The 140223-nt window shown below is 51.3% G+C and overlaps 5 protein-coding genes and 1 long non-coding RNA gene across 35 annotated transcripts in view; 5 read left to right on the top strand and 1 right to left on the bottom strand.

Annotated features, from left to right (window-relative positions):
* Positions 1-1809: 1809 nt before the first annotated feature.
* Positions 1810-3873, top strand: LOC138846665 (uncharacterized). Of its 2 annotated transcripts, none has more exons than XR_011384201.2 (3): positions 1810-1950; positions 2089-2273; positions 2591-3873. It is a non-coding gene; the product is annotated as an uncharacterized LOC138846665 (long non-coding RNA). The 2 variants fall into 2 exon arrangements; XR_011384200.2 differs by having other exon boundaries at positions 1818-1979.
* A 39853-nt stretch (positions 3874-43726) lies between these two features.
* On the top strand, positions 43727-49005 carry PDCD5 (programmed cell death 5). The gene is made up of 6 exons (XM_002721138.6): positions 43727-43889; positions 44686-44723; positions 46897-46958; positions 47721-47812; positions 48479-48550; positions 48849-49005. The coding sequence occupies exons 1-6, from the start codon at positions 43824-43826 to the stop codon at positions 48894-48896; spliced, it is 378 nt and encodes a 125-aa protein (XP_002721184.1). The 5' UTR covers positions 43727-43823; the 3' UTR covers positions 48897-49005.
* Positions 49006-50498: 1493 nt separating this feature from the next.
* On the bottom strand, positions 50499-105749 carry ANKRD27 (ankyrin repeat domain 27). Of its 28 annotated transcripts, none has more exons than XM_089318716.1 (30): positions 103353-103477; positions 96178-96250; positions 90796-90927; positions 84522-84632; positions 82837-82993; positions 81716-81870; positions 81226-81285; positions 81084-81137; positions 80926-80991; positions 80759-80835; positions 80070-80191; positions 79100-79178; positions 78506-78638; positions 75130-75222; positions 72582-72709; positions 72387-72469; positions 71097-71212; positions 70319-70411; positions 67762-67959; positions 66002-66061; positions 65787-65906; positions 64824-64868; positions 63078-63200; positions 59865-60062; positions 59068-59187; positions 57282-57443; positions 55416-55527; positions 53075-53144; positions 52836-52908; positions 50499-51906 (listed from the first exon to the last, which is right to left on the bottom strand). In XM_089318716.1, the coding sequence occupies exons 2-30, from the start codon at positions 96184-96186 to the stop codon at positions 51898-51900; spliced, it is 2958 nt and encodes a 985-aa protein (XP_089174842.1). In that variant the 5' UTR covers positions 96187-96250; positions 103353-103477; the 3' UTR covers positions 50499-51897. The 28 variants fall into 28 exon arrangements, 26 of the variants coding, with proteins under 26 accessions (XP_089174842.1, XP_069919655.2, XP_089174841.1 ...); XM_070063554.2 differs by having other exon boundaries at positions 50499-51739; XR_016224485.1 differs by lacking the exons at positions 96178-96250; positions 103353-103477 and adding an exon at positions 102944-103122 and having other exon boundaries at positions 50499-51739; positions 55266-55527.
* Positions 104070-107436, top strand: RGS9BP (regulator of G protein signaling 9 binding protein). The gene has a single exon (XM_017350636.4). It carries the CDS (start codon positions 104443-104445, stop codon positions 105154-105156), a length of 714 nt encoding a protein of 237 aa, XP_017206125.1. The 5' UTR covers positions 104070-104442; the 3' UTR covers positions 105157-107436.
* Positions 107437-122662: 15226 nt separating this feature from the next.
* Positions 122663-135859, top strand: NUDT19 (nudix hydrolase 19). 2 transcript variants are annotated; one of them, XM_008274598.5, is made up of 3 exons: positions 122663-123781; positions 132880-133087; positions 134879-135859. In XM_008274598.5, exons 1-3 carry the CDS (start codon positions 122840-122842, stop codon positions 135082-135084), a joined length of 1356 nt encoding a protein of 451 aa, XP_008272820.5. In that variant the 5' UTR covers positions 122663-122839; the 3' UTR covers positions 135085-135859. The 2 variants fall into 2 exon arrangements, with proteins under 2 accessions (XP_008272820.5, XP_089174850.1); XM_089318724.1 differs by lacking the exons at positions 132880-133087; positions 134879-135859 and adding an exon at positions 127295-127536 and having other exon boundaries at positions 122689-123781.
* A 1689-nt stretch (positions 135860-137548) lies between these two features.
* The window catches only part of LOC100350046 (tubulin alpha-3 chain), an 8988-nt gene continuing 6313 nt past the window's right edge, over positions 137549-140223 (top strand). Inside the window, 1 exon segment of the mRNA XM_008274599.5 lies at positions 137549-137663. The gene's annotated coding sequence lies outside the window, so the exon portion shown is untranslated.

Below are 140223 nucleotides of genomic sequence, written 5' to 3'. Positions count from 1 at the left end.
TGAATTTTAAAAAATTCCTATACACATTCTGTAATTAACACTTTGCTACATATCAAAAATATATTTTTTCTTTTTCAATATTTATTTATTTATTTGAAAGGCAGAGTTACAGAAAGAGAGGAAGAGACAGAGATCACGCATCCACTGGTTTATGCCCCAAGTGGCAACACCAGCTAGGTGAAAGTCAGAAGCCAGCAGCTTCATCCATGAATCCTACATGGGTGGCAGGGGCCCAAGGACTTGGGCCACGTTCCACTGCTTTCCCAGGCACATTAGCAGGGAGCTGAATTGGGAGTGGAGCAACTAGGGGGCCAGCATCCCATATGGGTGCTAGTTCAAGACCTGGCTGTTCCTCTTCTGATCCAGCTCTCTGCTGTGGCCTGGGAAAGTAGTGGAAGATGCCCCAAGTTCTTGGGCTCCTGACACCCATGCGGGAGACCCGGAAGAAGCGCCTGGCTCCAGATTGGCCCAGCTCCGGCCACTGCAGCCATTTGGCATGTGAACCAGTGGATGGAAGACCTCTCTCTGTCCTTCCCTCTCTCTCTGTAATTCGACCTCTCAAATAAGTAAATAAATCTGGAAAGGAAAGAAGGAAAGGGGAGCAGCTGGGACTTGAACCTGTGCCCCTGTGGTTTACTGGCACTGCAGGTGGCGACTTAACCCAGCGCACCACAGTGCCTGCCCCCAAAAATATATTGTCAATGTTGTTATTGTTTAACTTTATTGATGGAATAATACATATACATATTATATATATATTAAAATTGGAGGCCAGTGTTGTGGCACAGTAAGCTAAACCACTACCTTCACCACTAGCATCCCACACAGGGGCCGATTCTAGTCCTGACTGCTCCACTTCTGATCCAGCACCCTGCTACTGTACCTGGGAAAGCAGCAGCAGATGGCCCAAGTGCACCCACCACATGGGAGACCTAAATGGAGTTCCATGCTCCTGGCTTTGATCTACCCCAGCCCTGGCCATTGAGGCCATTTGAGGGAGAGAACCAGCAGATGGAAGATCTCCATGTCTCCCTTTGCCCGTCAAATATGTAAATCTTTTCTACAAAATTTCTTTAAAATTTGGGGTCCCCTCAATTTTTCTTCTATTGCTTCCAGATTTCTATCACGCAGATTACAAACTCCAGCTCCCACATTCCCCTCCTATAACTGGAACAGTGCTTTGACTTTTGGACTTGTAATCCACCCAGACTTCTATGAGTGACATGAAGGCAGAGAAGTAAATTCTCTGCCAGTGGATGGTCAGTTGCCCCAGCAACAAGCCTTGGCTCATTACTGAGTCAGTCCCCCCAAAGCACAGCACTGCTACCACAGAAGGAGGGATTCCGGGCAGAGGGAGAAACAAGTGTCTAGCCCGGGGCATGGAGGTCTCTATCCTATGGTGTCCTGGGTCCCCCTTCTGAGTGGAAAGAGCCGTTGTGGGGTCGGGAACCACCTGCAGCCTGCAGAGTGCTTCAGTTATGCAAGGAAGACAAACCTTGTTTCACAGAGGAGACCAGACTCCTGGTCCCAGTCCAAGAAGGTGGACCCCCCTGTTGCGAGCAGACCCCCGGGGTCTCAGAGAAAAGCACCCCGTGCTAAGTGGTGAGGAGAACACTTCCATGGTGACCACTGCCCCACAAAGCCAAGTCCTCCGTTTTGACACAACTCAGCAGGAGGAGAGGGGTTGCCATGGTAACTCCAAGGCAGCTTCTCAGCCACAGACCGGTTGTTTAAACTCCAGAGGACAATCTTTTCCTCCATGGTGACAATTAGGACCCAACAGAGATGCGGAAGCTGGCAGCACCAGGACCAACCACAGGGCGGCCGTCCCCTGGCTTTCAAAACACTTCAAAAATGGTCTAAGAGGGACTCGGAGATCTGCGACTCGCTTTGCAGAAGCCGAGTCAGTTGTGGCTTCACTCGGTTGTTTTACTACATGGGTATGAAGTGGTAAGAGATAAAAAGACAAAATGAATGCGGTAATGATTATAGTATTATTACCACAAATTTGCTTTTTTAAAATATGGGGATAGTCAATATTAAATTAAAATATCCAACCAGGAGCTTTTTCTCTCTTATCACCTGCAGCTTCCAAGTGATTGTCTTCTTCTGTCTCCAACCTCCGTCCGGACAGCGGGCACTGGAGAACCTGACGGAACTGGGTAGAATCTGAGCCCCTGTACCTGCCAGACATGTTGCTACAGGAGGTACCATCCCTGCTGGAAGTACAACAGGTTTAAGGGAAAGCAGCTCCGAGAAGAGACTTCTCAGAGGTGTGCGCTGGGGTGTGGGAACCAACCCGGGGACAGCGACATTGTCAAGTTGCTCTCCCTCTGAGCCCGAAGGGGCAGGGCAGGGAGCCATCTGGCCTCCACCAGCACTGGGGTTGTGGGAAAGGATACATGCAACTGGCGCTGAGGCCTCGGGCTGAGGAGGGCAGTCAGGTGCGGAACGCGGGCTCTGAAGCTTAAATCCTGGGGTGTGGGGGGGGGACTAGGCTTCGTGCTGCCATGGATTAAGCCACTGCACGGCACTCCTGCAGCCCATATCCAAGTGCCTGAGACCCAACCCCACCCTGCTTCCCATGTAGCTTCCTGCTGATGCACACCCCAGGAGGCAGAAGATGGCTCAAGTGCTTGGGTGCCTGCACTCACGTGGGAGAGCCAGGTGGAGTTCCAGGTTCCTGGTTTCCGTCTGCCCAGCCCTGATTAAGTGAACCAACAGATAGAAGATATACACACCCACTCTCCCTATCTCTCCCTCTCCGTGTCTCTGTGTATCACTCTGCTTTTCAAGTAAATAAAGCTTTTTATTTTATTTTTCAAGTAAATAAACATTTTTCAATAAAGGGATGATGAGGTGATGCAGCGGGGATGCATCCCATACGAGAGCGCCAGTTCCAGTCCCAGCTCCTCCACTTTCGATCCAGCTTCCCGCTAATGCGCCTGGGAAAGCGGTGGAAGTGACTCAGGTGACTGAGCCCCTGCCACTCACATGGCAGACCTGGATGCAGTTCCAGGTTCCGGGCTTGAGCCAGCCCCAGGCCCAGTTGTTACAGATATTTGGTGAGCTAGTAGATGGAAGATGACTCTCTTTGTCACTCTTTCAAATAAAAATAAATGAATTATTAAACAATAAACCCTGCCTGGTGGAGGAAGGGGCATTTGGCCTTGTGATTAGGACGCCTACATCCCATAGGGAGTACTTGGCTCAGTACCCAGATCTGGCTCCCGACTCCAGCTTCCTGCCAATGCACACCCTGGAAGGCAGCAGAATGGCCCATGTACTTGGGTCCCTGCCACCCACTAGGGAGCTGGACTGAGTTCCCAGCTCCTGGCTTCAGCACCCCTGCCCTGACTCTGGTTATTGCGGGCATTTGGTGAGTGAATCTGTGTGATGAAAACGCTTTCTTTCTCCATGTCTATCTCTTTGTATGTCTGTCTCTCTGCCTCTCAAATAACATTTTTTTAGTTTATGGAAAATGGAATTAAAACATAAGTCTATTTTGATGTGAAAAAAAATTTAAATCTATGTAGATGAATGAGTTCTTCGGAAGGATCATGGAAAATGCATGCTATGAAGAAATTATGTAGGGGCTGGCGCTGTGGCATCATAAACTAAGCCTCTGCCTGCAGTGCTGGCATCCCATATGCATGCAGGTTCATGTCCCAGCTGCTCCTCTTCCAATCCAGTTCTCTGCTTATGGCCTGGGAAAGCAGCAGAAGGTAGCCCAAGTGCTTGGGACCCTGTACCCATGTTAGAGACCCAGAAGAAGCTCCTGGCTCCTAACTTCAGATCGGCACAGCTCTGGCCATTTGGAGAGTGAACCAGAGGATGAAAGACCTTTCTCTCTGTCTCTCCCTCCCTCTGTAACTCTACTTCTCAAATAAAATTTAAAGAATCTTAAAAAAAATTTATGTGTGCAAGTACCCTCATACATACCAACGATAAAGTTTAATTTACAAGATCGGCGCAGGAAGAGAGTAACGGTGATATCAAACAGAATAATTACAAGAATGCCCTGTAATAAAGGCTATTTAAACCTCGTGAGCTGTAGGTTTCTGGAAATTTCCATGGAACATCTGTCAATCTGCGGTTGCCCTCGGATGACTGAAAACACAGAAGTGAGATTCAGCCAAAGGGAGGCTCCCGCACTCCCACAAACCCTTGGAAGGCTGCTGCTCACACACCAGCACCCAGCGAGAGGGGAAGGAAATGAGCCTTGCTAATGGCTCGTGCATGAACTTCTAACCCAGGCCACCAGTGCTTCAGGTGTTGCCAAACGCGTAACAAATTCACCACCGATGACTCATTCTGGGAGGAGTGGCACGTGGGTTCACTCAGTCAATCACCAGGGACTCTGGTGAAAAGTATTCACATGATCGCAAACTTGCTTTTCTATAGATAGCACACAGTGCTGCCATGGGGTCTGCTTTGTGGATTAGCTTCCATGCAGATCAGGAAAGACACACACAGTTACCAGGGGGAAATGCGAATGTTTTCTCCTTGAACATAGTAATGGGTGGGAGGCACGTGTGAAAGAAGTGGGGAGATGTCGGCAGAGGGGGCGGAGGGGAGGCAAGTCAGAGAGGGTCAGTACCTTCGCTCTGCATGGTGCCAGGCTTAGAAACATTCCTGAAAAGTGGGGGCCGGTGATGCGGTGTAGCCAGTAAAGCTGCTGGCAGCAACACTAACATCCCATATGGGAGCTGGTTTGTGTCCTGGCTGCTCCTTTTCCAACCCAGTGCCCTGCTAATGATCTTGGAAAAGCAGAAGATGGCTCAAGTGTTTGGGCCCCTGCCACCCACCTGGGGGACACAGATGAAGCTTCTGGCTTCAGCCTGGCCCAGCCCTGACTGTTGCGGCCATCTCTCTCTGTAATTTTTTCAAATAAATAAGTAAATCTTAAAATACATATATTACTGAAGATCCCAGAAACAAGAGGCAGATGCCTCTGTCAGCTATTTAATGCTGCAAAGGTAACCATTACCACTACAGCCGACGTAAACAGGATGGGGGGGGGGGCGTGAGGCGGGATCCCCTCAATCTCCCTTCACATGGGGGCATCAGCTGTGATGTCAAAGGACTGCAGATATAGGCATGTTAATTACTCTGAAGATCATCTCACAGGATCTAAATGCGTCCTTGATCACTTTCAACAGGTGGTGCCACCGCACGGGAGCCCCAAGTCCAGGCACCCGACAGTGCAGCTGGGAGAGACATTTACACACACCAGGGACCACCAGCGGCTGGGGTTAACCAGCACAGCCGGGATTGTGATCTGAACAGCCGGGCAGGCAAGTCTCGGTGATCTGCGAGCCACAGCTGTGTCAGGCTCCCACCTGCTCCCCACCGGACTCCACTGAAGTTGTTTACCCTGGGAGCAGGGAGGGAAGGCCCGCCTGGCCCGCAGGCCAGCCCCAGGGTGTGGAATGCTCCTGTTCTTGGGACAAGGCCAGCCTCAGGACCTCTCTCCATGGACCCTCTGAAGGGAGACTTGATCAGCACCCGGAAAAGGGGTGGACGTACAGCTTGAACAACATCGTGGGACCTCGTTGAGTTACAGCACGCGGGCTTTTATCTGGGAGTGACAGCAGCACTTGAAAAATAAGTAACTGAAATGGCACTTGCTGATGAGATAATTAAGGAATTTCAGGGAGAAAAGGACGGATACGATCATGCTCTATGGCTTTCTTTAATTAGTCCTTATTTTTTTAGAAACCTTGTATTCATCAGCTTTTTATTGCTAGAACAAAACACCTGATGCACCCTTATGAAGAAAAAGGGGTTTGTCTAGCTTGCAGTTTTGCAGGTTCAAGGGCGTGCTGCTGGCATTGGCTGCGCTCTGGGTAAGTGTCCTCTTGGCTAGGTCACATCAGGGTGGATGGCAATGGTGGAAGACCCTGTAAGCGCCAGTGCCTGAGGATCCATCCAGGAAGCCGAGGAGAAGCAATCCTGGCCCCCAGTGACCTACTAGCTCCCACTAGGCACCACCTCTTAAAGGCTCCATAGCACCTCCCAGCACCACCACCGCAGGAACCAGGCTACCAACACAGAGACCCTAGGGGGCCCACCACAGCCCAGTGATTACAGATACACAGAAATATTACAGACGAGTAGATAAGGTATCTGGGAGTGCTTCCAAATCACCCAATAATAAGAATGGGTTGGGGGCAGTGTTGTGGTACTGGGTAAACCCACCACCAGAGATGCCGGCATCCCATATGGGTGCCAGTTCGTGATCCAGCTGCTCTGCTTCTGATCCAGCTCCCTGCAAATGGCTTGGGAAAGGAATGGACGATGGCCCAAGTGCTTGGGCCCCTGCCACTCACATGACAGACCTGAAAGAAACTCCTGGCTCCTGGCTTTGGCCTGGCCTAGCCATGGCTATTGCAGCCATCTGTGGTAAACCAGCAGGTAGAAGATCTCTCTCTTTTTCTCTGTAACTCTTTCAAATAGAGTATAAATCTTTAAAAAAAAAAAGTGTGGATGAAACCAACTAGCTTGAGGCTCATATTTTAAAGATTTATTTATTTATTTATTTGAGAGGCAGAGTTACAGAGAGAGAGAGAGACCTTCCATCCACTGGTTCACTACCCAAATTGCCACAACGGCTAGAGCTGGGCCAATCCAAAGCCAGGAGCCAGGAAGTTCCTCTGGGTTTCCCACATGGGTGCAGGGGCCCAAGCACTTAGGTCATCTTCTACTGCTTTCCCAGGCCACAGCAGAGAGAGCTGGGTCAGAAGTGGAGCAGCTGGGACTCGAACTGGTACCCATTTGGGATGTTGGCACTGCAGGTGGCCGCTTTACCCACTACCCCACAGCACCGGCCCTGAGGCTGATAATTCTTAAAGTGTGGGCTCCACCATACTATTTTCTCAGCCTGTGTATACGCGTGTACTGTCCTGTATTGAGGAAGATGAATAGAGATGTACAGTCTAAGTGATGAGAGCACACATTTTGACGTCTCTTTAAATTAAATATAAGGAGTTCAGTTTTAAAATAGAGCTCTCATTTGGGCAGACTGTCCCTTGCTAAGGGCTTTTTTTTTTTTTTTTTTTTTTTTGACAGGCAGAGTGGACAGTGAGAGAGAGAGACAGAGAGAAAGGTCTTCCTTTGCCGTTGGTTCACCTTCCAATGGCCGCCGCGGCCAGCACGCTGCGGCCGGCGCACCGCGCTGATCCGATGGCAGGAGCCAGGTGCTTCTCCTGGTCTCCCATGGGGTGCAGGGCCCAAGCACCTGGGCCATCCTCCACTGCACTCCCTGGCCACAGCAGAGAGCTGGCCTGGAAGAGGGGCAACCGGGACAGAATCCGGCACCCCGACCGGGACTAGAACCCGGTGTGCCAGCGCCGCTAGGTGAAGGATTAGCCTATTGAGCCACGGCGCCGGCCGCTAAGGGCTTTTAAATAGGTTTCTGGAGCGAACGTTTGCACTGCAGTCAGAACTCTGGCTCCCGAATGCCACGGAACAGAGAGCCGGCGATGCACAAGAGGGGAGCAACGCATTGACTCCCACAAGGACCTCCTGAGATGGACCTGAGCCCCTCTTGCCCCAGTGTGGCACCCCAGTTCCCGCGTCTGGCTGCTTTGCAGTGCCAGGCCAACTTGCCACTTTGGGGGAGGGGGAGGAGACTCAAACAAGAGTGGGGGCGGGGAGGATATGGGCCAAGATTTGGAACCCAGAACCAGACTGTGAGCTGGAATGATGCATACAGCAGGCACTTAATAAACGTTTACCCGGATGGATGGGAACCAAAGGGTAGGCACTGAAGAAACATTTGTCCAGGAGAGACAGAACAGCCCTGATGAGAGAGCCATAGTAAGAAAGCACATAATTGTGCTGTGATCCGAACGTCCGTGTTCCCTCCAGTTTAGACATTGAAACCCCAACTCCCACAGCGATGGTGCTGGGAGGTGGGGCCCTGGGGTGATGAGATCGGGAGGGCGGAATGAACCTGCAGGATTGGGATTAGCACCCTTATGAAGGGGGCGGCAGATGCAGCTCCACAGGCAGGACAGCAAGGTGCTGTGCAGGAGGAGTGGACTCTCACGGGCACTGGGTCAGCCTGCACCTCCACCTGGGAGCTCCCAGTCCCCAGAACCGAAGGAAACAAACCTATGTTGTTAGGGCAGCCAGCTTGTGGTATTCTGTTACAGTAGCCAAGGGTTTTCTAGCAGGAATGCCTTAGCCAACCTTCCACACATGCTAGTGTTTCCTCTGAAAGAGCCCAAGAAGTTTCTCTAGTTCTTAACTCTTTGTTGACCTTGCAGCTTTCCCTGCTATTTTTCTTTTTTTTTTTTTTTAAGATGTATTTATTTATTTGAAAGGCAGAGTTACAGAGAGGCAGAGAGAGAGAGAGAGAGAGAGAGAGAGAGAGAGAGAGAGAGAGAGGTCTTCCATCTGCAGGTTCACTCATCAAATAGCCGCAGGAGCCAGAGCTGTGTCGATCCAAAGCCAGGAGCCAGGAGCTTCTTCTGGGTCTCCCACATGGGTACAGAGGCCCAATGACTCGGGGCATCTTCTACTGCTTTCCCAGGCCATAGCAGAGAGCTGGATTGGAAGTGGGACTTGAACCAGTGTCCATATGGGATGCCGGCACTGCAGGCAGCAGGCCTTACCTATGCCACAGTGCCGGCCCCTCCCTGTTATTTTTCTACTGTTTGTTGATTGGGATAGTGCAGCCCCAGCAACCTACCCAGTACCATAAATGTGCAAAAGAAAGCCAAGAATCTTAAAGAAATTTAAGATACACAACACTTTCCCAAAATAGGAGTTAGGAAAGGCTGTGCGGGCCTGGCAAGAGTCCACATAAACTGCTCCAGCTGAATCTAAACACTCAATTAGGCACTTAATTATCCTGAAGCCCTATTGATCCCCTATTAGAAGTGACCCCACCCCCTTAGAAGCAGGTTCGCTTCCCGGAGGAGCCCAGGGCACGGGGGACGTGGCAAGGGGGCGGGGACAGATCAATCAGCAGCTCCCAGCCTCCTCCCTCTGCGTTCTGCCAGCCACGCCACTCACCCACTCACGGCACAAGCCCGTCTCCCCGAATCTGAGCTCTGAGTGCGGGGTTGGTTCCAGGCACTCGCTCTGCGTGGCTCTCTTCTAAGGACGTCAGCCTTCTGCGGCACCCGACCCCTGCTGGACCTTCGCGGGGTTGCTCATCAGAGAGGCTCCCGTAAGCGGCGCAGAGCCAGGCTCTGACGGATGGGGTCAGTTCATGGTCCACGGCCCTCCCTCATTAATAATCCACCTCCACAGGCAGCCGGCTGCAGGTCCCTGCCCCTGGCATCACATCATAGGATAATTATACTCAGATGCATTTTTTCATACCCTTTGGACAGAGGCATGCTCATTTCGATCCTGAGACATCCAAGCCTTGTGAAGTTCTCTAGTGATTTTCGGTCCAGTTTCTTAATTTGAGTGCCCTGTTTGGAGAGAAAAGGCATGGCCATCAGCTTCCTCCGAGAACTGAGTCCTTGGGAGACAGGAAGTGACTTCAATCAGAAGCTCCCCAGCGGGCTTACACTGGATTCCGTACCCGATTTCTTTCTTTCTTTAAAAATGTTTGTTTTTCGTCTACTTGAAAGGCAGAGTGACACAGACACAAAGAAATCTCTTCCATCCGCTGGTTCACCCCCAAATGCCTGCAAGAGCCAAGACTGCGCCAGGCCAAAACCAGGAGCCCAGAACTCCATCCGGGTCTCTCACGGGGTGGCAGGGTCCCAGGTGTTTGCACCATCACCTGCTGCCTTCCAGGATGAATTCACAGAAGCTGGATCAGAAGTGGAGTAGCCGAGACTCGAACTGGGCACTCTGGTGTGGGATGGGGGCATTCTCATGTGCTGGCTTAATGCACTGCACCACAACACCCACTTCTCAGCACCTGATTTAGACATCCCTCAGGAAAAGGCATATACGATTATCCCCACCCCCACCCCAATCGTGGGGCACTCGGCCCAAGACCCCCAGTGGATGCTTGAAACTGGGTCACTGCTGACCCCTGTGCACAAGCTCTTTGATCTGAAAACGCCCAGGGTCCCCAAGTGACCGCCAGGCACGGCACTGCCGGATCTCACACACATGAAGGCATGATCACAGCGTGGTCCCATCCTATGTGAAGTCCAAACAAGCGGGACTCACAGAAAGAGCGGTCTCCAGGAGTTGGGGGGGGGCGGCGGAAATGGGGAGACATGGGTCAAAGGGCACACGCTTAGTATGGACGTGCCAGAAGGTCCGTCGTGCAAGCTGGCGACAATGGTTAGGAGTGAAGTATCGCATACTTGGAATCTGCTAAAAGGGTAGACCTGAAATGTTTTCACTGCTGCCCACCTGCAGTGATAACGAGGTAAGGTGACAGGTGGACTAACTTGACTGAGGTAATCGTGTGTAGACAATCCATATGCATCAAATCATCGCCCTGTACTCTGAACTTTGCACAGTTTCATATGTCGACAATGCCTCTGTAAACCTGGGGGAAAGAGTGCCTGTAACCCACGTACTGGCCACCTCGCCCCTGCTCAACAGCAACCACCTTCCAGATCTCCGAGGCTCACAACACAGACAGCGCTGGGAACGGGGAACCCGACGGCCGCCTGCGCTACTTGCTTGTTCGTTCCCTCTTGGTCCTCAGAAGCGGGACAGGACTCCCTCCTCTAGGTGGGACAGGTCAGTCACAGCGCGGGCTCAGGGGCTGCGATTCAGCTCCTCGCCGATTTTGCAAGTAGTGGCTTAACCCGCTCACTACAACGCTGGCCCCAGTCAATGTTCTTTCAAGCTAGAATTGTGCACCTGGCTTGTGACAGACCCGATCAATGATATTTTCCTTTAAATTCATAAAGTTCTACAAAGTACCAGTGTGAAGGTTAAGGAAGCCTGGTATTCTAATTTTCTATGTCCAGAACAGACGGCTAGGAAGGACACAGTATTCTTTTTTCTCAAGATTGTCCTACCAGCAAAACTGCATTCTTACAGAAGAGTCTTATAACACAAGAGAGAGAGAGAGAGAGATTTTCCATCTGCTGATTCACTCTTTGAATGGCCACAACAGCCAGGTCTGGGCCAGGCCAAAGCCGGGAGCCCAGAACCCCACCCATGTCTCTCACGTGGGTGGCAGGGCCCCAAGTCCTTGGGCCATGTTCTGCTGCCTTCCCAGGCACATTAGCCAGAAGCTATGTTGGAAGCAGAGCAGCAGGGACTGGAGCCAGCGCTGCAGTAGGGGATGCTAGCATGGCAAGTGGCAGCTTGACCCGCTGCACACGGTGCTGGCCCCTTGTATACAAAATAGGTTTTTCAAAAATCCTCTAGGAAAGCAAGGGGGAGAGAAATAGAACTCTCTTGAAATAAGTGCCATTCTGGAATTTTGAAACTGATTTAGAAGAGAGCCAAAAGTAAAGGAGTTGATACTCAGAAATGGTGAATGTGGGGGCGCAGGGGGCAAGGCAGGCAGGAAGTAAGAAGGCTGGGGAGGCTGTCAGGTGAGTCCCCGGACTGCGCAGAGCTGGGAAGGAGCTGATTCGAGATGGCAGAATCTTCAGGACTCAGATTAACCAGGAGGGGAGATGGAATCTCCAATGTGTCTTCTGTTGTGTTTGCTGGGGATGGAGGAAAAGCTGCCTTTGGGACCTGATGAATTGCAGGCACCTGCAGAAGGCTCCTAAAGAGAGGTCGAAAGACAAATGGATCGGCCGGCGCCGCAGCTCAATAGGCTAATCCTCCGTGCTGGCACACCGGGTTCTAGTCCCGGTTGGGGCGCTGGATTCTGTCCCGGTTGCCCCTCTTCCAGGCCAGCTCTCTGCTGTGGCCCGGGAGTGCAGTGGAGGATGGCCCAAGTGCTTGGGCCCTGCACCCCATGGGAGACCAGGAGAAGCACCTGGCTCCTGGCTTCGGATCAGTGTGGTGCGCCAGCCGCAGCGGCCATTAGAGGGTGAACCAACAGAAAAGGAAGACCTTTCTCTCTGTCTCTCTCTCACTGTCCACTCTGCCTGTCAAAGAAATAGAAGGCACAAAAAAAAAAAAAACACCCTAAAAATAAATAAATAACGAAAAACACCACAATCCAGTTCTGGGATGACCTCTGATCCTGAAGGGTCTGGGTCACTTCCCAAGGCCAGAAGCTGAAGGCAAAGGGAGTGGTAGTGGGACAGGTCACATAAAGACCACATGATGTGGGGGCAAACTGTGGAAGTCTTTACTTAGTATAGAGTGGGTCTGCTGGATATAAAGTCAATGAAGAATGGGATGGGAGAGGGAGCAGGAGGTGGGACGGGAGTGGGGGTGAGAGGGCAGGTATGGGGGGAAGAACTGCTATATTCCTAAAGCTGTACCTATGAAATCTGTATTCATTGTATAAGAGCTTTCCTTTTTTTAAAAAAAAAAATTTCATTTATTTATTTGAAAGTCAGAGCTACACAGAAAGTGAGAGAGAGAGAGAGAGAGAGAGAGAGAGAGAGGTCTTCCATCTGATGGTTCACTCCCCAGTTGGCCGCAATGGCCAGAGCTATGCCAAGAGCCAGGAGCGTCTTCAGGGTCTCCCACATGGGTGCAGGGGCCCAAGGACTTGGGCCATCTTCTGCTTTCCCAGGCCATAGCAGAGAGCTGGATTGGAAGAGGAGCAGCCGGGTCCCAAACTGGCTCCCATATGGGATTCCGGCGTTTCAGGCCAGGGTGTTAACCCGCTGCACCACAGCACCAGCCCCTATAAAAGCTTTCTTTGAAAAAAAAAAAAAAAAGACCATGTGACTAGTGGTAAGAAGAGATTTTTACGGGCAGTAGGCGGTGGAGTATGTTTTCCTTGCTTTGAAATGAACGCATCCATGTGCAGTACATACAGTATTTTCCTTGTCCCATGCCCCTCTAAGCTAACATACAGCGTGCTGACGTGACAGGGCTTCGTGCATGTCCCAGTGTGTAAGCCACAGGGCGTCTTCGGTAGTTTGTCCCCCAGTGGGTCCACGTGCTGGGAGCTTGGCCCCAGTGTGGCGGTGTTGGGAGGCGGTGGAACCTTTAAGAGGACTCACCTATTCACCTATGGAAGGTGATTAGGTCGTTAGTGGCACAGCCATCAGAAAGACTAATGCAGTTCTCATGGAACCTGAAGTAGTTCCTGCCAAGAGTGAGCCGGGGGCTTGGATCTCTCTGGCATCCTGTCTCACCACGTGATTTCTCATGATGTCTGCCACGTTGTGACAGAACCAGAAGGTTCTCACCAGAGACCAGCACATGCTAGGACCATGCTCTTGACTCTCCAGAGCCGTGAGTTCAACAGACCTGTTCCCTTGGTGAAGTACCCAGCCCTCAGCAGCAGCAGACAGACTGAGACAGCAGCAAGGGCGGACTGCGGCTCAGCTGGAGGACGCACATCGCCTGAAGCCGGCACAGCCTGACCCTGCTGCTGTCTTTCTGTAGAACTTACACGTGGGTGAAGGAGCAGCGGATGCATGCCAGTGACAAAGGGGCGGGTCTCTTGGATTGCAACTCGTCAGCCCCGCCCCTGGGAAACCCGCTTCCTGCTTGGTCCTGGCTTGGAGTTGGCCGAAAGAAGACTTGTGTGATTCAGAAAGGGTGGAAATGAAGCAGAAATCATTTCTCTTGGAAGGTCTCCTTGGGGATTCACTGCCTAATTCAGGTTCCTCCAACCAACAGCTGAGCCCAGGACAAGGGTGCGGGACAAGACACAGCTGACCACACAACTCCCACCCACACACCCTGCTTCCTGGGTTTTCCCCCAGTTCAGCCCTGCTGGTTATACCTGTGAGAGACTTCGGACAGAACTTTGATCCCACACATTGGTGCCAACTCTGCTTCCCTAGTGAAACCCCCTGTTTCTGTAAAATACAGTCAAATCAGAGAGGGACAAAAGGTGGGAACAAGCAGTTCACTAAAAAGGAACCACAAATTGTTCTTAAACACATGGAAAGATGCACAACTTCAGTCATTCCAGCAAAGCTGATTAAAATTGTGCAAGATAACATATTCCTCCAATCGGCAAACCTACAGGTTTGTTGACAGGGCTGTGGGAAAGCACTTTTCTCCACTGCAAGTGGAAATAACACACGAAGGAGGCCCAGTGAGCGTCAGCCGTCAGAATGACAAAGATGGGTCTTGGCAACTCGTCACTGCTTGCTTCTGCAGATAGTCACACCACACTCCCAGGTGAAAAGGTGTTCAAGGGTGTTCGCTCTAGTGCCGTTTGCAACAGCAAAACAGAGTAAACAATCTTAAATGTGTCAGGAGTTAAGTAAATGATGGTGTTTTCACACAGCGGAATGTTCTGCGACTATAGTAAAGCCTAAAAACAAGAAAGCTCTTTGTGTATTGGTATGGAAAGATTTTTAAGACATTGTTAAGCCGGCGCAGCTCAATAGGCTAATCCTCCGCCTTGCGGCGCCAGCACACTGGGTTCTAGTCCCGGTCGGGGCGCCGGATTCTGTCCCGGTTGCCCCTCTTCCAGGCCAGCTCTCTGCTGTGGCCCGGGAGTGCAGTGGAGGATGGCCCAAGTGCTCGGGCCCTGCACCCCATGGGAGACCAGGATAAGCGCCTGGCTCCTGCCTTCGGATCAGCGCGGTGCCGCAGTGGCCATTGGAGGGTGAACCAACGGCAAAGGAAGACCTTTCTCTCTGTCTCTCTCTCTCACTGTCCACTCTGCCTGTCAAAAAAAAAAAAAAACATTGTTAAGTGAAAAAGGCAAGAGGGAGAGAGAGTGTACTATCGTGTGCAGCAAAGCAAGAAAAATAAAATATATTTTGTATTTGTTTTTGCATATGTAAACGATATCTAGAGGAGAGCACAAGAAACCAATGTCAGAGCATGAAATGGGTGAGAAGCAGAGCAGGCAGATGGGCACAGGGTGGAATGATATTTCGTTGTAAACCTTTTTTCCAATGATATGAACATATTTCTGTTCAAAAGTCAAATGTGCCCCCAAGTTAACTGATTTAATAAAAACAAGTCTTGTATATTTTAAAGACTTACTTATTTGTTTGAAAGGCAGAGCTACAAAGAGAGAGGGAAAGACAGAGAGAGGTGAGAGAGAGAGAGAGAAAGATTCTCCATCTGCCAGTTCACTCCCCAAATGGCTGCAACAGTCAAGGTTGGGCCAGGCTGAAGCCAGGAGCCTGGTCTCCCATATGGGTGGCAGGAGTCTAAGCACTTGGTCCATCCTCTGCTGCTTTCCCAGGCACATCTGCAGGGAGCTGGATTAGAAGTGGAGCAGCTGGAACAAGAACCTGTGCCCATATAGGATGCTTGCACCACAGGCTCCCAAAAGCAAGTCCTATTACAGTCGTACACACATTCCTTTAAAAATTCATTTGCACATAACATAATTATTTTTACTTAAAACATATCTAATACATTTATATGGAGAAATAGTAACAATGATTTGTTTCCCTCTGGCCCCTTAATTTTAATTATTATTAAACCTTCAGAAAAGTTGAAATCATCATATGATGAATAGCCCTACATCTTCTCCTAGCTTCACCACTTGCCAGTGTATCTGCACGGTTCCACACTTGTATGCATAAGCATCTTCACTCTTCCCTGAGCTAACTGACCTGAGCATTAGTTGCAGGCATCTTGACAATAGGCCCTAAATACTTCCACAGGTCGCTCTGGATAACAAAGACACAGCCCCTACACAACACACACTATTGCAACAAGAATGTTTAAGTTTATCAACTAACTCATAAACAGCCCGTGTTTAAACTTTCCCAGTGATGCCCTTTATACTCATTTTTTTTGTGAGCCAAAATCTAGTCAATGAGTCCATATTTGTGTCTAGCTGTTATCTCTTTCTCTCTTTTTCTCTAGGTTTATTTTATTTATTCGATAGGCAGAGAAACACACAGAGGGATGGTGGGGGGAGACAGAGACATTTCACCTGCTGGCTCACTCCCCAAATTGCCACAATGGCCAGGACTGGGCCAGCTGGAAGCCAGGATCCAGAAACTCCATCCGGGTCTCCCACATTGGTGGTAGGGGCCCAAGCACTTGGGCCAACTTCCACTGTTTTTCCAGGAGCCTTAGCAGGGAGCTGGATTGTTTGCCAGCATTGTAAGCTGAGACTTAACCTGCTGCACAACAATGCCAGCCCCAAGTTATGTCTCTTTGACACTAACCCTCCCTTGGTCTTTGTTGGCATTGATGTCTTTGTGACTCCAGAGCTACAGCTTTGAGAATATCCTTAAATATAAGTGTTCCAGTTGACTGCTGGAAAATTTTCCAGTTGACTGCTACGTGTATTTAGCAATAGTACTAGCAAGTGCTGCTGTGCCCTGCATCAGCAGGTGCATGGTGTCGGTTGGTCCCCCTTATTGGTAATGAAGTTTGATCAGTTGGTTAAGGTGATGTCTGCCTTGTCTCCATCGTAAAGATCCTCTTTTCTCTTATTATGGGTAAGATTTACAAGGTGATGCTCTGAAACTTTGTGAACATCCTGTTCCAATGACACATCACTTGGTGGTTTAGCATCTATGATGATATTTATCCATGGGTCGACTTTCGTGGTGTGGTGCACTAAACTGTCCATATTGACGTGCTGGTTGGAGTCCCGGTTGCTCTGCTTCCAATCCAGCTCCTTGCTAACATGCTTGGGAAGATAGAAGAAGAGAGATCAAGTACTTGTACCGCTGCCGCCCATGTAGGAGACCAGTTGGATCTCCAGGCTTCTGGCTTCAGCTAGGACCAGCCCCAATCACTGCAACTATTTGGGAAGTGAGGCAGTGTGTGGAAGATTTCTCTCTCTCCCTCATCACTCTGCCTTTCAAACCAATAAATCTTTTTAAAAATTTGCATGAAAGCAATTATAAAAGAAGTTCTTGCAAAAGGTGATTTTCTAGTTGTATCAATTCTACATTTACCTATTGATTGTCATTCCTTTGTATGTGTGTGGGGGGGGACGAGTGGTGAGGTGCACTATTGCTATGACTCAAAGTATTTTTTCAATGCATTATAATCTATCACCGCCACAATTCTTTTTGCTCAAATTGCTATGCCCACTGAGAATGCCTTCTATCCTAGATCCGGTATCTCTTTGACATGTTCCCGCCAACCTTGCAGCAGGTCTTGGCATTAGGGAACAAGATGCTCCAGCCTCTGTTTATACATTTCTTGGATCAGACACGAAATCCACCATTTTTCAAGAAACCTTGGTTTCTTTCAGTAGAGAATGGTATTTAGAGACCACAATCTGCGTGCTTGGGGATTTTGTTGCTCCAGGGTCCCTTATACTCAGTCTGGTTAAAACCAAACCCAAACAAAATTTAAAAACTGGTCTTTGCTCTTTAGCTGCCTCCCAACTACTCTCTCTCTCCCATTTGCTTTCTGCCCTTCTTTGGGATGTCCTTGGGAAAACTTTGGAAGCACTGAAACCTTGAAATCTAAATGGTACAACACCTAAAGGGAGACAACCTCCCTTCTCAGCCCAAGCTGAAATGGGTTCGACCTGAGCCACTTGCAGGAGGCCTTGTAGAGAAAGGGGCTGGAGGCTCTGTTTCCCATCCAGTTGTCTTCCCTGGGGTGGGGTGTTGGGGGGTGGGGGTGGGGAGAAAGGAGAGTTCATCTAATACAAGTATCATTTGAATTTTAAAAGTCTATGTCTAATTGCTACTTATGACTACAGCAAAAATTGATTTTATACACTGTAATTGTATAGTTCGAATATGTAATCAGAAATGCAAAGCTTGACGCCGTTGATTTTAATTTCCATAACTAATGCCCCTCAGTTCACACATTTCAGTCGTTTCCGGGCTGAAACATCTTTTTCTAATTAGTGATCAAGATGCACACAGCAGTTCAAGACCTTCTCCTCGTGGCGCGGGCTGCCCTGAACTGCACATTTGAATCCCCCTCACGATAATGCTTGGCCATTTGTTGAACCAGCCATTACCTTGGCCATCGAGAAATATCCCACAGGGACTCAGTTCTTAAATTCTGAAGTGGTCTGATATTTGCATCCTTGTGCAAGAAAAAGTGCCAGATTTGCCTGTGAATTATCAAACATTTTCAAAAGGCACAAAGCTGGTGACAGTTTGCAACATCTGAGGCTGTACTCCAGCGTTTCAGTAAAAAGTTCTTGGTTTGGGAACAGTCTCAGGACACCCCGGAAGTCAGCACCTGACTCTGTAAGACAGACAACAAGCCAGGGGGTGTTTGTCCTGTGAAAATGAAACTCTGGCCACCCCCAGCACTCTTCTATTCGAGATCAGCCTTCGTGGTACTACATGTCAAAGTTCCCAAGCTGCATCGGCAGCCACCAGAAACTCTACAAGCAAAATGCCTCAACCAAAAAGGAGTCAGCTTTCCTGGGAATACTCATTTTCCTATGTACACCGCTTTTATGTGGTGTTAAAAATGACAGCGATGATGATGATAACAACTGTAAGTTCTAAAAATAATGTATGGATTCAGTTGCACAGAGCCTGTGTGGTTAAATAACATTCAATACACCTATGTGAATGAGTAGCCTTTCTTTAATAATCTTTTTTTTAAAGATTTTATTTGAAAGGCAGAGTTACAGAGAGGCAGAGCCAGAGCAAGAATGAGAGAGAGAGAGAGAGAGAAAGTCTTCCATCTACTGGTTCACTCCTCAAGTGGCCGCAATGGCTGGAGCTGCACTCATCTGAAGCCAGGAGCCAGGAGCTTCCTTTGTGTCTCCCATGTGGATGCAGGGGCCCAAGGACTTGGGCCATCTTCTACAGCTTTCCGAGGCCATAGCAGAGAGCTGTATTGGAAGAGGAGCAGCCGGGACTCGAACTGGGGCCCATATGGGATGCCAACACTGTAGGTAGCGGCCTCATCCACTATACCACAGCACCAGCCCCTCTTTAATAATCTTTGATAGTACCAGGACCACAAGAAGGGGTTGTTAAGCCAAAACTCTTGGGACCAAGGGATCTCTGAAATAAAGGATTTACTGAGCTGTTACAAATGCTAGCCCAGATCCTTCATGGGAAGCAGGATACACAGCAGACTCATAGAATGGCAAAATCCCTAAACAGCACTCTGGCCTCAGAATCAGTCTTTAAGGCATTAGGATCTGGCTAAAAAGCCCATGAGAGTTTGCAGGCATGGAAAGCCAAGACATTGTGGAAAAAAAAAAAAAACCCTAAATGAAAGATCTGTGAGTGAGATCCCAGTGGAAAGAACAGGCCATCAAAGAAGGAGGTACCTTTCTCTGAAGGGAGGAGAGAACCTCCACTTTGACTAAGGCCTTGTCTAAATAAGATGGGAGTTGGTGAACTCAAGAGGCTTCCATAGCTTGGCAGCTCGTGACAAGAGCCTCAGGTGATTACTGATGTCATAAATAAGAGTGTCAATTGTTAAATCAACAACGGGAGTCACTGTGCACCTGCTCCCCATGTAGGACTTCTGCCCTTAATGTGTTGTACTATGAGAATTAATGGTAAAACTACTACTCAAACAATACTCTATACTTTGTGTGTCTTTGTGGGTGCAGTCTGTTGAAATCTTTACTTAGTATATACTAAGTTGATCTTCTGTATACAAAGATAATTGAAAGTGAATCATGATGAAGAATGGGATGGGATGGGAGAGGGAGTGGGAAATGGGATGGTTGCGGGTGGGAGGGAGGTTATGGGGGTAAGAGCTGCTATAATTCAAAGGTTGTACTTTGGAAATTTATATTTATTAAATAAAAGTTGAAAAGAAAAAAAATGCTAGCCCAAAAAAGAAGAAAGGGGCCAGCATTGCAGTGCATTGGGTCAAGCCATCACCTGTGATTGCCATTTCAAGTTCTGGCTGTTCTAATTGCAATCCAGCTCCTGCCTAATAAATCTGGGAAAGCAGCAGAAGGCGGCCCACATGCTTGGGTCCCTGCCACTGATGTGGGATAGCCAGATGGCGTTCCAGACTCCTGGCTTCAAAGGCCATTTGGGGAGCGAACCAGCAAATGGAAAATATCTCTGTCTCTCTGTCTCTCTCTCTCTCCCCTTTCAAATAAAATGAATCAAGATTTATTTTATTTATTTGAAAGGCACAGTAACAGAGAGAGGAAGGGATATCTTTCATCCTCTGGTCGCTCCCCAGGCGCCCCTACTGAAGCCAGGAGCCTGGAATTCCATCCCGATCTCCCACGTGGGTGGCAGAGACCCAAGCACTTGGACCTGTTACTTTCGTTTCCTTAACTCGAATAGGAAAGTCCAACCACCAACAAAGAAATGCATCATGCTGTCTTCCCTGTTCCTAAGGAGTTCTTTGAACTCGAACACTGTTGCTTCCGTTAGGATCATTCTGAAGGGTATAGGACCCAGAAGGTTTGTGTTTTTCGTGCACTTTTCTTTCATTCCAGAGTTATTTTTCTGATTTTTATGAAAATCATCATTTCTAGATGTATTTCAGCTCCCCCTCCCCCACCCAACACAATGACTCTTAATTCTAAGTGCTACAAAGACCCCGCAGGAAAGCACTGTCAACTAGGGTGGGCAGCTCTCAGTCCAAAGTTTGAAAATGCTCCAAACCCCAAAAGTCTTTAAGTGCAGACATGATGCCACAGTGGGCAATTCCAACCTGACCTCATGTGACAGTCAAAACACAGCTGCAGGGCCGGCGCCATGGCTCACTTGGTTAATCCTCCGCCTGCAGTGCCGGTATCCCATATGGGCACCGGGTTCTAGTCCCAGTTGCTCCTCTTCCACACCAGCTTTCTTCTGTGGCCCAGGAAGGCAGTTGAGGATGGCCCAAGTGCTTGGGCCCCTGCACCTGCATGGGAGACCAGGAAGAGGCACCTGGCTCCTGGCTTCGTAGTGGTGCAGCACCGGCCATAGTGGCCATTTGGGGGAGTGAACCAACGGAAGAAAGACCTTTCTCTCTGTCTCTCTCTCACTGTCTAACTCTGTCAAATAAATTTTAAAAAATGGCTCTTTATAAAAAAATACAGTCGCACTAAAAATATATAAATTGCCTTTGGGATACACTTGCAAAGTTCACACAAAACCAACAAATTTTGCATTAAGACTCGGGCCCCCTCCTCAAGATATCTCATTATGTACATGCAAATATTCCAAAACACAAAAAACTCCCCAATTCAAAACACTTCCGCTCCCAAGCAGTTTGGTTAAGGGCCAGTCTAAACCTGTACACAGCACAAGTAGAGAAAGCAAACACAGAACATCTGAGTAACATAAACGGATACATTTACCAATGTCTGTACCTTTCAGCAGGAAAAAACTCCCATCTTGTCAAATACCCATGACATATGTAAGGCACTCCTGCACTAAGCTACAGAGAACGTAATTTCCAAAATAACCACCACGCAACAAAAGAGTAAAGTGATCAGTTACACAAGCTAAAATAACCTGTAAACTAAAATCACTCTTTTGGCCAGTTTGGAAATGAACAAAAGTCAACAGCTATACATCGGTGGCAGTAAGAGCAAGGCACATGGCGACCTGTCAGTTGGAACCGTAGCTGAACTCTGAAAAAAACTGCTGTTTAGACTGACCATCAAAGCCACAACACTTTACTAAAAGGTAAAGTGTTTACTAGGTCCTGAACTTGGGCTACCCTCTGGCTTGCTTTGGTAGACTGAAGGTGCAGGAGTGACACTGTACAAGCTCCTGAATCTAACGGTTCCAGCTTTGCTCTCTTGCAACATCAGCCCAACACTACCTCTTAGGGGGCCGGCTCAGTGCCTGCAGTGCTGGTATCCCAAATGGGCACCGGTTCAAGTCCCGGCTGCTCCACTTCTGATCCAGCTCTCAGCTTATGGCCTGGGAAAGCAGAATGGCCCACGTGTTTGGGCCCCTGCCACCCTTGGGGAGACCCAGAAGAAGCTCCTGGTTTTATATGGGCCCAGCTCTGGCTGTTGTGGCCATTTGGGGAGTGAACCAGGGGATGGAAGCTCTCTCTCCCTCTCTCTGTAATTGTCTTTTAAATAAACAAATAAATCTTTAAGAAAATAAAAGAGAGCCAGTGTAGCCCACTGAGGAAGAGATCAAGTGGGGCACCAAGGAACCAGACTGACCACCTGACCCACAAGTGAGGCCATCTTGAAATTCCCAGGCCCCTTGATCCACCAACTGAATACAGCGCATTAGTGACACCACATGGGAGAGGCCTAGAACCACTCAGCCACTGAAAAACTGTAAGACAGAAACTGTTGACGAAGTCGTTAAGTTTTAGGACAGCTGCTTATGCAAGAGTTAACAAACAGTAATTTTATTTATTATTAATCATGGAATTTTGAACTAAGCATAAACACATGAAGCGACTGTAGTGGGGAATCTGCTGTGTTGGCAGGAGACCCCAGTTCCCCCTCCTCTTCTCCTGGAGCTCTGTGGGCCTCCAGGAGTTGAGAGACTCAAATCTAAGTGAACCTCTGTGGTTCCACCCCTCTGGTGTGTGATTGGTTCACACGTGCGCCAGCTTCCCAAGGCGGCCCATTCAGTGAATCCTAGCACTTTGTCGCCTAGGTGCTGCCTGTGAACATTAAGGCTGCTGTGGTCCGGCCCTTGCAGGTTCAGCCAGAACCAGCCTCTCCTCCTGGGCTCAGCTGGGTCCCTGAAGCCAGGGTATTAGAGACTTGCCGGCTCGATCAGCCCTGGGCCCTTGTGTGCCCCCCTGGGAGCTGGGAGTTGAGTTCTTAGCCCTTGAGAATGTGTTCAGTATCACATTATCCATGTTGTTCTTAGCTCCTGAAGAACTAAGAACGGCTGATCTTCCAGGTAAGGAAGAGGCACTCATCAAGTTATTCCAAACTTCCTTCTCCGAGCAGACGCTGAGGGCTGGGACACAGGACTTCACGATGCCCCAAGAGGTGAAATGTGGTCACTCCGTTCCAGACAAGTACCTGCTACCTCTAAAACATGTGCGGGGGGTGGGGGGGAGGAGAGGGATAATTTTTTTCTTCTTTTTCCTTCTGAAAAGTATGTTCATGTGGTTATCAACAAACCAAATCAGAGCTGGGTGTTTGCCTGTAGGTTAAGATGTCCCAAGTCACCAGATCCTGACCGGCTTCCGGGAGGCAGCAAAGGACAGCTCTTTAGTACCTGGGGCCCGGCCACCCGCGTGGGAGACCTGGGTTGAGCCCCTCCCTGGCTCCCGCCCCCGCTTCGGCCCAGCCCAGCATCTGGGGAGTGAAGCAGCAGATGGGAGATACTTCTCTGTCCGTCTCTGCCTCTCACATAAAGGAGGGGAAAAGTAGTACCAACAGCAACTACATCCCACCACTCCTCCAAACCAGGGTCTCCTTATGGACGAGCCTGCGCCCCCCAATAGCTGGAGGCCCCTTGAGCGCTCGGCGGCTTCTGGAGCTGGAAGACCCCAGACCCTCCGACCCGGCAGGGGCTCTACTCTCCCGCCCATCCTCTCCCTGGGGAGCGCAGGGAGAGCCCGGGGGAAGGGACAGGAAGTTTAGAGGAGGCCGAGGGGCCCAGGGCCCAGGGCAACGTGAGCACGAGGGTTTCGTGGGACAAAAGTAAACCCCGATGCCAAAGGGGAAGTCCTCGCCGTTCCTGCGCGCGCGGGTCCCGGGACCGCCTCCCCAGGACGCCAGCGGGGTGGCGCGCTCCCGGCGGGCTCCCGAGCTGGGTGCGCAGGCGGCTCCCACCGCAGTGAGCGGGCCTTCCCTGAGCTGGCCTCCCTGCCCGGCCCTCGCAGGCGGCGGATCGCGGAAAGCACGCCCACGCGCAGCGCGCACGGGTCCGAGCGGGGCGCGGCAGCGGCTTGGGGCGCGGGCTGGGGGCTCCGGCCGGGGCTGCGGGTGGGAGGGAACGGAAGTGCCGCGCAAGCCCTCCGCGGTTTCCGCGCCTCGAGCGTCTCCGTGGCCAGGTGAATCGCAGCTGTGGGCGGGCGCGGGTGGCGCCTGGCGCCAGCAGCTGCAGTCACGACGCAGCCCTAGGCGCTCACTCGCTCCCTTCCCAGCGCCACAGCCGCGCCCTCAGGGAACCACCAGGACCCCGCGTCTGCTGCTGGGCTGGCCAGGGTCCTGGGACATAGCAAGGGGGCAGGTCCATCCTGGACCTTCTCCTAGGGTAAGGGTGTGGGCTGTGAAGTTTCCTGCCAGGTCTTACCAGATAATATGTTCATTTTTTAAAAAGATATTTATTTGAAAGAGTTACACAGAGGAGAGGCAGAGAGAGAGAGAGAGAGAGAGAGAGAGAGAGAGATCTTCCATCCGCTGGTTCACTCCTCAGTTGGCTGCAATGGCCGGAGCTTTGCTGATCGGAAGCCAGGAGCCAGGAACAACTTCCCGGTCTTCCACGTGGGTGCAGGAGCCCAAGGACTGGGGCCATCTTCTACTGCTTTCCCAGGCCACAGCAGAGAGCTGGTTCAGAGGTGGAGCAGCCGGGTCTCGAACCGTCGTCCATATAGGATGCCCACGCTTCAGACCAGGGCGTTAACCTGCTGCACCACAGCGTCGACCCCAGATAATGTGTTCATATAGGGCAACATCAGACAAGCTCAGGCACGGGCAGAGAAGACCGCCTGAGAGCTGGCTGTCCTGCCAGGCTGAGTTTCTGGAATAAGACTCTGAACCTGTCAGAAAAGTCTGTACATATTCCTTGTACCCTGGTCCATCGAAGAATATTCTGTTTTGTTTTGTTTTTAATTAAAATGCTTCGTTTACATGCACTTTGCTCAGAAATAAAGGGAGAAACAAATTGGATTTTCTTCAGGAAATAAGGCCATGAAAACAGAGAAGACTCCCTTTGCTAGAAAATCAACTCTTCATCACAAGTCTTACAAATAAATACCTGTGTTGTTTTAAAATGTCTATTTATTTTATTTGAAAGGGAGGGAGGAAGGGAAAGAAGAGAGAGAAAAAGAGAGAGAGAGAAAGATCCCATCCACTGGTTAACTCTCCAAATGTCCAGAACAGCTGGAACCAGGTCGAGCAAAACCAAAACCAGGAGTCAGGAATTCCATCTAGGTCTCCCACCCATCACCTGCTACCCACCGTGGTGTGCATAGGCAGGAAGCTGGAATTGGAAGTGGTGCCAGGACCCAAACTCAGGCACTCTGACATGGGATGTGGGCAGCCTAAGTGGTGTCTTAGCCACTGAACCAAACGTGTGCTCCCAAATAACAATTCTTGAATTCAAGGAATTTGTCTTACACATGCACACACACAAAATTTAACACAATGCTTTACGAACTTCGCTACAAACTAGATGTTGTGCCTAGTGAAACACACACAAAGGTGAAGATTACTGTTTTCTTACCGAAGTCAATGTCTTGTTTTAGAACCAAGATGATTCCAATATGGCGGAATAGGAAGAGAGCTTACTGATCTAGTCTAGGGGAAGAGAGTTTTTTAAAAAAGTGGAGAGAACGCAACTCAGGGAATCGTTACAGAGAAAACTACAAAGGAAACACCACCCAAATTAGAGGGACACTGGGGATCTGTGGCAGAGGCCTTAGTCTTTTACTTAAACTTGTTTCTAACTGACACCATTGAAGTTGTGCTAGAGGCTTTCCCAAGGTCGAAAGAAGAAAGAGAAATCTGTCCTGGGAATGAAATGTGGCTGTCATCTGCTTACCTATGAATGCTTCAACTGTAATCCCTATTTGCTTCTATGCAACCATTACAGGTTCTGCAATGATGTTAACCCTTGCCAGACAGCAAATGGCTCAGTACGTGTGTTAAAAAAGACATCTTGGGGTTGGCACTGTGGCACAGTAGGTTCATCCTCTACCTGCGGTGCCAGCATCCCATACGGGCACCAGTTCTAGTCCTGGCTGCTCCTCTTCCAATCCAACTTTCTGCTATGACTTGGGAAAGCAGTAGAAGATGGCCCAAATCCTTGGGCCCCTGCACCTGCATGGGAGACCTGAAAGAAGCTCCTGGCTCCTGACTTCGGATTGGTGCAGCTCCAGCCATTGTGGCCATTTGGGGAGTGAACCAGCAGATGGAAGACACCTCTCTCTTTCCCTTCCCCTCTCCCTATCTGTAACTCTATCTCTCAAATAAATAAATAAAATCTTTTTAAAAAGATCTCTATAATGAAAATTACAAAACATCAAAGAAAGAAATAGAAGATGACACAAAAATATGGAAAAATCTTCCATGTTCATGAATTGGAAGAATCAATATCATCAAAATGTCCACACTACCGAAAGCAATTTACAGATTCAATGCAATACCAATCAAAAAACCAAGGACATTCTTCTCAAATATAGAAAAAATGATAATGAAATTCATATGGAAACACAGGAGACCCCAAATAGCTAAAGCAATCTTATACAACAAAAACACAGCCAGAGGCATCATAATACCAGATTTCAAGACATACTACATGCAGCTCAATTCACGATAGCTAAGATATGGAATCAATACAAATGTCCATCAGCTGAAGACTGGATAAAGAAATTATGGGATATGTACACTATGGAATACTACCCAGCGGTTAAAAAAAGTGAAATCCTGTCGTTCACAACAAAATGGATAAAACTGGAAAATATCATACTTAGTGAAATACGCCACTCCCAAAACGACAAATACCGTATGTCCTCCCTGATCTGTGATAACCAATGGAGTATCTAAAAGGTAATCTATAGAGGTGAAATTGACACTTCGAGATGCAATGACTTTGAACAGCCCTTGTCTCAACTGTAGAGGAACAGTTTCTTTTTTCATACTATTTGTTGAACTCTTTACTTAACATAGAGCTAGTCATATGTGCATAAAGCTAATTAAAAATAGATCTTAGTGAAAAATCAGAATGGGAAAAGGAGAGAGAGAAGGAAGAGGGATGGGAGTGTGGGAGGGAGGGTGGTTACAGTGGGAAGAATCACTAAGTTCCTAAATTTGTATTTATGAAATGCATGAAGTTTGTATACCTTTAAAGAAAAGGTTTCTGGGTAAGAAAAAAATTAGCAACAAATAATTGGAAACAAATTATTAAGATAGCATTTTAAATATCATCAAGGATAATTTGTACTGACATAAATCAGACCAAAAAGTATGAAACACTTAGGAATAGATTTAATTAATATATGCCAGACAGCTAAGACCACAAAAACTGAGAGAAACTAAAGAAGATCCAAATCAGAGGTGAGGAACCCTTCTTCCGCAAGGGCCATTTGGATATCTAGAACACCATTTACAGGCCACACAAAATTATTAGCTGAAAAATTAGCCTGCTACAGATTTATTTGTTATTATTGTTTATTGTTTATTTATTGTTATTGTTTATTTGCTAAAGATTTATTTGTTTATTTGAAAGTCAGAGTTACACAGAGAAAGAAGAGGCAGAGAGAGAGAGAGAGAGAGAGAGAGGTCTTCCATCTGTTGGTTCACTCCCTAATTGGCCTCTACGGCCAGAGCTGTGCCAATCTGAAGCCAGGAGCCAGGCCAGGGGCTTCTTCCGGGTCTCCCATCTGGATGCAGGGGCCCAAGGACTTGGGCCATCTTCTACTGCTTTCCCAGGCCATAGCAGAGAGCTGGATCGGAAGTAGAGCAGCCGGGTCTCAAACCAGCACCCATATGGGATGTCAGTGCTTCAGGCCAGGGCATTAACCCGCTGTGCCACAGCACCGGCCCCAGCCTGCTACAGATTTATTGAATATAGAATCCTGCAAGGCTATACCAAATGATTTCATGGACTGGGCGTTCTCCATCCCTGAATAAATGGAGATATACACCACTTCAATGGACGGGAAGACTCACAGATTCAGAGTCACGGCCTTCTGAACCACCAGTAGGCATTATGTAGAAATTGATTCTAACACGTATTTGGAAATTCAAAGGATCTAGAATGACCACAGTGGTTCTGAAAAAAAGAACAAAGACGGAGGACTGATTCAAGACAAGATTCACCGTAAGCGGCAGTCTTGGCAGCAAGATCAATATAGAGATAAATAGAACAAAACAGGGGTCCACAAGCTGACCCACACATATATGGTTAAGTGATGCCTGACAAAGGCACCAACAGATTTGAAAGGAGGAAGGGACAGTCTTTTCAACAAATGATGTTGGTACAACTTGGTATCCATATGCACAAAAATGTACCTTGATCCTAACCTCACAGTGCACAGAAACATTAGCTTGAAATGCATCAGAGACCTAAATGCAAAAGCAGAAACTGTGAAATTCCTAGAAGAAACATAGGAAGAGTCTTTGTGGCCTTGGGAAGCTACAGAGGATTTTTTTTAATTTCATTTGTTTATTTGAAAGACTGAGCTTCAGAGAGAGAAGGAGAGAGAGTGCGAGAGGGATCGTCCATCCACTAGTTTACTTTTCAAATGGCTGCAAAGGCCTGGTCCAACCAGGCTGAAGCCGGTTCTCCTACCAGGATGGCAGGGGCCAACCCCTCTGGCCATCTTCCGCTGCCTTCCTAGGCACATTAGCAGAGAGCTGGATCAGAAGTAGGGCAGGGGCCGTCCCTGTGGTTAAAGCCCTGGTCTGCAGTGCCAGCATCCCATATGGGCACTGGTTCAAGTCCCGGCTGTGCCTGAAAAAGCAGCAGAGGATGGCTCAAGTCCTTGGACACCTGCACCCATGTGGAAGACCCAGAAGAAGCTCCTGGCTCCTGGCTTTGCATTGACATGGCTCCAGCCATTGCAGCTGTTTCAGGAGTGACCCAGCAGATGGAAGACCTTTCTCTCTGTCTGTCTTTACCTCTCTCTGTAACTCTTTTAAATAAATAAAAAATTAAAAAAAAAAAGAAGTAGGGAAGCTGGGAAACATATCAGCACCCATACAGGATGCCATGGCATCACAGGTCATGACTTCGCCCACGTACATCACATGGCTGGCCCTTAGAGGAGTTCTCAAACATACAAAGCACTAAAGCCATGGGCCTTTAGCATAGTGGTTGAGACACTGCTTAGAACACCCACATACTAGAGCTTGGGCTCGAGTCTTGGCTCCACTCCTCATCCCAGGTTCCTGCTGGTGGGCACCCTGGGAGCAGATGATGGCTCACCCCGCTGAGTTCTCGTCACCCATGTGGGAGGCCTTGATTGAGTTCCAAGCTCCTAGCTTTGGCCCCACCCAGTCCTAGATGTTGCAGACATTTGGAGGGTGAACCAGCAGATGGGAGACATCTCTTTCTGTCTTACTCTCTGTATTTCCATCTTCATCTCCATCTTTCTATAAAACAAAATAAATAAATTTTAAAACATTAAATTTTTTAAAAATTGATAAATTTGACTCTATCAAAACGAAAAAGTTCTGCTTTTCAAAAATTACTGAAATTACTTTTATCTGGAATACATAAAAAACTTCTACAAATCAATAAGAAGATGATAAACAACTCACATACTCACATATTTAACAGATTTACTGAGATCTAATTCATGTGCTAACCAGTCCACCCACTGAAAATGTACAATTCAATGGCTTTTAGCATATTCACAAAGTTGTACATCCATCACCATGATAAATTCTGGAACATTTTCATTACCCCCAAAAGAAAACCTATTTCTTTAGCCATTACCCTCAACCTGCTCCAATTCTCCAAGCCCTAGGCAACCACTAATTTATTTTCTGCCTCTATATATTTGCCTATTCTGGACATTTCATATAAATGCAATCATACAATACATGGCCTTCTGTGTCTGGCTCCTCTCAGCAAAATGCTTTCAAGCTGCCCCCATGCTATCCATGCTGTAGGACTCCATTTCTCTAGTCACCAGATACTATTCCTGGAAACGGGCAGATATGGCACCCTTTATGTATGTGTTCATCAGATGATAGACATTTGGGTTGTTTCCACAACTCAGTTTTCAAAAGTGCAGAAAAGACTTAGACACTTCACAACAGAAATATTCACATGGTCTGTAAGAACATGGAAAGGCACTCAACGTGATTGGTCATCAGGGAAATGCAACCTGGAGGCACGGTGAGTCACCTACGCAGGTGGTTTAACATCTTACGAGGTGTTTGTGAAGACAAACCAACTGGAGCTCCCAAACTACGTAGGCATACAGAATGGTACAACCACTTTGGAAGACAATTTTGCAACTTCTTATAAAGTTAAAAATACATTTATAAAATGACCTCGCAATTTCATTCCTGGGTGTTGCCCCAAGAGAAATGAAAACACATCCAACACAGGGACTTGTTGCAAATGTACATCATACCTTTACCTGTAACAGACCACAGTCGTAAACAACCCAAATGCCCATCGATAGGTGAATGCATCAATACCACTGGTGCATTTGCTCAATGGGATTCTCAGTAGTGAAAAGAACAGCTATGAAATCACACAACATCATGAAAACATTATGCCAAGCAAAATATGTCCATGACACAGGGACTCATCCTACTACCCTGATTGGGAGATTACACCATGTATTGCAAACATCACACGGTACCCCTTAAACATGTACTGTTTTCATGTATCAGTTAAATTTCAAATTAAAAATAAGAATGTATACTGTATGCGTCTATTTCCGTCAGATTCAAGAACTCGCAATATAGTGCACAGTGATAGACTCAGGTCAGCGGCTGCCCGACGCTGGGACAGACCGGGCAGGTGCTTAAGTACTGGTGCCCTGGAGCCAGCTCCTACTGGCTCATGAGAACCAACTGCTAAATCCCAGGAATTTGGTGAGCTGGCTGTTGAATATATCCACAATTAAAAAGTAAACTAAATAAGTTATATTAAATAAGTTATATTAAAATAAAGGCAACAAATACCCCAATCTTTACATCCTGGTGAATTTATAATATTTTACGAGTATCCGTGCTTGTGAGGCTATTTATAGCTATTGCATCAGTATGGCAGAAAGGCTATCTAATGGCCCACATCTCTTCCCAGCTCCACATTGGGTGACATCACGTTGCAGCTTGAAATTGGCCACAGTGGATGTATTGGAAATTGGTACTCATAACAAATCAGGCCTTTATGTATTTATTTATTTACTTATTTTTGTCCACATCTAAGAAAGTGGTGGGGAAAAAATGGTGGTAAGTCAATTAAGCTCAAAAGGGAATAGTGTTTATAGCTGTGAGTAGCACAAAAACTGAATCTTTTGCTGTTTAAAAGCTATTGTTGGGCTGGCGCTGCGGCTCACTAGGCTAATCCTCCGCCTGCGGCGCCAGCATCCTGGGTTCTAGTCCCGGTCGGGGCGCCGGTTCTGTCCCGGTTGCTCCTCTTCCAGTTCAGCTCTCTGCTGTGGCCCGGGAGTGCAGTGGAGGATGGCCCAAGTGCCTGGGCCCTGCACCCACATGGGAGACCAGGAGAAGCACCTGGCTCCTGGCTTTGGATCAGTGTGGTGCGCCGCACCGCAGCGCGCCGGCTGCAGCAGCCATTGAGGGGTGAACTAACGGCAAAGGAAGACCTTTCTCTCTGTCTCTCTCTCTCACTGTCCACTCTGCCTGTCAAAAAAAAAAAAAAAAAAAGCTATTGTCTGCAGGTGGGTGTTGTACAGTGGGTTAAACCATTGCTTGGGATATCCACATCCCATATCAGCGTGCCTGGGTTACAGACCCACCTCTGCTTCTGATTCTGCTAATACTGCTTCCTGCTAATGCACACCCTGGGAGGCAGCGATGATGATTTCTCAAATGCTTGGGTCTCTGCCATCCATGTAGGAGACCAAGATTGAGTTCTTGGCTCCTGCCTTCAGCCTGGCCCAGCCTCAGTTGCTGAAGGCATCTGGGGAGTGAAACAGTGAATGGAAGATCTCCTACTCTCTCTATCAATCTCTTCATTGCTCTGCCTTGCAAATAAATAAAAATAAATTTAAAAATTTTAAATAATCAACTATTATCTGATTCAGCAAAGTTGTTGCTTGTGCCACTGACAAACAAGTGATATTCTAAAATATGTCTTTGTTTCACTTTTAACTCTAAGTAAATGAAAACAGCAATCACAATGCCAGCCAGAACTGCACTAATTAATTGCATCATTGGAATTGATTGGTCATAGATACAACACTAGCAAAAATCAATGAAAACAACTTGTGATGGGGCTGACACTGTGGCATAGTGGGTAAAGGTGCTACCAGCAGTGTCAGCATCCCATATAGGTGCCGGTTCAAGTCCCGGCCGCTCCACTTCCAATCCAGCTCTCTGCTATGGCCTGGGAAAGCAGTAGAAGATAGCCCAAGTCCTTGGGTCCCTGCACCTGCGTGGGAGACCCAGAAGAAGCTCCTGGCTCCTGGCTTCAGATAGGTGCAGCTCTAGCCGTTGCAGCCAATTGGGGAGTGAGCCAGCGGATGGAAGACCTCTCTCTCTCTGCCTCTCCTTCTCTCTGTGTGTGTTAACTCTGACTTTCAAATAAATAAATAAATCTTAAAACAAAAACTTGTGACAACCAATTGGCTATATGGAATTTAGAATCAAGAATATCATACAATTTTTTTTTGACAGGCAGAGTGGACAGTGAGAGAGAGAGACAGAGAGAAAGGTCTTTTCCGTTGGTTCACCCCCCAATGGCCGCTGGGGCCGGCGCACAGCGCTGATCCAAAGCCAGGAGCCAGGTGCTTCTCCTGGTCTCCCATGCGGGTGCAGGGCCCAAGCACTTGGGCCACAGCAGAGAGCTGGACTGGAAGAGGAGCAGCCGGGACAGAATCCGGTGCCCCGACCGGGACTAGAATCCGGTGTGCCGGCGCCGCAGGCAGAGAATTAGCCTATTGAGCCGCCGTGCCGGCCAGAATATCATACATTTTATAAAGTACATAACACACATCCTTTTTTATCAATAAAATTTACAATATTTTTAAATGTCGAATTATTAATACATTAATTAAATGAATGTTAAATATCTAGCATTTTTTCCAAAGAGCCTGCTGATAAATGTGCACCAGCAAACTACTAGGGCAAGGGAATATTTGGGGTGACAGAATTGATCTGTACTTTGGGGCCGGCACTGCGGCACAGTGGTTTAAGCTGCTGCTTGCAATGGCAGCATACTGTATCAGAGTGCTGACTCGAGACCTGGATGCTGTACTTCTGAGCCTGCTCTCTGCTAATGCACCTGGGAAAGCAGCAGATGATGGCCCAAGTGCATGGGCCCCTGCCATACACATGGGAGATCCAAACGGAGTTTCCAGCTCCTGGCTTTGGTCTGGCCCAGTGCCAGCCATTGAAGCCATTTAGGGAGTGAACCAGCAGATAGATCTCTATCTCTATCTCTATCTCTATCTCTATCTCTATCTCTATCTCTATCTCTATCTCTATCTCTCCCTCCCTCTCCCTGTCTCCCTGCCTTTCAAATAAATAAGCCTTCTAAAAAAAGAAAAGAAATTATGTGTATTTTGATTGCAGTGATGGTTTCATCAACATTTGTTAAAACTCATCAAACTACATATTAAAGTGTGAGAATTTGATTGTGTATAAATTATACCTCAATAAAGTTGATCTTAAAAAATGTAAAATGGAGGACAATCCACTGACACATGGATGAAGACCACAGTGAATTCCAATTGTTGAGAAAATGCCCTGGGAACCACAGAACAGTGAGTTTACTGTGAACGTCTCTTGAGTCCAGAGAAGGAAGTCACAAAAGCCCCCTAAGCACCAGCCCGTGCCACGGTTGACACACGGCTGCAACTCCAGGTCCCTGGTCCTGGAGCAAGTGCACCTTTGTCTCTCACCCCTTGAAGACAACCCAAGGATCACTTGTCTGCTAAAACCATAATCCGTGATCACAGCCTTTGCAGTAATCAGCTGGAGTAAAACAAGGGTGTGATTTGCACTAAAACACCCTCTTTTATCTGACTCTTAGACAAATTACCCAAGAGAAGCACCTCAGCTCCCAGCCCTTGTGCCCTATGGGGGCATAGCGTGGCCACACACCAGCAAGCAAATCCAAGTCTGAAAGCCAAAGTCAGCCGGGTAAGGGGACAGTCACGAATCTACGTGCTCCATCCGAACGGAGATGAGCGTTCAGAGGGCTTGGAAATAGCCAGCTGCCCCCAGAGGCATTCATTTTCCCTCCAGACTGTTCACAGTCTGCTGGGCCTGTATTTATGTACATGCAGGATATACTCATCTGTATCACGTACACAAGCCAAGCACTCGGGCCATCCACTGCTGCTTTCCCAGGCGCTTTAGCAGGAAGCTGGATTAGAAGCAGAGCAGCCAGGACTTGAACCAGCATTCTGATACGGGATGCCAGTGACAGAGTCCAACCTTGCAACAAATATTTCTGATGTGCAGTTGGCTGTGTCTGGAGCTGCAGAACCCGCCGATACAGAACACGGGCCGGTCAGTACCCAAGCCCTTTGCTGTCATTTATTGTGCACTTGTACATTATATTTGATGTGGGATGGGATGCATTCTGTATGACATTTTAAGTAGCAGGAGCTCCAAAAATAAAGGAGGTTGGGAGATCACGGGAATGTCCTGCCCTGTTAACTTTCTAGTTTACCAGAGGGAAGTCCTGACAGGTAATTCAGCTCTGCTCTTGCCCTCTGGCATGGAGATGTCACAGTGAGAAGGAAGCTGTCACCCCAGCTGGTGGCCATGAGATCTTGAGCTGAGCTGCTTCCAAGGGGAAGGATTCTGTAACTGGTTTTCGACAAGAAACTCTTTTCTAGGTGTTTTTTGTTGGACCCCTTTCCCGCAGGGCAGAGATGATGGCTGGTCTGGAGGTCAAGAAAATGGAGCTGAGGTTTTCCCACCTGAGGATTTGGGAAGGAAAAGTAGGGGTGCTCTGGGGGAAAGGCCGATGTTTTTCTCTTCCCCCAGAAGGAGCATTGTGAGGAACAATCGCGGCGTGTCTTAGTGACAAGACTAATCCGGGGCCTGCGATCCTGACATCATACCTCGCTTTAGCAGTGAACGGACTCTGAAAAATAGCCACTCTGCATACTGCATGCAACTGCATATGAAATCCGGTTGCTCTGAGCAAAGCAGCATCAATATCTATTACTTGGAAACAGACAAGAGGCAAGTCGGCACCTGCTCGACAGACAATCCCACCCCACTCTCTTCTGTGCCTCCAGGTGTTCTTAACCATCCAAACCCTCCTTCTGCCTCTTGGGTCACGTAACAGCTGAATTCAGCAGCAGCACATTTTTGCAACACAACAATTGATTGGCTGCAGTATCATGCCCAATACACAGATACAAGAAAGCTTATTAAGCCACAAGCTTTAAGTGTATGAGATCACAATATGCAATTCAGCGTGTGTACAAACAGCTCCGAAGCCCAGGCTCAGGGCCATGATCACTGTGGCGTTCTCCAAGTGAATCCAGGCATATGGCGTCATAATGGACCGTGAATTGACAGCAGCGGAGATGCACGGGGGAGATTAAAGCCTCATCTGTAAGGACATTCTGTGTGGCATAGGACAACAATTACGGTATTTTTCTGCTTTGTATTCTAATGAGCAACGCGATGCCTTTTGGTAGAGTGTGGGCTCCCTCTGCTGCTGGCAGGAGACACCAGGACTCCAGGCACTTGGGGCTCCCTGGACACCTGGGCGGAGAAGGTGGCCTGCCCTGGGAAGAGAAAGTCGGGGCTGAACACGGCAGAAAACCCACCTTTGTTCTGCCGGCGCTGCCCTGTGGGGTTCAGGCACCATCTGTGCTGCTACAAGCATCAAAAAGTGGAAGTGACAGAAAACACAGAGGAACGGTCGTTGTGAACCGCTTTGTGGCTTGTCCCCCAAGGGCTCGTGTGTTTGAAGCCTGGTCCTCAGTGTCAGGGGATGATGGGGCTTTGAAGAGGTGAGATGATCAGAGTTCTCAGGGGACCCCAGGGAGTTCCAGCAAGAAGGCGTCTCAGCAAGACCAGCCCCTCCTGGCTGTCGGGACTCCTGCCTCACTGTGTGATCACTCTCACATCTGTTCCTGCCCTGTTGCAATCTGCCTCACATGAGGCTGAGCTGATGGGGCCACCCAGCTTCCAAAACTCTGAGCTAAATAAACATCTTCTCTCGACAGATGACCCAGCCTCAGGCGTGTTGTTTTAGCAAAGGAAAATGGACGGACACAGAGGCTTCTGTCCGCATCTCCTGTGTTCAGACTAAATACATGGCAGCAGAGAGGCCAAGTGGCACCTCCACGGCCCCTTCTCTTCCTCCCTCTCTCCTTCCCTCCCTCTCCCCTCCTTCTCTTTCATGAGGGCTGAATTTCAGAACTCTGTGGAGCATTTTTGCCAGTTTTTTGGGATCTGTTTGCCTTGTCATGGACTCCCAGCATCTGACATGTGGGGCACCAGAGAGACTGCACCCCAAGAAGGTCTCTCACTTCCCCACATCCGCAGGCAATGCTTCCCAAACCTGGCCACGACCCGCTCCACCTCCCACCACCAGCTCCACCTGGACGACAGCTTTGGTTCAGCAATGGACATGTTAAGGTAGCCCAGCTGAGAGCAGAAACATTGCAATGCCACAACTCTGAGGCGTCCCTTTGGGCCAAACCAAAAAATAATGCCTTCAACTCCGGCCCATGCTAGAGGTGAGAGGTCATAGACTCCAACCCCAGGAGATGGCCTGGTGTTTGGGGAGTGCAAAGGCTCAGGGGTGCAGGGCAGTCACCATGATCTTTGAAACTAGAGCTGCGGCCAGCACTGTGCTACAGCAGGTTAAGTTGCAGTCTGCAACACCGGCATCCCATAAGGGTCCCTGTCTGAGTCCCGGCTGCTCCGCTGCCAATCCAGCTCCCTGCTGCTGTGCCTGGGAAAGCAACAGAAGATGGCCAAAGTACCTGGGCCCTTACCACCCATATGGAAGACCTAGATGGAGTTCCAGGTTCCTGACTTCAATCTGGCCCACCCCCCAGGCATTGGGCCATTTGGGGAGTGAACCAGCAGATGGAAGATCTCAATCTCTCTGTCTCTGTCTCTCTCTGTGTGTATGCATGTGTGTGTGTGTGTCTGTGTCTGTGTCTCTCCCTCTCTCTCTGCAACTCTTTAAAATAAATAAATATTAAAAAGGAAAGAAGGAAGGAAGGAAGGAAGGAAGGAAGGAAGGCCACCCTTGCACCGCTCCACCATCCACCATCCTAAGTGAAACATTCCCTGGCAATCTTGTTCTTGGCATGATCAGTCTCTGGTTTCTCTCAAAGTTCTAATGGCCACACTTTCAATTAGGCAGAGACACCATGTGTGCATGTGCACGTGTGTGTGTGTGTGTGTGCCTCCTGGTGATGCTTTACTGGGTAGAAATTAGATACTGAGAGACAGAGGAGCAGCGACACTTATGTGGTCACTTATTCTCACCTGCAGCCTGCATGGGAAAAAGTTCAACGACATTTCCGTAGTGTGCTTGGTAAAACACACTTAGACTGAAATCATTCATTTCTTCAACACTCATAGCGTATACTCACTTGCTCACTCAGCTAGGAAAGCACCCGTCATCGAGATGAGAGAAGAAAATGGCTTGGCCAAGGCTATGTGGAAGAAAAGGCAGCGAGGGGTCGGATCCTGGAGGTATTTTGAAAAGAAAGACAACAGGATATTCAGGTGAGTTGGATGTGGAGTGGAGAGGCGTCAAGGTGTATGGTTATGAGGGTGCATTTATTTATTTATACTTGAGAGGCAGACAGACAGAAATACCCCTACTTCCCAAATGCCCATACCACCTAGGATTGAGCCAAGCTGGTCAGGAGCCTGGAACTCCAGCCAGGTCTGTCATGTGGGTGGCAGGGACCCAAGTACTTGAGCCATCACAGGCGGCCTCCCAGGGTGTGTGACAGAAGCAGAGCTGGAACCTGCATGCAGGCACTCCAACACGGGATACAGGCATCCTAAGCAGCGTCTTAAATTCTGCACCAAAGCCCAAATCAATTCTTTTTTTTTTTTATCTTTACCTTTTAACTCCATTCCCACAAACTTTTTGAAGTCTCCTGATGTAAGCCGACCGTTGCTGACTGAGACCTCACAATGCAGTGTGAGTGCACTCTGGTGTAGCAGAACGAGCAGCCCCAGCTGGGGCCTCACACAACAGGACTGAGGCTGGACATCCAAGAGCAAGTTGGCTGGTTTTGCTTCTTCTGCAGCTTCTAGTCTCCGCTTGCAGATGGCCACACCCCCTCTGAGTTACCTTGGGGCCTTTTCTCTGTGTGCATGTGTCCCTGGGGTCTCTTCCCCTTCTTTTAAGCACATGGGTCACATGGGATTAGGGCCACACTTTTCTGACTCCATTTAGCCATCTCTTTAAGGGCTCCATCTCTACATATGGTTGCATTGAAAGCTGAACTCATGACATGAAGTGACACCATACAGGGGACTCACACAATACTCATCTGTTTCTGATTGGTTTGTTTCACAAGAATACATGGATGCTGCTCTCTTTTTAAGATCTTTTATTTGAAAGGCAGAGTTACAGAGAGACAGAAAGAGAGAGATCTTCCATCCATTGGTTCACTCCCCAAATGGCTCCAACATCCAGGCATAAGCCAGGCCAAAGCAAGAAGGCAGGAACTCCATCCGGGTCTCCCATGTGGGTGTCAGGGACCCAAGCACTTGGGCCGTCATCTGCTGCTTTCCCAGGCACATCAGCAGGGAGATGGATCAGAAGTGGAGCAGCTGGGACTCAAACTGGTGCTCCAATATAAGATGTCTGTTTGCAAGCTGTAGCTTGGCTTACTGTGCCACTGTGCTGGGAGTGAGGTGGTATCTCACTATAGTTTTCATTTGCATTTCCCCAGTGATTAGTGATGTTGAGCACCTTTTGACATGCTTGTTGGCCATTTTTATATCTTTAGAGAAATGTTTACTCAAGGCCTGGGTCCATTTTCTTTCTTTTTTCTTTTTTTCTTTCTTTTTTTTTTTTTTTTTTTTTTTTTTTTTTTTTTTTTGACAGGCAGAGTGGACAGTGAGAGAGAGACAGAGAGAAAGGTCTTCCTTTTTGCCGCTGGTGTACCCTCCAATGGCCGCTGCGGCTGGCGCGCTACGGCCGGCACATCGTGCTGATCCGAAGGCAGGAGCCAGGTGCTTCTCCCGGTCTCCCATGCGGGTGCAGGGCCCAAGCACTTGGGCCATCCTCCACTGCACTCCCTGGCCATAGCAGAGAGCTGGCCTGGAAGAGGGGCAACCGGGACAGAATCCAGCACCCCGACCGGGACTAGAACCCGGTGTGCCGGCGCCGCAAGGCGGAGGATTAGCCTAGTGAGCCGCGGCACTGGCCAGGTCCATTTTCAAATTAGGTTGTTTTCTTTCCCCTCCCCAGCTTGAGTGCAAATGTATTACATGTCCTCGACAATGCATGTTTTCTTTTCAGTGTCTCGTTCTGCAGCTTCCTTGGCCCTTTTTGCCAGAATGCCAAACAGCTGAGCACTGGCACAGGCCATGCAAAGACAAACACCTTGCAGCTCTACTCCTCGGTGATGACTCTGGCTTTCTCCTTCTTGCAGACATTCCAGGCGGGCATCCCTGGTCCTGTTGGCTGGGGGGCCGATCTGAGTTCTTCATCAGTGCTGTTCCCCTTCCTGGGGGCCCAGGATGAATGTGAGCTGTACTCCTTCAGCCGCTGCACAAGGGGCCTGCAGAGACTCTGTGGCTGTCTGCCTCCTCAGATCCACGGAGTATCCAAAGATCCAGGCCACCGTTCCATGGATCTTTCCGTGGATACCCACCATGGTCGGTCCACACCTTGGTGTGGAACTTCACAGTGGGGCACCACTCCATGGGCCTGATGGGTCACTGATGCACAATGTGGGGTGATACAGCGGGATGGGATTCGCCAAGTCTTGTGTCTATAAATCTGTGCACCTGCTGCTTGAACCATGTGGCCACACGCCACGGCCAGTCCCTGTTCAAGTGGGCCTTTGGGGTTGTGCCCATCCGGCTGGGCACTGTGGCTGCCTACTCCACTGGAAAACAGACAAACGGGGAAGAAAGCTTTTTTGTGGTTGAGTCATATATGATTTATTTATGTACTCAAGCTATCAATCTCTTCTCAGATGACTTGCAGATATGTTCTCCCACTCCAGAGGCTGCCCTTTCATTCTGTTGTATGTTTTGATGCAATTTTTAATTTTTTTTAGGTTTTAATTTTGAAGAAGTTCAATCTGTTTTTGATGACTGTGCTTTTGGTGTCATAATTAGGAAGTCACTACCAAATGCAGTTGTCATGAAGCTTTTCCTCGACATCTTCTTCTAAAAGCTAACTTTCACATATGGTATAAGGTTAGGTTGGGTTTTTCCTGTTGTTTTTGAAGAAGGAAGATATGGGGTGGGCCTTGTGGCACAGCAAGTTCAGCCACCACTTGGTATGCCCACCTCCCGGCTGATCCACTTCCGTTTCAGCTCCCTGCTAATGTGTCTGGGAAGCAGTCCCTGCTGCCCAAGCAGGAGATCCAGATGGAGGTCCAGTCTCCTGGCTTCAGCCATTGTGGCCATTTGGGTAGTAAACCAGTGGATGGAAGATCTCTCCCTGCCTCCCCTACCTCTGTAACTCTGCCTTTCAAATAAACAAAAGAAATCTTTAAGAAAAAATAAGCAAGATATTATGGAGTATCTCTGGGCTGACGGCAGTGACCCAGTAGAGACAGAAACACTGACATGCAGATGAAAGAGAGATAACTGCAGAAGCAAAGTCCGTGAGAAAGTGAGAGAGCTGGGATGCAGGGACTCTCTCCTGTTGTGTCATCGCCTTACCCTTGGCATCGATCATCCTTGGTATCTGATCAAGTTTGTCATCCACGGTTGCTAATGTCTAAGCCCTCAGCCTGAAATCCTCCTACCCTTGATGTCTCCTTGGCTATACATCCCCACTTGTACTCACATTCGGAATAGAGCCTGAATTGGCAATAGTGTAAAGTCTTCCTTACCATGGTAACAAGTGTCAGAACAATTTTGCTTTAACTTGTTCAAATGGGGTATTATACAAGAAGTATAAATAGCAGCCATTTGTGGAGTGCACCATTGGATGGGAGATCTCTTTCACTCTTTGTCTCTTTCTCTGTGTCGCTCTACCTTTCAAATAAATAAGTAACTCTTTTAAAAGTAAAGTGTGTATCCACTATGAACTGTTACATGGCAAACAAGAGCACAAAACCATAATAAAGACAAGAAGAAATCTATAGAAGCACAACACTGCAGTAAAAATCTTTTGAATGCTTCTTTAGTGTTTGATAGAATAGTACATTTTACAAATTAAAAAGCATTCAGAAGATAAAAATAGCATCCTTTTGGGGCCAGTACTGTGGTGCAGCAGATTAAGCAGTCACTTGAAATGCCAGAATATCACGTCAGAGAGCCAGTTCTTCCAGTCCAGGCCAGCGCCTCGGCTCACTAGGCTAATCTTCTGCCTGCGGCGCCAGCACACCGGGTTCTAGTCCTGGTCAGGGCGCCAGATTCTGTCTCAGTTGCCCCTCTTCCAGGCCAGCTCTCTGCTGTGGCCCGGGAGTGCGGTGGAGGATGGCCCAAGTGCTTGGGCCCTGCACCCCATGGGAGACCAGGAGAAGCACCTGGCTCCTGCCTTCGGATCAGCGCGGTGCGCCAGCCGCAGTGCGCCACCCGTGGGGGCCATTGGAGGGTGAACCAACGGCAAAGGAAGACCTTTCTCTCTGTCTCTCTCTCACTGTCCACTCTGCCTGTCAAAAAAAAAAAAAAAAGGATAAAATACTTAGTAATTAACCAAGGAGGTGAAAGATGTAAATAACAAAAATACAAAACATTATTGCAAGAATTATTTTAGACATAAATAAATGGGAAGACATTGTGTGTTGTATTTTTAGAAAATTTTGTGTATTTAGAAAATTCAATATCACCCCCCCGCCTCTGCCTCTCTGTAACTCTGCCTTTCAAATAAATCAATCTTTTTTTTTTTTTTTTAAAAAAAGATTTATTCTATTTATTTTAAAGACAGAGTTACAGAGAGAGGTAGAGACACAGAGAGAGAGGTCTTCCATCCACTGGTTCACTCCCCAGATGGTCACAACGCCGATCCGAAGCCAGGAGCCAGGATCCTCCTCCAGGTCTCCCATGGGGGTTCAGGGGTCCAAGGACTTGGGCCATCTTCTACTGCTTTCCCAGGCAACAGCAGAGAGCTGGATCAGAAGAGGAGCAGCCAGGACTCAAACCAGTGCCCATTTGGGATGCCGACGCTTCAGGCCAGGGTGTTAACCCGCTGTGCCACAGCGCTGGCCCCAATGAATCTTTTTTTTTTTTTTTTAAGAGCACTCAATGGGAAATGTACAATCTTATCAATATACATGCTGCTAGAAAACTGGATATCAAGAAAAAAAAGAAGCTGTACCCTTACCAAACATCAAATACAAAAACTCAGAACAGACCAAAGACCTGGGCACAACAGCTAAAACTGCAGAACTTCTAGAAGACCTATGAGAAAAGCTTCATGACACTGCATTATTTCTTGGCCATGACACCCAAATCACAGGCAACAAAAGAAAAAAATAGACGAATTTCATAAAAATGAAACTTCTGTGCATCAAAAAACACAATAACAGGTCAATCCATGGGAGAAAATTTTTCAAAATCATTTATCCGATAAGGAATTGGTGTTTATTATATAATGAATTCCTACAACTCTAGGAGGAAAAAAAAGCCAATTTAAAAACGGGCCAAGCACTAAAGTATACCTGCTAAAGAAGATACCCACGTGGCCAACAAGCACATGAAAAGATGCTCAACATTACTATTAGGGAAATGCAAATCAGATGCACAAATCATGTTACCCACGAGGCCAGCTGCTATAAAAAAGTATGCCTGTGCCCCATACTGTGGTACTTGGGCTTGGTCCTGGCTGCACTCCCTAGCCCAGCCTCCTGGGAGCTGGCAGGTGATAGGCAGCCGGAGTCATCCAGTCTCTGCCACCCACTCAGGAGACCCGTGCTCACCGGCACTGTGGTGGACACGGGGAGGGAACCAGCAGCTGTTGGTCTGTGTCCCTCCAACAAATAAATAAGTAACAGAAAATGACAACAGCTGGTGAGAATCTCCGAGAATGTAAAACAGTGCAGCCACAGTGGAAGATGGCACGGCCATGGCTCAGCTCCGAAGCCCTGAATGACTGGACTGTCCAGAAGTTCCTCCCCAAGGCGCGCGACCGAGAGGTGCAGGCAGGACCCTGAGCGGGCGAGCCCGCCGAGTGCCCGCTGGCAGGACGGGCGGATAAACCCAGCGTGGTGGCCTGTGGGGTTCTGGAAGGTTCTGCCGCGTGCTGCCCCGTGCATGACAGGTGAAGGCATTACACCCGGGAAAAGAGGCCAGCCCAAGAGAGTAAGCTCTGTGTGGGTTCACGGACTCAGGGTACCCGCAAGCGGCACCCCCAGAGCGGGAACGCGCCATGGCGGCAGTCAGGGGCACAGATGGTGACCAACTTCGCGTTGGTGTACTTAACGCCACTAACCAATGGAGAATTGGCCGCAATTTTTAAAAAAGCGAGGCGAGGCCCCCCACCCACCTTGGAAGTGGCGGGGCGCGGGGGCGAGGCTCACGCCCGCAGCCCCGCTCCCACTTCCGGGGTGGGCGAGCGCCGGGCTTCGACCTCCCCGCGCTCCCGCTTCCCCGTAGGCCACGTGGTTCCGCGTTACGTCGGTGCCGGGTAACCATGGCTACAGCCCAGCGTCAGGACACTGCCATCACCCCGCGGGGCCCCTCAGAGCGCCTTGGTGCCGCCTCTGTAACCTGCGACAATGGACGGCTGGCCCATTACAGGCCAACTAAGTGTACCTGTCACTGTTATCCTAGTGGACGCCTTAGTGTTCATTTCACTTTCTCCCCCAAGGCGAAGTCTCCGCCCCAAGCTTCTGCCCGCGGCCCCGCCCCCAGCCTCCATCCGCGCCAAGAATCGATCAGGCCTCTCCCTGGCGCCCTAGCGGCGTCTGGGAGGGACTGTGAGTGTCTGACTCCGGGCTGGATTGGTGATGCCTAGGGCGCTGCGTGCGCTTGCGCAGTGCTGAAGGCCGCGCTCGCGCTGACGGGCTGCCGGAGCTCCTTCAGAGTGAGCGGGAGACTAGTCGAGGCTTCTCGTGTCTCATACGGACACAGCATGGCGGACGAGGAGCTGGAGGCGCTGAGGAAGCAGAGGCTGGCGGAGCTGCAGGCGAAGCACGGGGTGAGCGCGCCCGCCCTCGCCCAGCCCGGCCCCTGCGGGGCGCCGCCCTCGCCCGGAGTGGAGGGCGCGGCCTCAGGCGGAGGCTCCCGGCGCCGCGGCCGGGTTGTGCCCCGCGGTCCGGGGCCCCGGCTGCTGCCCCCCGGCTGCCTCGTGGAAGGAGGGCTCCGTCGCCCGCCTCAGTCCCTGTCCGCGTCGCGTGGTGGGCTGGCGGCGGCGACCGCCTGCGGGCCTGCCTGGGTCTGGGGTCCCGGCCGGCCGGGCGTTAGTCCGCAGGTGCCCTCAGCGGTGCTGGCCGAGCAGGAATCCGCTCTTAGAGAACCCAGCAGGCCTGAGCCTTGGAGAGGGTCCGCCCGGAGGGAGGCGGGGGCCACCGGACCTTGGACGCGAAGCCCCCTGACCCGGACTCCGGGCGGAGGGGAGAGGGGCGCCGTGGCTGGCCGGGGTGGTCGGGAAGCCCTTCGTGGCGCGGGGGGGGTGGGGGGGGTGGGGTCCTCGGCGTCCTGACCCCGGGGCGCAGGTGTTCCCCAGAGTGACGCGGAAAGGTACGGTTCGGGGGTACAGGAAGCCCCTTCCCCAGCGTGGTTTGGATTCTCAAACATTCCATTGGATTATGATTTTCGAAGCCCGAAACACGAGGGGGAACTCGTTCTGCGAAGCCCCGTGTAGAATTATTTGGTGAACCGTCGCCAGCACTGCACGGGGCGGAAACACTAGGTCGTTCCTAGTTTTGGTGTTTTTTTTTTTTTTTCCCCTTTCTGTGCAGTTAGTCAATTGAAAGGTGAAATTATTTTTTCAGGATCCCGGCGATGCAGCGCAACAGGAAGCAAAGCACAGGTATGAACTGGCACTCTGCACTGTTGGGAGCGTGGTTCTGCCACGTGTGTGTGTGTGTGCACGCGGTATTTAACAGGTGTGTGCAGCTTCCTGGGATAGTGCTTTTCCCATAAATGACCACCAGGGTAGCTTCATTAGTAACTGGTTAATGAAATAAACATGTATGGAGCCCCCCTTAAAAACTTGGATTGCAGTCAGTGGTTTTTGTTGTTTTATGCCTAACCGGGATCATCTGAAAACGAGTAAAATAGTGGGAGCGCTCCGGGAGTGGAGCGCAGCGGGGTCCAAGTGCTCCCCCGCTGGTGGTCCGGCAGTGAATACCACCATTACAGGCGTCTCGCTGCTGTTTCACCCCAGCCAGGAGCACGCACTTCACACAGGTGCGGGTCCATGACTAAATATCTAAAGACCCCAGCTTGTGACCTGTTTAGAAATTGTGGTAAAAAACAAGTAACATAAAATGTATCATTTCTGCCATTTCTGAGTGTGCTGTTGAGTGGCCCTCCCTGTCCTGTGCAACAGCTCCCTAGAATGTCTTCATCTTGGAAAACAAACTCTGTGGTCGGCTCCCCCTCTCCCCCTCCTCCTGTCCCGCCACCTCCTGGTGCCTTCACTCATTCAGCAGACCCTTGCTGAGCACTGGGTTTGTGTCAGGCTCAGGGCTCTGTAGAAACTGACAAGGCAGAGGGAAGCAGTCAGGAGAAGCCCTGTAGTGAGCGGGGCAGTACAGAGAAACCAAAACGACGTGGCTTTCATCCCTTCTAAGGTGTACTTTTTGTCTTTGTTTTCTTACAAGTTAGCATCTGAATATGGGGTGCATTTTATAATCAGTTAATTTTGTCCTGGATTTCCCCAGAGAGGATTTACTTTTGCGACTGCCATCGCTGGGGCACATTTCGGAGACTTCTTAAATCCAAACTACCAACCTGGGGGTGCGGTTCAAACAACAGTTCTGCAAGAGCAGAGCTTGGAGTTGAGATTCTCAGAGGCCCTTTTTCCCTGCCTCCCCTCGGGCCAGATGATACAAGCTTCCTTGTTGTCCTTTTCCGCATGATTGGGTTATTTCTTGTTTACCTTGTACTGAGGATGTTGCTACTTGATTCCCCAGGTGTCTGTCTTAACAACTGCTGGTGCCTTCCCTTCGGTGAGGTCCAGTACTAGTAGTTAGTGGCAGGGCTCAAGCACACAGGAGCTCTAAACCATGCTTCATGAATGAAGGGCCCCAGCCCTCCCTCTGATTCAGCCAGAGCATCTCTGTTCTGTGTATTAAGTTCCTGGAAGGGCTTTATTGGGGGGGGGGGGGGCGTGGGCAGTCTGGTACTTGGGTAGTGGGAAGAAGCAAGGACAGTGCAGAGTAACCATTTTACTCCCCCTCCTCATCTAAGAAACAAGCTAGAGTCCTGAAGTACAGGATGGGGTCTGGATGGCCAGTTGCCTGTGCCTGCTTCACATAGCCTCCCTGGCATCAGCATCCTTCCAAATGCCGGCATCCTTTCCATAGTGTCTTTTTAAAATTTTTTTAATTTATTTTTGGAAGTCAGAGAGAGAGGGAGAGAGCTTCCATCCACTGGTGCATTTCCCAAGTTTTGGCCACAACGACCAGGGCTGGGCTAGGCTGAAACCAGAAGCCAGGAGCTTCATCTGTGACTGCCAGCTGAGTGCAGGAGCCCAGGGACGTGGGCCGTCTCCGCTGCCTGTCCAGGTGCATTAGCAGGGAGCTGCTGGATCAGAAGTGGAGCAGCTGGAACTTGAATTGGTACCCAGGTGGGAAGCTGGTGTCACAGGCGGTGGCTTAATCCATTAACTCCATAACACCAGCCCTCCCTCTTGTTTAAATATTTATTTTTGGAAGCCAGCATTGTAGGCCAGGGGTGTGGGGGACCACCACACGTTTCTAGCATCTGTCACACGCTGTGCACTTCAAAAATCACTGGTAATGGTGGTTGAACTGAAGCTCCATCCTGAGTTAGGAAAATGTAGCACTTACCTTGCAGCCTGGTCGGCGTGCACCCGTATGTCGTAAGGTTGGTTGAGGGCAGAGCACGCACCGTAGCAGTCCGTGTATACCGTAGATGTCTGCTTGGGAAACACTGCATGAGTTACTGTTCTGTCTGTTCAGCAGAAATGCTGAGAGCTTAGTTCTAATTTTGTTTGACCTATGTTTTTGTTGTAGGGAAGCAGAGATGAGAAACAGTATCTTAGCCCAAGTTCTGGATCAGTCAGCCCGGGCCAGGTGTAAGCATCTTCAGCTTCCTGTTTCCATAACGTTGGCTTGTCAGTTTAATTGGGAGATGCGCATGCAGTTACTGCCGTATCTAGATTAAGTACGCGTTTAACCTAAAAAACATGCAATAGATTTTTGTAAAAAGTGTAAAATCTGTAAACCTATAGAAATGTATTTAACTGTTCAAATTACCTGCTCAGTTCTCTTAACCAAGGAAATATCCTCCAAGTGCATGTTAGGTAAAATTTATAGGAAACACTTCTTAAAGAGTAGCAATCAGAAAGTTGCTCCTATTGACGGGGTGTTGGAACCTAGAGGTGCATTATATTCTCAATTACAGTCTGTGTTTGGGGTGTTCTTAATAAAAACCAGAAAGAATAAAATGAGCCATTCAGACTAAGCTGGTTCTCATCTTGCACCTTGAAGTCCAGTTTGAGTTTTGAAGAGACAGCTGTAGGTGTATCGTCATCACTACTACACACTGATAGACAAGTTGCCTCTCAGAGGGCAGACTTACACTTCTGGAGGCTGAGAACTTAGTTTACCAGGTTTAACTGCAGGCCCACCGCTATCTCCATGTGACTTTGCGATTGACAGGCCTGACCTTCAGTTCTCTCAGGTTCTGAGAGGGGTCACAACACTGTCAGCTTCACTGGTTGAGACACACTCAGGGGCTTGTGCAGTGCTCTGGAAATGTCAGCACATAGTTTAAAGGTACAATATAAGTGCATTTAATTTTGACACCTTTTGCATATGTATTTTTTTTTTTTCAGTAAGTAACTTAGCACTTGTAAAGCCTGAAAAAACTAAAGCAGTAGAAAATTACCTTATACAGATGGCAAGATATGGACAACTGAGTGGGAAGGTATGTTATCCTGTTTTATCAAAACATGGCTTCAAAAGGTCAATTTCATATTCATCAGATGATAGAATTCTTGCTGAGTCATTCCATAAAGAAATTTTTAAAGGAGAGAATCATCATACCCACCGTAAATCCTAAATAATTGCCTTTCCTAAAATCCTTAGCTTCTCTTCATCCCTGACACTGCTGTGGAACCTTGGTGTCGGTACTAGGTTAAACCGTTGCTCCTGCACTGGAACCAGGTTTATCAGTAATGCTGGCGAACATTTGCCAGTGTGGGGAAAGTCAGGCTTGTTCGGCAGAACCCCTCAGTCACTCTATGTGTCGCTATAACGCCGTGCACGCTGCATGTATTCTGTGAAGCCCTCCTGCACTCCCAAACCCTCTGCTGCCCTCAGCCTAGCAGGATCAGCCCTTTCCCCTGAGCCCCTCACACCAAGAGCCACACGTGTGGGAGACGGTGGGTGGATTTTGAGATTATTCCTTCAAGATGGCATCTAAGCTTCTCAGGGCAGAGGTGGTCTGTTTGTACCCCAGACAACACAGCAGTGTAGTGAACATGATTGGTACTTCTGTTGATGATGATGAAGATGTTCTTCATATTTTTTTACTTTGAAATGGTAAATTCTTTGTTTAAAGAAGTCCTGTTTTTCCTTCTGGTTATCCTAGGTATCAGAACAAGGTTTAATAGAAATCCTTGAAAAAGTAAGCCAACAAACAGAAAAGAAAACAACAGTTAAAGTAAGTTTCCCAAATGCACGTGGCAAAAGAAATGTTAGTGTTGGATGCACATCCGCCCTATCAGAATCTCTCAGCCCGTAGACACTTTCGTCTTGTAACACTGGGAAGTTTTGGAAAAAAGGCGGAATATATTGAAGGGGGTGGAAGGCTTTTGTCTCCCAGCCGCACCCTTGTAGGTCACTGAGTGGTTTTAAGGCACACAGAAGTGTCTTGCTAAAGAAAGTGGATGTTTTTCTTCTCAGGAATCTGAGCTATGATTTATTAGACATGTTATGACACTCATTTCATCTTCCCCCAGTTCAACAGAAGAAAAGTAATGGACTCTGATGAAGATGACGATTATTAACTAAAAAACTGTTCAGAAACTGGAACTTAATGCAACAGATCTGATAACATGTTTACCTTGTTTATTGTCTATATGCCTTTTAAAAAATAAACTTGTTATGCAAAATAAAGCCATTCAGGCAAGTTGTTTTAGTACCATAGCCAAGGGACCAGGAGATCTGCACTTTGACTCTTCCCCCTACACCATCAAAAGCTTTCAATGTGTAGCAGCATGGATTTATCCTTCAGAGTTGTGACTAAGGATTAGGTAGGGAAATGTCCTTAGCAGACAGAAGCTGCTCCAGCACTCTTCAGCGAGAAGAAAATAGCAGTGACCTGTTACATGGCGGAATTAAGACCCACGGATGGAACTGAATCAGCTTTAACATCTGACCACAGCTAGTATTTCCAAGACTAGGTTCTGAAAGCAAGCAAGTCATTTCTCTTCCTGCAGTACTTACATTTGATGTGAGGAAACTCCTGGTTTTAATCCTTCATAACCTGCTTTTTGAGGCATTGAGATTAAATTGTCTAACAAGTATCATTTCCATCCAACACAACTAAATAATAGTTCCACTAATAAAAATAATCAAATTCAGTAGGACATAACTGGTAGTACTTAACAATAAGAAACACGTTTGTAAGAGAAATGACTTTTAAAATTCAGTTGAGACAGTTCAACAGTTAAAATGTTTTGGTAGAAGTGTTCTGAGTTCTTAACTGATAAGGTTGCGGAAGGCTTCACATATATGTTACTGCTTATTTTGTGTTTCCACTTACTCATAAATTTAACTTGTAAAGGATCAACTAAACTGTTCAGTGCAATCTTTTGGACATCTTCATCTTGTGAGACAACCCACGAATATGTTCATAACGTGAGTAAGATGGATGGGATTAGTATCAGAACTGTGATGGGAAATGTGGTTCATAGTCCTCATCTCTGATTTAGCCAGCAGAGCTGTATTTGAGATTTACTGTATTGAATTTGTAACTACAGTTGAAGAAAGTCAGTGCTGGAACAAGTGCAACCATTCCTCAATAAACCAATGAGTAGAACCATCAAGAACGTTTTTTAAAGGAACACAGGATTATCAGAGTCAAAATTTGGAAGGAGGGGTGCAGGAAGAGGGGCACACATACTTGGCACAGCAGTTAAGAGGTGGCTATTAGAGTGCCTGGGTCTGTGTCCTGGCTCTGCTCCCAGTTCTAGACGCATGCTAATGCATACTCTGAGACACGGTAGAAGTACTTGGGTCCTTGATATCCACATGGGAGATGGATGGAGTTCTAGGCTCCTGGCTTTGGATTGGCCCAGCTCTGGCTGTTGTGGGCATTTGGGGAGCAAACCAGCAGATGAGAGATTTCTAAGTGTGGGTATCTCTGCCTTTCAAATAAATTCTAAAAAATTTTTAAAATTTGGTCAGGAGTTTTAAAAATTCCAATTACAGGCTGATTTTGCTTTAGGTCTCATGTAAAAATGCTGGGGGGACATTAGATGATTTTTAGCAACTTTGTTATAAGCTGCTTGCAGCTACTGACAGCAATGGGTTTTTAAATGGTTAAATCTTTGAAAGGCACTTACGAACAGTTCTACAGCGCATTAGAAAAGTATACCATGACACACTCAGAATCATAAAGTTTACTATTTCTTTTCCATCATTTGGCACATTTCCAAGGCACATTAGAAAATTAGAAATCATAAATTACTTTGTAGAAAAATAATCACCGCTCCTTTCTATACATACACAAGTATTTCCAAGAACATGCACAAAACCGTTTCCTTATTACAAAGTTATCTGAGGAGGTACTCAGGACAAACCCATGTTTGCAGCTCTAGACCAGTAACATAAAAAAATAACAGTGTAATCTATAGAAATTTATAAAAAGGAATAAGTGGCCATAAATTCTAACCTAAAGTAACTTTGACCTGGTTTGTGCTGTTTGGATTTGAATCAGAAGACTAAGAAAAGATGTGCCAAATCGACTCTAGTAACCATCTGTCGGGTGTGACATTTAAGGGAGGTTCTCAAAAGAAAGACATTCCTGGAAACACTTCTGCGAGTACGCGTGTGCAGTGCTGCGGGAAGAAAATTATACCCAGCTTCTTCCATATTCATGGTGTAGGCTGGTTGTAAGATGTCGCTACAATGAACATCACAATGGCATTTAGGCATCTTTGGGTTCAAGTCTTGCTTTTACAAAGGAACGTTTTCCAGGCCCTGTTTGTGCATTCAGATGTGACATTTCTGCCTGGCCCCCATGGTACCATGAAACCTAAACTGCTTCTCTTCAGCTCACCCCAAGTCGGGGAATTGTCTTAGCTTGCGGTTTGCTGGTTCATACTGGTTCATACACATCCCAGAGGCGTAGCCCCTGACAGCAGGAGGTGGTCCTGCTCAGGCACTGAGACCCACACCCGGACTTGAGGATCTGGCCATGAACACTGGAATTTCTGTCCATTCTTGATCACATGCGGTCATTAGCCTTGAAGAGGGCAGTTGAAGGGTCTTGTCTCCTTTCCTTCGCCCCAGAAAATCCTCTCTTCAAGCCAGTTATTTGAGGGTGCTAGCGTTAGCACCAGGCTGAGCTCGTGCCCAGCACCTGGTATACTCACTTGGCCACAGATTTAACAACCCCTGATTACTGCTGGGACTGGGAATTACTGGCCTCTTGGGGCGTGGCAGGGTGGCCAGCGGTGTCAGGGCCCTCGACTGTGTGTCTGCGCTGCAGCCGCCTGCTGCCTGCCTTTGCCGGAGCAGTCTGTCTGAGCCCAGGCGGCTCGCTGCTTCCCCCGTCCGCGGTCTGAGGCCGGCTCGGCTCCGGCAGGATGTTACTCTGTCTCAGGGTGTCTCCTTGCCTCTCTGGCTAAAGAAAAGGTACAAGTCAACCGATGTCTGCACCGTCCTTTCGTCAGCACCGCTGTGCGCTCACTGTGGCAGGGTGCTCCGTCCTGGGTGGGATCATCCCAGTTCTGACATCCCCGTGCTGACAGACGCTGGGCCTCCCACCAATCTGCAGGCCTGTCAGCTAAGCTGTGGGACATTAAATATGAGATCAAAATTCGCCATGTTGAGAAGAACCACTGATTTCTCTGAAACAAGTTTGAATTTTTTATGTGTTTGTCCCAACAAGCATCTGCCACAGCTGTAAATTCTATGTCTCACCAGCAAGGAGGGAAACTTTTTGCTGGCAAGTCACCTCACTGGCCCCTGGACTGTGTACCAGCCTTCCATCTACAACATGATGCGACAGAAAGATGGCCACAGAGAGCCTCCCCATGCAGTGCTCGCTACTCATCCCTTCCCTTCGAGCTCACAGCACAGGGCGGCTGCAAGGATCCCACTACCCCACACGCACTGCAGCAGCCCGCGCGTGCCTCACCCTGGCCCCTCGCACCTGTGTGTCTCCACCTGGAAAGGTATTAAATATAACAGCCAATGATGTCTGTAGTCTGGACTGTTCTACTCAAGACTGTATTTTCTGTAGCTGCTAACCCTTGTGTGGGATAAGGAAATGAAGATGACTATCAAGGGGACGTGTGTTTACCATGGATTACTTTTGGAAAAGCCAGGTTTTAAAAAATAGGATTATCATGGCCGGTGCCGCGGCTCAACAGGCTAATCCTCTGCCTGCGGCACCGGCACACCGAGTTCTAGTCCCGGTTGGGGCGCCGTATTCTGTCCCGGTCGCTCCTCTTCCTGTCCAGCTCTCTGCTGTGGCCAGGGAGTGCAGTGGAGGATGGCCCAAGTGCTTGGGCCCTGCACCCACATGGGAGACCAGAAGAAGCATCTGGCTCCTGGCTACAGATCAGCTCGGTGCGCCGGCCACAGCGGCCATTGGGGGATGAACCAATGGAAAAGGAAGACCTTTCTCTGTCTCTCTCTCTCACTGTCCACTGTGCCTGTCAAAAAAAAAAAAAAATAATAATAATAGGATTATCAGACAGGGTTCAGTAACTCACCTCACGCAAAGAACCTTCAGTAAAATTAGGAACACTTCTACCTCTTGCCATAATCTCCCTTGAAGTCCTTCCCCTGAAACCCAAAATAAACTAAGTATTAACCCAACAGAGATGTTTGGGATGGTGGTGTGAACACTCTGGCCACAAGGTGGCAGCATTAGATGACTGCATATGTGTCCACGGCCAATCAGAAGGGATTGTAAAGCCACTGTAAAGTGGAGGCAGCTCCGGATACTCACTTGAACTGACCCACAAAGCAAAACTCTCTTGTGAAAGGTTCATTGGGGAGCTCGTACATTTTTGAGTTCCCTGTAGAGAAAAGGATAAATTAAAATTGCAGTATATGGCTCGGTGCTGTGGCACAGTGGGGAAAGCTACTGCCTGCAGTGCCGGCATCCATGTGGACACCAGTTCAAGTCCCAGCTGCTCCACTTCTGATCCAGCTCCCTGCTAATGTGCCTGGGAAAGCAGCAGAGGATGGACCAAGTGCTTGGGCCCTGCACTCACATGGGAGACCCAGAAGAAACTCCTGGCTCCAGGCAGGCCAAGCTCCGGCCACTGTGGCCATTTGGGGAGTGAACCACAAGATGGAATCTCTTTCTCATTCTCTCTATAATCTGCCATTAGAATAAATAAATGTATCTCTTTCTTTAAGCTTTATTTAAGTGTTCGAAAGGCAGAGTTAGAGAGGCAGAGGCAGAGAGAGGTCTTCCACCTGCTGGCCCACTCCCCAATTGGCCTCAACAGCCAGAGCTGTACCGATTCAGAGCCAGGAGCCAAGAGCAGCCTCCCAGTCTCCCACGCGGGTGCAGGGACCCAAGGACCTGGGCCATCTTCCACTGCTTTCCCAGGCCATAGCAGGGAGCTGGATCAGAAGTGGAGCAGCCAGGACACGAACTGGTGTCCATATGGGATGCCAGCACTGCAGGAGGCGGCTCCACCTGCTACACCACAGTGACAACCCCTAAATATATTTTTAAAAATTTGCAGTGTGAATAAACTTTCCATTTTTCTGTTCTAATGAAATTCAGAAAATTGTTGCTTACTTAAAGGAACATATTAGCAAACACCTGTTTATTGCTGTGTGAGCCCCCCCCCCACAAGAAAATACATCCTTAACTCACAGATACTTCCTACATTCACTACATATGGCCAATTATGGTGAGACAGTCACAGGGTTGTGATTTTAAAAAGAAGAGATGGAACAAGGATACCTTCTAAACAAAACAAAAAAAAAAGCCAAAACCACAAAAATTTTTAAGATGCACACATCCCAGTGCCGGTGCCGCGGTTCACTAGGCTAATCCTCTGCCTTGCGGTGCCGGCACACTGGGTTCTAGTCCCGGTCGGGGCACCGGATCCTGTCCCGGTTGCCCCTCTTCCAGGCCAGCTCTCTGCTGTGGCCAGGGAGTGCAGTGGAGGATGGCCCAAGTGCTTGGGCCCTGCACCCCATGGGAGACCAGGAGAAGCACCTGGCTCCTGCCATCGGATCAGCGTAGTGCGCCGGCCGCAGCGCGCCGGCCGTGGCGGCCATTGGTGGGTGAACCAACAGCAAAGGAAGACCTTTCTCTCTGTCTCTCTCTCTCTCTCACTGTCCACTCTGCCTGTCAAAAAAAAAAAAAAAGATGCACACATCCCATGTTGGAGGCCTGCTCTGAGGTCCACCTTCCTTGCCAATGTGCACCCTGGGAAGCAGCAGGCGGTGGCATAAATACTTGGGTCCCTCCAACCCATGTGGGAGACCAGACCGAGTTCCAGGCTCCTGATTTTAGCTTGGCCCAGCCCTGGTTCTTACAGGCATTTGGGAAGTGAATCAGCACATGGAAAATAGTCCCAACACTGTTGTTCTAATTATCATCAACCTCTGAATGCCTGCAAATTAAAAACAAAAAGAAATTTAAAAGTAGCATTTTTCCCTAGATGTCCAGGAAATGGCTTGGACACCTGGCATGGAATATGAGGCATGAAAGATAGTGTCAGAGGTTGCCCCTGGCTTCCAGCTGAGCCCTGGAGGTGATGCTGTGCCCTCCTGTCCTGCTTCCTCAGAAATGTCATTATGATAGACCAGAAAACCTGTACCAAAGGAAGCCTGGGGTCGGGGCTGTGGTGTAGTGGGTAAAGCCACTGCCCGTGACACCGGCATCCCATACGGCTGCCCGTGTGAGTCCCGGCTGCTCCATTTCCAATAGAGCTCTCTGCTATGGTCTGGGAAAGCAGTGGAAGATGGCCCAAGTGCTTGAGCCCCTGCACCCATGCGGGAGACCCAGAAGAAGCTCCTGGCTCCTGGCTTCTGACGGGCTCAGCTCTGGCTGTTGCGGCCATTTGGGGAGTGAACCTGTAGGTGGAAGACCTCTCTATTTCCTTCTCTAACTTTGCCTTTCAAATAAATACAATAAACCCTTTAAAAACTAAGAAATGCTCACCACTTACTTCAGAACACGGATCTCTTTGGTCCACGTATCCCCCACCAGAGTCCGGATCATAACTACATTTACGGTTACAGTGCAGTGGGAGCCAGCAAGTACCCATGCATTTCCAGATAACCCAGGCTGAGGTGCCAGGACGAAGGTGAGCGCTCACATTTTTTCCTGATCTTCACAGTAACACACTCCTTGCTGTCTGGCTCACCAGCAGCCTCTAGCGAGGCGACGCAGCTCGGGACGACCTGAAGTAACTCCATTATCTTGGAATTCTACGATTTGAAAGGAGAGGTGACCGTGACAGTCTGTCCTTGTTGGGGAGCCCCAGGTCAGCCCTGCTGTGGCTGGGCAGGAAGGGCTCAGAAGCAAGTGCAGACAAAACCGACAGGCCCCAGTGCTGAAAGCTGCCGGCCTGGGAGCCCAGCTCTGCCCCTGCCGACCGCACCAGCGCCTGGTACTGTATGGCTATCCGGAGGCCTCCGAGGGCCCGCCAGGGAGTGGAGTCCTCAATGCCCACCCTCATCATCATCTGAGAAAGAATTTAAACAGGGTTTGAAATATTTCAAATTCTGTTAGGAAACATCCCTGGAAATAAGTGGGTTGGATTTATGGAGACTTTAACATCTCAACCGTGTCAGCAAACGAGATTAAAATTCAGAGTGAGAGGGGATGGTGCTGTGGCGCAGCAGGTTAACGCCCTGGCCTGAAGCGCTGGCATCCCATATGGGTGCCGGTTCGAGACCCAGCTGCTCCACTTCCGATCCAGTTCTCTGCTATGGCCTGGGTAAGCAGTAGAAGATGGCCCAAGTCCTTGGGCCCCTGCACCCGCATGGGAGACTGGGAAGAGGCTCCTGGTTCCTGGCTTTGGATCAGTGCAGCTCCAACTGTTGCAGCCAATTGGGGAGTGAACCATCTGATGGAAGACCTCTCTCTCTCTCTCTAACTCTCTTAAATAAATAAATAGGGCCAGTGCCATGGCTCACTTGGTTAATCCTTCGCCTGTGGCACCAGCAAAACATATGGGCACCGGATTCTGTCCTGGTTGCTCCTCTTCCAGTCCAGCTCTCTGCTGTGGCCCAGGAGGACAGTGGAGGATGGCCCAGGTGCTTGGGCCCCTGTACCCACATGGGAGACCAGGGAGAAGCACCTGGCTTCTGGCTTCGGATCAGCACAGCCCCAGCGGTAGCGGCCATTTGGGGAGTGAACCAACAGAAGGAAGACCTTTCTCTCTGTCTCTCTCTCTCTCTCACTGTCTAACTCTACCTGTCAAAAATAAATAAATAAATAAATCTGGGCCAGTGCTGTGGCTCACTAGGCTAATCCTCTGCCTGCTGTGCCGGCACTCCGGGTTCTAGTCCTGGTTGGGGTGCCGGTTCTGTCCTGGTTGCCCCTCTTCCAGTCCAGCTCTCTGCTGTGGCCCGGGAAGGCAGTGGAGGATGGCCCATGTCCTTGGGCCCTGCACCCGCATGGGAGACCAGGAAGAAGCACCTAGCTCCTGGCTTCAGACTGGCACAGTGTGTCGGCTGTAGCAGCCATTTGGGGGGTGAACCAACAGAAGGAAGACCTTTCTCTTCTCTCTCTCTCTCACTGTCTAACTCTGCCTGTCAAAAAAATAAACAAATAAAAATAAATCTTTAAAAAAAAATTTTCAGAGTGAGAACTGGAAAAGCAAAGAGCCCCCTTCTGCCCAGTCCTCGGCCACCACCCACAGCACTGGAGAGGGCAGGACGCTGGAGTCACAGTTCTGCAGAACCAGCGACGCCCACACACTAACACGCCCTCCCTGGGCTGCGGCTAAGACAGAGGGACTGCAGCAGAGGCTAACTTGCTACTTCCCCTCAAGTACTTGACACATGGAAGTGTGCCAGCCAGGTGGCAGCAGGGGACGGGCCTTGGAACACCACCCCAAAAGGATGGGTCCCAGCTCCCGGGGCCTCGGGACCTAGGCCTGCCCACAGGCTTCGGCACAGGGACTCGGAGGCCCCTGAGGGCGGGAGTCCCCCGGCTCGGCAGCGCTCGCACTCACGCGTTCAGCACAGTCCACGGCCGTGCGCTGCCTCTTGTTCATGATGTGCACCGACGCCCCGTGCAGCAGCAGCAGCTCCACCACGAACACGTGCCTCCCCATCACCGCCTCGTGCAGCGCCGTGTTGCCCTTGTAGTTGCAGGCGTTGATGGCGGCCCCGTGCTGGGGGAGGGAGGGCTCACGTCAGCACGCGCGCTGGGGAAGGGGGACGCGGGGCCCGGCGGGGAGCATCTCCTAGTCGCTTCAGGTGTCGCGGGGAGAGTGACCCTGGGAAGACAGGCTCAGGCACAAAGGCACGGCCTGCGGCACCCGGGGCTAATGCAGAACACGGCAGAAGCGAGGACAGCTGACGCCCACGGGGCACCTGCAGCCCCACAAAGCCAAGGCTTGGATAAGCAGGACAGTACATGGAAAACAGCCGAACAGACTGGGCTAAATGACACGCATGTTTGAAGGCCACCGAGATGAGCTGCCTTTGAGTAACGTGGATTGGGACAGGTTGGTTTTCCCCTGCTTCTTTAAATTCTTTGTTCTAAAGTCAACACCGTTTTATCAAGAACCAGGACAGGGCCAGCGCTGTGGCACTGCAGGTTAAGCCTGTGACACCAGCATCCTGTATGAGTGCCCGTTCGAGTCCCAGATGCTCCACTTCCAATCCAGCTCTCTGCTAATGGGCCTGGGAAAGCAGCGGAAAATGGGCCATGTGCTGGGTTCCTGCCACACATGTGGGAGACCTGGATGGAGTTCCTGGCTCCTGGGTTTGGCCTGGCCCAACCCTTGCTGTTGTGGCCATGTGGGAAGTGAACCAACAGATGGAAGATCTCTCTTTCTCTTTCTCTCCCCCTCTGTAACTCTGCCTTTCAAATAAAATAAATAAACTTTTTTTTAAAGACTTATTTATTTTACTTGAAAGTCAGAGTTACACAGAGAGAGGAAAGGCAGAGAAAGAGAGAGGTCTTCCATCAAATGGTTCACTCCCCAATTGGCCACAACGGCCGGAGCTGCACCAACCCAAAGCCAGGAGCCAGGAGCCTCCTCCGGGTCTCCCATGCGCGTACAGGGGCCCAAGGACTTGGGCCATCTTCTACTGCTTTCCCAGGCCATAGCAGAGAGCTGGACAGGAAGTAGAGAAGTCGGGTCTCGAACCAGCAGCTATGAGATGCTGGCGCTTCAGGCCAGGGTGTTAACCCGCCAGCCCCAATAAATAAATCTTTAAAAAAAAAAGGGGGGGGAGCTGGAGCTGTGGTGTAAGGGTAAAGCCACCACTTGCGACGCTAATTTGTGTCCCGGTTGCTCCTCTTCTCATCCAGCTCCCTGCTAATGGCCTAGGGCTTGCATCCTGCCACCCATGTGAGAGCCTGGATGAAGCTCCAGGCTCCTGGCTTTGGCCTGGCCCAGGCCCAGCCATTGCAGCCATCCGGGTAGTGAACCAATGGATGGAAGCGCTCGCTCTTTCTCTCTCTCTCTCTCAGTCTCTCTCTCAATCTCTGTGTGTATGTGTGTGTGTGTGTATCTAACTCTGCCTTGCAAATAAAAAGGAAGAGGAAGACAAAGGAGCACTGGCAACCCACACTTCAGGTCACAGCACCCCCAGAGGAAACGAGGTGAGGCCCAGGCCTTCAGCCACAGCAGTGTCTGTGTCCCCGACGGAGCAGTGCCGACGCTGAGGCGCCAGCCCAGGCCCATCGGAGAACGGCGGGCGGATCGTGTTCATGAGCCCCGTCCCCGCTCGGCGCCCCTGGCACTGGCAGGAGCCTCGGCCGGCAGGGCTGGGGGGGACCCTTACCTGCAGCAGCAGCGCCGCGACGTCGTGATGGCCACCGGAAGAGGCATAGATGAGGGGTGTGTTCCCACTCCCGTCCTTCGTGTTGGGTTTCGCGTGAGAATCCAACAGATACTTCACCACCTGGACCGGACAAGAAGTCTCAACTCCAACGGGAATGCGCGGCAGCCGGGGGTGGGGGCTGGGTGGGGGAACTCCTCTAACTTGGGACCCTGCTGACGTTTCTCCAGGCTTTCGGGGAAGGCTCTGCACGGGGCCTCGCCTGCGGGAAAGGAGGCGGCTGCAGGCCGAGGGTGAACACGGGTGAGGGCTCCGCCGGGCACTCAAGCTTTCATTTCAGCTCCGCACCCACGCTCTGCAGAGGCGGGAATAGGACCCATTTCACAGATTAGGAAGCTGATGCTCCAAGCGCTGTGCTGGGTGTTGATGAGATGGGAGGCCTGAATGATAGTCCCTCTCTTCAAAACTCTGACAGAGGAAAATGAAGGCATACACACAAAGACCATTTTCTAAAAGTTCATCATTCAAAAACTATTTCGTGGCTCCTTCTATGGTGCCCCGACTGTACTAAACTGTCTGGCAGAAGGAGTAGAGGACTCTGGGTAGGGCCCTTGATGACCAACCCCAAGCACAGGAGCCAGCTCTCGCTGGGGTCAGAGGTGAATGACAACACAGGAAAGGAGCTGGCTCTCCCAGGGAGCACCGATCTCTCCACCGCGGGTGGAGGGCCGTGCCAGGTGCTGGGGGAGGAAGTGTGCCCATGCTCTGGGCCAGCCACCCCCCGGGGGCAGAGCCCGTGCCTGGAAGTGGCCCTTCTGGCAGGCCAGGTGCAGGGGGGCGGCCTGGCTCGCGGTGCTGGCACCGACACAGGCACCATGCTTCAACAGAAGGGGCACGAGGTCCGCCCGACCGTGCAGGGCGGCGACGTGCAGCGGGGAGCAGCCGTCCTGGTTGGTCACGTTCACACCAAGCCCACTGGCGGGAACCTTTGCCAGCTTCTAGAGGGGGCACAAGACAGAAACAGAAATGTCATCAGTATTCAGGAAGTCAGGCCGAAGGAACTGAACTCATCTGTCCAACAGCTCCCTGTGCAAAACTGGAGAGCCCAGTGGGACCCAGACTCACTGCGCCCAGGTGAACCCCTATTTTAGAAAGGTTCATCACAGCCAATGACGGGCTTCCACGTGCAGCAAAGCCAGCCCCTTCCAGGCTGCACCAGCATGCTGGACAATTCCCTGGAAACCAAGTCTGGTCCATAAATGGTCCTGAAATGACTGGACATCCATAGATGGAAACACTCTATGTCAGTCCTTACCTCACAGCAAATACAAAAGTCGACGTGCCTCCCCAGGGACGGGCCTTTGGTCAGCTGACCCAAGTCAGAGTGCCTGGGCCAATCCCTGGACCCGGCTCCTTAGCCGAGCTTCCCCCAGGGCAGACGCTGGGAGGCAGCGTTCTGTGGCTGAAGCAGGTGGGTCCCTGCCACCCACAAGGAAGAACTGGGTTGAGTTCCCAGCTCCTGACCTCAGCCTGCAGCTGCAGGCACTTGGGGAGTGAGCCAGCAGACGGGAGCTCTGTTTTTTTGTTTTTTTTTTTTGTCTCTCTGCCTCTCAAATAAATAAAAATTATAAAAATAAAAAATAAGGGGCAGGCATTTGGCATAATGCTTAAGTCAACACAAGTGTGTGTGTGCGTGTGTGTGTGTGTGTAAAATATGATCTCATTTACATAAAAGTCTATAAAACATGAACTAATTCATTTTTAAAATTTTTTAAAGACATTCATTTGAGATAGAGCTATAAACAGAGGGAGAGACAGAAAGGTCCTCCATCCACTGGTTCACTCCCCAAATGGCCACAACAACTGGAGCTGGGGTGATCCGAAGCCAGGAGCTTCTTCCAGGTCTCCCACGGGGGTGCATGGGCCCAAGCACTTGGTCCATCCTCCACTGCCCTCCCAGACCACAGAGAGAGCTGGATTTGAATAGGAGCAGCCGGGCCGCAAAACGGTGCCCAAATGGGATGCTGGCGTTTACCCGCTACACCACAGAGCCAGCCCTGAACTAATTCATTTTTTAAAAAGATTTAGCTACTTATTTGAAAGGCAGAGTGACAGAGAAAGAAAGGAAACACAGCAGAGATATTTTCCATCCGCTGGTTCACTCCCCAAACACCCAAAACAGTCAGGGCTGGGCCAGGGGAAAGGCAGATGCCAGGAGCTCCCCCTGGGCCTCCCACATGGCTGGCAGGTACTCAAGTAATCCAGTCATCATCTGTTGCCTCCCCCCGTTACATCAGCCAGGAGCTGGATCGGAGGCAGAGTAACCGGAACTCAACCGGCACCGACAGGAAGGCAGCATCACCAAGCAGCGGAGCGACCCACGGAGCCACAGCACTGGCTCCATAGCAAAGCTTTTTTTTTTTTTTTTAAGCAAGGTAGCATTATTTTGCAATTCAAGGAAAATACCAGTCTATCCGTTTGGGAAGGTTAAATTCATTTTCCTAGTATGGGACATCTGCATCCATAGTGAGACAGCTAACACACAAGGACATACTGTATACATCACACAATTTACAGCCGCTCAAAAGAAAATGAAATACTTAACAAAACATAGACTCTGTATGCTAAAAACCACAAAATGTTGATGAAAGACACCATAGAGGACTAAAATACTTGGACAGTGAAATACTTCACTAAAGACAATATACAAAGAAGTTATTTCTACCCAAATTGATCTAGAGTTTGTTTGAAGATTTATTTATTTGAAAGGCAAAATGACAGGGAGAAATGGGGTTCGGGGAGAGCTGGGAGGTGACAGAGAGAGAAAGAGAGAGAGGTATTTTCTATTTGCTGGTTCACTCCCTAAATGGCCACAACAGCTTGGATTAGCCAGGCTGAAAAAGCCAGGAGCCTAGAACTCCATTTGGGTCTCCTGTGTGAGTGGCAGTGGCCCAAATCCTTGGGCCATCTTCCACTGCCTTCCCAGGCACATTAGCAAGAAGCTGGATTGCAAGTGGGGCAGTCGGGACTTGTACCAATGCTCATATTGGATGCTGGTGCCGGCGTTGCAGACGCTGGCTTAACCTGCTACATCACATCGGCAGCACCAGATCCATAGTTTTAATGTAATTCCCACGAAAATCCCAGCAAGTGTTTCTTCAGACAGACACAAAGTTACTCTAAAACTTAAATGGAAGGAGCAGGCATTTCGTGGCTGAGATCCCTGCATCCCACAGCAGAGTACCTGGGATGGGCAGCTCCTGACTCCAGCTTCCTGCTAACCCAGACCCTTGGAGGCACTGGGCTCCTACCGCCCACGTGGGAGAGACCTGGATTGCATGCTCGGCTGTGGGCTTCAGCCCGGCTGATGTGGATTTCTGAGGGGTGGCCAGCGCCTGGAGCTCCCTCTGTCGCGCCCCTAAATGAACTAACCAGCGTAGTCAATAATAATAAAGTATGTATGACAAGGCACAGGCACGGGAACAGCTCACACTGTCCTGGCAGAGAGGAATGACTTGGGAGGAGTCAGCCACCCTCCGCGGGTCAAAGCTGCCTCTCCAGTAACAGGAATGAAGACAGGCAGGACGTAGCGGTGGGGGGACGCAGAGCCTGAAGACAGACCCATGCAATCCAGGGTCCACTGAGGCCCCTGGCGGGTCAGCGGGGGGAGGGGCAGCCTTTCCGACAAGCACCGCTGCACCAAGTGGGCACCAGTGGCCAGAAGAAACAGGCAAGATAAAGCTCAACCGGAATCTCACACCTTGACAGAAGTTACCTCAAACTGGATCAAGGACTTAACTGGGAAATGTACAAGTAGCTTCCACAGCTGGATCCATACTCGTGGTGGCTTCTCTCCAGCCTGGGCTAACAAGGAATCCCCATGGCAGCTCACAGGCTGCCTGTTAACAGGCACGCAGGGAGGATGCGGCTGAGAAGCCCAGAGCTTTCCCGAGGGAGAGATGAACGTGCCCCACCCCCCCACCAGCAGCAGCAGGCGCGAAGCCAAACCTTACCTTCTGAGCAGGAGCACACTTGGGGCACTGGCACAGCGGGTGGCAGAATTCAAGATCCGCGGCGCTGCCGGCACCCTCCGCCTCATCCAGGTCCTCCTCTGTCCACTCCAAAAGGTAGCGCACCTGGGGTTCAGAGCGGGGAGAAACAAGAACTTAGCATTCACCCCGGGCAGGCCACGGTGTCTTACACACACATGCACACGCACACACAGGCGCACACTCTCCTTCCTTCATTCCTTCCTCAGCCACGGAGCCATTTACACGGCGTCTGCTACCCTGTGGACGCCAGGTGCGGCTGAGCTCAGGCCCTTCTAGGTCCTCCTAGTGGGGACCCAGAGAGCCGAGGCGGCCACTGTCACAGCTGACGTCAGAGGGAACTTTCTTCTACCTTACAAAGGGCAGGCAGGGCGGCCGCAGTGACAGCCAACACCCTGGGCCTCCCGTGGGACCTGCTCAGACGCTTGTGCCAGCCTCTGCCCTCTCAGCTGACAGAAGCACACCGAATGGCCAACAGCTGCTCCAAGGGTGCCCGGCTAAGCACACACAGGCTCCCCGACTCCACGCTGGGGCTCCTTCCACTGTAACACACCAGCCATGCACGGGAACATTGAAAAGAACTCCAAACAGCCCAAATGTGTGTCCTAGCAAAGACTAGTTTTTAGAACACGCAATTTGAGAAACAAAAACAAAACACGTGTCTAGACCTGGCTCTAAGTGCTGAGCAGCCAGGCGTGACGCAGGGTGCTGGGGACAGCCCAGACGACAAATCCTCCTCCCCGGGGCACTCCCTGCAGAGCAGGGCCACGGAGCACAGAGGACAGGTGGGCTGGGGAGCGATGGGCAGGTGGCACCTTGGTTTAGGTGTGGACCCCAGGCACTGGGCAGTTGGTCTCTACCTGGTGCCTTTGTGAGCGGCCTCAGCTCCCTGCCTGCTGGTCCCCGGCAGGAGGAAGTGCAGACACCAGGGCACAGGACAGCCATTGCTTCCCCACGCATGCGGTGCCAAGGCTTCCACCGGGGAAGCCCCCAAAGAACACTGGGTCCTCCTGGGGCCGGTCTCATGAGCAGCAACCCAGCATCAGCCTGACTTCCCCTAGCCCCAGGAACCACGGGTCGACCTGATGGACCAACAGGGGCCTCTGGGCAATGCAGTGACAATGACATTCAGATTCCTGATATCCCAGTGATTTCTGTGCAAACCCCATCATTGCTGGACAGCTCCCTCTTCATACAACTGACTCAGGGCTCCTCCATCAGAAGCCAGAACCAGCCTGGGAAACCATGCACAGGAACCTCACGCGGGCTGCCTCCCTGCCCACTTAAGCCTACCAGGTGTGCCCACCACCCAGCAGTGATGGTTCGGACAGATGCAGTCCCTCAAGCCGCGACACCCTCTCCAGGTGCCAACTCCTCTCATCCAGTCACTCGGACCTGCCCACAGCTGCTGCAGGACCACGCCAACACTGGTGGTCTCTGCCCTTGCCTCCACCACCTTCTGTCTCCCCAGAGCCCTGCCTGCTCTCAACACCAGGCCACCTGCCTTGCTCCCCGGCTCGAGGGTCTGGCTCTGAGCCCCTGCACTTGGCTGGCATTCCTGCCAACCTCTCACCACACTCCTGCCACAAGAACGGCCAAAGCACTGGGACCATGCTCACGACCCTCCTGCCAGTCCCCAGCAGCACGCGCTCCTCAGAGGCGCCACAAGGGGGCAGCTGCGGGAACCCGAGCACACGTCTCAAAACTCACCATTTCCAGATCGCCATCAGCTACCGCTCTTAGAAGTTTTTCTACCTTGAGTAAAGGAAGCGGAATGTTAGAAACGTGATTTTAGTAATGAAATACTAATGGAAGTACAAACCCTCTGCAACCCTAGCAGCTCTCATGAGTCTCTTCGTTTGTGGCGTTTAAGTGTCTCATTTAGCGTCTTTCCAACATTCCTACACCTGCCCAGCCGGCACATCCCAGGAGGCTGCTAGCATGCAGAGGACTGGCTGTCACTTGAGATCTAGGATGCGTGAGCATTACTCACGTGGGACGATGAAGGGGTCAACTCAGCACTCGTGATCCAGGGGACAGTGCCACGCGGGCGGCCACCCCTCCCATCCCATGAAGGTTTCAGGTCCCCATCACGGCAGGCCATGTCCCCTGGCCTGCCTTGCTGTGGTGCTGCATTGATCGGGCCCTCTGAGAGCAGGCCATGGCTCAGGGGTCCAAGGAGAGAGACACTGGGGTCGACCCGTGAGAACCAACCCCGCGTGGTGTGGCCACACTGCCCAGTGACCGGTCTACTGGGCTGACACTCAGACAGACTCTAAGTTAAATGAGGCTTTTACAAAACGCAGTGTGTGCTTGCAAGTCAATGCTGGCTGGCACAGACTTTGCAAGAAGTGAGAGTTACTAACGGTTACTGACTGGAATGCTGTGGGGGTGGAAGGTGGAGGGCAGAGAACACACTCTTACGGATCTGAAGTCGGGGACCCACAGAAGATTCCTGCGCCCCACCCCCCTCAGCCCCCTCTGAAACACACGCACGCCACACCCAGCCAAGAGCTGCTCAGGGAACAGACCATGGAAGGCAGCACGAGTACAGAGCAGTCAGAGACGCAGCTGCCCCAGCAACTGGGGGGCAGCCGACCAGGCAGCCCTTGAACTGGCCGCCGTGACAGCGGGGCCGCACGGCGTCCTCTGCCTTCCAGGGGGAAGCCTCACCTCTCTGTAGTCCTTCTTGGCCTCCTCCTGCCTGGAGCTCGCTGATGCCGACGAGAAGCTGGAGCTGGAGGAGCCCTGGCTGATGGAGTCCCCGGAGCGTGGAGGCGACTGCTCAGGGCCCTGCAGCGGAGCCAGACGGGGGGGGGGGGATGAGGAGTGACCCACACGCTCGAGGAGCAGCGGAGAGGTCCTCGGTCCCCAGGGAGCTCACTCACCTCAGCGGACTTCTGCCGCCTGTCGAAGGATGGCTGACGGGCTTCCAGGATGGCCAGAATCTAGGTGGACAAAGGGGACACGAGAAGCCCCGAATGGGAAGGGCAGCAGCAAGCAGCACCACCTACTCCCCACCCCATCCTCAACAGCCGCACAGCAAGAGCATGACGTCCTGTGGGGCAGCTACAACCCCGCGGAGAAACCAAGACCCCAGTGGGCGGGAACCCACTCAGGACGGCGAAGGGCTCCTCCAGGGCTCCGAGGACAGGAGAAGCCCAGGCACAGACGGGGCCTCCATGGCACCCAGGCCTGTCCACATACATGAGTGTGAGCTTTCTGAACCCACGGGTCTACTCAGGGCCGAGCCAAGGGTCCTGCACCTTCCCTCTGCAGGGGTCTCTGTGGAAGGGTCTCTGGCTGGAGCCAGCTCTGTCCCAGGCCAGGGTGGCCAGGCTCAGCCCGGGGGTTCGGGGCAATGTGGCCGGGACCCCTGGGTGCAGGGGAAGGATGGGACTGTTCAGAAAGTGCTCCTGTGGGCCTTTTGCTAAGTGCTGTCACCCCCCACGCACACACAGGGTAGACAAGGAGCACAGGAGACAGGGTGTTGGGTGTGCATAGACAGCGGGGATGGTTTCATGGGAACAAACTTGACTCTAAACTCATCCAGTTGCATAAATTAAATATGCACAACTTTTTCTAGATCAGTCACATCTCAATATAGTGTTTTTTTTTTTTTTTGAGAAAGAAACTGTAACGTTCCCAGATTTAGATGGTGACCAAGCTGAAATAACTCCCTAGCAGAGAGCTGGAATCATCAAAGTGATGCAGCAAAAGTGAAACACTGGGCCCAGCATCTTAGTGCAGAGGGTTAAGCCGCAGCCCGTGATGCAGCACCCCCTGCTGGAGTGCTGGTTTGAGTCCCAGGTGGTCTGCTTGTGCCCTAGCTCCTTGCTGATGCACCTGGGAAGGCAGCGGAAGATGGCCCAAGGGCTTGGTCTCCTGCCACCTACATAGGAGACAAAGGTAGAGTTTCAGACTCCTAGCCTCAATCTGGCTTAGCTCCAGCTGTTGCAGCCACTGGTGGGGGGGGGGGGGAGCAAAACTAGCAGATGGAAGATCTCTCTGTTGCCCTGCCTTTCAAATAAATAAAATAAAGCTTTTTAAAAAATCTATAAGGCAGAGAGTCAGGCCCGTGAACAGGAGGAGTTAGAGACCTGCTTTAGACAGAATCGCTGATGTGATGCTGGGGTGCCTGTGGCAGTGGCGGGGGGTGGGGAAGCCTGCATCTCTCAGGGGCCCTGCACCCACCAGAGCCGCTCCCCTGCCCCTGCCCTTGCCCTTCAGGTTGCAGAACTGTGTTTCCAGAAATTACACCCAGGGAGAGGTGACAGATCACTTGTGAGAGAAAGCTACACGCAATGACGTTCAGAATTGAATGAGAACAAAGCTCGTGGCGCCCAAGAAGCGCTGGGAACACAGGGCTGTGGCACACTCTGCCTTCAGTCCCCATGCCCACAGCCTCCTTCCTCGTGTGGAGCTGCTGTCCCCTCGCCACCCACCCCGTGTGCTGGGAGATCACTGGCACTCTGAGGCTGCAGACAATATAAATAAGTAAAACCCATTAGCAGTGAGCTCCCAGATGCAGCTGAGACGGTGGCGACCAAGCTCCACCCTCAAGCACGGATGCCGTTTGTCCCACAAGGCCAGTCTGACAACATTCATTTTGGCAAGGTCATGCTGTGGCCGGAGAGGGAAGAGCTACCTTGGAGTTTAAGGCACAGGTGAGTGGCGTCTCTCGCAGTCTGTTCTGGGCGTCGGTGGGGGCTCCATTTTGCAGCAGTGTCTCTATGATGCCTTGGTAGCCCCAGCGTGCGGCTATGTGCAGGGGGGTGTCTCCCTTCTCGTTGCCGATGTCTAGTCTGCGTGACTGCGCGTCATAGTAGACCAAAGCCTTCACACACTGCAGAGAAACCGGGACATGGGCCCACTTAAGAACCTGCCAGCCCTCGGCCACGTCTGCGCTGTCTCCTTGCCCTCAGTCCATTTCCCAGGTCGGCCAAGGCGCCACCCCCAAGCAGTGTATAGCGAGACATACTTGGGACTCAAGAGGGCCACACTACCTGACTACTATTTTTAAAGAGGATCCAAGTGCCACTCAATGAGAAATAGTGAAAAAACAAAAATGACGTCTCCGTGCGCAGCCGGTTGCCAGAGCAGCCTGAGGCCACCATCCCCTAGAGGGCCCGCGTGCAGGACTGTCCCCTGGCCTGCAATGGCCCTGGGCACTTGGGTTTGGGGACTGTTCCCACAGTTCCCTCACTGGGCCTCCACAGCTCTGCATGGCAGGCGGCTGAGGTCGAATGAGTGCTCGCCTTTTGGGAGCAGGCACTCGGGCACACGCTGGGCACAGGGTGCTTCCATGACAAGCCTCAGCAGAAGCGTGGGCCCGGGTCTCTAAGGTGCGCCCCTGGGAGGCCATGCTTCCCACGTGAGGCACAACGCACTCTGCAGGGAGGCAGCACACACATCCTGGTGACTCCACGGCCAGGGACTGCTGGGAGCTCGCCCAGTTTCCTTGACGTGCTCCATGGGCCTTTTCCCTTGGAGGCTTCTGCTCTGCAGCCTTCCACTTTAATAACCCATAACTGTGGGCGCAGCGATGCCTGGTCTCGTGAGTCCTCCCAGCCAATCACTGACCCTGGGGTCGTCTTGGGAGAGCCTGGCACAGCACCCATGATAGATCACTGCGCAGCTATTAAAGAAGGGGCTGGATCCACACTGGCTCACCTGGAGCATTCCCACAATGTGGTCCCAGGTTAGGACAAGCGTAGGGTATGAGCCCATTTTTGTACATCGACCACCTACCCAGCCTAGGTGTAAATCTGTGTGTATGAAGCTGTGTAAGCACCTATGGAGAGAAGCGGCATGGAGAGCAGGTAGGAAAAGTCACACACACATAGTGAAACAGTCAGTGGGCCGGCGCCGCGGCTCAACAGGCTAATCCTCCGCCTTGCGGCGCCGGCACACCGGGTTCTAGTCCCGGTCGGGGCGCCGGATTCTGTCCTGGTTGCCCCTCTTCCAGGCCAGCTCTCTGCTGTGGCCCGGGAGTACAGTGGAGGATGGCCCAAGTACTTGGGCTCTGCACTCCATGGGAGACCAGGAGAAGCACCTGGCTCCTGGCTTCGGATCAGCACAGTGCGCCGGCTGCAGTGCACTGGCCGCGGCAGCCATTGGAGGGTGAACCAATGGCAAAAGGAAGACCTTTCTCTCTGTCTCTCTTTCTCACTGTCCACTCTGCCTGTCAAAAAAATAAAAATAAAGAAAGAAAGAAAGAAAGAAACAGTCAGTGAAGAGAAATGAACACGTACAAAGGTAAGAACCAGATGGTGGCAGCAATGAATAGAAATGATTTAATTTCAAGACCAGTTACTGAGCAATTAAGTTTCAGATTTGTTACTTCAATACAAGCAGCTATAATACATTTTAAAATGTTTTCAGCTTTCACAAATTACCTCCCCAGTGTTCCAATAATTATCAAAACAGAAATGCAGCACTGGGGGCAGACACCTGCCCTGGAGGTTAAGCCGCCAGTCGGGACACCCATGTCCTCAAGGTGCCTGAATCTGTGTCTTGACCACACTCTGGCTCTAGATCCCTGCTGATGAGCAACCTGGGAGACAGTGCAGGTCCTGGCTCCTTGCCACCCACCTGGGAGACCTGGATCCAGTTCCCAGCTCCACTGCAGGCATTTTAGGAATGAACTGGTGGATGGGAGTGTGCACCCTCACACACACGTGCTCTCTCTCTCTCTCTCTCTCGCTTGCCCTCCCTCCCTCCATCCCTCTTTTTACCTCTCAAATAAATAAATAGGGGCTGGTGCTGTGGCACAGTGAGTAAAGCCATCACCTATGGTACCAGCATCCCGTATGAGTGCAGTCAAGTCCCAGCTGCCCCACTTCCGACTCAGCTCCCTGCTCATGTGCCTGGGAAAGCAGCAGAAGGTGGCCCAAGTGCTTTGGGCCCCTGTACCCATGTGGGAGACCTAGAAGAAGCTTCTGGCTCCTGACTTCGGATCAGGCCCAGCTTCAAGTGTTGTGGCCATTTGGGGAGTGAACCAGTGGGTGGAAGACCTCTCTCTGTGTGTTTCTCTCTCTCTCTAACTCTGCCCTTCAAATAAATAAACAAATCTTAAATAAATTAACCAAAACAAGATAAACAAAAACAAAAAACCACCATTAAACTAATCAGAAATCCACATTTCTCCACGAGTGGGGGTGGGGTGGGGGGACAACAACTGGGGACCAGCAAGTGCCACTCACGTCCTCGTGGCCGTAGGTGCAGGCCAGGTGGAGAGGGGTGTTGCCGTTGTTGTCCTGGGTGTCGGCGCTGGCCTTGTAGTGCAACAGCAGCAGCTTCCCAAGGAGAGAAGAGGGAGGGTGAGCCCCCGCGGTAAACACGCACACGGCACACACAGCTGCGCCGGGAGGCACGGCCACGAGTCTCACGAGGAGGCATCACTCATTCCCTTCTCCAACCTCATCCCCTTACACAGCTTAAGCAGCCCCAACCCCAAAATCCAACACTCAGATGCCCCACGTAGGAAACCTCGAGTGCTACCAAGGTGCCACAAGTGGGAAATGCCACACTTGACCTAAAGTTGCCGTCAAAACATGGCCAGCACCAGAACCACTGCAAACGATTGCCTTCAGCCTGTGAGTGAGGCGCATAGAAAACATACACGAGTTTTGTGTTTAGAGGTGGGCCCCTGCCCCCAGCTATGCCACCGTGTGTATGCAAATATTCCAGCACTCAGAAAAACCTGAAATCCAGTATCCGTCCAGCGCCAGGATTTAGGATAGGGGATGCTTAGCCTGTGACTCCATCCTCCCCATCTCTCAAGAGTGGAGAGAAAAGGAGAAAACCCACGAGGGACTTTTCCTCTCTTAGATGATCAGGAGGTCTCAAACGTGAACCTAACGACCCCGTGCGATGGACTCTGGGAGGCAGCTGTGGCTCGCAGCTCCCAGGGCACTGCTGTGGCAGAGCCTCCAACAGAGGCGGCACGGCGTGGGAGGGGCGCCCGGCCAGCCCACTCACCGTCACGCTCTGACAGCCCTTCTGACACGCCAGGTGCAGCGGCGTCGCGCCGTGGTAGTCTGTGGCATTGACCGCGGCGCCCTTGGAAACCAGGAGGTCGATGAGGGAGGCCTGCCCTGCAGAGCACAAGGATTCACAAGGAAGAAGGAAGGCGCCCGGGCAGCCCAGCCCCCAGCTGCGAAACAAACCACGCTGTTCCACCCCTCGTTCCCTGGCATGAAACACCCCAGGAGCTGTCTGTTCTGCGGAGATGAACCACAGCAGGCGTCACGCCGGGCTGCGCACACCTGGAACATTTGGGTGGCCCTGGCAGGGGACCTGGCTCGGGCCCAGCTCTCCGAAATAAAAGAAACGGCAAAGAGCCACAGGCATCACAGAAGATTCTGGGGTTGGCTGATTCACAGGGTGGAGCATTATGCGGCCATTTAAGAAAATACTGATGAGGAGAAATGTCTCTGTAGGTCCCCGAGTGGAAAACTGCCCAGTTCAGAACAGTGCGAGCCCACACAGGTCACCTACTGCATACATCAGTGCACAGGGATTCCTGACACTTGGAAATCAAACATCTTTCTTAGAGAGAGGAGGGTGGCTGGTGACACTGGAGGAATTCGTGTTTTCTACCTTGAAGGTGCAATTTTCAAAAACAGTAAAAGTGCTGTGTAGGCCGGCGCCGCGGCTCACTAGGCTAATCCTCTGCCTTGTGGCGCCGGCACACCAGGTTCTAGTCCCGGTCGGGGCGCCGGATTCTGTCCCGGTTGCCCCTCTTCCAGGCCAGCTCTCTGCTGTGGCCAGGGAGTGCAGTGGAGGATGGCCCAAGTGTTTGGGCCCTGCACCCGCATGGGAGACCAGGAGAAGCACCTGGCTCCTCCCTTCGGATCAGCGCGGTGCACCGGCCGCAGTGCGCCGGCCGCGGTGGCCATTGGAGGGTGAACCAACGGCCTGGCAGTGAAGCCACCATTTGGGAGGCTTCACTGCCAGGCCAAGTGCCTGCCCCTGTACCTGTGTGGGAGACCTGGAAGAAGCTCCTGGCTCCTGGCTTTGGATCAGCACAGCTCCGGCTGTTTTGGCCAATTGAATAGTGAACAGCAGATGGAAGACCTCTCTCTCTTTGCCTCTCCTTCTCTGTGTAACTCTGACTTTCGAATAAATAAATAAATCTTAAAAAAACAAAATCTGCCATTCTTCTCTTTCCAGCCCTTGAGGAGTGGGCCCACTTCACCCGCTTCACCGCACCTCCCCCCATCAACCAGGCACCATCCACTGTGCCTGACGACCCCAGAGACCACGTACCACAGAGGGCGGCCACGTGCAGGGGCGTGTGGCCCCTGTCATCTCTGGAGAACGGAGTGACAATGGAGGGATCGTTCAGCCTCCTGAAACAGAGTGGAGACATGGAGGGACCACCCCCAGCACAGCCTGGCCATGCCACTCGCCGGGGCGGGGATGAGTGCGCTCACGCCGCAGGGCCCCGTGGCTCGCCCTTACCCGGACACGAGCTTCTCGCAGTCGTCGCAAAAGCACAGCGGGTGGCACATGGTCTGGGCGGCGTCTCGGTCGTGGTCTTCCTGGCTCAGGAGCCTTTCCACTTCCTTCTGGTCGCCTGATGCAATGTGCTAGAAAATGAAACCCAAAGCACCGTCCGTACGCAGGACGTGTCAGCGCGTTATGAACGCGTGACTCTCTTCAGAGTCCTCGTAGGAACACGCATCTGTGTTTTTATTTACGACGCGATCAGCTCTCGGAGGCCTGCTGCGAAGCAATCCAGGTGAACGGGATAAGAAGGTGGGGACCAGGTGAAGCCAGGCTGGGGACGGCTGCACGGCAGGCTGCTTGTTTCACAAACGTCAGCAATCTCCCATAATTTAAAACATAAATAAAAAAACCAGGGGCAGGCACTTGGCCTGGCAGTGAAGCCACTGTTTAGGAGGCCACGGCCCATACTGGAGGGCAGGGTTCCATCCTCAGCCCGGCACCCAGCTCCAGCTTTCTGCCGATGCCCACCCTGCGGGGCAGTGCTAACGGCTCAAGTGTTTGGGTTCTCAGCACACACACAGCAGACCTGATGGAGTTTCCTGGCTTTGGCCTGGCCCACTCCTGGCTGTTGCAGGCATCTGGAGAGTGAACTAGGAACCAGTGACGGCAGCTCTCTCTCCCTCTCTCTCTGTGCCTTTCAAAAGGGAAAAAAAAAAAAAAAAAAAAACAAAAAAAACCATGCAAAGCCGTAGGAATAGGGTGCAGGGAACGTATCTCTGAACTTCAGCATGGGCTGTGACATCTCAAGGCCTAGTCCTCTTACACCTTTTTTTTTTCATTATCTATTGTTTAAAATTTTTATTTCATTTTTAAAAATTTATTTTATTTGTATGAAAGGCAGAGTTACAGAGAAGGAAATATGGAGAGACAACACCTACCCCTAAAATTCTTATGTCTTTTTTTTTTAAAGAGTTATTTATTGCCAGCGCCACGGCTCAATAGGCTAATCCTCCGCCTGCAGTGCTGGCACACCAGGTTCTAGCCCCGGTCGGGGCGCCGGATTCTGTCCCGGTTGCCCCTCTTCCAGGCCAGCTCTCTGCTGTGGCCCGGGAGTGCAGTGGAAGATGGCCCAGGTGCTTGGGCCCTGCACCCCATGGGAGACCAGGAGAAGCACCTGGCTCCTGGCTTCAGATCAGCATGATGCGCCAGCCGCAGCACACCAGCCGCGGCAGCCATTTTGGGGTGAAACCAACGGCAAAAGGAAGACCTTTCTCTCTGTCTCTCTCTCTCTCTCTCTCTCTCTCTCTCACTGTCCACTCTTCCTGTCAAAAATGAAAAAAAAAAGTTATTTATTTATTTGAGAGTCAGAGTTACAGACAGAAAGAGGGAGAGACACGGAGAGAGGTCGTCCACCTGCTGCTTCACTCCCCAGACAGCCGCAAAGGCCAGAGCCGGGCCGACCCAAAGCCAGGAGCCAGACCAGAAGTGGGGCAGCCGGGACCCACACAGGTGCCCATAGAGGATGCCGGCACTGCAGGCGGAGGTTTAACCTACTATGCCACAGCATCTGCCTCTGTCTTTATTTTATTTGCAAGAGAAGAGAGGGAGAGAGAATCTCATCTGCTAGTGCACCCGCCAAGTACCCACAACAGCCAGGAACTCAATCCGGGCCTCTCATGTGGGTGGCAAGGACCCAGCTCCCAGAGCATCACTGCTGTCTCTGGGGTGTGCATCAACAGGAAGCTGGTATCAGGAGTAGGGCCAAGACCGGAACTCAGGCACTAACACGGGTTGCAGGCATGCCTGCGAGGCAGAGCCAGGCCACGTGCCAGCTCCCTTCTTTTATTCTAATAGCCTCAGCATCCGGAAAAGAGAACAGCTGTGATCAGCAGGAGCCCTCATTAACTGAGAATCCAGCAGAGCTCAGGCCCTGTGACTCCTGGAGGTGCTCCCTCCATGGAGCCCACCCGGGCTCCACAAAGCCTGGCAGTATCAGTAGGCTCTGCAAGGAGATCTGCCCTCACCACCCAAGTGCTGCGTCCAGCCTGGGGCTGGCATTCGGCTCCAGCGCTGCCTGTCCCTGTCGCCTGCACGGTAATTAGGTAATTAGCCGTCACCAAGGGGGAGTGCAGCTGTAAGCCGTGAGCCAGACTCTGGCCTCCCTCCCAAGGAGGCCCCTTAGCTCTCCGAAGGGAGAGTGGCCGCCTGCAGTACGTGGGATGGCCCAAGCTGGTCAGTGAGTACCTGAGCTGTCTCCACTGACAGGTAACCAACTCACCAAGGAATCAGGCCCCGAGTGCGCAGCACACACGCACACAGACATTTGCAGCCTGCAGCTCCTTGGCCAGGGCCACCGGAGCAAACTTCACCAAACCTGGAGAGGGGCGCCAGCCCAGGAAAAGGCGCCAAGCCCTGAGTCCTCAGTGCACTGCCCAGCACAGTGGACATCGTGGGAAGTGGGAAAACATGCTGATTCCAAATTTAAAACCTCGGCATTCCCGGCACCCACCCTTGGCCCAAAACGAACGCCGGCGTTCACACAGTCACCCTGGGGTCTCACCTTGAACAGGCAGTCGATGGGAGTGGAAGTCATCTGCGACAGTAAGCTCATTCTCTGCTTAAGGAACAGTCTGTCACCAAATCCCTCCGACTCCTGCAGGAAAGCCCAGGCAGGGGGCGTGAGACGTCAGGGCACACGCGCCAGCCTCGTACCTCAGCAAGGATCCCTGGCACTCAGCCGGGACCAGGATGGCTGCCGCTCTCCCCCACACCTGGCATGCACAGACCCCCTCGGGCGGGCTCAGGGCTCTCTGGAAGTGGCAGCCCTGGAGATGATCCCCGGGGTGTGTGGGATGCAGCAGGCTCAGGCCATCACCCTGCAGGTGGAAACTGGAAGTCCTGGCCGCCTCCCTTCTCAAGCCTCTGCCCTAACACCTGCGTGGCCCTGCACACAAGGAGAGCCATGGGGCAGGCTGGTGCCTCCTTCCCAGTGCCAACCAGCGCCATAGTGAGTACAGCCCAGAGACTCCATCCAAGAGCAGATGACACACGCCCAGGTCCCAGAAGACACTGGGGGAATGCCACACCAGGAGATTCAAATCCTGTTGTCAAATCTTCCTGTTCCAGGACTCACCCCTCTTGATACATTCAGCTGTCCACGTTACCAAAGTCTAATCCTCACTTGAAGTAACTTCTAGCAAGATACCGCAATGCTCACTTGAGCACCTCCACTAAATCACTGAATGACAAAGTAACTTTCTGAGAAAGATTCCTGGTGGGAGGTAAAGGGGATTTCTTTCCGGCTGCTGCTCTCAGAGGAACTCACCAAACCCTGCAGACACTGTGGGGCACCCCTGTTCACACAGCCCCTGAGCCCTGACTTAGAGGTCGGGCTGAGAACAGAACCATTCCTGGGGCCACTGCCCCTGGCTGGCCCTACAAGAGCGCCACGACGTCAGAGTGAGAGCCATTTCCACCCCCGCTGCCCTGCACTATATAAAGCTCTCAATCTGCTTGACGCAGTGGCTTACACCTTAGCGGCTTAGGGCCGGAGCACCTCAGAGACGCTCCTGCCTCGGCTCGGGGCAGCCCCGTCAAGGGCAGGCAGGTCTTCCCTGGCCGAGTCTCCAGCGAAGACCAAGCGATGAGGAGGGCCGGGCATCTGTCAGCACCCAGCTGGGAAGGGGCAGCAGCGGGAAGGCAGGCAAGGCCTCCCTGCACTCCCCACCCAGAGTAGGAGTCGAACTGACCCCCACCTGGAGCCATCGCGGCGGCACGGATGAAAGGAGGGTTCGTGGTCATCTCAAGTGTGAAACTTCAGTGCACAGAGAGTCAAGAGTGAAGCCTAAATTGATTTACTAACATTTAGCCCCTAATAACTTTCCAGAACCCTGGCCCTCTGTGCACACTCCTCCAGGAAGCAGCACCTACACCCAGCACTGGCTTCACGCACTCCTAAATGGGACTTCCCCACCTGAGACAAGCCTGTGTGCAACTGGGACAACAGCCATTATCACAGACGAAAGAACATGCAGGTGTCACCACAGACCCGGGGGCCCACAAGATGCACTCTGGCCACGACGGGCCGGGAGCTTGTCCCAGGCCTGCCTCCTCAACACACTAGGCAGCACCACGGTGATGCACAACTTGTCCCGGCGCCTAACAGACTCAATCTCCAAGCAGGAAGGTAGGGAAGGGTCAGACACCGCAGACAAGAGAGGTCTCTTGTTTCTCCCTTGCCTACCCCAGTGGAACACCATCCCTAGAGGCTTCCTTACAGGATACACCAGAGGGCCAAGAACCAGAGACACCCAGAAGGGGGGCACAGGAGGAGCGAGCAAGGGCACTGGTGTCACACGGTGCTTCCGATGCAAGGATCCGTCGGGAAGCCCATGGCAAAACGGAATTAGAAGGTGAGTTCATTTTGCTGCATCATTTTGAAGTCCATGCTCACGAGGTGTCTTCAAAATGTTCATGGGAATCTGTGCACATGGCCCCACCTGCCTGAGTGCCACAGAATGCAAGCAAGCAGGATGGCCATGCCAAGGGCATGGGGGTGGGCACCTCCCTCCAGGTGTCGCCAACAAGGAGCATGAGGCCGATTCCTCTGTGGGGCTGAGGAGCCAGGAAGAGGGGGAATTCTCAGACCCATTGGAAGGAACAACCCAGGGGCAGGGCAGCCATGGACAACTCCCCCGAGAGCGGCACAGGTCCTCAGAACCTCACAGAAAACAATTCACACTAAGAACCCTATTGCCCAGCTGTGGACATGATTCTGCACACAGGTGTCACGCAGAGCCACGCCTGCACACATCCTAGAACGTTACGTGATCTCTCGCCACATCCACAAATACACAAAGCAGCAGAGCCACGGCCACGTACACCAGAGATGGGATGGACCACGCTGAGTTCCATGTGACTCGGGGATCAAATCAGACCCCAGCTGAGAGCAGATCTTCACCCGTCATGAAGCCCTGTAATCCTGTCAGGTTATGTGCCAACACAGGCAGGCTGACCCCAAATTTTGGTTAAAAATGCAACTGTCTCCCTCTCTCTCTCTCTCACTGTCCACTCTGCATGTCACACACACACACAAAAAATGCAACTGTGTGGACATACCAAAATGCTAATGCCAAGTCATCCCTAGCCACTGAGTGTATGTGGCTGTTGTCACATTCACTGCAACTTTACGAATTGCAAATGCTATTTATAAGCAAACACTAGTGTTTTAATCAGTAAAACAAACAAACAAACAAAGCTCTTCTTTCAGGGAAAGACAGTACATATTACACTTTCAGTTATGTAAAACAGACACGGATGGGGACAAGACTGGAAAACGTGAAGGTTCATAATGAGTGAGCAGTGAGGGCCCTGCTTTCACCCGAGCGCTCCCGTCCAGACAGCCACACCACTGTCGAGGTGCTTCAGCTGCATCAGAAAATAAGGGCAAACCTATGGTCCAGTCTCAGGACTCGTCACCTTGCCGACTTCCACTCTGATTTCTGTGAGCGCCAGCAGGTGCTGCTGGCTGGTGTGTAGGGAAAGAGGCCAGCAATGTAATCTTGCTTTAAGATCCCACAAGCCCCTAAAAGCACTATCTCCTCCTCTTGGCCAAAGCTCACCAACCAGACAGCCAAGGACACAGTAACACAGCCACTGAGTCCTAAACCTGCACGCGTGGGTAATCGGTCGCTCTGGCCGACCATCACCGAGAAAGCCAGATCTCCACTCCGGCTTCCAGGGCTCGAGGAAGCAGGGCGTTAGGGCGTGAATCCCAGGGACAGCGATCGACCGGGAGCTCACTGCTCAGTTTGCTGCGTGGCCTTCAAGCCTCACAGCCTCCACGCAGCTGAGGGTGGGCCTCGCTCTGGGGAGACCACTCGGGAGCCCCGCAGCCCGGAACCTTATCCCGGGGACAGCGCAGGGGGGCGGCTCACAGGCGGCTTGGCGGAGAGGCTGCCTCGCCGGATGTACTCGATCGCTGCCTCCACCGACGTCAGGCAGTAGCCCAGCTCATCCTTTGCTGAGCTGCTAAACCGGAAGTTTTTGATGTAACTCAGATTCGCCATCCTGACAAAAGAAGAAGACGGTTTCACTGTTGGATACCAACGGACACTTCCGCATAAACAGCGCTACTGGCGTGGGCAACTGATGGAACACCTGCGGTCAGTCAGTCCACCCAGGGTGCCTTCTCCTCCAGCTCTATGGAGAGTGTGTGCAATTAGGAAAATGAGTGAAACCACGTGTTACTTCCCCAGAATAGGTTAGTGTCTAGAAAGCTTGTCGCTGTCAGGCAAGCTGTGGGTTCCTGTGGAAAGAGAACGGGCTCTGGGTCAGAAAAAAAACTGGAATTAACCTCCCGCTCAGCCCCAGCCAGGTGCACCACCTGGGATGAGAAAGGGACGCCCTCTGGGCCTCAGTTCCCCCGTGTGTGAGTGGAAGGACAGGAGGAAGGGAGGGAGGCCCCTAGGACGCACACAGTCAAGGAGGCTCTTCCCATTTCAAAAGAGCATTTCGACAGAAATCGTTACCAGTTAGGGATGTCTGTTTTCACAAGCAAATATAACAGGACGGACAGCAGGTCGTCAGCACACATGGTCTCCAAGTTAACTGCAAGAGGGAAACACAAGTTCAGAGTCATCCTGAGACTCCAGTGGACCGGCAAGTGCACCAGCTTCCCACGAACACCCAAACCACAAAACCACACTCCAGTCAGCCTACACAGCAGGCAGCAATGAACTGCACCACCTCCCTCACAGGAACACCCACATCTTTGGAACATGTGTGAAAGAAGGTCACTCCATGCAGACTGGGCAGTTATGGGCGGCCAGGGAGGCAGGGGGCAGAGCCATCGCCAAAGCCTCTCGCGTCTCGAGGTCACTGTGTGGAGTCTAACGTCTACATGAAGCATCACTCTATTTTTTTTTTTTTCAGTTTGAAAGTTTAAATAATCCATTCCCAGGTTTAAAAATGCAAATACAAAAGAGGGAAGTGGAAACGCTCCCCCAGTGGAAGCCACCCAGTGGCTTCCTGTGCACCCTTGCGGGGACAGGCCAGGAACTCACCATCACGCAGTCTCACACACACACACCCATCATCCCCTGCACACCCCCTGCCACTCACACACCTGTGCACTTCCCTCACATCATGAGCATTATCCTCCACCTACACCACAGACCTGCCTTCTCCTCATGAATTTCTTCTCAGCTTGTTTTGTTTTACTTTTTATACTATAAAGACTGGAGGGGACAACCTGACGAGCTTCCCCCTGTATGTGTCACCGGCGTGGCTCCTTTCTGAGCCTGCTGCCCCGTCACTATCTCCTTGCCCTGATCACGCCTGGCCTGGCTCCCCCACCCGTCACGAAGCACCTGCTCTTCAGAACAGACACTGGGATACCCGCACCGCAATGCACTCAACACGGCCCCGTCTGCAGGAGCCCTAAGTGCTGACTTGCACACAGGCACTCGTCCCCTGCGAGACCCCCGCCCCAGCACCAACCTCTCTGGCTGGGAGACTTCGTGATGAGCTGCACCACCCTGCGCAAGCAGAGCAGCTTCTGGTGAGGGGAGGTGCATCTGTTCAGCTGGGCCAGCTCTCTCTTGGCACGAGGGATGTTGAAGCTGTAAGATCATTTGGAAAGTGACAACTTGAGAGGGCGGCGAGAGGGGGAGGGGGAGGGGAGGGGGAGGGCCCTCCCTCCCTGACCCAACAACAGACCTCGGGTTCATGCACTTCTCACAACAGACATGGTAATGAAGAACAAAAACAGGTACCGAGAAGTAATGTGACCCAAGGCACGACAAGACAGCTTTAAAACCCATTCAGGCTGCTTAGGTGGCAGAATTGTGGGGTGGAAAAAAAATCCTTAGCTCCAGAGGGACTCGGGTACTTTAGAAATTTGTGTGCCCCAAGGAAACTTAAATGTGCCCCCGTGGCGGGGTTCCCTCTGACGGGCAGGGGAGGAGCCACATCCTGCCACATGCAGACCGGCTGCTCAAAACTCCCTGCCCTTTAGCTCCCTCGCGGCTGGCACGCTGGCCCACGGGTGCAGGGGCAGTTGCTGGGCCCCTCACTGTGGGCTGCCTTCTTTGGTCGTGAGTGACCACACTGCTCCACAGCACCGGCCGGCTCCCACTGGTGTGCCATGAGGACACAGACGGCGCCCTGGGCCCCAAGCACACCCTTACCTGAACTCGGGCTTCACACCTATGTCTTTCTGCTGAAGATCTTGAAGGCTTCTTGTGATTTTGTTAAAGGCAGCATCCTAACAACAGATTTCAATGTGGCTTCAACTTTCTTATCGGTAAGCAGGGGAGGGAGCTTCCACCCTGCACGAAGGTGACTCGGCACCTACCTCGCTCGCCTCCACGGTCCCCACGTACTTAAAGATCAGATCATAAATCTCATGGTGGACGTACATCTGGGAAAACAGCAGAGCCCGGGTCAGGGGCGTCAGGTGCAGGGGGAGGGGATCAGGGGGCCCCCGGTTGCTGCCGCCCTCCCCCTCCTCACCTCCACTGCCTGCTTCATCAGGTTCATCTGGGCCTCCTGCTTGGCAAGCATTTTCTAGAGACAAGAGAAGCACAGTTAGAGGTCGGGGCCTGGCGTGGGCAAGTGCCACCGGCTCTGGGAAGGAGGTCCTCCGCTCGCTCACCAGGTGGGAGTCCCGCAGGAGCTGCTGTAGGCATTTGGTGTAGAGCGCGTTCACCGAGTCCTGTGCAACAAAGCAGAGGGGGGCGCCGCCCTTACCGTCCGAGGCCACAGCACACAAACCTCGGCGTCACCCACACTGCACTTCCCGCGTGACCAGCTTCCGGGGCTAAGGCAAGCTTTATCAAGTCAGATACGAGAGGACTTCTCCACTTTTTTTTTTTTTAAGGTATATTATGCATTAGAAGCTGGCAGAAACTCCCCTCGGGGATGAACACACAGATGGTAACACTACGCATTTTTATACTTCTCCACGGTTTTCAAGTGCTCTGCAGTGCCTTAGGCTATGGTTGCCACTAGAGAAAAACATTTAAAGCAAAACTCCCAGCAGTGGAGGCAGCACCCAGGGCAGGCTCAGAGTAAGCAGAGAGGATGCCGGGACCTGCCGCGGCCTGTGGCAGGCCCACCCGGCACAGCACGACCCGGCTACTGACTATGTGGTGACGGAGGCTCTTCCTCTCGCACTCCCGGCACGCCCGGTGGAAAGAGGCGATGTTCCTGTCAAACTTCTCAGAGTGTCTTCCCAAGAACTCTCTGACGTCCTCAATGGTCTTCAGGGAGAAGGGATCTGAGGGCACTGGAGGCTCCTCTGAAAGAGAGACGGACGGTCAGGCCGGGCCGGGAGGAGGGGAGCGCCCCAGCCTCGTCCCGCTCCCACGGGGGCCAGGGCGCGAGGGTGGAGAAGGCAGCATCCTGATTGTAGGGTACTGTCAGAAAACAGTTTGGTTGCAGGACAGCCTGGGACTCAGGGGGCAAGGTCTGCTCTAGGCCTCTCCCTGGGACAGGCCTGGGCCTGAATGTGTGACTGGCAAGGCTCAGGTAAGAACTTGAGTGCACTGCGCACACCAGGTGTGACCTGGAGAATTACTACTCTGTAAAAATCATGGACCCCCTGGCCAGCGCCGCGGCTCAACAGGCTAATCCTCCACCTAGCGGCGCCGGCACACCGGGTTCTAGTCCTGGTCGGGGCGCCGGATTCTGTCCCGGTTGCTCCTCTTCCAGGCCAGCTCTCTGCTGTGGCCCGGGAAGGCAGTGGAGGATGGCCCAAGTCCTTGGGCCCTGCACCCCATGGGAGACCAGGAGAAGCACCTGGCTCCTGCCATCAGATCAGCGCGGTGCGCCGGCCATGGCGGCCATTGGAGGGTGAACCAATGGCAAAGGAAGACCTTTATCTCTCTCTCTCTCACTATCCACTCTGCCTGTCAAAAAATAAATAAATAAATAAAAAATAATAATGGACCCCAAAAGAGGCACAGCTGTGGGGTGGGGTGGGTGATCACACTGTGACAGCTGAGACCCAGAGACAAAGCCAAGGCTGTCCCTTTGCGCCGTCACATCACAGGTACCACAGGTGTACTGAGGCATACGTGAATGGTGCCCCTTGGAACTGGGCAATATCCAACCTCGGCAGCCCCCGCCCAGGCCCCCTCAGCTCGGGATGACTGAGCACTGGAAGCAGTAGGCAGGTTTCTAGCAGGCTCCTGAGGGTTCTCTGCGACTTGTAACTTTTAACCTCTTGTGTCAGGAAACAGTTCAGCCAACACAGGTCTCCTACCTGAGCTCGCTCTCTTTTCCAAAGGATGGGCTATACACAAGATGCTGAAACTCTCTTCCTTCTCGTTGTAGAAAGTTTCTTCAAAGAGAATGGGCACCGAGAGCAGAGAGGCAAAGCCCGCCCCTAATTTGATCCTGTTCCCTTGTATGAAGACATCCTGCAATAAGAAAGCTGTCAGTGCACCAGCAGCTGGGGGGGGGGGGGGACCACTGAGCGTCTCCCAGGCCACCACCTTAGCTAGAGCCTGCCTGCCTTTGCCCCAATTTGGCTTTGCTTGGGGCACAAACACTCTCCCACTTTGTTCTCTGGGAGACTCAAATGTTGCAATGGAAAAAGCACTAGGCTATTTCTGGACTAGAAAAAATCCTGTGCCCTTGGGGAAAAATCCAAGAAGGCTCTCCTGTCTGAATGAGGCATCAAGGTGATGCCTGTGCCCTGTGGCCAGCCTCCCCACACCCCTGCCGCCCACGCCCAGCTCACTCTGGCCATGGCTCGGGTGCCCTGGCTGCGGCAGCCCAGACACACTCTGTAGACTGGGTATCCAGAGAGAACTAACTCACCAGCGACCGATGGCTGGTGGTAAGCAGATCCTTAGCAGAACAATATCACGCCTGGGGAGCCACAGGGCTGCTGACCCCGCCTGCCACCAGCAGACCTCTTGGGAACCCCACCCTCCTGGCCCTCACCACCAAGTCAAATGGCCTCAGCTGCTGAGCCACGGGCCCAAGGGCCCAAACCACAGCACCAGCCCCAGTGAGGAGGGCAGTGCAGCCCAGCTCCCTCAATAGTGTGAGGGTTGTGGGGGAACAAGGCCAAGCCTGATTGCAAACAAAACATCCCTCTCTCAGAACCTACGTGACTCCATTAAAGAAAAAAAAAAGTTTAAATGGATACCCCAAAGTTAACAATGACCAAGACAACTCACCATCCCTGGTAACAGTGACACTGAGAGAGACACCACACCCCTTCCGTGTGCACGACCGACTCTCATCAGACAAACCCCCACCCAGTGGGGGAAGGGGTGTAGAATAGGCCAGAACGCCAGTGTCGTGCGAGACAGACCCCTAGAAGGCGGGCCGGTTCTCCGTGCCTGACGGCCGCACTCAATTCACACAACAGGGACGGGATGACTGCACCCCACTCGGGAAACAATGAGGGGGAGAGAAGCGCGTGGGTGTATGTGGAGAGGAGGGGACCAAGGCAGCGAAACAGCCAGCGCCAACCAGGCTCCGGCCCCTCGGCACTGCACTGCCACTTTCCGCAGACTAAAAATTATGAGGAAACAGAGTTTGTCAAAACGAAGATGATCATTCCTGAGGCCCATGTTGTGTAAGAAAACAAAAAGGCCAACAAGCTCTCCCAGGCATGGCAAGAGCTCACCCTGCCACAGGTGTGCGGGGGAGAGGTCCCCGGGCTGGGGGAGACGCCGGCCCTCCCCAGGCCAGGGCAGAGGCTGGACCCCTGTTTCTTTCTTCAAAGGCAGGAGTCCCTCCAGCCACTCCACAGGCTGCTCTGTGTGTGTGTGTGTGTGTGTGTGTATGTATGTGTGTGTGTGTGTGCATCACAAGTCACATGTAACGGAGCAGACGTGAAAGGCTGGGGAACAGGGTTCCCGCCCCGCCTTCCTAACCGCCCACCCATACACTGGGGGAGCGACATGGGCTGGCCCCTCCAGGCATGAATACCTTTCCATTTAAGGTCTGAAAACGCTCATCCACCGGAATCAACACGTAGGACTCAAACTGACAAGTGGACTGAACACTGCTCGTCAGGCTTCCTTTGCAGGGTACCAGCACCTGGAAGAAATCAACGGAGTGAGCGCTAGACATGGGGGCCACTCATAGCTTCTGCAGAACCGGCTGTGCCAACGACACTCCAGCCGGGGCGCCCGGGAAACACGCAGGCCCAGAGCCACCCGGCATCCCTTGCCAAATGCCCACAGCTGCTGAGGCTAAGCTCCTGAGTCGCTGTGCGGGAAGCAGACACTCCCCACTCAAGGCAAGGACGGGCATAACCCTGTCCCATCTTCAGACCTGGGGCACGCTGGGTTCCTCCCAGACCCCAGGACCCCCCTTTGGAAAACAGTGCGGTTCCCAGGACCAGAAGAATAGAGGAGTTGGGGAGTCCAGAAGAGGGAAATGGAGCAGTCACACATAATCCCACTACCCGAACCAGAAACACTTCACACTGAGACAGCTTCCTTCTGATCTCTCTACGTTTTTTTCTGTTTTCAGCCTTGCCATGATCACAGTTCACAAGGACGTAACAGAGGCCAGAGACCAGGGCCCCTAGCGCAGGCTGCCGCCTCCACCAGAGACCCTCAAGGTACCAGACTTGGGCTGTGCGGCAGGTTCCATCCAAAATGTGCAAAACCAAACGCTGCTCAGAGCACACAGCTCCTCAGCACAGCACAGCCACAGAATGGGGTCTGGCCACCAAGGATGCACTCTGCCCTGGCCAACCACCAGCCATGCACAGAGCTCTGGCTCAGGGACTTTTTCTTTATTTAAGAGACAGAGAGAGACAGACACAGAGAGCACAGGCACACGCCAGAGCACTCTCTTCCACTGGGTTCACTCCCCAAATGCCTGCAATGGCCAGGAGGCCGAAGCCAGGAGCTGCGAACTCAGTGCAGGCTTCTCATACGAGTGGCAGGAATCCAAACACTGGAGCCGTCGCCACTGCCTCCCAGGATCTGCTTTAGCAGAAAGCTGGGATCAGGACAGAGCTGGGACCTGACCCAGGTACTCTGATGTGGGACACAGGCATCCTAACCAGTGGTTTACCTGCCAGGTCACGTGCCCACCCAGGGCTCATCTTATAAGGATTCTCTCAGAATGCATGTGCCTCAATGGATGCCCCCGCAGGAACACCCCCCAGAGGTCCACCGCCTAAGGCAGCCAGAGCGAAGTGCTGGGAGCAGATGGCCTGGGCGCCTCTCCTGGTTGCACACTTCTCAGCCGTGGCCGGTCACTGTCCCTTGGTTCCCATTTGTGTGACGCAGGGACAGTGGCTGCACATAGGAGTACTGAGAGGAATGTGAGGCAGGATCAGCGACACACTCAGTGCAGTGCCCAGCACACAACCCCACGGCATCACAGGTAGTCTTTTCCTATGTCCCATGGAGCTCCCAAAGCAGAACACAATCACCAGGATTAAACCAGTGCTCCTCAGGCTGTCACGGAAGAGGAATAACCTGGCCTGCCGAAATTCACTGGCTACCAGTGAAGCAGCTGACCCCAGCAGGAGGCAAGAAATGTAAGTCCCCTCCCGGAGCCAAGACTTAATGATCCAAAGAGTTAATATTAAAAATCTTTCAGTTTACAGGAACACCAGAAAAAATGATGGAGTAGGAAGTTCCAAGGGTCAGGCCCTCCAATGCAATCCCTATGCTTGAAAAACCGTCACAGGGTTGGCATTGTAGCCTAGTAGGTTAAGCCTCGGCCTGCAGCACCAGCATCCCACATGGGCACCAGTTCAAGTCCCAGCTGCTCCTCTTCCAATCCAGCTCTGCTATGGCCTGGGAAAGCAATGGGAGATGGTCCAAGTCTTGGGCCCCTGCAGCCATGTGAGAAACCCAGAAGCTGCTGGCTCCTGGCTTCAGATAGGCCCAGCTCTGGCTGTTGCAACCATATGGGGAGTGAACCAGCAAATGGAAGATCTCTGTCTCTCCTTCTCTCTCTCTAACTCTACCTTTTGAATAAAATAAATACATCTAAAAATAAATAAATAAGAAGAAAGAAAAAAAATAAGAAAAGCCATCATAATAGACATCGCTGGAGTTCTGCAATGTGACCACACCACACAGCAAGCAGAGGTGCACCTGATGGAGGGAGAGGCTGCGGCCGGCCCTCTTCCTCCCACCATCTGCCTTGTCCAGCTACAAGGACAGCAGCCCACACTCCAGGAGGGACTGGCTGGAGCCAGGGTGGGCAGTCGGGACCTTGTCCTCCCAAATGTTCAGCCAAGTGGGAAAGCAAAACAAAGGATACGGACGTCTGTCCTAACTGCAGTTTCTGGAGTTCCCTGAAGAAGTTCCCCTTGGAATCTAGCAAGCCACCTAGCATGCAGCAGGTGCTCAGTGAAAGTTTGTTGGGTGAATCTACACTAAACAAATGGTGAGAACTGGGACAGGCAGCCAGGCTACACAGATACTCTGCTTGGAAGTCAGCTTTTGGGAACCTGGAAGACATGCTGCTGGATTCCAAGGGAGCCTCCAAAAGCCTATTCAACCGATAACTAAAAGACATTAATAAAAGAACTAAGCTTTACCTCCTTTTTCAATATTTGCTTTTTTTTTACAGCCAAATGGATCCACACCCAGTATACACCTCAGAAACATGGAGGATTTTCCCCTTGCAGCCCATGGACAAGAGCCCCAGGGATACACACCTGCCTCGCCCAGTCTGAGGAAGCCACACGTGCATAACTAGCTGGCTGGTTATAAGAATAGGGTGACTGGGGCTGGTGCTGTGGCATAGTGGGTTAAGCCACCCCCTGCAACACTGGCATCTCATATGGGTGCCGGTTCATGTTCTGGCTGCTCCACTTCCAATCCAGCTCCCCACTAACAGCCTGGGAAAGGTAATGAAGATGGCCCAAGTACTTGGGCCACTGCCACCTACAGAGCAGACTCAGAAGAAGCTTCTGGCTCCTGGTTTCAGCCTGCCTCAGCACAGCCATCTGGGGAGTGAACAAGTAGATGGAAGATCGATCAGCTGATCTCTCTCTCTCTCTCTCTCTCTCTCTCTCTCTCCCCCTGTAGCTCTGATTTTCAAATAAATAAATAGATCCTTTAAAATAGAACAGGGTGACTATTATTACAGTGTAGGGTGCCACAAGCCTTTGTGACTGGGACCCGGAACAGGAGCTCCCCCCTGTGAAAGCAGAGAGAGCAGGTAGTTGCAGGAAAGCGAGGCTGTCCCTGGGGAAGGGGGCTAGGGAGAAGTCAGTGCAAGGTCCCAGCAGCAGTCAAATTGCAGTCTTAGCTGCCATCCGCAGCTGTTGCAGATGGAAAGAGGATGAGGGGCCATCAGCGTGGCCACAGGAGAAAGTGAGGGGCAGTTCCTCCTGCAGGACAGACACTTGTTAAAAGTGGTGATTTCAGGACTGGTGTTGTGGTACAGGGGGTTAAACCATCACCCACGACACTGGCATCCCATGGGGCACCAGTTCAAGTCCCAGCGGCTCCACTTCCAACCCAGATCCCTGCTAATCTGCCTGGGAAGGCAGCCACATGGGAGACCTTGAAAAAGCTCCTGGCTCCTGGCCTCAGCCTGGCCCTGCCCCAGCTGTGGCTATCTGGGGAGTGAGCCAATGCCTCTCTCTCTCGCTGTCTCACCCTTTCTCTCTCTCTCTCTCTCTGCAATTCTACTCTATAAGTCTCTAAAAAGAAAAAAAAAGTAGTGCTTTCACATTTTTAATTTTTTCTAATTTTTAATTATTTGAGATACAGAGCCAGCTCCCATCTGCTGTTTGGTTGTAGCCCCCCAAATGGCCGCACTGACCAGGACTGGGCCAGGCCAAAGAGAGAAGTCAGAAACTCAATCAAGATCTCCCACATGAGTGGCAGGAACCCAACAACCTGAGCCATCACTTCCGCCTCCCAGGGTGCACGTGAACAGGAAACTGGAGCTGGGACTCAAATCCAGGTACTCTGTTTGGGGACACAGCGTACTACAGCGAGGCCAATTACACACGCCTGGTTTCACATTTTTTAGAGCTCAGAAAAGGACCCCAAGGAAGATTCCAGGGTAATAAAAACATGGCCTGTGGTAGGCACTTGGCCTAGTGATTACACTGCCGTTGGGACTCCTCCATCCCTTGTCAGAGGGCCTGGGTTCGAGCTCCAGTTCCAGCACCTTTGCAGATTCCTGCCAACGCACACCCGGGGAGGCAGCGGTGCTGGCTCAAGTGGTTGGGTCTCCACCTCCATGTGGGAGACCAGCTTTGGCCTGGCACAGACCCAGCTGCTGTGAGCATTTGAGGAATGAAACAGTGGATGGCAGTGCTGCCCCTCTCTCTACCAAAAAAATAAACATTTGAAGAAAAAGAAAGGGGGCTGGTGCTGTGGCATAGCAAGTTAAGCCACCACCTGCAGTGCCGGCATCCCACATGGGGACCAGTTCGAGTCCCAGCTGCTTCACTTCCGATCCAGCTCTCTGCTAATGGCCTGGGGAAGCAGTAGAAGATGGCCCAAGTCCTTGGGCCCCTGCACCCATGTGGGAGACCCAGAAGAAGTTCCTGGCTTCGGTCTGGGCAAGCTCTGGCCATTGCAGCCATTTGGGGAGGGAACCAGTGGACGAAGATATTCTCTCTCTCTCTCGCTCTCGCTCTGAACTCTGCCTTTCAAGTAAAATAAATAAATCTTAAAAAAAAAAAAGTGTACCCAAAGGAGGCCGACCAAGACTGCAAAGCCCTTACTGAAACTGAGCTCAAGTGGGGCCCGTGATTTTCAGCTAAGGAAGGATCCTCTGGGCGACAGGAACTGTACTACCGCCAGCACCAGGACTCCGGTGTGCCAGACACACAGAGCTTGCTGAGAAGTGACATTCTGGGAAGATGCCACACGGCGCAGGCACACACGCTTGTATCTAGATGGCACTTCTACAGATGCCAGAGAACAAAGACGGGAAGCGTGGGAAGATCCCGCAGCCCGTACGTACCACCGCGGATGGTGTGACTCCCCCCAGCGGGTGACCACCTCCCGCACGAGAATTAAGCTCTGTGAGGATGAAGGCTGTGTTGCTTCTTCCCAAGCTTTGCTGAACCCTCAGCGCCAGAGAGAAGGACTTCACACACAGCCATGACTGCCCCGTGGCAGGGGTGCGCTCTCGGGAACGACGCACTGGGCAATATCACGCTGTGTGGACATCGCAGAGCATACAGGCACAAACTAAGCTGGCTGTGATACCACCAGAAGATGTCATCTCGTGGCCCCACATACCCTTGTACAGTGTGTAACTGGCGTAGTGTTTCATAACTGCTGTGCAATGAACAGATGACAATGAATGTCTTTGGTGGGTTTGACAAGGTCTTCTTCTTTGGAAATAGGTATATACTCAATTGTTATTTACAATGAACACTATGACTTCTAAAATCCAAAGTAACGCAATTTTGGCACAAACATATGAATCACAAAACTTAATCGTGAAAACTGGAGGGGACTTCACGCCAGGCTTCTGGGAGCAGAGGCTACTAGTAAACCTAGTTCTGGTTTCCCAGAGGGGCAGCCAAACCCTGCAGCAACCTGTGCTGACCTGACTTCTGCTTGCACAGAACAAGGCCTTGACACCTGACGCCCCTGGGCAGTCACACCACAGCGCGAGAGGTGAACAACACCCAGAGAGAAGGCGGGAGACTTCTCAAGCAGACACCGCAGGAGACAAAATGCGTCCAGGACTCCGTGTCCCAAGGTGCTGGCTAAACAAGGTGCCCGCCAACTCTGCCGACCTGAGAGCCGGGAAGACCCACAACACAGGGCCTGCCCTCCCTACACGCAGCAGGTGCCCAGAGACAGGCTGGTGCCTCCTCCCTGCTCCCCCCGTGCCTGCAGCCTGGCTGCCCCCTCGAGGCTTCTGTGGCTGCGGCCTCTCTCGCCTAAGTTCTTTCCCTTTGAGAAACGCCACCCTCCAAAACTATGGACCCATGTGTCCACACGCTCCCTTCTCCTGAGGGACTCAGAGGAGGTAACTGGCCTCTGCTCTGCAGGGGCCCTCAGGGCCAACAAACAAGAGAGACAGGGAGATGCAGTGCCCTGTGGGGCACCCCACAACAGGGCCTGGCAACGGATGACGCCTGGGCTGTAGGCCCAGCAGGCCTCCTGGAGGAGTTCCCGCGGCCCCTTGCCACTCATTCACCGACACATGGGCTGGGGGCTTCCTGCAAACCTCCCCTCAGTCCTCCAGACCTCTGGCATCACCCACACCTGAGGACCAGCCCTGGGACCGGGGTACTTACAATGCCGTGGGCCTGGGCCACCTTGCTGCACAGGTCGGGCCGCCACTTCTGAAGAGCCAGGTAGAAAGGATTTTTCAGGAGATCTTCATCATACAGAGCCATATGGACTGCAGGTGGGGCAAAGTGAGTCTCCTGGGACGGGGAGGGAAAGGCAGTAAATGAGCCACCTTCAGACTTGAAAGTCTCCACCTGGCAACTTCCAAGCAACATCTCTCACACCTCTTATTCTGCCCCAGACCTAACGTGCCGCCAGGGATCACCAGACATAACCCCCCAATGCCAGGATGACCTACTTATTGGTTCAGTGATGTGTACATTAAGTTCAGAAATTCTTGTTAAGCTCCAACTCATGGCTGAAGCATACACAGCCATATTCACAACATCCTCCATGACCAAACCCGTGACGTGCTAAAGACACACGTGTATGTTTCATGAAGTATTTGAAGTGCATGAAAAAGTACTGAGTACTAATGCAAACCTACCATGCAGAATTACCAAATCACAGCATTTTATTAGTTCTGTTTTTAAAGTTTATTTATTTATTTTAAAGGCAGAGCAATAGAGAGACAGAGCTCACTGATCTGTGGGCTCACTCCCCAAGTGCCTAGAACGGCCAGGGCTGGGCCAGGCCAAAGCCAAGAGCTCTATCCAGGTCTCCCAAGTGGGTGGCAAGGGCCCAAGTACTTGAGCCATCACCCACTGCTGCCCAGGGTATAAAAGAACAGGAATCTTCACTGGAGCAGAGTCTGGGCTCCATCCCAGGCACTCTGACATGGTGACATGGGATGCAGACGTCTCAGCTGGCAGTGTAACTCACTGTCTCTAACACTGGGCCCTAAAGAAAGAAAGTAGAGCATATCAACAGACACACACACACACACACACCAGCTGTGTCCCTCCCTGGTCCCATGCTCTCCCCCCTCCCCTTTCAAAGGCAGCCACTAACCTGAAGGCATCTAAAGGGCACCTGGCATCTTGCTCCCCCGCCCCTTTCCTCTTCTTCCCCATCACCACCCCATTTCCTCCCTTTTGTTGAGACCCTTGGTGCTAGAACAGACCCCTCCAGACTCCTCGCAAAGCAACTGGCAAAACAGATAAGCTGCACAGGGCAGCTATGAAACAGATAAAAGTCCCCAGAGGCTTCTAAGAGCCCCCTACTCCTCTGCCAGCTGCCTTCTACCCACCCATCCCACTGCACTCCCATAGTGGCAAATTTCCTCCTTAACCGGATAAAAATTCAGCTCTAAACACTACGACCACATGCTAATTATTCCGGAACACTTCCTTCTCAGTCGATGTCACCTTTTCAAATTCCACCCCTGCTGAGCCACCCGGCTCTCACTCACTCGCTGGTCCCTGCTGCACTGCGATCTAATAAGTGAACCTGTCACAGTTTCTCTCATATCCTACGTTTAAGTCGCACCCACCTCTTCAGTAAGACGAGGAGTGGTGCAAGAACAGCCCTGCACACGTACTGCAGCACGCTCCCGGGAGAGCGCCGAGGGGCGCGCTCGCTCCTACCCGCAGCAGATGCCGGCAACGCTGGACTCCTTTCTATGCCTGAGTGTCTGAGCATGCGGCTTTCTTCACATCACACTTAACCAGTGCTTCTTGGTGTCATCAGACTGTTTTACTCCCATCGGTCTGAGCTGTGGTCTGAACGCACGTGCTGAAAGCATCCCTCCTAGGTGACGGCCTCCAGGGGGTGACGGGTTATGATGGCAGAGCTCTCGTGAATGGGATGAGCACCCCGGGAGGCACGGTGCTTGACGGCTGCTTGCTGGCATCCCACACGGGAGTGCCTGCTCCGCTGCTCTGGCGTTCAGCCTTCTGTTAATACGCATCCTGAAAGGCACCAGGTGGGGGCTCCAGTCTTGCCCCACTGCCCCCCATGGGGGAGACTCAGATACGAGTCAGGGCTCCTGGCTTCAGCCGGGTCCAGTCTTAGCTAGTGCAGGCATTCAGGGAGTGAACCAGCAGACAGAAGATCTCTGTCTTTCTCAACTTTTCAAATAAAATGGAAGTTAAAAAATAAGAAAGACATGAGACCCCGAGAGAGCTCCTTCCACCTGTGAGGCTGCACGGAAGACGCCAGGTCTCTGAACCAGACACCAGGTCTGCAGCAGCCTCACCCTGGCCTCCCCAGCCTCCAGAACAGCCAGGGCGTCACCTCTGTGGCTTACAAGCCGCCCAGTCTACGGCACTTGCTGTAGCAGCCTGGATGGACTAAGGCTGTCTGCAAGCAACCAAGTACTGTCTCGCTGTGTTGAATTCCTTTTCTCTGATAACGAAGTCAGAGGAATGAAAATTAAATGAAGCTGAACATCATTTCTTTATCTTTTACAAATTGCCTAATTATGTCTTTTGCCTGCTTTTCTTCTGGGTGGTTGGCCCTTCCCCTATGATTGATGGTTTCATACTTCTGGATACTGAAACACGTTGCAAATATCCTCTCCCAGTCTATCATTTGTTTCATTTTTCCAAACGGGTGCTTTCAGAAATAGATGCTTTAGGATTTAGCGTAGTTAGATTTGTCAATCTTTGCTTTTTGGATCTTGGAAAACCGAGCCTTCCCCTCTCCTCTCCGCCTCAGCTCCCTTACCTCTTTGCAAAGTGACTTCACCAATCCCATCAGAAAGTGGGGTCTCTTCCCCAGCCCCCTGAATCTGAGGCAAGAGAGCTGCTTCAACCAAGAGAACTGATACTGGGGCCGGCGCTGTGGTGCAGCAGGTTAACACCTTGGCGTGAAGTGCTGGCATCCCATATGGGTGCCGGTTCGAGACCCGGCTGCTCCACTTCCCATCCAGCTCTCTGCTATGGCCTGGAAAAGCAGTAGAAGATGGCCCAAGTCCTTGGGACCCTGCACCCGCATGGGAGATCCAGAAGAAGCTCCTGGCTCCTGATTTCGGATTAGCACAGCTCAAGTCGTTGCGGCCAAATGGGGAGTGAACCAGTGGATGGAAGACCTCTCTCTCTCTGCCTCTCCTCTCTCTGTGTAACTCTTTCAAATAAATAAATAAATCTTAAAAAAAAAAAAAAAAAAAAAAAAAAAAAAAAAAAGAGAGCGAGAGAACTGATACTGTCAGCCTCATGAGGCCTTGCAGACTCCACTCCCGGTGTGTCAGCACCGGACACCACCATGCTGGACAAAGTCCACGTGACACAAGAGGCTGGAGGTGGCCCAGGAGCACAGCCAGACTGTCAGCAGACCACCAGCCACATTAGTAAGGCCAGGTGAGGCCTGCAGAGCCACCAGGGCAATCCACATACCAGGAGGAATGATAAATTGTGGCAGTTTTACACCTCTGAGTTTGGGGCTGGTTATGTAGTAACAGCAACCTGAGGCCACATCCTTTCCAACTCCAAAGCCAGCAACAGACTCTAACTGCTAAAAATCTTAAAGCTTTTCACGTTTGGATCTCCAGCCCATCTGGAATTCATTTTTGCATATTCAGTAAATGGAGCATCTATATATATATATTTTGCCACATTATCAGTAATGCTGTCCCATCCTCGTGTTCTGAACATTCTACCCCTTTCACACTGGTTGCTCATGCAATGCTACCTTTGTCACACTCCAAGTTCCCATGTATGTTTGGCCTGTTTGGGGCTCTGCTGTTTCGGTGGTCTAGGTCAGCACTGTCCCATGAGAGTATGTGAGAACATAATTATACACACCTTGCATACAACTATATATATATATGGTTTTAAATTTTCTAATGACTTTAAAAAGATGACACTGATTTTAATAATTTCTATTAATATATCCAAGTTATATTTCAGCCTGTGATCACCACTTCTAAATTACAGTTTACATTCTTGTTTATTCCTACCAAGTCTCCAAGGTTGGTATTTTACATTCACAGCACTTCTTTTTTCTTTTTTACTTATTTATTAAGGCAGAGAGAGACAGAGAGACAAACACAGAGCTTCCATCCATGGTTCACTTGGATGCCCACAACAGCCAGTTCTTGAAGCTGGAAGCCAGGAATTTAATCCAGATCTCCCGTGTGGGTGGACGCAATCACTAGAGCTGTCACCACTGCCTCCCATGGCTGCGTCCAGGAAGGTGGAGCTGGGAGCCAGGGCCAGGAACTGAATCCAGGTACTGGGATATGAGACACAGACATCCTAACCATTAGGCTAAACCCGGCTCCAAAGCACTCCTCAATTCATTTCAAATGCTCGGTAGCCACATGTGACCAGTGGCTATAGCACTGAACACAGCAGGGCCAGTCCATATTATTATGCATGACTATAACTTTATAACAAGCTTTGATAACTCACAAAATGCCTCCTCCCCTCTCTCATGCTACAAAATTGTCAGATTGCGACCAGCGCTGTTGCATAGTGGGTAACACCACCGTCTGCAGGGCCGGCATCCCATATAGGCACCAGTTCGAATCCTGGCTGCTCTACTTGCAATCTTGCTTTGGCCTGGAAAACAGTGGAAGATGGCCCCAAGTCCTTGGGCCCCTGTACCCATGTGGGAGACCCAGAAGAAACTCCTGGCTCCTGGCTTCAGATCAGCACAGCTCCAGCCATTGTGGCCATCTGGGGAGTGTGCCAGCGGATGGAAGACCTCTCTCTCTCTCTGCCACTGCCTCTCTGTAACTCTGCCTTTCAAATAAATAAATAAATCTTTTTTAAAAATTGTCAGATTATTCCTAGTTCTTTACAATGAATTAGAATCAGATTGTCAACTCCAGAAAAAATCTTGTTGGGATTTTCATTGGAATTGCACTGAATTTATGGACTGAAGTGTCAATATATCTGTAACAAGAAATCTTATTATCCATAAACATGATACGTTTCTTCAGGTATGTCTTCTTCCAGGTCCTGCAATTCCAGTTTCCACACAGATCAATCCCATCTTTTATTTATGTATTCTGTATTAATTTTGCTTCTGTTGTGTATGAGGTTTTTTTTTTAAGATTTATTTATTTACGTATTTATTTGCGAGGTAGAGTTACAGATGGTGAGAGGGAGAGACAGAGAGAGAAAAGTCTTCCATCCTCTGGTTCACTCCCCAAATGGCCACAATGGCTGGAGCTGCGCCGATCCGAAGCCAGGAGCCAGGAGCTTCTTCCAGGTCTCCCACACAGATGCAGGGGCCCAAGTACTTGGGCTGTCTTCTACTGCTTTCCCAGACCACAGCAGAGAGCTGGATTGGAAGTGGAACAGCCAGTAGAACTCATGCCCATATGGGATGCCAGCGCCACAGGTGGAGGATTAACCTACTATGCCACGGTGCTGGCCCCATGTATGAGGTTTTAAAAATGGAATCAGTTTCTGTGGGTATTGCTTTGAAAGCAAAAGCAAAATGGAGTTATATCAGAGCTGCACTTTACAAATAAAGTAATCAGTGTGGAAGGCACCTACCACCACCATCAGAATGCCTTCTGAAGCCAGAGTTTGCCTCGATGTTGTCTGCAATTGAAAGGTCTGTGAATACCTGCGAGAGGACCACAAGTCAGAGTTCACCGCACCTGAGGAAACACGCGGTTTTCAGGATGCTGCTGGGGCCAACATTGTGGGCAGCAGGTGAGGACCCTGCTCACAACACCAGCATCTCATATGGGAGTGCCTGTCTGAGTCCTGGTTGCTCCATTTCTGATCCAGCTCCCGGCTAACAAGCCTGGGAAGGCAGTGGAAGACGGCTCAAGTCCTTGGGCCCTGGCTACTCACATGGGAGACCCAGGTGGAGTCCCAACCCCCTGGCTTCAGCCTGGCCCAGCCCCAGCCCCAGCCACTGTGGCCGTTTGGGGAGTGAACCAGTGGACGGAAGATACATATCTCTTTCTGTTATGCTGCCTTTCAAATAAATACATCTTTTAAAAAAAAGTTGCTCTCTGCAAATTATTACCTGTAGCTAATTAATGTGAACAGGTGTTTTGTACACTGTAAAAACATTCCACAACTGATCATCCACGGCCCCTGGTCTGCTCTCCTGACCACAGAGCAGTGTGGTTTTACCAGTCTATCAGAAAGTCTCCAAAACAGGCAGAGAAAAGATGACAGGGGCTGCTGCTGTGGCACAGCAGGTTAAATCGCTGCCTGCAGGGCCAGCATTCCATATGGGCACTGGGTCAATTCCTGGCTGCTCCCCTTCCTATCCAACTCCCTGCTAATGTGCCTGGGAAAGCAGTGGAAGATGGCCCAAGTGATTGGGCCCCTGCATCCACGTGGGAGACCTGGAAGAAGCTCCTGGATCCTAGCTTCAGTCTGGCTCAGCTCCGGCTGTTGTGGCCATTAGGGGAGTGAACCAGCAGAAGACTGACACCTCTCTCTCTCTCTCTCTCTGTAAACTCTTTCAATAAAATAAATCTTTATAAAAGAAAGAAGACAACGATGACAGCCCTAACCATGGCACTGCACCCCTCTGGGCCTCCATCTCAGCCTGTGCAATGGAGAACACCAGTCCCAGTTATCAGGATTCCCTTGAGAGTCACTGCTTCTGCCATACTGCATAGCAATGCACCACCAATTACTGCTACCCACATGGTGCCTTCATGAGAATCAGAAAAAGGAAACCCATCTTCCCCGCGGATGCAGTCCCGTGCCAGGGCATAGAGCTTGGTAAGCAGTCCATAGGCTCTGTATTGGCCCTGCCTGCCAGCCCTGCTGGCCAGGCACCTCTGAGCAATGAATGACCTGTGCACTTTTTTTTTTTTTTTTTTTTTTGACAGGCAGAATGGACAGTCAGAGAGAGAGAGACAGAGAGAAAGGTCTTCCTTTGCCATTGGTTCACCCTCCTATGGCTGCCGTGGCTGGCGCACCATGCTGATCTGATGGCAGGAGCCAGGTGCTTCTCCTGGTCTCCCATGGGGTGCAGGGCCCAAGCACTTGGGCCATCCTCCACTGCACTCCCAGGCCACAGCAAAGAGCTGGCCTGGAAGAGGGGCCACCGGGACAGAATCCGGCACCCTGACCAGGACTAGAACCCGGTGTGCCGGCGCCGCAAGGCGGAGGATTAGCCTAATGAGCCACAGCGCCGGCCGACCTGCGCACTTATACACAGAGGTTCTGTTGTTAGTCTCTGATCTTTTCCTTTAAATAGCCACTGTCTTTTTTTTTTTTTAATGTTAACAAAGAAACCTTATGACTACTTTAAACAGGGTAACAGTATGACTTCTGATAAAGAGAGGAAAATCTTAACATTTAAAATTGTAAAAACGGGCGGGTGTTGTGGTGCAGCAGGTTCGGCCACTGCGTGGGATGCCCATAACCCACATCACAGTGCCAGTCTGAGTCCCAGCCAGTCTGCTGCTAATCCAACTTCCTGCTAAAGCCTCCTGGGAGACTGCAGATGATGGTTCTAGTACACGGGCCCCTGCCACCCATGCGGGGCCCAGATGGAGTTCCAGCCTACAGGCTTCAGCCTGGCCCAGCTCTGCCTATCACAGACAGGAAGTGAGCCAGCAGGTGGGAGATATCTCCCCTATCCACACCCCCACCCTCATTGCTGTGCCTTTTAAGTAGAGGAAAATAAACATTTTTTAAATGAATAAAATTATAGAAACAATTGATGCTACTTAAACCCTAGTGAGATACTATTCCCTTCCAAAGGTTTTGAACTTGAGCCTGAGGCCTTCTTTCTTCATTAAAAAAGAGAAATTAGAAGGCGTTTGGCACAGCAACTTGGGTCACAGCTTGGGAAGTCCATATCCCACGTGGGAGTGCCTGATTAGGGTCCCAGCTCTCCCACTTCTGATCCAGTTTCCCATGAAGGTGTGTCCTGGGAGGCAGCAGGTGATGGCTCTAGTATGGGGACCCCTGCCACCCACACGGGAGACCTGGATAAAGCTCTGGGCTCCTTCAGCCTGGCCCAACCCTGGCTATTATGGGCACTTGGATAGGAAACCAGGGGATAGAGGATCTCTCTTTGTCTGTTTCTCTCTCTAATAAAAGAAAATTAGCATTAAAGAACACCAAGCAAATTGATCCCCAATACAGTAAATTGGAATAAAAATGGATGAAAACCTGAGTGACCGTCTCATACGTAATAAGTCCCATAATGTCTCCTTGAGAAAACACCAGGACATATGCAGTGTAAGTAACTGCATTACAAATTCTAACCCTCAGGAACAATGACAAAAACAGCCACCATCGAGGAGAACCCTTGTTCCGAGCTCCTGACAAGTGCTATACACCCTCATCCTACTCACAGTAACTCAGCCCCTTGTTGCAGACGAAGACACTGAGGGCCCGCTGTCTGCCTCAGGTTACACAGACACCACAATTCATTCTTAAACTCATCCCTTTACCCACTATGCCCGCCCGTCCTGTAGAACACACGCAAGAGACCCCCAAGCTTCCTTCAAATCCTCTTGGGAGGAAGGACTGAGCGTGAAAAATGCTGCATAAAATCCCTCCCTCTGCGGGCGCCAAGGTCAGCTCTGCAATGGTTCAGGTATCTGAATTCAGTTGTTACCAGAAAGCAGAAGCTCTTTTTATGAGTCCCCAACAGAACAACTGGACAATGCAACTTTGCTCAGAGCCGCAAGAAAACAAAGTTCTTCTCGGTTCCCGACACAGTCGTTTCTTTGTGGCACAACACAGAAGCACAGATGCTTTGGTCAAAAACCACAGGAGAAACAGGATGTGCGGTGTGGTGAGGCTGTAGCTGGGAAAGGGCACCGCTGCCCCGCAGACAGGCGGCTGGCAGAGTGCCGACACCACCACCTCCCAGACGAGGGGCCAAGGGCAGGCTTTCACCGAGCAACTCACGAGCTCATCTGGAGGTGAAGATCAGAGACAGAGGGTGGCGGCACGGGGAGGAGGGGGGGCTGGGGGAGGCATGTCCGGCAGGGAAGGGGCACAGCTCACGGCTCAGGAGGCAGGAGCCCCTTCCATGTGGGCACAAAGGCCCCAGGGCAAACTCCCTGACTACAGGAGAAGATGAGTCCAGGGATACACTTTTTTTTTTTTCCTTTTATTTGAACTACAGAGAGAGAGAGGGAGGGAGGGAGGGTGAGAGAATATCTTCCATCCACTGGTTCATTCCCCAGATGGCCACAATTGGGGCTGGGCTGGGCTAGGCTGAAGCCAGGAGCTTCACCCAGGTCTCCCACGTGGGTGCAGGGGTCCAAAGACCTGGGCCATCCTCCATTGCTTTCCCGTGTGCATCAGCAGGGAGCTAGTTCTTCAGACTGGAGCAGCCAGGACTTGAACCAGTGCCCATATGGAATGCTGGCACTGCAGACAGTGGCTTAACCCACTGGGCCACAGCATCGGCCCCCCAGGGATGTACTAAGAATCCAAGCAGGGTGGGCATGCAGGTGTCGAACCAGACATGAAGGGCCCTGAACGCCACTTCCAACAGCCACATTCTCCAACCATGCAAACACCCAAGGCTCTCAGCAAGCACATAGCCTGCTGGGTCTAGTCCTGAGCCACCCGCTTGCTCATGGATAGCAGGGCCTTTTGGTTGCCAACGACTGAACCCTTGTCCAGGAGGAGGGATTCAACGAGCTCTGTCCAGGACAGTTGTCAATCCTTCCTGTCTAGTGTTAACAGAATGTAACAGTCACACATGCTCTGGTGCACAGCACCAGAGCTGAATTCTTACAGGGGGGGAACACTTAAAAATAACTTAATTCCCTGACAAGTTTCCTTGTCAAAATCCTTGGGTTATAAAACCCAAGAGATAAGTGAATATGCTTACAAAACTCCTGGAAAGCCGGTGCCGCGGCTCACTAGGCTAATCCTCCGCCTTGCGGCGCCAGCACACCGGGTTCTAGTCCAGGTCGGGGCGCCGGATTCTGTCCAGGTTGCCCCTCTTCCAGGCCAGCTCTCTGCTGTGGCCAGGGAGTGCAGTGGAGGATGGCCCAAGTGCTTGGGCCCTGCACCCCATGGGAGACCAGGAGAAGTACCTGGCTCCTGCCTTCAGATCAGCGCGGTGCACCGGCTGCAGTGCGCTGGCTGCGGTGGCCATTGGAGGGTGAACCAACGGCAAAGGAAGACCTTTCTCTCTGTCTGTCTGTCTGTCTGTCTCTCTCTCTCTCTCACTGTCCACTCTGCCTGTCAAAAAAAAAAAAAAAAAAAAACTCCTGGAAAAAGAAAATCCCATCCCTGCCTGGGCTCAGATGACAGGGTAATAAAGAAAACCCTGTACACACAGAGACCCCAGTCGCCCCTGAACGCGAGTAACTCTGTGAACGGGGAGCCACGAGCCCTCAAGTTACTACTGGGCATTTCAGGAGATGGTGTGCACACTTGTGGCTTTGCGGTCTCCAACTGTCCTGGGGGCCCACGGAGGCCTGAGTATCAGGAACTATGTGGTCATAGTGCATGGCCTGCCTCAGCAGAATCCATCATGGGGGACTGAGCCCACCAGAGACGCACTCCCTGCTCAATTCTCACCGCTGCAGCTGCTCCCACCCTTTTAGGCCCCGCCCAAGGATGGGCAATATTCTCCAAATGGTTTAATTTGTGATTCAGAAGGGGAGGGGGGAAAAATAAGGAAAACTTTACGTTCACTTCTCTTCGATGCCAGTGGGGAAGCACTTGGCGATGTAACATATGCTGTTAGTCCTTCTAGCCTGTCACATCTGTGGATCTTGGCCATATTTTTCTCAAAAAACCCAGCCCTACATTTGGATTTGGGCCCACAGTAGCTGCTCACCCACTTGTACAAAATGACAGTGGGGTGTTAAGAGGAAGCTCAGTCTCCTAGACAGAGATGCTATCTCGCTGAGGCAGGAAATCCACTGCTGCTCGTGTCTAGCATAATTAAGAGACTAGCCCAAGACGGTAGCCAAGCAGGCACAAACCCAAAAAGCACAAAACAAATAGGGTGTTCAGATCTGGCCCAACACAGTGAAAGCTGGAATATGCAGGGTCGAGGGAGCCCCAGTATGGGAAGCAGTGTGGCCACAGATGGAACAGGGCAGTGTGGAGGAACACAACTCTCCCACAGAATGCCATCCCATCACCCATCCCTCCGACATGTATCTCACACACAAGGCAGGAGCTCCAAGCTCAGTTCTCAGCCATCTCTTGGATTTAGAATCAGCCCCAGGACAAATCCGGTCTGGATTCTTCTGGATTGCATCCTTGCTAGGTCTGGTATGTGTCATTACGTGGTCACATTCCTTTGCTTCTCTGTGAGAGGCCAGAGCTGCTGGACACCAGCCTAACGCTGGCGACCGATAAAACAGGGACAGCTCCAACAGAGCAGAGGTCACAGAAACATCAAGAACAAGACCCAGCAGCTGCCTTCGCTGGGGCAGTGCAGTCCAACTGAGACCTTGAACACAGGCCCCAGGCAGACAGGGCTGCCTGCTCTCCCAGGAATGCTGCCAGACAGGACTATTTAGGGTGACAAGTCAGGGCTGCAAGTGCATAGCAAGTGTCCCTTGGGGATATACATCTACGCAACTTCCGAGCCCCAAATGCTTCCCTGCCACTAGCGCCACTCAGAAGCACCTGCTCCTGCTCTCCCCTCCTTCTCCTCCTCCAAGGCTGTAGGGCTCTGTGTCCTCTCGCTCAGATGGCACCTGCCCAGCCAGCCACACAACAAAGTGATCTTCCCAACACTGATGTCTCCAAAGGGTTCCCCAACCCCGCACTCCCCCACGGCCAAACCCTTTGGCATTGTGGCTCTCACGTCTGGCCTCCATCCACTCCACAGCCTTACCTCCCGCTGCCCCCCAAACCCCAAAGCTCCCCTTCAAAGTGCCCTGTGGGCAACCTGGGCGTGGCTGAGACCCTCCCTCCCAAAGAATGGCCTCACACCACCGGATAAACTGGTTAAGGCACAAACCACTAAGGGAGAGCGAGCCCTGGGGTCCTCTCCCCTGTAAAACCCATAAACTTATAAAGTCCCAGTCTGCGTGCATCCTCACAGCGCAGCCCCCTCCCAGGGCTGCCACTCCCTGCTCCCCAGGCGTCCTGAACCCTCACTGGGGTCGGACCACCAGGGGCCTCGCCCAGTGCCATCTGAGGGCAGCCCAGAGGGGTGCTGCCTGGCTTGAGAGTTCCTTGTCAACGAGAAAACAGACCGAGTCCAGGGCACCTCTGGGTGCATAGGAGCATCCCTGCATTACTCTCTGCCGCTGGGCACCGGTGGACCATCCCCACCCGCCGCCGCCGCCGCAGGCAAGCAGAGAGCCCCCCCACCCCCACCCGCCGGCACCTTCCTCACCTCAGCGACCACCACAGCCCCGCGCCAGGGTCCGCAACGCACCCCAGGAAACCCCGGCGGCTTCGAGCGCGAGCCACGCCCACAGACCCCACGCCGGAGCACCGGGGTTCCGCACCCGCTCCTCCGCCCGCCAGTCCCAGAGCCGCGGGGGTCAGAGGGCGCATTCACGACGCCGGCCCCCATCCTGCTGCACACGAGGGGCAGGGTGAGCAGAGCGCGCTCCACGGCGGCCGGGACCGGCAGAGGGGAACACAGGGTGGGTGGGGCGGCCCACACCGCGAGGGGCCTGGGGCGCCGGCCGCGCGGAAAGGCGAGAACCCCTCCCCCTCCGCGCTCCGGGGCCCCGCCCGGCCTCCAGGCCCCGAGCGCGGCAGTCCCAAGAGAAGGGAGGCACGGGGAGGACACTTACTTAAAAGCTACATAGTTTCACTGCCAGCCCATCTCGGGACTGCGGGCGGCAGCTCCTGGGTACCCGGCCCGCACCTCTGCGCCCACCACCCTGGCGCGGCTGCTCAGCTCCACAGCCCACCCCCTTACTCCACCGTCGGGCGGAGCCTCGCCCCCAGGGGCCCAGGCCAGCCCAATGAGCGGCCGACTCTGTCCAGAGTGACGTGAGCGCAGAGCAATCACTGAGTCCGGCCCCACCGGGGGCGGGGCTCAGGCCGTTCGCCGCGCTTCCTACTCCGGCTGGCCCCGCCCAGCGCCACCAACTGCGCGTGTCCAGACCCGGAGGGGCGGGGCCGAGAGCCAGGTTGGCCCTAGAGATGGGGTCCGAGCTCGGTCGCCTAAAGGGAGTTGGACGGCTACCGACAGGGGAGCCCGGCTGGGAAGGGGCGGGACTGCAGGGCGCCCCTCTCTGCTCCCCCCTGGACAACGGAGGAGCCCAGTCCTACTGAGCACACTTCTCCCAGTTGCCCGCGGGGTCCAGGAGTCAGTGTTCCCGTGTTCGGATACCCTCGTTGGCTGGGACTGCGCGCGAGGGCCTCGGCTTCCTCATCCCTAGAATGGGGCCAGGTCGGATGTGCCGATCGTTCCCTTGGCAGGACTCCAATGCATGCGGCGGAGAGACAGATGGGCGGCCCCACGTGACCGCCCCCGCGAGGCCCCGCCCGCCCTGGGTGCGAGGGTGGAGGTGCCCGGCGGGGTGGGCGGGTCCTTGGCCACGGCTCCGGAGAGGCGCGCGGCTCCGCGGCCCGCTAGCCTCGGGGCTGGGGCCGACGAACATGGGGGCTGCAGCCCTGGCGTCGCGGGCGGCCACGGTGCAGGCGAAAGCCCTGCGGAGACCCCGCGCGTGACCCTGTGCGCGTCTGGAGAGGATGCCCGAGACGGCGCGCGGCAGCTGACGGGGCGCACGTCGCGGGTCCGAGTGGGTGACGACAATAGCGCGCGGGGAACGGGCCATGAGGAGCGCTCTGGCCGCCCGGCCCAAGGCTGGCATCAGGGCTGGCAGCGTCCTGCGGCGCTGAGGGTGTGAGGCAGCGAGGGGCGTGCGTGGCGCCATGGCGCGGGAGGAGTGCAAGGCGCTGCTGGATGCGCTCAACAGGACGACCGCGTGCTACCACCACCTGGTACTGACCGTCGGCGGCTCGGCGGACTCGCAGAACCTGCGCGAGGAATTGCAGAAGACGCGGCAGAAGGCGCACGAGCTGGCCGTGGCCACCGGCGCGCGGCTGACGGGCGCGCTGCGTGACAAGAGCCTGGCCGCCGAGGAGCGCGCCGAGTTCGAGCGCCTCTGGGTGGCCTTCTCCGGCTGCCTGGACCTGCTGGAAGCCGACATGCAGCGCGCGCTGGCGCTGGGCTCCGCCTTCCCGCTGAACGCGCCGCGACGACCGCTGGTGCGCACCGGGGTGGCGGGCGCCGCGTCGGCTGTGGCGGCGCGCGCCCTGAGCGCCCGCAGCCTGCGGCACGAGGCGGAGCACGACTTCGACGTCGCCGACCTGCAGGAGCTGGAGCGCGAGGTCCTTCAGGTGGGCGAGATGATCCAAGACATGGAGATGAAAGTCAACGTGCCCCGCTGGACAGTGCAGGCCCGGCAGGCGGCGGGCGCTGAGCTCCTGTCCGGCGCCAGCGCCGGCGCTTCTTCGGCCGGCGGCATGTCAGTGGAGGAGCGCTCCGGACCCTGCGACCCGAGCAAGGCCCTGGCTGCCACCCTATTCAGCGCAGTGCTGCTAGCAGCCGTCGCCCTAGCCGTGTGCGTGGCGAAGCTGAGCTGACCCACACCAGTCTGCTGCCCCGCGTTCTCCCCGGAGACACGACTACGGAAGGGCCGGGGGTCCCGCCTGATCAAGGGGAGAGGTTGTGAGACCCGAGTGTGCGTGTGTACACGCGCGTTTCAAGCACGCGTCTGCCTGGGTGCGACATGGCCTGGGAGGAGTTAACTTGGCGCGGGCCGCCGGAGCATTAAAGTCTGCGGGAGATTTAGACCCTATTAATAGAAACGGTCGCCAGTCGCCGTCCCAGATCCTTCCGAGTTAATGGGTTAATACGAGTGCCGCTGGGCGTCTTTACGCGGTGCCCAGGTTCGGTGCCCCCCGCCCTGCCAGCGTGTCCCACGCTCCGCGAGGGACAGTTTGGGGAAGGCGCTGAGATGGAGGGAAGCTTGGCGGGGGAGGGAGCTGTTTTGCTCCGTGAGAGTGGTTGCTGTGTTGCCCGGACAAGAAACAAATCGCCATGAGATTTTGTTGTTGTTATTATTACCTTAATCCTTTGGGGCCTAAACTTCGGAGAGTGCAAGCAGTAGGAGTTTGCGCAAAGTGCTTCCTCTAACCGCGCGCTATTGCGCTTCTTGGCAAGAGCTTATCCGTTATGCACTCAAAGCAGGTGGAAGATGTTTGTTCCTGGAAACCAAGCAGCCCAAGACCCACCGCGTTACACGTGCGTGCAGGAGCGAGCTCGCCCCCCCCCCCCACCAGCCAGCCCAGGATCAGAGGCTTTGGCAAAGCCCACGCGTGTTTAAAACGCACTTTCTCCTTCGCAGGGGCTTGTTTTTTTTTGTTCCACGGCTCGCCCCATGTGTTTGATCCTCCTTCGGAGGGGCCCTGGGGAATCCTCTTTGAAGCACTTAATCCTGTCTATCTCCCGGAATTTGCTTGCTGGCCAGCAGGAGAGCCAGCTTTGCAGGGAGCTGCTCAGCTCCCTGCCCACCCCCCACCCCCGCAGGGGGTCATGTGGCATTACTGGCCCACAGAGGTTTTGAGCCACTCAGCTCTGGGACTGAGAATGTAGCAGCTTTACTGGGAATTTAAGAAGCTTTTTATGAATAGTCATATTAAGACAAGGGCAGAGCCAGCTCACTTACTGTCAAAGGTGTTTTTAATAAAAGACATTGGGCCACGCATTAATCGTGCCAATGAGTCAAACACAGCACCTTTACGAATACCAGTGTACTCGTGTTATTAAATATATGAATGCCCTGTTTACAATCTACCTTCTGGAAGTCAGAGGTGAAAGCATACACTGGGACCACAGGCACAGACGACAGAATAGTTAAGTGTCCCTACTTCTTTGGATTAATGAATGAGGCAACGTGGAAAGCCTCAGGTGGGGAGTAGCCAGAGCAGCACTGCCATTTTACAGCTGGGGGGAAGTGGGACAGAGAACACGGATGCCCGTGACTTTCAAAGGTGATTTGGAATAAAACCCAGAGACTTTGGTTTGGCTGAAAACTGATAAGGATTATTATTATTTTATTATTTAACCCAGGTGTGAGGAAAGGGATTAAAAGGGGGAACTGGCAGTTTTTCACAAGGGTGGCAGGGCCAAGGCCAGTGGCAGCAGGGGTGCTGTCTGGGTGCCCCAGCCTGAGCACCTCTCCCCACCGCCACCCCATCCCACCCCACGCCTGCTCAGCTTACAGACTCCAGGACTTCAAACAAGAAAAGCTCGGGTTGTTTTCATGCATCTCTGATCAGGCTTTTAAAAGACTCATGAGGTCTTAAGCAGACTAAATATTTTATAGCAATAACTAAAATAAGAAGCTCTTCCTGCCTCGCCCAGTTTGAGGGTGGGGGATCTGAACAGGGGCCACACTGCCAGGTCCTAGGCACCTGCAAGCCCCGAATGCCTTTGGAGAGACACAGAAACCTCCTGAACTCCTGTTCCCACGCACAACACAACCAGCAGTCTGTTCATCCTTCCCCAGGGTCTCTCTTAGGTAACAGGCTGGGATATTCTGTGACCCAGTATTGGGAAATAGGCCCAAAGGCATAGCCCAAAAGGTGTTCTGTTGTTCCTGACTGTAACCCGTTCTTGTCAGGTGTTTTGGTTCATGAAGAAAAATTGTCCCACAGAATTTATTAAGGACTCAGCCCATCAGTGTTGCATAATCCACCTGGGACAGACAGGTTTCTCTCCTGTCGCTCTTGGCACCCCCTTGGCAGATCTGTAGGTATTTACCTACAATCAGATGTGGACCTGACTCTGAGGGTCCTCCTTTCCTGAAATTAGTGATGAAAAGTTAGCAACATAGCTGGATTACAATAAACATTCATACTGCGGCCCTGCTGACCCAAACGACTCTTTGACTTTGAAAATGGTAAGCACTAGGAATATCAGGCAGTGTCTAGAGTCACGCTGTTGCCTGATAGAACTTCTGCTATGTAACAAAAGAAAAATCACTTTCTGCCTTGTGTAGTAGACTGCTTTCCACCTAGTGTCTCTGTTCTGGTTTCTACATAGAACTCTAGAGATTGCTTCCTGATAGACGACTGATTCAACTGGGATGTTTGACAGCAAAGTTGTTAATCTTCTGTAAAGATTTGGCATGGTCTTATGCCGTGATACAAGGGATAGGGCAAAGCATTCCATATGCAAAGACAAGAATTGGAATATCAAGGCACTGATTATCATGGGAAGATAATAGTTTACAAGAATGAGTTATGGATATTGGTAACATAGTATTTGTAGGAGGGGAAAAAAGGCTAGCAAATTTTTTCGTGTGTTTTTACAATTTATGTTTTGAAATGCCACAAGGGAACAATGTCTTTGGTAAATAATATCAGAGCATAAATATCATGATTTAACTTAAGGTTTACAGTAAGCTACATAAAGATGTGTGATGGTGAATGACGAGAAAGAGATGTGTGATGCTGAGTGACTTACAGGTGTTTTTGGCTGTGGTGGTGTGAGGACCCAATAATGTTGCATTTCCTTTCCAGTGTGCTCAATTGGTACATCTTTAGCTATTCCGTTCCTTTCCTCTGTTTTGTGATGAATGCTTTGTAAGGATGAGAACCCCAAACTGTGGGCCTGTGTGTGTGGGCCCGAGAAGTAAAGTGTTGTAGGACTCCCCTCCGTTCCTTTGGGGGTGCTCCTCCCACGAGGCCTGGCCGGCAGTGATGTGCAGGGGCCTCCGCCTCTCTCTCCAAGTACCTCAGCAGGTCATGGACCTCCCTGTGCCTCGAACCCCTCATCCGTGCAATGGGGGTCCTGACTGGTGAACTCAAAGATCCCTTTTGGAGCTGAAAACATTAACTAGAATATAGTTCAACAACAGCAACAACAAAAGAGTTATTCTGTTTGTTGGCTTGGTTCCGGATTCTTTTTGTAAGTTTGTTCATTGGTTTTGGTGCATATTGGAATACAGTTTTACAGTTTAGCCATGATCATCATTTTGGTCAAAAATTAGTACAAAATTCTTTAACATTATGTAATTTTAAAAATCGGCATTGACTACGCTTACTTGATTTTAGTGCACACCAGAATTAGCGAACAGATTTCTAAAAATTCAACTGTGTGTAAATGCTGCTTATTTATAGGACTTAGATTAGGAATTTAAATTCAGAATGTGAAGTCGGAGTTCTGTTTTGCTTAGCAGTCAGGCCACCTGAATGGATTCTGAGAAGGTACAGATATAAAATCCATGGGCAGGCATTGTGGTTTAGTGGGCCAGGCTGCCTCCTGGGGTGCTGGCATTCCCTGTGAGTCCCAGCTACTTCACTTCCTATCCAGCTCCTACTGATGGGCCTGGGAAAGCAGAAGAAGATGGCCCAAGGACTTGGGCCCCAGGACCCATGTGGGAGACCCAGATGAAGCTCCTGGCTCCTGGCTTCAGCCTGGCCCAGCCCTGGCCATTGCAGCCATTTGAATGGAAACTGCCTCTCTCTCTCTCTCTCTCTCTCTCTCTCTCTCTCTCTCTCTCTGTCTCTCCCTCTCCCCCTCCCCCTCTCTCCCCCCTCCCTCTCCCTCTCCCTTTCCCTCCCTCTCCCCTTGTGTGTGTTTCTCTCCCTCTCTATATATAACTCTGCCTTTCAAATAAATAATAAAAATTTTTTGAAAGATACAACACCCCATCGTTAGTCCTGGAGGTGACTAATGGGTGAGCCGAAATCTGCCTCACGACGGCCAACAGGAACACAGCCTGAGTTCTTATGTGTGTGTGGCCTCAGATTTAAGGTGGCATTACAGGCTTCATGTCTATCTTTTGAGTGAATGATTTCTCTGGAATGATTATTAACAAGTAAAAATTAAAGATAATATGTAGCATTTATAATTTAGGGGAAAAGTACCCTCAAACAATTTCAGTTATCAACTTGTGATTTATAAAAATTATTCATTTTCTCTATGCACATTGGATTGCAAGTGACCCTCGTGAGCCACATATTCACCCCTCACAGGCTTCATTACATACACACATGTTCAGAGATAACCAGGATTCTAAGACTCTGGGTTTTAGACTCAGCTTTTTAATGCAGGTGCGACCCGGGAAGAACAGGTCTCCACATGAAAGCTCGTTGTGCGTGGCCAACACAAATCAAAGCTGTGTTTCAAGCGCCGCTTCCTCTGGCTTGTGGAAAGTGACCCACAGCTGACGCCGCAGCCCCGTGTCCCTGAGGTCAGGAAGTTTCTGAGAAAAGCTTCCCATCCCTGGCTGATTTTCCATCTCATTCCACAGGATTCTGGGTGTTTTCACTGCAGTACTACGAGACCTTGGATATCCTCGTTCATTAGTGTTTTAAGCTGAAAATGTTAAGACCTGAAGGCTTATATGACCTATTTAAATAAGTTAAACGATACCTCCTGTTGTTGGAATGATTTTTTAAGGTGTCCTTTTAATATGCTGGACCCCTGTGTGTATGTATAGATTAGCATTCGGAGAAGAGCAATAAGGAAATGTGCAGAAATGAAAATATTTGTGAAGTTGCTGGGATTATGAATGGTGTTTTTTCCAATATTTTATGTAATATTGTCACATCATTTTTACAATAAAATTTTGAATGCTCTTATCATCTAAATGATGCTACTCTGTTATTAGAAAGGTAAACTCTTACAGTGAAGGTCTCAAATGCAATGACAAATAGTTTTCAAACCTTAACCCCAGAAGCAAAGCAAACACTTTAGAATCTTACCCTACAGAAGCACGGATTGAAATGCAGTCTAGGCCGGCGCCGCGGCTCACTAGGCTAATCCTCCGCCTTGCAGCGCTGGCACACCGGGTTCTAGTCCCGGTCGGGGCGCCGGATTCTGTCCCGGTTGCCCCTCTTCCAGGCCAGCTCTCTGTTGTGGCCAGGGAGTGCAGTGGAGGATGGCCCAAGTGCTTGGGCCCTGCACCCCATGGGAGACCAGGAGAAGCACCTGGCTCCTGGCTTTGGATCAGTGCGGTGCGCCAGCCGTAGCGCGCTGGCCGCGGTGGCCATTGGAGGGTGAACCAATGGCAAAGGAAGACCTTTCTCTCTGTCTCTCTCTCTCACTGTCCACTCTGCTTGTCAAAAAAACAAACAAATAAAAACAAAAAAAAAATAAAGAAATGCAGTCTCAAGACCAAAAAGGTTAAGCATCCACCTGCCAAGCCAGCATCCCATATGAGCGCAGTTTGGAGTCCTCACTGCTCCACTTGGGATCCAGCTCCCTGCTAATGGATCTGGGAAAGCAGCAAAAGATAGCTCAACTCCTTGGGCCCCTACTACCCTCGTGGGAAACCTGGATGGAGTTCCAGGCTCCTAGCTTCAGCCTGGCCCAGCCCTAGCGGTTGCAGCCATTTAAGGAGTGAACCAGTGAATGGAAGATCTCGGTCTTGTCTCCCTCTCTCTCTCTGTAACTCTGCACTTCAAATAATAAATAAATAAATCTTAAGGGAAAAAAGACTGAAGAGGAAAGACTCAGCTTAAGAGGACTGACTATGGAATAGGATACATCAAAGGGGGCTGGCAAGGTGGCATAGCAGGTAAAGCCGCCACCTGCAGTGCTGGCATCCCATATGGGTGCTGGTTCAAGTCCTGGTTGCTCCAGCTCTCTGCTATGGCCTGGGAAAGCAGTAGAAGATGGCCCAAGTCCTTGGGTCCCTGCACCCGTGTGGGAGATCCAGAAGAAGCTCCTGGCTCCTGGCTTCGGATTGGCACAGCTCCGGCTGTTGTCATTTGGGGAGTGAACCAGCAGATAGAAGACTACTCTCTCTCTCTCTCTCTGCCTCTGCCACTCTGCCTTTCAAATAAATAAATAAATCTTAGGTTCAGATCAATCTCATGAATGCTCTCCTTCACACCTGATCCCAATTTCCGTATCTTTACAAAAGGAGTAATAATAGGATATGCTTCCTTCTGCAGGCACTGTGCTTTCCCCAATGACTATCCTCCATGCTCCCTCCTGCTTCCCTGGGACTCCTCCAGGGACCGAGCCCAGCTCCAGCACCGATCGCAAACACACAGCTTCTTAGGAAGACAGAAAGGCAGAGGAGAAGACTGGCTCCTCTCAGCTCTCAGCTCCTCTCAGCTCTCCTTCTGTTAGGACACCTTGGGTATAGCCAGGGCTCCTTGCTTCCATCTGTCATTTCTACCTGCACCACCCTCTGCCCCGATCCCACTGCTGTCTCTTCTCAGAGCTTGGCAGCGAGGGGCTGGGCTGGTGCCCGAAATTCACAGTGAGGGATCTTGTGGTGGCTGGAGCTGCTGCCATTCCGACAACAGCTTCCTGCAGCTCCACTTCCCATCAGCTAGTTCCTGGGGGGTCCCAGGGAATGTCCTCTGACACCTGTCTCACTGTTTATATAAAATGTCCTTGTTTTTCTTGTCTTGAAAGTCGTGCCCTAGTTTCTCTAATGCATGGAAACCACTTCTCACCCTCCCAACACTCATCATGTCTTTGCCTTAGAATTAAAAAAAAAAAAAACAACTTCTTAAATTGTTTATTTTACCATTCCCCCGCCCCCAACCGGCTTGCTTGCTTGCTTGCTTTTTTTAAGACAGGTACTTTTAAAACTCTTTATTGTTTTTTTTTCCTTTTGTTTGAAAGACAGAGAGACAGAGATCTTCCATCCACTGATTCACTCCCCAAATGCCTACAACATCCAGGGCTGGACCAGGCAGAGCCAGGAACAGCATCCAGTTCTCCTACGTAGGTGGGTGACAGAGATGCATTAACTTGAGCCATCAACTGCTGCAGGATCCAGGATCAGAAGCAGAGCTGGGTCTCAAACCAGGAGCTCTGCTGTCTTATCCCCGGTGCCAAATGCCCGCCCCACCACTCAGGTAGGCACTGGCCCACCACAGAGAAGCACATTTCATTAAGCTCATGTGTGCTTTGGGCATTAACTCATGTGTCACAACCAACTCTGGTAATAATTCTGGGTTTCCTGCAGGTCCATTTTCAAGTAAGCAAATAAGAGGGTACCCTTCATTGGGATATTGAGCTAATATTTTTCCTGAGCTCAGGGCTCAGTAAAGGTCAGCTACCACTGCTATTATTACTTATGACAATATGTTAAAGTCCTAAAAATTGGATGGTTGAGTGAAAGAACCATTGTACAAGAAAAGATTCAATTTTCCATAAATCTGCTAAAAATCCAATTGAAGGTTAAAGTTTGATATAGTTGGTAAAAATGAGAAAGAATCTACGTGTGTAGGAAAAAACAATTTCTACTCATGAAACAGAACATTTCTGTTACCAGATGTGGAGGGTCTTTTCCCTACATGTCAGCAGACACCAGCTCCAGGAAGACACTGTCAGATCCTACAGATTAGGAGCTCAGTCCCTCAAGACCACCCTCGTCCACCCTACTTCAAATGCCAGTCGGCTGGCGTGACCTGTGCCACCCCAGTTGGTTATAAATTGGAGTTCCCATGATCCTTCCTCCTGGGGCTTATGGAAGTTGTCAGTATCAAAATGGAGTCACTTACATCAAAATGGAGCCAGTGGTGGGATCCATTCAAGAATCCCTCAGGGGCCTGAGGTGTGGTACAGTGGGTTACGCCACGGCCTGCAGCACCACCATCCCATATAGATGCCAGTTCAAATCCCAGCTGCTCCACTTCTGATCCAGCTCCCTGCTAATGCACCTGGAAAAGCAGTGGAATATGGTCCCAAGTGCTTGGGCCCCTGCACTCACATGGGAGACCTGCAAGAAGCTCCTGGCTCCTTGTTTTGTCATGGCCTAGCTTTGATCATTGCACCCATTTGGGGAGTGAATCAGCAGATCTCTCTCTCTCTCTCTCCTTCTCTGTCTATAATTCTGTCTTTCAAATAAATAAATCTTAAAAAAAATTCCTAAAACTGTAATATTCCAGATAAGCCACTTGCACAAGGACACTTACCTAATAATGTTAATTCATGAGTTAATGCCAACTCTTACAACAATCCCCAGTAACCAGGGGTCTTTGTTGCAGGACAGAGTTTCCTCGTTGCCCCAACCCTCTTGTATACACCACCCATGGTCCATCATAGCAGGTGTATCCTGAACTGCAAGCCTGAGTCTCTGTGTCAGCAGTTTCAATAATTTGCTAGAGTGGCTGTCAGAACTCAAGGAAAACCCTTACTTACCTTTGCCAATTCATTTGAGCAGCAGAAGAAGAGATGCATGGGGTAAGAGACAGGACGTATTGAGAGGGGTGCAGAGTCTCCACGCCTGCCCTCCCAGCACCTTCTGGGTGTTCAACAACCCAGAAGCTTGTCAAATCTCTTGTTCAGGAGTTTTCATAGAGCTTAATTTCCAGCTTTCCTGGAGGTGGGTGGGTGGGGCTGAAAGTCCCAACCCTTTAATCTTTCACTTGGTTCTTCAGGTGAGAGAACCCATCCTGAGACCATAGGAGTATCCCCCAAAGCCACTGTATTAGTGTAAACTCTGGTGTTATCAAAGGCACTGATGACCATGAGAGAAGTCACTCTTTGCTGTAGGGGTTAAGACAGTGAGGACTTCCCTTGGGATGCCTACATCTCCTCTCAGTGTCTGGGCTGCAGTATCTGCTCTGCTTCCTACCCCAGCTCCCTGCCAGCGCACCTCTGGGGAGGCAGCAGGTGACAGCTCAAGAAGCTGGGTGCCCGGCATCCACACAGGAGACTCAGACTGAGTTCCCTCACTAGCTTCCTCCTGGCCTGTCATGGCTGCTGTGGGCTTTTGAGGAGTGAATCAATGCATGGGAGATCACCCCTACCCACTCCCCCTCTTTGTATGTGTGTGTCTTTCATACAAATTTAATAAGTAAACAAGTAATTTTTTTTAAAGAAAGGACTCATTATAAATAACAAAAGACACTCTTATCACACAGGAAAGCCCAAGGATTTTAAAAGCTCTATGACAGGAACCAGGAACAAAGACAAACATATTTCATACTATACCACAGTATATGCATCAAGGTCTGAGTTACAAAGGGAAATTCAAGTTGACCTACACATTTTTAAGGTCAAATTTATTGAAGTATAATTTAAATACAGTAAAATTCACTCTTTTTAGCTGTGTAGTTATAAGTTTTAACAAATGTATAAAGGGGCCGGTGCTGTGGCATAGCTGTAAAGCCGCCGCCTGCAGTGCCTGCATCCCATATGGGCACTGGTTCGAGTCCCGGCTGCTCCACTTCCAATCCAGCTCTCTGGTATGGCCTGGTAAAGCAGTAGAAGAGGGCCCAAGCCCTTGGGCCACTGCACCCACTTGGGAGACCCGGAAGACTCTCCTGGCTCCTGGCTTCAGATCAGCACAGCTCCGGCTGTTGCGGGATTGGGGAGTGGACCAGCAGATGGAAGACCTCTCTCTCTCTCTGCCTCTCTGTGTAACTCTTTCAAATAAATAAATAAATCTTAAAAAAAAATGTATACAAGGCCGGTGCCATGGCTCACTAGGCTAATCCTCCGCTTTGCGGCGCCGGCACACTGGGTTCTAGTCCCGGTCGGGGCGCCGGATTCTGTCCCGGTTGCCCCTCTTCCAGGCCAGCTGTGTGCAGTGGAGGATGGCCCAAGTCCTTGGGCCCTGCACCCCAGGGAGACCAGGATAAGTACCTGGCTCCTGCCATCGGATCAGTGCAGTGCACCAGCCGCAGCGCACCAGCCGCGGCGGCCATTGGAGGGTGAACCAACGGCAAAGGAAGACCTTTCTCTCTCTGTCTCTCTCTCTCACTGTCCACTCTGCCTGTCAGAAAAAAAAATGTATACAATAGTCTCCGCTTATCAATGGATACAAGCTTCAAGACCTGTACTCGATGCCTGAAAGTGCTTAACTCTTTATGTACTATATTTTTTCTATACTTACATATCCATGATAAAGTTTGATGTATAAATCAAACAGTAAGAGATTAGCAATTATAAAATAGACCAATTATAATATAGTATAATAAAGTTACGTGAATGTGGCCTGTCTCAAACTATAATACTGTATTCACCCTTCTCTTTGTGACAAGGTGAATGATGTAGGTACTAGGTAGTGTTTACTTGAACAAAAATACTGTAATACTAGGACAGATCATTTGATACCCCGGATGGCTACCAAGCAAATAATGGGCAGGCAGCCTAATGGATGAATCATATCCTGGGCAAGATGGAACATGCTGGCAAGTGATTGCATACTGCTTCTTTAAAAGATGTTCAATTTAAAATTTATTTGAGAGACAGAGAGAGTACCTATTGACAGGCTCACTTTTCAAATGCCTGAGATGGCAGCTCCAAGTCAGGAGCTCAGAACTCAATTCAGATCTCCCATATGGGCACCAGAACTCAATTACTTGAGCCATCCCCACTGCCTCCCAGGGTCTCAGTACTGAGTCCAGACGTTCCAATAAGGAATACAGGTATTTCAATTGGTGTCCTAACAATTCAACTAAATGCTCACCCCTCTAATTGATTTTTTATTTGTGAAGCATAATTTAGATAGCCTCCATTCTATTTTTTAAAAAGATTTATTTTATTTATTTAAAAGACAGAGTTACAGACAGAGGGAGGCCTTCCATCTGCTGGCTCACTCCCCCAAATGACTGCAATGGCTGGAGCTGAGCTGGTCCGAAGCCAGGAGCTTCTTCCCGGTCTCCCACATGGGTGCAGGGACCCAAAGACTTGAATCATCCTCCACTGCTTTCCCAGGCACAGCTGGGACTGGAACCAGCCCCCATATAGGATGCCAGCACTGCAGACGGAGCTTTAACCTGCTGCACCACAGCACCGGGCCCCTACAGCCTCTATTCTACAAGTAGAGAGCTCCTATTGGGAATCACAGAACAGTGGGTTTTGTCAGACAGGAACAAGGAAACAAAGAGAGAAAACTAATTGGTTAACAATAGGTTACTTTTTTGTAAGAGTTAAAAGAACCTCTTTATAACTTTGACTCAGGCAGGTTAGAATCTTCTACTTTCAGGAAAAACTGATGTGTTTGGAGATCTCTCTGCTTCCTTAAATCTTCAGTTTGATTTTGTGTCATTTAGCCCAAGGGACTCCATCTTGGATTGATTTGGTCTGTTGGAGCCTAATGTAGGAACGCAATCCAAAACAATGACCTGCCAAAGTTTTTGTTTCACATAATTCAAATGGCACCTATACATTCTGAGAAAACAAAGCTGGGAGCCTGTATTTGGTCCATTTTCCTTTGTTAAAGTATCTGATGATGGGTACTTTATAACGAGATTTGTTTAGCTCACGGTTTTGGACTCTGAAAGTCCAAGATCAGGTGGCCCCATCAATTTAGCCAAAGGGGCCTCTTTGGCTGCATCACATTGTGGTGGGTTGGCACAACGACAGGAGCTCAGGTGAGAGGGAGAGATCTCCTGGCATGACAGGAAGCCAGAGAGCAGGGAAGGGTCAGGCTTACTCTAAGAATTCACGCTTGGGGAATTAACCCTAACCAGGGCCCCACAAGAACTACTTTAATCTCTTCCAAAGACAGTGCCCCCAGTGACCTAACCAACTCTCACTAGGCCCTACCTCCTAAAAGTAGCGCCCCCTCTGCCTTGACACATTGGGGACCAAGCTTCTGACACATGAAACCTTAGGGGGCACAATCCAACCACATCTAAATCATGGCAGAACCTTTGTAAAAACCTTCTTAAAAGGTTTTTATGGGAAATAATTTTGATGTGGTGATTCCTGGAGTATAGTATGTTACTGGTCACTCACAGGTGAATTTTGTTTAAATTTTTATTCATTTATTTTGTTTATTTTAAGGGGGGAGAGAGAGAGAGAGAGAGAGAGATCTCCCATCTGCTGGTTCACTCCCCAAACACCCACAACAGCCAGGGCTGGGCCAGGCTGAAGTCCAAAACTCAATTAAGGTCTCCCATATGGGTGTCACGGACCCAAATACCTGAGCCATCACCTGCTACCTCCCAGGGTGTGCATTCACAGGACACTAGATTGGAAGCAGAGCTGAGACCTGAACCAGGTACAAGTCTGCAGGCATCCCAAATGGTATCTTTTTTTTTTTTGACAGGCAGAGTGGACAGTGAGAGAGAGAGACAGAGAGAAAGGTCTTCCTTTGCCGTTGGTTCACTCTCCAATGGCCGCCGCGGCTGGCGCGCTGCGGCCGGCGCACCGCGCTGATCCGATGGCAGGAGCCAGGAGCCAGGTGCTTTTCCTGGTCTCCCATGGGGTGCAGGGCCCAAGCACCTGGGCCATCCTCCACTGCACTCCCTGGCCACAGCAGAGAGCTGGCCTGGAAGAGGGGCAACCGGGACAGAATCCGGCGCCCCGACCGGGACTAGAACCCGGTGTGCCGGCGCCGCTAGGCGGAGGATTAGCCTAGTGAGCCGCGGCGCCGGCCCCCCAAATGGTATCTTAACTGCTGTGCCCAACACCTGTCACCCACCCCTCCAGCTGGTTTTTAGAAAGGTTAAGCCAACTCACCTGTGACGGGTGAGTCTCAAAGCTGAAGTCATCACTCCATGGCTGGCTCCGTAGATCATAGTCTCTTTTCTTTCTTTTTTTAACCAAACAACTTAATGAATAACAGAAATGAGTTTGGACATGCTGTACTAGAGATTGAACTAAAACCTGTTTGGAGCTAGGAATACAGCAGTATGACCTTTTTTGTTTGTTTGTTTTTTGGGGTAGGGGTGGAGGGAGCACAGTTTTTTTCCTTTCAGGGTTACACATGTTCTAATCAAGCACATAAGGAGATTTCTTATTATAAAGAGAGCTGGGAAGGACTGAAGAGTGGAAGAGTAAAGAGTTAAGTGTTTGGGTTGTGAAGTGAGCAACTGGAGACCGAGTGGCACATGATAATTGCTAGGATCACAGGGGACAGCCGTGTGTGCTTCTGTCAAGCCGGGGCAGTGGCACTGTGCCAGGCCACTGGAAAAACAGGACAGGGCACTCCGGGAACTCACTGGTAAATCTGGAGCCGCATTTCAAGCCTTGCTGGCTGGGTGACCTTGAGTAAATCATTACGAACTGTCTGTGTACCTCTTGCCCATTCTTCTGCACATAGTTTTTTTCCCTTTTCCACTTTTTCTAACCTCCAATCCTTTGTGATATTATTCCACATAATTTTCCCAGATTACTATTTGTCCTACACTTTGCTAATGATTTTTTTTTTTTGTTTTGACAAATCTATATATATGGGGGGGGGGAGTCAAATTTCCTTTATTGAGTCTTGATTTTGAGTCAAAAGTTACAGAGGAATTTAATTGTTTTCTTCTAATGCTTAGATGGTTTCTTTATTTTCTTTTTTCTTTTTTTAATGCACTGTAGTAGCCAGCCTTCAGCAGGACGACAACCAATGACTCTCATCTCCTGGTGTTTTCTGCCTCTCATGTTTATCTAGCTGAGCAGGAGATGATGGACCATGAGTTGGAGGCCAAGTCACAAAAGGCATCATGGCTTCTTTCTTCCTCTCTCATGGATCACTCTCTCTAGGGAAAGGTAACCACCAAGTGCTAAAGACGTTCAAGTAGCCCTATGGGGAGATCCATGTTGCAAGGAACGGAGCCCTCCTGCCAACAGCCATGTGAGTGAGCCACTGAGCAAATGGATCTGGCAGCCCTAGCCACACTCCAACTGACCTTTTGACCTCACTGGAGGCACTGGGTCAGAACTGAGATGCTATGATTCCTGATCCACAGGAACTGTGCGATGACACCTGTTTGTTGCGTTAAGCCACTGCCTCATTTGGGAGTAATTTGTTAGGAGCAGAAGGTAAGTACTAATGTGTTCTGGAGGCCGGGCATATTAGACTTGAACACGATCGTTGTGCCTTTTTGTTTTTTCATACTCACAGACTGTACTTTGCTTCTGTTCTTGTTCTTGGCTACCATGCAGATAACTGAGGTTATAGGAGGTCATCACTAGATCTGTACAGAAAGGTACACCACATTATCACAGAGCCTCCTGAGTCCTGCAGACATGCAGTGTGCTGGCTTTGGGCACTGTTAAGTGTCGGTTATGATCCAGTTTCTGTCACTTTGGTATATACTTCAGGAATCGGTCATCTCACTCAAGGGTGACCAGCCCCCTGGAAAGTGAGCTAATACAAACATTCACATGGTGCTACTTTACAATGAACAGTGTGTCCTTTGTTAAGATATTTAATCTCTCCATAAGTGGTTAGTTGTCTGTAAAGTAGTGTTAGCTGTTCATTTAACTCAAAGACCCAAGAGGAGCTACTTAGAAGAAAGAGAGTTTACTTTGGATTACAGTTTTGGAGGTTCTCAGTCCAACACTGGGCAGCCCATTAGTCTGGTGTCTGATGAGGATGGTGGGTTGCAGAATGTATACAGAGCATCACATGGTGAGCCAGAAAGCAGGGGGAAGCCAGGCTGAACTTGGCTTAAATAATCGCCTTTCTTGGGGGCCAGCGCTGTGGCGTAGTGGGTTAAAGCTCTGGACTGAAGTGCCAGCATCCCATATGGGCACTGGTTCTAGTCCCAGCTGCTCCTCTTCTGACCCAGCTCTCTGCCATGGTCTGGGAAAGCAGTAGAAAATGGCCCAAGTCCTTGGGTCCCTGCACTCGCATGGGAGACCCGGAAGATGCTCCTGGCTCCCAGCTTCAGTTCAGCACAGTTCCGGCTGTTGCAGCCATCTGGGGAGTGAACCAGCAGATAGAAGACCTCTCTCCCTGTCTCTACCTCTCCCTGTAACTCTGTCTTTCAAATAAATAAAATAAATTTCTCAAAAAAATAAAAATCGCCTTTCTCATGAGACTTAACTTCCGAGGGCACACATCAATGACCTAAACACCTCTTTACCAGCCCAGATTAGATGGTAGAATTCTATCATGTCTCCAAACTTAATCTATTAGCATAATTCTGAATGAATGAAGGATAACATAATTGTAGCACATCTCCACCCTTGATCAGTTAACATAGTCAACATAATTAACATAATAAGCTTTGCATAATAAATCAACTACCACATTGCATCAAGTTGACTTCCAAAACACTCTCTGAATCATCCCTTTCTCCCTACTCCTTACTCCTCTCCACTTTCAGGCCCTCATTGTTCCTTGCTGATCACACTCCATTGTCTTCCCATGCAGGCCCCTACAACTGAGTCATTACATTGATGATCACATCAGCACTGGAATCACCTGCATGGTAGGGGGTCATTGACAATGCAGGCTCCACAGTGCCACCTGGACCCAGCAGATTTGGAAACAACTGTCTCAGAACCACGAGCAACACTTCAGAGAGGTGTCCCCAACTACAGAGTCTGCAAAGACTCAAGGTATGTGGAAGTTGGCGGAGTCTTCAACAGGGCATGGGTCCACTCTTGGCCTCTACATGTGCTTTTCTCAACACCTGGTCCCATATTCTATGTCTGGGGGATGTAATCAATATGCAGGCATTTGCCCCTTTTAGAAAACGAGGGGACTTTAGATACAGGGAGGGGGCTGGCACTGGGCTGCAGCAGGTTAAGCCACTGCTTGGGACATTGGCATCCCACATAGGAATGTACTTCCAGTACCACCTGCACTGCTCCCTACTGCTGAACCTGGGAAAGCAGTAGAAGATGGCCCAAGTGCTTCTCATACACAAAGCTATCCAGAGACTGAGCGGCACCTGACAATAGCTAGGATCACAGGGGATGGCCGTGAGAGCGTTCTGTCAGGCCAGGACTAGCGGCACAGTGCAATGCCACCAGCAGAACAGGGACGGGCACTCTGAGAACTCACTGGTAAAAATCTGGAGCCAGATTTCAACTCTTGCACGTGGAAGACCCAGATAGAGTTCTGGGGTCCTGGCTTTGGCCTGGCCCAGTCCCAGCTGTTGAAGCCATTTGGGGAGTAAACCAGCAGATGGAAGACTTTTCTCCCTCTTTCTCTGTGGCACTCTGCCTTCAACTTATATATATATATATATATATTTTTTTTTTTAAGAAAATGAGACTAGCAAAAAGCAACGCAAATATTGGCAGTGACATTTGTGAGTTCTACCCAAGAAATGGCATATTAAAATGCTCACCTAGGGGTGGACCTTCAGCCTAGCAGTTAAGATTGAGAGACCATGGGGCTGGTGCCGTGGTGCAGTAGGTTAATCCTCCGCCTGCAGCGCCAGCATCCCATATGGGCACCGGTCCTAGTCCCAGCTGCTTCTTTTCCAATCCAGTTCTCTGCTGTGGCCTGGGAAAGCAGTAGAAGATGGCCCAAGTCCTTGGGCCCCTGCACCCGCATGGGAGACCAGGAAGAGGCACCTGGCTCCTGGGGAGTGAACAAATGGACGGAAAACCTTTCTCTCTGTCTCTCCCTCTCACTGTCTGTAATTCTACCTCTCAAATAAATAAATAAAATCTTAAAAAAAAAAGATTGAGAGACCTAGGCCCCACAGAGTTGTACGTGGGTTCAATAGCCAGCTCCTGACTCCACTGTCCTGCTCGTGTACTACCCAGGAGGTAGTGGTGATGGCTCAGGTAATCCGGTTCCCATGACCAATGTGGGTGACCTGCAGATCCCAGCTCCAGGCTTCAGCCATTACAGGCATTTATGGAGTGAAGCTGAGGGTGGGAACACTCTCCTTCTGCCTCTCTAATAAGCCAAATAAAATAATAATAATAATAATAATAATAAAATACAATGGTTTATAAAGGAAACTCAAAGAGTGGTAGTCTAACTCACCCCAAACCATAATGAATGTATGATCACTTATATTAGCAATTGTGGCAGAACTGCTGGTAACTCAGAAGGAGCTGCTAAGAGCTCAAATCTAAGCAGGCTCCTTCCGGAAGACAGGAACACTTGTCTGGGAGGTGGTAGTCCTCTAGCCACTGCAAAGAGGGAGCGGAGACAAATCCTTCTCTCTAGGTCTGGACTAAATATCTCCCATAAAAGTGGAAGCCATCCAATAATGGAAGACAGCTAGGGCGGTTCCAGGATGTCCTGACAATAGAGGGTCTCCAGGAGCCAGGAGACCAATGTGCCCTAGTGGGCACGGGGCCAGGAAGTAGCTTTCACATTCGGGCTGAGCTGAAGCTTACAATCTGGCATCTGGTTCATCCATTCGTTTCACACTGGCAGGGCTAACTCCAGATTGCAAAACTCGGGCATCTGCCCCTTGAACTTGTTTGTCTAAAGGAGAAAGTCCTAGCCCTCGGGTTTGAGCGGGGTAGGCGGCATCGCACCGGGGTTTGCACCTCATTTCGACTCGCCCTTGGGGTCTCCAGCTCTGTGTCCAAGCTTCCAGAACGGGGATCGTGCGGCCCTCCTTTCCAGCAGCGGGGAATGACAATCGCCGGCTGGTAGCGGCGACAGCCCCTTGTCCCGCGAGAGTGACCAGGCTGGGCCCGATGACAGTCGAGGAGGCCTCGCCCCTCCCACAGGCCGGCGCCGAAGGCGACCCAGCCCAGGTCTCCTCAGCGCCTTGCACTCAAGTCCAAGAAGAGCACCGGGTGGCGCTGAGGTGGGTGCGGAGCCCAGCAACCGGCCTGGGCGCTCTCGCCGCGCCAGATCCCGAACCCGGAAGCCGCACGCCGCAGCCGCCAAAGCCCGCCATGAGCGGCCCTCTACGGCCCGGCCCAAGCAGCTGGCGGCGGGCGGCCTCCCTGATACTGGCGGCCGGAGGGACGCGCCCGGGCGCCGCCGCCTCGTCGCTGCCGCTGCCGCCGCCGCCGCCCGCCGAGGGCTTCCGGCTGCTGCTGCTGCAGCGCTCCGCCAAGCAAGGCTTCATGCCCAACGCGCACGTCTTCCCGGGCGGCGCGCTGGACGCGGCCGACCGCTCGGCCGACTGGCTGCGCCTCTTCGCGCCGTACCAAGGGCCGCCGCGCTTCGGCCTGGGCCCGGAGCCGCCCCGGTGCGGCACTCCCTCTCCGGTGCCGCCCGACGGCGACGCCGGGGCGCTGCCGGATGACGTGGCCTTGCGCATCTGCGCCATCCGCGAGACCTTCGAGGAAGCGGGGGTGCTGCTGCTGAGGCCCCGGGGCCCCCGGCCGGCCGGCGTCCCCGGGGAGCCGGCTCCGGAGCCGGGCCGCGCCCTCGAGCCGCCGCCGGGCCTGGCCGATTGGCGCGCCAGCGTCCGCCGCGACGCGCGCGACTTCCTGCGCCTGTGCGCGCACCTGGACTGCACGCCCGACATCTGGGCGCTGCACGACTGGAGCGTGTGGCTCACGCCGTTCTTCAGCCACGGCCACGGCTACAACCGCGGCCGCCGCTTTGACACCGCCTTTTACCTGTGCTGCCTGCGGGAGCCGCCGCTCGTCTGCCCCGACTCGGCGGAGGTGGTGGGATCCCAGGTACGGCTTCCTCGGTGCGGGCAGTGGGCAGCCACCAGGACTTGGGAACCGGAGAGAGTGGAGAGCTGGATCAGAGGAAGAGCAGCCAGGACTCGATCCCGCGTCTGTATGGGGTGCTGGCGCTGCGGGCGGAGGCTTAGCCTTCTACGCCACAGCACTAGCCCCTGTTCTTTTTCTAGAGGATTTATTTATTTATTTGAAAATCAGGGGGCCAGCACTGTGGCATAGCGGGTAAAGCCTTTGCCTGCAGTGTCAGCATCCCATATTTGGTGCTGGTTCGAGTTCCGGCTGCTCCACTTCCGATCCAGCTCTCTGCTATGGCCTGGGAAAGCAGTAGAAGATGGCCCAAGTGCTTGGGCCCCTAGGGCAGTGCGTGAAAGACCTGGAAGAAGCTCCTGGCTCCTGGATTCAGATCAGCACAGCTCTGGCTGTTGCGGCCATTTGGGGAATGAATGAGCAGAATGAAAGATCTCTCTCTCTCTCTCTCTCTCTCTCTCTCTCTGCCCCTCCTTCTCTCTCTGTGAAACTCTTTCAAAATGAATAAATAAATCTTTTTTAAAAATCAGAGCTACAGAGAGAGAATCTTCTATCCGCTGGTTCACTCCCCAGACAGCTGCGCCGAGCCAGGTGGAGGCCAGGAGTCAGGAGCTTCTTCTGCCTCCTCCATCTGTGCCAGGGGCCCAAGTAGTTGGGCCATCGTCCACTGCTTTCCCAGGCCACCAGCAAGGAGCCAGATCAGAAGTGAAGCAGGCCCGTGCCGCGGCTCACTAGGCTAATCCTCCGCCTTGCAGCGCCGGCACACCGGGTTCTAGTCCCGGTCGGGGCGCCGGATTCTGACCCGGTTGCCCCTCTTCCAGGCCAGCTCTCTGCTGTGGCCAGGGAGTGCAGTGGAGGATGGCCCAGGTGCTTGGGCCCTGCACCCCATGGGAGACCAGGAGAAGTACCTGGCTCCTGTCATTGGATCAGCACGGTGCGCTGGCCGCGGCGGCCATTGGAGGGTGAACCAACAGCAAAAAGGAAGACCTTTCTCTCTGTCTCTCTCTCTCTCTCACTGTCCACTCTGCCTGTCAAAAAAAAAAAAAGATTTATAAAAAAAGAGAAGTGAAGCAGCTGGAGCCCCAGCATGGTGCCTACATGGAATGCCAGCATTACGGGCAGTGACTTTCACGGCTGTGGCACACTGGTCCCGCCTTTGTTGTTGTTGGTTTTGTTTTTAAAGATTTATTTATTTATTTGAAAGGCAGAGTTACAGAGAGACAGAGGCAGAGAGAGTAGTCTTCCATCCACTGGTTCACTCCCCAATTGGCCGCAACGGCCAGAGCTGGGCTGATCTGAAGCCAGGAGCCAGGAGCTTCTTCTGGGTCTCCCACGCAGGTGCCAGGGCCCAAGGACTTGGTTCATCCTCTGCTGCTTTCCCAGGCACATTAGCAGGGAGCTGGATCGGAAGTAGAGCAGCTGGGACTCAACTGGGACGCCAGCACAGCTAGTGGTGGCTTTACCAGCTAAGCCACAGCGCCACCCCTCCCCTTGTTTTTGAAAAATAATTTGGTTGGGTATGGAATTAGAAGTTAATTGATTATTTTCTTTTGAGAGAGAAAGATCTTCCAGCTGGTGGTTCATTGCCCCAGACACCTGGGGCGGCCAGGACTAGGCCAGGCTGAAGCCAGGAGCCTGGAGCTCCAGCTGGATATTCCCATGGGTCGCAGGCCTGAAGTGCTTGAGTCATCTGCTTCCTCCCAGGATGCGCACTATCAGGAACCTGGACTGGAAGCAGAGTAGCCAGGATGTGAACCAGACACTCTTAATATGGCCTGCTGTCAGCCCAAGTAACAGCTTAATCCGCTGGGCCACAGCAGCCCTCCCCCTCCCCTTTTGCTAATGAAATGTTGAATGAGAAATCTGCTATCAATTCTATCTTTTCTTCTGTGTACTTAATATATGTGCATTTTTTTGGTGTACATGACTTTTTAATACTTTCTCTTAATGATTGTGTTTAGCAACTTGATTATGGTGTACACTGATTTGCTCGTTTTATTATTTCCTTAACTATTTCATCTCTTTCCCTATCCCTATTGTGTGGGATTCCAGTCACACGTGTGTTAGACTACTTCATAATGTCTTACAGTACATTGATGCCTGATTCAGTTTTTCTCGATCTTTTTCTTTTCCTCTGTTTTACTTTGTTCTATTTGCTGTTTTCAAGTTAGCGCTCTGCTTATAAAGCACCTAACCTGCTGTAAATGGCAGCCAGAGTGTTTTTCACTTCAGTTATTTTTCCTCTCTGGAAGGAAAAATAAAAAAAAAAGAAAACAAAATTTATTCTATGTATTTGAAAGGCAGAGTTACAGAGAGAGAAAAGGAAAGTTAGAGAGGTCTTCCATCCGCTGGTTCATTCCCCAGATAGCTCCAATGGCCGGAGCTGGGCCAGGCCAAAGCCAGGAGCCACAGGCTTCATCTGGGTCTCCTGTGCAGTTGCAGGGGCGAAGCACTTGGGCCATCCTCTACTGCCTTCCCAGGCACATAAACAGGGAGCTGGATCGGAAGTGGAGCAGCCAAGGCTAGAACCAGCACCGATATGGGATGCTGGCATTGGAAGTGGTGACTGAATTCATTATATCACAACGCTTTCCCCTGGAAGTTCCTTTTAATTCATAAATACTCTGTTTTCTCTCATCATGATGATACTTGCCTTTACATCTCTGAACTAATGGCACAACCTTATTTTTATTTAGTTTAACCCTTTATTTGTTTAAAGATTTATTTGAAAAGCAGAGTGATAAAGAGAAGGGGAGAGATGATCTCTTTGATGGTTCACTCCCCAAATGGCTGCAATGGCCAAGACTGGGCCAGGCCAAACCCAGGAGCCTGTAACTCTGCCTGGTCTCCCATGTGAGTGGTAGGGGCCCGAGTCATTTGTGCCATCTTCCGCTGCTTTCCCAGGCACATTATTGGAGAGCTAGATCAGAAATGGGGAACTGGCACTCTGATATGCAGTGTTGGCAGCAGCTTAACCTGCTGTGCTACAATGCTGGCCCCTAATCATTTAAAAAATGTATATAAATAAATATATATTAGGGGCCGGCGCCACGGCTCACTAGGCTAATCCTCTGCCTGCGGCGCTGGCACCCCAGGTTCTAGTCCTGGTTGGGGCGCCAGATTCTGTCCCAGTTGCTCTTCTTCCAGTCCAGCTCTCTGCTGTGGCCTGGGAGTGCAGTGGAGGATGGCCCAGGTCCTCGGGCCCTGTGCCCTGGCTCCTGGCTTTGGATCGGCACAGCGCGCCAGCCGCGCAGCCACCTGGGGGGGGCGTGAACCAAAGGAAAAAGGAAGACCTTTCTCTCTGTCTCTCTCTCTCTCTCTCACTGTCTAACTCTGCCTATGAAAAAATAAAACAAAATAAGTAAATAAAAATAATAAGGGCCATCACTGTGGCATAGTGGGTAAAGCCACTGCCTGCAGTGCTGGCATCCCATGTGGGCGCTGCTTCAAGACCCGGGTGCTCCACTTCCGATGCAGCTCTGTGCTATGGCCTGGGAAAGCAGTGGAAGATGGCCGAAGTCCTTGGGCCCCTGGACCCGTGTGGGAGATCCAGAAGAAGCTCCTGGCTCCTGGCTTCGGATCAGCACAGCGCGACCATTTAGGGAATGAACCAGCAGATGGAAGACCTCTCTCTCTCTCTCTCTCTCTCTCTCTCTCTGCCTCTCTGTAACTCCACATTTCAAATACATAAATAAATCTTTAAGAATAAAATAAATAAATGTATAATTCATTTAACCTTAAAGTTGTGAAATGCACAACATATCATAAAAGAAAAAGAAAAGTGAACTTCCTACAGATGCTAATACATGAGATCTGTGCAGCACAGCAATTAACCTTCACATCCTGGAGTCTTGTTCAAAGACCCCCGGAAACTCGGATTACTGAAAATCACAAATATCACCCATGAAGGGACTGTTGGTTAGGTTCAAGAGACTTCTCAAAGGGCTGCCTTCTTTGAAGGAATTGCGGAATGTTGCTAGCATAGATTGGCTGTGCTAAATGTCATTGATGGATGGCCCCCTGAGAGAATGAGAATGCCCCGGTCAGCCCTGTTTTCAAGGTGTGTTGGGTGGCTGCCACTTAGCACAGTCCTTACGTCTCTTCTTGGGATGCCTACACACCATTTTGAAGTGCCTAGGTTCAAGTCCCAGCTCTGCTTCCCCTCCCAGCTTTTTGCCAATCTGCATTCTGGGAGGCAGCGGGTGACAGCTCAAATACCTGGGCCCATGCCATCCATGGGGGAGTTGTAGGTTGAGTTCCAAGCTCATGGCTCTGACCTGCCCCAACCCTGGCTAATGCAAGTGTCTGGGGAGTGGACCAGCAGGTGGAAAATCTGTCTGCCTATCTCTGTCTGTCTGTCTGTCTGTCTCTCTGCCTTTCAATTGAATAAAAATACATAACTAAGAAAAGTCTTTTTAATGATCTGGGAGGGAAATTAAAAACAAAACAATCTGCTCTTCTCTAACTTACATAGCTTAGCACACAAAGAAAACCTCTGTCCCCAAAAGATAGGATTAAGCTTCCTACATAGGATTACGCTTCGTTAAACCAGGGATAGCCTTTCATTTTCACGGTATGTGTTTTCTTGCACGGTCCTTAGAGGCAACAGTTCCACTTGGATCCTAATACACCTCCCGATGAGCTCAGCTTCCTGGAAACACACACCTGCTGGGTTCTGGGTTCTCCCTCTCCAGTGACTTATTCGCTGCCTCACAGCTGCCAGCATTGCACATCCACCACTAACGTGATGAAACAGACAGCTAACTGCTGCTGCAAATTGGCATTAGTGAAGCCCATGGTGGAGTGCTGTCATCCTGGCGGTGTTTCCTGGACAGACTGGACAGACTGTTAGTATGGAAGCCCCATGCTGAGAGTGTGCGTCCCCAAGGAAACTTCCGTATTGGCCGCAGTGATGCATTTGCTGGAGCCCGGGTTCCTCTGAGCGTGGCTGTACATGCAGACCTTCTTGATTTTCTTAACGCAAGTTTCAGATTCAATATAGGAGCAAGGTCTAGACAGAGTGGGCACCTTCTTCCTGTGCAAAGTGGCTTAGCTCACCTCTGGTGCCGTTGTGGGTCCTGCCCATACTGTCTGTCCTGCTGGAACGAGGCAGCCAGTGGAGCCCATCCGCCCTTTGGGCAGCCAGTGTAAGCAATACCGTCTTCACAGGCTGCAGGAACCCAGCACTGCCCAGAGGGCTGTAGCTGGAGTCCTGGCTTGCTCCAGTGTTACAATGCTACACCTCTGCTCCTACCTTGATGCTTTTGATGTGCGAGTGTAGCTGGCTTAGGGAGGGTGTACAGTAGCCTTTATTCTAGTGCTGATGTGGCTGCACTTCTCACTGTGACCTTTGTGGTGTCTGCTAGAATACTCCTTATATTCTACAGGGCCCCTACACGGTAGGTAGAGGGTAACTGTTATTTTCTCGGGAATCGTCTTCCTGGCTCGTGTGGTTTCGTGTTATGCATCTACAGATAAGTGCCCAGCAAAGATTCTAGGACCCAAATCTGAGTTCTATCAGCCGTGGGTCCCTCCTCGCAGGGCCTCCCCAGCTGCACATTCTGCCCCCTGGGGTCAGTGAGAGTCCTAGATTCTGACCAGACTCTGCCTCCTTGTGGTGCAGCCCTGGAATGACTTCAGGCGAAACCACAGGCAATGTTAGGGCTCGCCTTGTTTGTCCTTTCTCAGAGATCACAGCTCTGCAGTGCTCAGTGTCTGGAAATGGCTGTTTCAGAGCTTTTATCCAGTTCTCTGTTTCTTACATTGCAGCGGGGAGGGGAGGGAGTGGGCATTCTCTCCCGACTGGGAGAGGAGGTTCCAGTGAGCAGTTCTTCACCCGGTTTAGACCAGTGGTTCTCCGCAGGAGGCCCACCCGGTCCCCAGGTACATTTGGCAACGTCTGGAGATGGTTTTGGTTGTCACTGCTGGGGAATTGCTATTGGCATCTGGTGGGTAGAGCCAAGGAATGCTTCTCAACACCCCTGTTTCGGTGCATAATACAACAAGGAATTATGCGGCTAGAATCCTTAGTGCTGAGGTTCAAAAGCTTAGCGGAAAGAGTAGAATTTGGGGGGCTGGTATTGTGGGTAAGCCCCTGCCTCCCGTATGAGCACAGTTCAATTCCTGGCTACTACTCCACTTCCAATCTGGCTCCCTGCTGATGCACCTGGGAAAGCAGCAGGAGATGGCCAAAGGACTAGAGCCCCTGTCACCCATGTGGGAGACCTGGATGGAGCTTCAGGACCAGCGAGTGGAAAGTCTCTTTCTCTCTCTCTCTCTCTCTCTCTCTCTCTAACTCTGCATTTCAAATAAATAAATACTTAAAAAAAAAAAGTAGACTTTGGAGCCAGGCACCTCCAGAGTTTTATGCCGAGACTCTAGTCAGAGGAGCTGCCTGAATTTCCCTGTCTATAAAATGAGAATATGCAGCATGACCCTGAGAAGTGGAAACATCTGACGTGAAACATTTTAGGTTTGGTGCAGCAGTTAAACCACCACATGGGATGTCCGCATCTCAGAGTGCCAGGGTTCACATCCCAGCTCCACTCCTATTCCAGCTTCTTGCTGGTGTGCACCCTGGCAGTGGGGATGATGGCTTGAGTACTTGGATCCCTGCCACCCACATGGGAGACCTGGGTGGGTTACTAGGTCCCAGCTTTGGCCTGCTCCAGCCCTGGCCATTGTAGACATCCAGAAAGTAAATCAGTGGAGAGCTCCGTGTGTGTGTGTGCGTGTGTGTGCACACGCGTGTGTGCGTGCCTGCCTCTCTACTTCTCAAAAACGTTTTTAAAAATTTAAAAAGCAGGGGCCAGCACTGTGGTATAGTGGGTGAAGCTGCCGCCTGTGGTGCTGGCATCTCACATGGGTGCTGGTTCGAGTCCCAGCTGCTCCACTTCTGATCCAGCTCTCTGCTATGGCCTGGGAAATCAATAGAGGATGGTCCAGGTCGTTGGGCCCCTGCACCCACATGGGAGACCTGGAAGAAGCTCCTGGCTCCTGGCTTCGGATCTGTTCAGCTCCGGCCATTGTGGTCATTTGGGGAGTGAACCAGCAGGTGGAAGGCCTCTCTCTGCTTCTGCCTCTGCCTCTCTGTAACTCTGCCTTTCAAATAAATAAATAAATCTAAAAGCAAAGAAACAAGTATCTAATAACTGATAACTTATTGAGACCTGTGGGTTGGACTTGGTGGTTCGATGCCTGTCATTTGCCATTCGTCTTGATTATCACTGAACTCAAACAAAACCGTAAAAACAGACTGACTTGGAAACAAGTTAGAGAGGTGGGGGCAGTCCTTTGAAACCCAGAGCTTTGTTTCTCAAGATGTAGTCTTGGCCAACTTAAGAGTGATCTAGGGTGCTTGTTAAACTTGTAGTTTGCTGGGCCCTCTGCCAGGGCCCTGCGTGTGTAAAGGTGTAACAGGTTTCCCATGTTGAAGTTGGCAAACCTTTGACCCATCTTGTGCAAGGTCCAAAACATTTTCAACTGCAGGGGCTTAGGCGTGAGAATCGGTTTGCCCGGGTGTAAGGGAAGATTCAGTAAGCTGATTAAAGAATTCTGTGCTCATTGAAATAGCTCTTTTTCATCATGTCTGTGTCCCTCTCCCCACCCCACAATTCTTGGGAAGGAGGGCAGGTTGCAGCAGTGAGGCCGCTTAATGTTAATGGGCTGACAGGGGCTGGTTGACACCCTATAGGGTTACTGCCCAGCGCCTCTTGACCTCGCTGGAAGTAACTGTTGCTCCCGATTCCTCACCTTCATGGTAACGTGTGGCCCGCATCATGCCACATTTCTGTGCCTGAAGGCACCATACGGCTCAAGAAAGCTTTGTGTTGTCCATCGTGACATCCTCAGGGACGCACAGGCACTGCCTTGTCAGTCTAATCTTCCTGTCCTCGTCCGGACCAGAAGGCTCGCTCTCTCAGCATCTCCTGCTCTCAGGCTGAACAGCTCTCCCAGGTCAGCTTTGATCCTCTCTCCTGGCTTATGAGGATATTTCAGAAAGTTCACAGAAAATGGAATTAAAAGATCAGTTTCTTTTGATGAAAAAAATAGCTGAATCCATGTGTAGTTCTTTGTCATACGTAATTTTTGTGAACTTTTCCAAAGACCTTTCATATGCATCGATTGAAACATTTAAAAAATCTTTTAATTCCATTTTCTTTTTTTTTTTAAGTTTTGTTTTATCGGGGCTGGCGCTGTGGTATAGTAGGCTAAGTCTCTGCCTGTGGCACCGGCATTCCTATGGATGCTGCTTCTCTTCCGATCCAGCTCTCTGCTGTGGCCTGGGAAAGTGGTGGAAGATGGCCCAGGTGCTTGGGCCCCTGCACCTGCGTGGGAGACCCGGAGGAAGCTCCTGGCTTCTGGCTTCAGATCAGCTCAGCTCCAGCCGTTGTGGCCATTTGGGAAGTGAACCAGCACATGGAAGACCTCTCTGTGTCTCTCCCTCTCTCTCTGTAACTCTGCCTCTCAAATAAATAAATAAATAAATTAAATCTTTAAAAAAAACTCTTATTTATTTGAAAGGCAGACTGACAGAAAGAGGGAAATACAGAGAGATTTTCCCATATGCTGGTTTACTCCCAAGTAACAAGGACTGGGGCTGCGCCAGGCGTAAGCCAGGATCCTGGAACCCCATCATAGGTGGCAAAGACCTGAGTACCTGGGCCATCATCTGCTGCCTTCCCCGGGCCCATTAGCAAGGAACTGAATCGGAAGCAGAGCAGCTGGGACTCCAGCTGTTGCCCCAGTATGGGAAGCTGGCATCACAGGCAGTGGCTCCACCTGCTGTGCAACCACGCTGGCCTCTTCCTTCCGTCTCCCATGGCCCTTGTGGAACACCCTCATAGTTGCGAGCTCTCAGGGTCAGTGGCCCAGCAAGCAGCCTCTGAAGAGGACCAAGTCAGCTCTCTTCACAGATCTCGTGTAGTCTCAGAGGGATCTGGAAGAACGCATGCGGCATCAAGTTTAAATCTCAATGAGATCTTGGGCACTGACCCAACAACCTCAGATCTCGCAGTATATATGGAATGAACCTTAGGAAACCCTCCCTTTGTCTTCCACAGTGGTCCTCTCCTTCAGAGGCAACCAGAAGTTTAATCTCGAAGGAGATTTGGCTGCCCCCACCACAGTTCTACGAAATCAGAAGACTTGAGAACTTTGCCTCCCTGTCTGACCTGCACATCTTTTGTTTGGATCGTGCGTCGGAAGGAGTGGAAAGATGGCTGCCCATCACCTTGTTAACCGCTGATGGGGTGGTCCAGCTTTTACCTGGTAAGTCGTGATGCCCCGGTGCTTTTGTTAGGACTCACGTTCGGTACGCTGGGCTGTGCAGCACAGGAATGCCAACACAGAGACATGAATTTCAGTCTGGGTTTTAGAGGCTACAAGGTATGTATCCAATAAGGTCAATGCCTATAAGATAGCCCTAGTACTTGTTATAATGAGAATTCTGGATAATATGTTATACACATATATTGTGCTCATTTGCTTTTTCTTTTCTTTTTTTAAAGGATTTATTTCATTTATTTGAGAGAGAGAGAGAGAGAGAGAGAGAGAGATCTTCCATCTGTTGGTTCACTCCCTAGATGGCTACAATGGCTGGGGCTGGGCCAGACCAAAACCAGGAGCCAGGAGCTTCTTCCAGGTCTCCTGTGTGGGTGCAGTGGCCCAAGTGCTTAGACCATCCTCTGCTGCTTTCCCGGGCTCATTAGCAGGAAGCTGGATCAGAAGCAAAGCAGCCAGGACTCAAACCCCCACTCTGATATGGGATGCCACTGTTGCAGGCAGCAGCTTAACCCACTGAGCCACAACTACATACATAGCCCCATACACATTTACTTTTACATAAAAACATTCCCTAGACATTGAAAAAGTTCTTTTTCATCTGTATCACTTTAATTCTGAATTGTGAGCACTGGGAAGCTGGCAGCGTGTTTGAGCTGGTGCAGTTGTTAGTGGCTGGTTGCTGCTGGCCTGGTGCACGTCAGGAGAGCTGCTGGTGCTCCACACTGGGGCCTTGTGGCCTGTCTCCCTTCATGGCGGCCGGCTCGATTCCTGAGAATAGTGGTAACGTTTGTATTGCAACCTGCAGGGCCACGATTCAGCAACCTTTCTATCAGTGGTAGTTTTTGTCTTTTTCGAAGGTTTATTTATTTTTTTGTAAGGCAGAGTTACCTCTCAGAGAGGCACAGGCAGAGAGAGAGAGGTCTTCCATCTGCTGGTTCACTCCCCAAATGGCCACAACGGCTGGAGCTGAGCCAATCCGAAGCCAGGAGCCAGGAGCTTCTTCTGAGTCTCCCACACAGGTACAGGGGCCCAAGGATTTGGGCCATCTTCCACTCCTTTCCCAGGCCATAGCAGAGAGCTAGATTGGAAGCGAAGCAGCCGGGACCCAAACCAGTGCCCATATGGGATGCCGGCACTGCAAGTGGTGGCTTTACCCACTAAGCCACAGCACCGGTTCCAATGGTAATTCCTTTAGTTTATCAGAATACAATGAAATAGCAAAATATACAAAGAGTCATGAACTAATATACAAGTTAGATGCACGAACAGTGTACCAGTCATAAATGCTTATGCATGCAGAGAAAATCTTCGCTGGGGGATGAAGGTGGTGAGGTATTCAAAATTAAGAAGGGAGGCAGGCTTTGGAGATAGTGGTTAAAGCGTTCATGTCCCATATCAGAGTGCTCTGGCTCTTGATTCCAGCTTCCCACTGGGGGTCCGGGGGCCCATGGTGCAGGCTCCAATGATTAGGTTCCTGCCACACTGGGACAGAGTTCCTGGCTCACAGCTTTGCCCCGTGAGTGAGACCATTGCAGGCATCTGGGGAATGAGCCAGCCGCTGGGAGAGCCGGATGTGCACCTCCTCTTTCTCTTTCTGCCTTCTGCCTCTCAAACTGACAAAGGAAAATACAAGAAAGAAATTGAGAGAAGCTCATACGGTTAGGACCATTTAGTAACTATCTTAGTCCCAAACAAACAATGATTTATGTGCGAGCAACGTATTGGAATTACTTGTAAAATAATACTCAATGGAATGAAAATTTTATTGTTTTTCAGGGGATGAGCTATACTTGAAAGATTCAGACTTTTTAGAAAAAGTTTTGTCTACTGAAAAAAGTATAGAAGAAGTCATGAGGGAAGGCAAGAAGTTTCACCGAATAGTGATCCACAGCCGCCATCACTGTAGCCTTCATGTGACCGTTCAGCCGCAGTACAAGCACATTTATCCCAAGACCTATGTGGCGAGTAAGAGCCACTTGTAGGGCGCCGCTCGATGGCACGCTGGCCTGCTCGAGGTGGTGCTCATAACAGTGAGAGTTGATTAAACTTACTTGAAATGTAAGAAACCTGTAAAAGTTCTGATGCAGTGATTCTTAGCTCTCTTGCTTATTTTTTTTTCTGTAAACTTTACAGTATGCCACCACAAGTATAAAGTTTATAAAGTATTAATGATCTTGCTACCAAGAATTCCATGGGCGATTTCTCATCTCAGAAGTTTAAATAAGATGTTCGACTGCTGTTGTTCTGCTGGTCCACTATATTTGCACTTTCTTTCCCAAGGTGCTGTACAGAGTAACCCGTGGGTTTCTCACACTTGCTGCTAGAAATTAACTAAAAGGATGTGTGATTGGACGGTGAGCAGTTGACTGCGACAACCTCCAAATGGCGACGTCACTGTTTTCTCCCTGCATTTTATCTTGTCGATTAACATGCAATAATACAGTTGTACAAGGAAATCTATTGTAGTTAGTATTTTAAAGAAATATGAAGCCATAACAAAAGCCATCACTGTTTTTACTCTAGAGTGGTAGTTAATGAATGCAAAGAAGTTAGAGAGATGTGGTATTTAATGCGTTTTATTTTTGGTACATTTAATATAAGTATTTTTTCACCTCCTTTGGAGAGGAATGTTTACTGATTAAAAGTGAGAAATGATCATTCTTTTTCAAGATCTTGACTGTATCATACAATTGATTTCATTTTTCATGAAATGTCTCCATTCCCTACCAGTAAAATAAAAACAATGATAAATACAAATGAAGTGTGTGTTATTTAATCCTGATTATAGGAAGTGGTTTTCAACCCCAGGCATTTCACTCTCAGAGGACATTTGCTGATGACCGGAAGCCGTTTTGGTGGTCACCACTCCAGGGGACAGGGGTCTGCTGCTGCTGTCTAGTTGGGAGAGATGCCCAACACAGATAGCGTTACCTGGCCAGGAGTGAGTGCTCCGAGCTGAAGTCCATCAGCGTACACTGTGGCTTTGCCAGTGAGGACACCGGGAAACAGACCCACGCCACTCGTCAGCGCCACAGCCAAGAGCAGAACCTGCCTCCCGGCCCTGCCCCCTCTGCTCTCATACGCACCCCTCTGCGTCTGTCCTCCCACCAGCAATGTCTTCTCTTCCTTCTCTTCTCAAAGCTCCTTCCCGCTTCAGAACCCTTTACACTGACTGCTGCCTGGAGACAAAACTCGACCTCGGAATAACTTTAGTTCCTGGTTCTCTGTCACTGCAGCCTGAGAAAAACAGGTGAAAGATTGAGGATGCCACCTAATATGTGGATTAGTGGCATAACTGAAAGAAAAGTTCAGGACAAATGGAAGAGACACATTATTCAAAGAGAGTTTTCCTTTTTTTTTTTTTTTTTTTTTTTTGACAGGCAGAGTGGACAGTGAGAGAGAGAGACAGAGAGAAAGGTCTTCCTTTGCCGTTGGTTCACCCTCCAATGGCCGCCGTGGTACTCTGCTTCCAATCCAGCTGCCTGCTAATGTGATCCTGGGATGCAGTAGGTTATGGCTCAAGTAGTTAAGTGCCTGGGGCTGGCACCGTGGCTCACTTGGTTAATCCTCCGCCTGCAGTGCTGGCATCCCATATGGCTGCCGGGTTCTAGTCCTCGTTGCTCCTCATCTGGTCAAGCTCTCTGCTGTGGCCCGGGAGTGCAGTGGAGGATGGCCCAGCTCCTTGGGCCCCTGCACCCGCATGGGAGACCAGGAGGAAGCACCTGGCTTCGGATTGGCGCAGCGCCAGCCGTGGCGGCCATTTGGGGAGTGAACCAACAGAAGGAAGACCTTTCTCTCTCTTTCTCTCACTATCTAACTCTGTCAAATTAAAAAGAAAAATAAATAAATTTAAGATGATCCGTAAGATTCGAAAAAACCTGACAATTTTTCCAAAGTCCACCAAAGCGGGCACTCGATCCCACCCCATCCCATCTTCTGGGAGTAGGGGGTACCCTCCCGCTCCTGTGGCCGGGAAACTCATTCCTTCACACTAAAGCAGCAATCAAACCCTGCCTGTCTCCTGAGTGCTGAATGAGAATGGCTTTCCTGCTGGGAGAAAACAGAGCAGGGTGCCAGGACTGGGTCGACAGGGAAGTAGACCTCTTGGAGGCGGCCATGTCTGTAAAGACCGAACGAGGAGCGTGGAGGCGAACAGCCGCAGGGTGCCTGGGGAGCGGGTGGAGAGCCCACTTCCTCCTACTGCAGTCATTCGCACAGCTGGGGCTTGGGTGCCCGGCAATGCCCCAAGCTCCACCACAGCGCTTCCGCCCTCACCGTCGGGTCTGTGCAGCCGTCGGCCACTCCGCGCCCTTCCCGCCAAACCCACACCCAATCAGAAGGCGCCCCATATCCGCTGGCTGAGCATCAGCCAATAGGAAGCAGGATCTGGAGCCTTGGCCCGCCTTGAGGGACTCCGGACCAATGACTGCCCCCCAGCGAATCTGGGGCAGCGCGAGGCAGCTACGGGCGGTTGGGCGCGCGTGCGCCCTGGTGGCTCCTGGCTACGGTGGCAGTTGAAGTCCAGTAGCGGCGACAGGCGGCAGCGGTGAAGTTCACCGTGGTAGGGTCCCGGGGACGGGCCCAGGCCGGCGGGCGGAATAGGCCGCCGCTTGGGGCGGCCAGAGAGGAGGGTGGGAAGGAGGCCGGGGCAGGACGCGGGCGGCCCAGGGTGTCCATGGTGCTCTCGGGTCTGAGGGCAGCGGTGACCGGATGAAGGCGGATTGCCCTGGGAGTCGGTGGCTAAGCGCCCGGCACAGCCGGGTGGGGAGAGGGAGGGAATTTTTTATTTTTTAAAAGTGATGCCCAGCCGGCGCCGTGCTCACTAGGCTAACCCTCCGCCTAGTGGCGCCGGCACACCGGGTTCTAGTCCCGGTCGGGGCGCCGGATTCTGTCCTGGTTGCCCCTCTTCCAGGCCAGCTCTCTGCTGTGGCCCGGGAGTGCAGTGGAGGATGGCCCAAGTGCTTGGGCCCTGCACCCCATGGGAGACCAGGAGAAGCACCTGGCTCCTGCCATCGGATCAGCGCGGTGGAGGGTGAACCAATGGCAAAGGAAGACCTTTCTCTCTGTCTCTCTCTCTCACTGTCCACTCTGCCTGTCAAAAAAAAAAAAAAAAAAAAAAAAGTGATGCCTGTGGCGCTGATGGAGTTAGGCAGGATCAGGGTTGTCAGTCTCTGGAAGTAGCGGTGGGCTCTGAAGCCTGGAGGGCGCTTATCCCTGCTCCTAGAGGGGCCCGAAGTGCCTTTGTGCATGTAGCCATGGCTGTTTTTCCTATTGTAAATTTCCACTGAGGGGCTGCGCTGTGGTGGCGCCAGAGATTAGGCCGCCCCGCCTTGGGACTGGCAGCCTCGGTGAGCGCCGCTTCCGGTCGTGGCTGCTCCACTGCCGATCCAGCTCCCTGCCCATGTTCTGGGAAGACAGTGGAAGGTGGCCCAAGTCCTGCCCAGGTAGTTCCAGGCCCCTGGCTTCGGCCTGGCCCAGCCCTGGCCTTTGCAGCCATTTGGGGAGTGAAGCAGCAGGTGCAAGATCTCGCTCTAATTCTGCCCTTTTCCAGGTCTTTTAAAACAAAAATCCAACTGAGAAGTTCTAAAAAGTTGTATTCTCCATTTTGTTTGAAAGACAAAAGATCTTCCGTTTGCTGGTTCACTCCCCAAATGGCCGCGACAAGGCTGCTGGGCCATGCCTGAAGCCTGAAGTTGGAGCCTTGTGGTGGCAGCTGGTCTCCCACGTGTGCATCAGGAGACAGAGTACTTGAGCCGTCCCCTGCTGCCTCCCAGGAAGCTGGAGTTGGGAGCAGAGCCAAAACTCAAACCCAGACATTTGGATATGGGAAGCCAAGTGGCATCTTAACCAGTGTCAAATGCCCACCGTTGAGATGCTTTTTTTTTTTTTTAAGATTTTTTATTTATTTATTTGACAGGTAGAGTTAGAGACAGTGAGAGGGAGAGACAGAGAGAAAGGTCTTCCTTCCATTGATTCACCTCCCAAATGGCTGCTACGACCGGAGCTATGCCGATCTGAAGCCAGGAGCCAGGTGCTTCCTCCTGGTCTCCGATACGGGTGTAGGCGCCCAAGCACCTGGGCCATCCTCCCCTGCTCTCCTGGGCCACAGCAGAGAGCTGGACTGGAAGAGGAGCAACCAGGACTAGAACCCGGCGCCCATATGGGATTCCGGCACCGAAGGCGGAGGATTAGCCAAGTGAGCCACAGCGCCGGCCCTTGAGAAGCTTTTAAAAAGCTTATTCATTGGGCGGCACTGAGCATAGCAGGTAAAGCCTCCTCCTGCAGTGCTGGCATTCCAGATGGGTGCTGGTTCTAGTCCTGGCTGTTCCAATTCCAATCCAGCTCTCTGCTATGGCTGGGAAAGCAGAAGATGGCCCAAGTCCTTGGGCCCCTGCACCCACTGGGTGACCCAGAAGAAGCTCCTGGCTTTGGATTGGCCCAGTTCCAGCTGTTTTGGCCATTTGGGGAGTGAACCAGCAGATGGAAGACCTCTCTCTTCGCATCTACCTCTCTGTATAAATAAATAAATCTTTAAAGTAAAAAGCTACTCATTTAAAAGCAGCACATGGGATCCTAAATAACTACCCAAGTCTGAATAATCCTAGTTTGTCAGCTTGCACTCAAACAGTCCCAGCAGTGTTCTCTCCATAGCAGAGAAGAGAGAAACATTCCCTCTGTTAGTTCACTCCCAAATCACAGCGACAGCCAGGGATGGGGCAGGCCAAGCCCCAGAGCCTGGAACTCAGTCGGGAACTGCCACATGGGTGGCAGGGACCCAGGTACTTGAGCTGTCACTTGGCAGCCTCCCAGGGTGCAGAGTGGTGGGCAGCTGGATTAGCAGTGTCGCGGGGACTCAAATCAGGAACTCGGATAATGGGATGTGAGCATCCCTTTTAGTAGCACTGTGCCAGATGCCTGCCCTGGAAATGGTTTTTATTGAGATGAGAGCTTACTAAAGAAATGTACAATTGGGGGGTGAGTGTTTAGCAGTTAAGATGCCGGTTAACAAGCTTGTGTCCCACATCAGAGTATACAGGTTCTATACCCAGTTCTGGCTTCTGACTGCTGAATCCTGACTCATGCAAACCCTGAGAGGTAACTGGACTCCTGCTGTCCACATG

The sequence above is a fragment of the Oryctolagus cuniculus genome, chromosome 18 (assembly GCF_051225735.1).
Source record: "Oryctolagus cuniculus isolate XC-2025 breed Fujian yellow rabbit chromosome 18, ASM5122573v1, whole genome shotgun sequence".
NCBI lineage: Eukaryota > Metazoa > Chordata > Mammalia > Lagomorpha > Leporidae > Oryctolagus > Oryctolagus cuniculus.
The sequence above is the reverse complement of the archived record's forward strand: the minus strand, read 5'-3'. Positions and strand labels throughout refer to the sequence as shown.

Bases quoted from the DNA above. Each gene is read 5' to 3' on its own strand.
- PDCD5 (XM_002721138.6), top strand. From the start codon at position 43,824: ATGGCGGACGAGGAGCTGGAGGCGCTGAGGAAGCAGAGGCTGGCGGAG. The intron at 43,890-44,685 runs GTGAGCGCGCCC...TTATTTTTTCAG, and splicing joins AGCTGCAGGCGAAGCACGGG to GATCCCGGCGATGCAGCGCA. The intron at 46,959-47,720 runs GTAAGCATCTTC...TTTTTTTTTCAG, and splicing joins TCAGTCAGCCCGGGCCAGGT to TAAGTAACTTAGCACTTGTA.
- ANKRD27 (XM_070063553.2), bottom strand. From the start codon at position 103,126: ATGGGGGCCGGCGTCGTGAATGCGCCCTCTGACCCCCGCGGCTCTGGG. The intron at 81,286-81,715 runs GTCAGTAGCCGG...TTTGTTGCACAG, and splicing joins AGAGCCTCCGTCACCACATA to GACTCGGTGAACGCGCTCTA. The intron at 63,201-64,823 runs GTGAGTTTTGAG...TCTGAACCCCAG, and splicing joins CTGATGGCGATCTGGAAATG to GTGCGCTACCTTTTGGAGTG.
- RGS9BP (XM_017350636.4), top strand. From the start codon at position 104,443: ATGGCGCGGGAGGAGTGCAAGGCGCTGCTGGATGCGCTCAACAGGACG.
- NUDT19 (XM_008274598.5), top strand. From the start codon at position 122,840: ATGACAGTCGAGGAGGCCTCGCCCCTCCCACAGGCCGGCGCCGAAGGC. The intron at 123,782-132,879 runs GTACGGCTTCCT...TGTCTTCCACAG, and splicing joins CGGAGGTGGTGGGATCCCAG to TGGTCCTCTCCTTCAGAGGC. The intron at 133,088-134,878 runs GTAAGTCGTGAT...ATTGTTTTTCAG, and splicing joins GGTGGTCCAGCTTTTACCTG to GGGATGAGCTATACTTGAAA.